Source organism: Peromyscus californicus, unplaced genomic scaffold (genome assembly GCF_007827085.1).
Source record: "Peromyscus californicus insignis strain IS unplaced genomic scaffold, ASM782708v3 Scaffold_16__1_contigs__length_79575227, whole genome shotgun sequence".
In the NCBI taxonomy this organism is placed as follows: domain Eukaryota; kingdom Metazoa; phylum Chordata; class Mammalia; order Rodentia; family Cricetidae; genus Peromyscus; species Peromyscus californicus.
This window is the reverse complement of record NW_026294458.1, coordinates 10,848,600-10,992,778: the sequence shown is the minus strand read 5'-3', so window position 1 is coordinate 10,992,778 and position 144,179 is coordinate 10,848,600. Positions and strand designations below refer to the sequence as shown.

General features: G+C 43.4%; 3 protein-coding genes across 23 annotated transcripts in view; 1 reads left to right on the top strand and 2 right to left on the bottom strand.

Moving 5' to 3' along the window:
• Lrch3 (leucine rich repeats and calponin homology domain containing 3) overlaps positions 1-42,983 on the bottom strand; it is a 113,431-nt gene extending 70,448 nt beyond the window's left edge. For all 17 annotated transcript variants that reach the window (XM_052740346.1, XM_052740355.1, XM_052740351.1 and 14 more), the window contains exons 1-4: positions 42,699-42,983; positions 4,983-5,127; positions 3,496-3,622; positions 385-490 (exon numbers count right to left, since the gene is read on the bottom strand). In XM_052740346.1, coding sequence (XP_052596306.1) covers positions 385-490; positions 3,496-3,622; positions 4,983-5,127; positions 42,699-42,960 — 640 coding nt within the window. In that variant the 5' untranslated portion in view covers positions 42,961-42,983. The remainder of the gene's footprint in view (positions 1-384; positions 491-3,495; positions 3,623-4,982; positions 5,128-42,698) is intronic.
• A 5,370-nt stretch (positions 42,984-48,353) lies between these two features.
• On the bottom strand, positions 48,354-71,585 carry Fyttd1 (forty-two-three domain containing 1). Its single transcript, XM_052740342.1, has 9 exons — positions 71,366-71,585; positions 66,338-66,466; positions 63,969-64,117; positions 60,382-60,494; positions 56,852-56,948; positions 56,385-56,446; positions 54,168-54,242; positions 53,341-53,467; positions 48,354-50,717 (listed from the first exon to the last, which is right to left on the bottom strand). Exons 1-9 carry the CDS (start codon positions 71,466-71,468, stop codon positions 50,619-50,621), a joined length of 954 nt encoding a protein of 317 aa, XP_052596302.1. The 5' UTR covers positions 71,469-71,585; the 3' UTR covers positions 48,354-50,618.
• A 60-nt stretch (positions 71,586-71,645) lies between these two features.
• Rubcn (rubicon autophagy regulator) lies at positions 71,646-140,345 on the top strand. Of its 5 annotated transcripts, XM_052740341.1 has the most exons (22): positions 82,699-82,941; positions 93,722-93,875; positions 103,764-103,847; positions 105,673-105,829; positions 106,283-106,389; positions 107,950-108,106; positions 109,055-109,597; positions 111,227-111,271; positions 113,871-113,965; positions 114,651-114,764; positions 117,051-117,261; positions 117,677-117,778; positions 119,671-119,745; positions 131,199-131,256; positions 131,778-131,910; positions 132,521-132,666; positions 133,267-133,331; positions 133,746-133,984; positions 134,543-134,604; positions 135,021-135,174; positions 137,007-137,100; positions 137,780-140,345. In XM_052740341.1, the coding sequence occupies exons 1-22, from the start codon at positions 82,877-82,879 to the stop codon at positions 137,956-137,958; spliced, it is 3,039 nt and encodes a 1,012-aa protein (XP_052596301.1). In that variant the 5' UTR covers positions 82,699-82,876; the 3' UTR covers positions 137,959-140,345. The 5 variants fall into 5 exon arrangements, with proteins under 5 accessions (XP_052596300.1, XP_052596299.1, XP_052596301.1 ...); XM_052740340.1 differs by lacking the exons at positions 82,699-82,941; positions 113,871-113,965; positions 119,671-119,745 and adding exons at positions 71,646-72,080; positions 82,463-82,541 and having other exon boundaries at positions 114,649-114,764; XM_052740339.1 differs by lacking the exons at positions 82,699-82,941; positions 113,871-113,965; positions 119,671-119,745 and adding an exon at positions 71,646-72,080 and having other exon boundaries at positions 114,649-114,764.
• Positions 140,346-144,179: the final 3,834 nt, after the last annotated feature.

Genomic DNA, 144,179 nt, shown 5'->3' with positions numbered 1-144,179 from the left:
GACTGTGCTGGCCAAGTGCTCTCCCACTGAACTATATCCCCAAGCCTCTTTGAGTCTCTCTCCCTCTCTGGAGACAGGCCCCTCCTGCATTGCCCAGGCTGGCCTGAGACTCGTGACTCTCCTCCCTTTAATTTTGACTTTCAGACAGGGTTTCACCCAGTTGCTCATGCTGTGACCTTCCTGTCTTAGCTTCCTGAGCAGCTGAGGTCATAGGTCCAGGCCATGAGGCCCAGATCTAAACAGTTTTCTAAAGTGCATAATCTAGTAGGTGATGCTATAAGCCCTCAGATCTCATATACATTGTTGACTTGTGCCCATCAGTCTGAGAGATCTTTAAAATGAAAAGACAAATACCAACAAAACAATTATTTCATAGTTTCTTACCTTCAGGCAAGCGTATTAGATGATTTCTTCTTACATTAAAATCTCTCAAGGCTTCCAGATTACCAATTTGGGAAGGTACAGTTTGAATTTCATTGCAGCTCACATCCTATTTCAAAAGAGTACAAAGGTATGATTATTCTAATCACAAAGTTGCCTGCTTTAAAATACTTACAAAATGATATTAGGCAAGATAATACCTACATTCCTTCCTGGTAATAAAAATATATGTATTTTTTTATAATATATATATTATCATCCTGTATCTAAGAATAATTCACAGTTTGTACTGTCACTTATTTTAATTATAGTCTTTGAGGTATTCTTTATATTTTATATATTTATAGAAAAATTCTAAAATTAAAATGAAATGGCTTAAGATATAAATAGAAGGCCTAGAATATCAGATCCAATGAAAATGTCAGTGAAAAAAAGGTAAAGCAAAAAAAATGGTATATTTTATTTTAGTTTTGGTTTTTTGAGACAGGGTTTCTCTGTGTAGCTATCTGTAGACCAAGCTGGCCTTGAACTCACAGAGATTCACCTGCCTCTGCCTCCTGAGTGCTGGGATTAAAGGTGTGTGCTACCACAGCCCAGCTGGCATATTTTATTTTATACTGTTTTAATTAAAATAGAAAAATAAAACAATGATAAAAATTAAATGAAAATTATTTCACAGAAAAGCCCTCATTTTTCAAAATATCAGTTTGACTGTTCAAGAATATAAAATTAAAATGTAGACAATGACTCTAATTTTTCTCCAGTGAATATAAAGAGAATATAAATAATAAAGTGTACACAACTCAAAGGCTATGGAAAAACAGGCTGTTATTATCCAGTCTATCTGAGTCTAATACACAGGATACTGAAGCCTGCTGGTAAGAGCTTGATTCTAATGTGTCTGAAAAAAAGTGACTAGCTACAGCTCCCAAGATTAATAAATTCAGAATTCTATAATTTGAGGCCAGCCAGAGTTTAAAACCATAATCATGTGTAGCAGGAGGAAGCCCAAGCTGTACATGCATACTTAAAAGTCCTACAACACATGAGTGAAAAAAGATAATTCATACACTACTTATAAAGCCAGGCTGCTTATTATAAACCTCAATAAGCTTTTGACAGCTTTAAAACTTACTACACCTATTATCTATTTGTGGATCAGAGGAAGTAGGGGAGGAAATTGTTGTGTGTGGAGGTTAGAGGACAGTCTGTGCGCTTTAGTTTTCTCTATCTACCATGTGGACCTCAGGGGTCAGACTCAGGTTGTCGGGCTTGGCTGCACACACTCTTACCTACTGACCCATCTTGCTGGCCCCAGACATGATTTTGTTCTTCTCAAAAGAGAAAGAACATAATTTTCACCTTTCCTATTCATTAGTGACTGAAGGAGACTAAAAACTTAGACTGTTAAGTCCAGTGCTCTAAGCAGTAAAATTTAAAAAGGGTAGAAAAAGAAGTTGAAAAGGCAAGAAAAGTGAGTCTGTGGTAAAGGTCTTAGTCACTTGGGATGTAACTCTCAGAAAACACCTGTGTCGACAGAAAGTCATCTACTTCCACCCAGAAATGAGGGTGGGAAGGAAGGAGAGAAGGGTGCAGTAAAGAGACCACCAGGAAAGGAGCAGCTCTGAAGTCATCCTTCCGCTGCCAAGTTCTCTGAATGACGGAGGCAGGAGGGTATCTATCAGCACCTTCTGTAGAAAACTAAAAGCAGCATTTCAAACATGTCTCCATCTGTTGCATACTTAGGATTAAATAAGTATTTAAAAGTTTAAATGATCTGACGATTAAAAATTTGGGAAACTAAGGTAGGGAGACTGAGTTCAAGGCCAGCATAGGCTACAAAGTAAGACCTTTTCTCAGAAAAGAAAAGAAAAAAGGAAGTAAAAAAAGAATATGATCAAACTATATTGTATGAAAAACTTTTTAAATACAAATTAATCTATCATGGAAAAAATAAACAAAAGAGCTTAAGAGTATAAGTTATGCCTACTTCATACTAACAAGCCAAGTTCTAAAGAATATCCCAAAACATACAATTTGAATTTTATTTTCAAGTTCTAGATAGCTCAAAAACAGTAGCCTAAAACCTCAACTCTAGATTTTAGTCTATAAATTTTTAACATATAAACCTGTTATATTTAAGTCCCCCCACCAAGGTAATCTAATTTGTCCAACTAGATTTATGCCATATTTTTCCGTTTACAACTATCTTTATCAACAGACCACACACAAAAACTATATTTCTAAATCTCAATGAACACAGTTGCATTTGATTATTTCATGCACTATGAAACAGGCTTTAGTTCAAGCAGGCTGATTCCCGATCACATAGTTGGTTACACAACCTCCAGCAGACTACATCAACTGAGTACTGGTTTCCTCAACTATAATAGCAGACAATAGTAGAATCTAGCTCATAATATGATTGTGGGGATGGAAACAATCTGATTGCTTTTTTTTTTTTTTTTTTTTGGTTTTTTGAGACAGGGTTTCTCTGTATAGTTCTGGCTGTATTGGAACTTGCTCTGTAGACCAGGCTGGCCTCCAGCTGACAGAGATCTACCACCTGCCTTTGCCTCCCAAGTGCTAGGATTAAAGGCGTGGGCCACCATCACATGGCTAGTCTGACTCTTTAACTTAAAACATAAATACTTAAGAGATGGTTTCTTGTATATTCACAAATAATAGTAGGTGAAGTTGAATACATCTTAGAAAATATATAATTGGCTTCTATTCCAAGGGCATGGTAAACAAACAAACAAAGAAACAAATAAAAAACAAAGACTAACTTTGGGAGTGCCCATACACCGATAAAGGCTAAGAAAAATCATAAAAACATTGATGATAAAAATTTCAATTTGAAAACTCAACTACATTATTAACTTACGTCTCAAAATTTTAGTAACACAGAAATCATTCAATGCTGGTCAGAATATAACCAATGACATTTCCACATTTTGTGTGGAGATGTTAAGAATTGTACATTGAGTCTTTCTTAATTATATGTCAAGCCAATGCTATAAAATTATTTTAAAAACAATCTTAATATCCAATTTTTATCATATAGAAGACTGCAGATATGTTGGACAATCAAAAAATAAAATGTTAACTTACAAGTTCCGTCAAATGTCTGAGATGTCCAATTTCTTCAGGAAGTGAGACCAATTTGTTATTACTAGCAATTAAGACTTTCAATGGTAGGTTACACAAGTGTACTGGCAATGTTGACAGTTGGTTCCGGCTAAATGAGTCAGGAGAGAAAGAGCAGTCAGACACCATCTTTGTCATTTTAGATACAAAAGTCAGTCTTACAAGGGACAAACAGGCTACTAAATTTGAGTTCCTGTCAGTTTAATCAGTTCCCAGTTGACTAAATTTAAACAGATAACAGGAATTTTTGTTCATTAAAAAAAAAAAACATGAAAATCAGAAACATAAAATAATAAAGTACATCTATCATTAGTATAAAAACAAATTAAAAGTTTACTATGTAAATTTAACCCCATAATAATTCTTTTAGGGCCAAGTCTTTCCCAACTTTCAAGATCTTTTTGTCGATTAACACAGTTCATGGACCTTTAAAAAATTTTTAATTCAATAATAATTCTACTCCTACACATGCTTATTAAGAAAAGAAAAAATTAACATTTACATACAAATTTCTCTAGTAGTGTTATTTTTAAAATGATTTTTAAAACTGCTAGAACTAAATATCTGAAGGGATGGATTCTACTTTTTACAGCTTTACTTTTATTTTTAATTTTTTTAAAACATATATGTATGTAAGAGAGAGGGGATTTATGTACATTGAGTACAGCACCTGAAGAGGCCAGAAGAGGGTATCAGACTCCCTTGGACCTGCAAGTACAGGCAGTTGTGAGCTGCCTGACCAGGCTGTTAGGAACTGAACTCAAGTTCTCCAAAAGAGCAGGATATGCTTTTAACTACTAAGGCATCTCTCTAGCCTCAGGGATGGAATTTTCTTTTAAGGTATATAAACCGGGCAACAAAACATTCACTAGAAAAACATTTCCAAGGTCCAACAAGATAGCTCAGTGGGTAAAGGCACTTCCTACAAGCATGGTAACCTGAATTCAGTCTCTAGAACCCACATAAAAGTGGAAGTAGAGAAATGACTCCACTAAGTTGTCCTTTGCCTCTGTACATGCATTATAACCCATACCCAAACACTCCACATTATGCACACACACAATGAAAACATCAATGTTGTGTGTGTGTTTGCTGGGGACTGAACCTAGAGCCCTGAGCATACCAGGTTAGTACTCTACCAGCGGAGCTGCGTCCCAGTCCATCAGATCTATATTTACTAGACGCTAATTCGAAAATGCAACTGGAGGATCATGGCTGCAAGACGTCTACAAGCCTATTAAGCTAATGGCTAGTAGGATCTGTTAATTATGCAAAGCTAAAAATAAAGGGAGAAACAAGAGAAACATGGGAGAAACCGTTATTATAGCCTAAGAACATGTCAGAAACTGCTGGTGTGAACAGGTAACATAAATAACTAAATATTTTAGTGACAGAGAGGAGGGAGTTTAAGATCGTATAAACTACTTTTTCTAAAGGAATACTATTCTTACCTAATATTCAAGAACGTCAGAGCTTGTAAGTTGAGAACGGCCTCTGGGATATAACGAATACAATTCTGGTATAGGTTAAGACTTTCCAGAGAAACAAAGTGACATGCTTCCACAGGAATTTCTGAGAGGCGATTTCGTGACAGGTCTGAAAGAAAATAGAAAAGCTTAAAACAATTCTTTGGAACTTGTTTTAATGAACTTCATTAGTATGCTTTATAATAACTGGAATTCTCCAGAATTCTTATTGTGGAAACTGGTTCAAGATAAACTTTAAAATATTTATTAGCTTGCTGGGTAAACCATTAAACATACATTTTTAAACTGTTGCTGGGAAATGTTTCCTTTTTACTTTCCACATACACTAAAAATAAAATCATTATTTTTTGTAAGTAATAGAATTCTAAGACATTGGCCACTCATTATATCAAAGTTGTATCACTAAATTCCAAATATCATCAGAAACAAATGGATCTCTCCCCAAAAATCCACCTTCCCAAGTAGGTATGAGAGAGAGAGAGAGAGAGAGAGAGAGAGAGAGGAGAGAGAGAGAGAGAGAGAGAGGAACAGAGAAACAGAGAGAGACTATGCCCAGATGCATGGAGGTTCTCTCCTTCCACCTCTCCTTCCACTTAGAGATCAGCTTGTCAGGTCTGGGCAGTGAGTACCTTTCATCCTCTAAGCCATCTCCTCAGCCAGTCAAAGTCCGTTGTTAAAATAAACTCAGGAACCTTCTTTGCTGCCAGTGACACAACCAGAACCTCAATAAAAACTGTCCTTGAGGGTCTAGAAAAATGGCTCAGTAGTTAAGAATGCTTGCCACCTTTGTCGAGGACCACCAGCATTGGGTTCCCAGAACCCAGATCAAAACTGCCTCTAACTCCAGCTTGAGGGGATCAAATGCCCTCTTCTGGTCTCTGTAGGCAGGCAGGCACATATGCACACATGCATATACATTAAAGAAAAAAGAGAAAACGGTTTTTCAAGACAGGGTTTTTCTCTGTGTAGCTGTCCTGGATCTTGATTTGTAGACCAGACTGGCCTCAAACTCACAGAGATCCACCTGCCTCTGCCTCCCGAGTGCTGGGATTAAAGGTATATGCCAGCACTGCCAAGCCTAAAATTTTTTAAAAACTTTTTTCAAAAGAGTAATTTCAATGAATGAAATCTATCATGCATATTCAATCACAAGTATAAAATGATACATTCCTCAAAGAGACAGAAAACTAATTCATTAGCTTATGAACTGATAAGAATCAACCATTTGTCTTGCCTTTCCTGTATGAAGATATCACTATATGCTGATATTTTATTTGTGCTGAAATGTGATTTTATTTGTATGTTAATAAAGTTGCCTGGGGGTCAGAGTTAAGAACAAGCCATTTAGCAGAAGTCTGGCAGTGGCAGCACATGCCCTTAATCTGAATCACATGGCAGGCAGAGTCTGTATGTTCAAGGACATAGCCAGTTTGGAGAAACATACCTTTAATCTCAATACCAACCATAGAGACCTGGAGGTCTGCATAGACAGGCAGTGATGAGGAGGTCATGTGGTTGGGTTTACAACCAATGAGAAGGCAGAACAGAAAGTCAATAAAAATATCGACACACAGGAAGTAGGTCTCTTTTCTCAGGGAAAGAACGACAGTGACAGCGAGGGGTAAGAAGGTGGTCTTACCCCTTCTTGGCTGCTGCTCGATCTCTGGGCTTTTAACTCTGCATTTAGCTCTGTGTTTCTTATTTAATAAGACAGTTCAGAATTACATCTACATCACTGAGTAACCCAGATATTCTAACCAGAGTCAGATGATGAAATGAAAGCACCCTAGTTACAGACAAACCTCAAAACAGGTTACAGTGTGTTTGACAATGTGCATAGGCTTAAGAAAAAAATGAATAGTTATAAAATAAAGTCTTTAAAGAGAGTGTAAAAGAAAAAAGGTACGTAAGATGGGAAATGTACAAAAACAGGATATCACTATTTAACAACTCCCAATGAATTAATGGATACAGAATAGGGCATAAGTGGCTATCAATTTTTAAAATTAACTTTTCTGATGTGGGCATGTGCCAGAGCATGAGCGTGCCTGCCACAGCTCATGTGAAGACCAAAAGAAAACTTGTAGGCATCGGCTCTCTCTCCCCCTACCATGAGGGTCCTAGGGATTGAACTCAGGTTGTCAGGATGGGCATCAAAGACCTCTGACCTGAAGCCACCTCACGGGCCATCAACGGCTATCTTGATAAAAGGACCAGAACAGCTGGACAGGATGGCATAAGTCTGTAATCCCAGCACCCAGTGCCTGAGACAGAAAGGTTTCGAGTTGGAGGCCAGCTTGGGCTGCATGCAGAGAGCCTATCTTAAAATAATAACGACAAAACAGGAGGTAAGGGGCCTGATGAGATGGCTCAGTGGGTAAAAGCACTTGCCCACAAACTTGACACTCTGAGTTCTATCCCTGGAACCCACAGTGGAAGGAAAGAAACAGCTCCTGAAACTCATCCACTGGCCTCTCCAAGTGTACCATGGCATGCACATGCATGCTTGCTCTCTGACTCTGACACAATGACCCACTCCCCTACCCTCTCCACTAATAAATTTTATTATTTCTAAAAAAGGAAGTAAGAGGGGAGGGAGGAAGGCAAGGGGGAAAGGCAATCACTATTATGTCTCTCACTAAAGTAAAAGACAAACCAAAAAACCCAAGAACTGAGTCTAAGAGGTAGGTACAAGCAAGAATGCAGAGAACAAAGGACTGTGTTGCCACCTCACCACCCTACAATATCTATCCAGAGTCAACTAAGCACGCCTCAGGTCTGCGTGCCTGACACTGGTGGTTTCTCTTGTTTGGTCTAGGAAAAAGGACACAACACTTAAGTCTCTGCTGGGAATTCCTGGTGAGAACTCTTGACGGAGAGATCTTCTCAATGGAGGGCTTAGATGATCATCCTCTAGCTCCCTGTATATCTGCAAATATCCTGTTTGAACCATAGTCAGAAGACGACCTTCTGCGTAGGTACAGGCACACTGCTTTTCTCAGTAATTTCAAATGTGACTTTACTACTTTCTCATCCAAAATGCCCGATTACTTTTCTTTTGTAAGCATCTTGTTTGGCCTAGTGACCACCCTACTGGTCTGAAGTCCAAGTTATTTTTATTTTTATTTTTAATTATGTGTGTGTGTGTGTGTGTGTGTGTGTGTGCACGCATGCCGTGCCCACATGTGAAGGTCAGAGATGCCTGGCTAGAGTTGGTTCTCTCCTACCAGGTAGGTTCTAGGATCTTAACTCAGGTGTGAGGCTTGGCACAGGGGCACTCAGTCACCAGGCCATCTTGCTGCCCTCCAGCTCTTTCAATCCTTCTTCCAACTTTCCCTCTACTCTGTCTTCAGCTGTGTATTCCTCCTCCACTTGCTCATCTGTGTGCTAAGTCTTCTAAGTCACACCTTTGAGGACTTATAAAAGTCCTCTGTATAAGGCATGCTTTCGTCTCATTTACAAATTCTTTTATAATTAGAAGCGTGCTCTTCTGTTCTCGTGAGAATCGAGACAACTTGACTGTTCTGTCTGTTAGACTTGCCTTTCCCAGCCGTTGGTTCTACTTCTACACTTTCCGTATTCACCTCCTCTTTGGCTGCTCTGATGTAGGTAGTTGAGCAGTAAGTAGATGGCTAAGCAGACTACTTTTCCTTTTCACTACTGAGTCTCCTCATCCTCAACGCTCAAGTCACACTGCAAGGACACACTGAGGCGGTTCACACCGGAAGAGCAGAAGCAATGGGAAAGGTGCTGGAGACATTCCTTCTACACACAGGCAGCTCTGAGAGCTAAAAGGTTGTGATCACTGTCCGAAGACCTCTCCTTCTTGTTTCTCAGGGCCATTGTACCAGTCACACACTCCCTAAGGAAGTCTCCTGCTTGACTACCAGGATAGTAATTTAAGAAAGAACATCATCTTGCCTAAGTGCTTCCTGACACTGTGTGCATTAGGAAAGCCAAAGTGTTTGTGAATGTAAAATGCTATTTTATAAAAGCAAATTTCACATAGAAATGATTTTGAAGAGAGTAAATAGAGCCTCTCTTCTTCCTGAAGAATTACAATATAAAATTATTTATCATTTGATGTATTTAAGGATAAATACTTTGCATATAATCACATTGTAAATTTCTTTAATACAAAGTTCGAGGCCAGCCTGGTCTACAGAGCGAGATCCAGGACAGGCACCAAAACCACATAGAGAAACCCTGTCTCAAAAAACAAAAACACAAAGTACAACAATAATTATTTTATCAACTACCATTTATTCAATTTTAAAAGTTGGAGGAATAAAAGGAATTAATAATGTCAATAATAAAATACTTCAAAATGGGGCTGGAGAGATGGTTCAGCAGTTAAAGGCACTGACTATTCTTCCGAAGACTTGAGTTCAATTCCTAGCACCCACATGGTGCCTCACAACTATCTGTAACTCCAGTCCCAGGGGATCTGATTCTCTCTTCTGGCCTCCGAGGGCACCAGGCACGCACATGGTACACAGACATACATGCATACAAAACACCCATGTACAAAAGTAAATAAAATAAAAGGCATGCTTCAATATTTAAGTTTGATGCAATAAACTTCAGGCAACAAGTTAAAATGAAGCACAGAGCTTACAGACCTAAACATTTAGTTAGAGACTAGTCTTGCTTTTCGATGAAGGCTGGCCTTAAATGCAGCATGCTGTCTCAGTCTCTCGAAGTGCTGGGATTATAGGTGCATACCACACTTGTTTAATCCTGAACTTTTTAAAATCTCAGAGAGGGAGGCATGGCTTAGTAGGTAAAGTGCTTGTCATCTGAGCATGAGAACCTGAGTGCAAATTCCCAGAATGCACGAGAGCTGGATGCAGAAAGTGAGCAGCTATGATCCCACGTTCCTACAGGGAAAAAGGAAGTGAGGTCCAGGGACTCTGAAAGCATGTGGGTCTGCATAAGAAGGGGAAAAGAACAGAGGTTCTACATTAAACAAGGTGGAAGGCAAGGACCAATGTCCACGCACTCCTGCCTCTGCCTCCCTGGCGGGCTGAGGTATATCCCTGTGTCCCACTGCACCTGCTTCCTGGATCCTTCTCAAGCTGCTATCTCGGCTTCTAGGTCCTTCCCATTTCTCTTTGTATTTTAAAATGAACTTGTTAAATCTAAAACAAGAGCACTTTTTTGAGAGTTTACCAGGATCACACCAATCCCAACAATGTGGGAAGAACACTGAGCCTTTCAATCTGAAAGCACAGCTCATTTCCCCAGCAATGAAAAGCTTTCACACTTCTTAGAAAAGCCTCATAATTTTTCTGAGATTTTACAGAAATTCTGGTATGTTCCCAGATCCTCTTATTTCATGAATGACATACTTCTAACTGCTTGTTACTCACATATAGAAGTAAAATAATTGTCACATGTTAATTTTGTATCTGACAGCTTTGGTAAACTTTTAGTTCAAATAACTTGTCTGCAGATCCTTTCAGACTATTTTCGTGGCTCTGTGAACACTGAAACCTTTGTTTCTTCCTCTGTGCTTCTCATTTGTTTATGCCATTTCCTCACCCTGTTTATGAGAACATCAAGCATAGTGCTGAATAAAAGTATCTTTTTTGTTTCTAATTTTAACCATTTTCCTTGTTGACTCTGTATGAAATTAAGAAAACCCTCTTAGTTTGCTAAGCCTTTTTTTTTTTTTTATCAGTAATGGGTGTTAAACTTATTAACAATTTTTCTTCCTCCATTGAGATGATCATATGATTTATTTTTTATTTTTTATTTTTATTTTTTTTGGTTTTTCGAGACAGGGTTTCTCTGTGTAGCTTTGCGCCTTTCCTGGAACTCACTTGGTAGCCCAGGCTGGCCTCGAACTCACAGAGATCCGCCTGCCTCTGCCTCCCGAGTGCTGGGATTAAAGGCGCATGCCACCACCGCCCGGCTGATTTTTATATTTTATCACATTAATAAGGAATTTTCCTTATTAGTTTTTTTTTTGTAAAAGTAGATTCATTAAGAAAATATGAGAAGGAACTCCCAGGAGTAGGAGGAGACTTAAGAGAGGAATTTTTACTTTTTACTCTGCCCTTATTTTATTCTTTTTGTGTAGAATTCTTACCCTCATAAATCCTTCATTCTATTACTGTAGAAGGAAACTAATTTTCTAATATTTAAGAAATTTTATAACCTTGAAGTATAACGTGCTGGTTAATATTCACTGTCAACTTGGTTGGATTTAGAACCACCAAAGCACACATCTGGGTATGCTATGAGGGTCTTTCCAGAAAAGTTTAACAAAAAGAGAAGGCCCACTCTGAGTGGGGGTGAACCACTGATGGGTGGGGTCTCAGATGGAATAAACAAGTGAAAAGGAGCCCAGCACCACCATTTATCTTTCTCTGCTTCCCAGTTCTGGGTGCTATGCGACCAGCTGCCTTAAGCACCTGCTGTCACGACTGCTCATGACTGGCCACACCCAGGAACTGGGAGCCCAGAGCAGCCTTCTTCAAGTCGTTTTAGTCAGCACTGCAGCAGTGAGGAAATAACCAATGCATGAACCAGTCTCTGGGATACTACCTCTGCGGCACAGCCTTTACACGAGACTGTTAATGTGCCCTTCAAGTTTGTTACGTATGTCATCATGAATGAACTGGGACTATAACTTCTCTAACCGTCAGGGTGTGACAAAACTGTACTATTCTCATCAGTTTGGTTTGGTGGCATTCCCTCTTTTTCTACTGACTGAAAAGGGTTATGTAGATTTCAAATTATTATTGTTATTATTTTATTTAGAAATTTTTTATTCACTTTACACACTAACCACAGATCCCCCTCTCATCCCTCTTCCCGTTCCCGCACAGCCTTTCCCCTCAGCCCACCCTGCATCCCTTCCTCCGAAAAGGTAAAGCCTCCCATGAGGAGTCAGCAAAACGTGGTACATTCAGTTGAGGCAGGTTCAAGCCCCTCCTGCTGCATCAAGGCTGTGCAAGGTGTCCCACCATATGTAATGGGCTCCCAAAAGCCAGTCATGCACTAGGGATAGATCCTATTCCCACTGTCAGGGGTCCCTTAAACAGACCAAGCTACACAACTGTCTCGCTTATGCAGAGGGCCTAGTCCACTCCCATGTAGGCTCCATGACTGTCGGTCTAAAGTTCATTGAGTTCCCACTAGCTTGGTTCTGTTGTATCTGTAAGTTTCCCCATCATGAGGAATGCTCATACCACAAGGACACATGCTCAACTATGTTCATAGCAGCCTTATTTGTAATAGCCAGAACCCGGAAACAACATAGATGCCCCTCAACTGAAGAATGGATAAAGAAAATGTGGTACATATACACAATGGAGTACTACTCAGCAATAAAAAACAATGCCATCATGAAATTTGCAGGCAAATGGATGGAACTAAAAATATCATCCTGAGTGAGGTAACCCAGACTCAGAAGAATAAACATGGTATGTACTCACTCATAAATGGATACTAGATGTAAAGCAAAGGATAACCAGACTACAACCCAGCTTCAGAGAGGCTAACGCCTTCATCCAGTAACTGATAGAAACAGATACAGAGATCCACAGCCAAGCACCAGGCCGAGCTCCAGAAGTCCAGTTGAAGAGAGAGAAGAGGGATTCTATGAGCAAGGGGCATCAAGATTATTGTTATTTTTAAAGCTTGTTAGAATTTGCTGGCAAAGCAAGCCATCCAAGCTTAAGAGTCTTCCTTGAAGAATTACTCTACTGGTTGGATTTCTTTAATATTTTAAGATCATTTAGGCCTTATATTTTCGTGAACCAGTTTTAAATTCTTTTCTAGGAGTTTGTTATTTTTGCTTTGTTTTCTGCTTCTACGTTCACTTAGAATGAGACCTTGTTATGCAGCCAGGCTGACTGAATCCTCTCTCTCCAGCCTCACTGGGACCACAGGCATTTTTATCATCATGCTTGCCTGGCTGTCTGCTATTTTTATTAGCATTTTAAATTTTATTGGCATTCAGTTATTCATGCTATCCTATGTTTACAGACTTTTACAGTATCTGTAGTGACTTCCCTGCTATACTCTTTTGCTTTGGTTATTTATACCTTCTTGACAAGTGTATCAGAAGTTTACAACACCATAGCATTTTCTGACTTTCTTCAGTGCCAGGGGTTGGACCTAGAGTCTTGTCTACGCTAGACAAGCACTCTGTCACTTAGCCACATCCCCACCCCACCATTAGCTATTGCTTAGTTAGCCTGTTCATCATATATGTGATTTCCATTTTGTTCGTTTCTGTTCTTTATCATCTCCTATCAGAAGGGGTCGTGCTGTTTTGCTTTCAATTCATTGAGATTCTTAGCCCACTAAATTTTACTTATTCCTTTTCAAATAAATGCACTTAAAGCTACAAATTTAATAGAGATAGTGGTGCATGCCTTTTATCTCAGGTGGAGGCAGGGTAAGTTACATGGCTTTACAGTAAGACACCTGCCTTAAAAAAAAAAAAAGAACAAGCCAGGTGGTGGTGGCACACGCCTTAAATCCCAGCACTCGAGAGGCAGAGGCAGGCAGATCTCTGTGAGTTCAAGGGCAGCCTGGTCTACAAAATGAGTTCCACAACAGCCAAGACTGTTACACAGAGAAACCCTGTTTCAAACAACAACAACAACAAAAACAAACAAACAAACAAACAAAAACAAGCTATAATCACTCAGGAGGCATAGGCAGGTAGATCTGTGAATTTATAGTATATAGTAAGTTCTAGGCCAGCAAGCCAGCCAGAGCTACATAGTGTGACCCTATCTTTAAGAAAAAGAAAGAGAAGAAAAGAAAATAAGCCAAGTGATGGTGGTGTGTACTAGGGAGGCAGAGGCAGGCAGACCTCTGTGAGTTCAAGCACACCCTGATCTACAGAGCAAACTCAGACAGCCAAGGCTACACAAAGAAACCCTGTCTTGAAAAAAACCAAAAAGAAAGAAAAAGTTATAAATTCTCTCCATTACTGTTGTTTTTAATTTCATAAGCCTTTAATAATATATTATAAGCTTTATTTGGATTTTTTTAAGATGCTGATATAATTACCACTATTATTTGACTTATTACTTAATTGCCAAACATATAAGGTCATTCTAGCTATATTTTGTTAATAATTTCTAATTATAATAGACTATACCTGATTTTTTTAAGAATATATCTGATTAGCCGGGTGGTAGTGGCGCACACCTTTATTCCCAGCACTTGGGAGGCAGAGGCAGGTGAATCTCTGTGAGTCTGAGGCCAGCCTGGTCTACAAAGCGAGTTCCAGGACAACCAGGACTGTTACACAGAGAAACCCTGTCTCGAAAAATCAAAAAATATATCTGATTTTAATCCTATGATATTTGTTGAGATTTCCTTACGATTCAGCAAATGGCAAGTTATGTAAATATTTCATGAGTCTGAAAAGCCTTCTGCACTGGCTATATAATGTTCCAGGTAAGTTTGTAGGTCACATTTACTTGTTTGGTAACATTCATTCAATACTTGCCATCATTTTTATCAGTTTTTTTCAGTCAGCTGCTGGAAGAGAGAGGCATATTACTTTCTTTTACTATTGCTGCTATCTGGTCTCCCTCCCTCCTTCCTTTCTCTCTCTGTCTCTCTTTCTTTCTGAGACACAGTGTCATATAGCCCAGGCTGGCCTTGAATTCACTATATAACCAAGGCTGGCCTTGAACTCCTGATCCTTCACTCCCAAATTCTGAGATTACAGGTGTGCACCATACTCCTTATCTGACAGGGTTTTTAACTGAAAAACATGGTTTACATTTAACAACATTACCCACAATAGTTGGCAGGTGCAACTTCATTGTTCTTTGAATTGTCTATGCTTTCTTATTTTTTACTATTAGGATTTCAGTTATGTTCAAAATGTTAGTACATCTAGATCCTAAGCTAATACTTCTAATTTTATTAAGATTCAAATTAAGGAAATAAAGATAGATAATAAATTTTAACTGCTACAGGAAACTTTCATTTATAGAAAATGGTCTGACTCTGTATGTCAAGTTGAATGCTTGAAAACTGCCTATTTCACCACAAGGGAAAAGGATTTCCTAGTTTTTACATTGTTTTATTTCTAGCTTTTGGGACAGTGTTGCTCAGGCTGGCCTGGAACTCCTCCGGCCTCAGATTCCTGAATATAGGGATTATAGGCACAAAAGATACCTATTTCTTAACTACTAAGGACTAATTTTATTTACACAGAAGCACCGCTAAGACATTACATATTTGTAGCTGGAGAATTTTTCTCCAGCTCCCACCACCAAGTCCCGCCAGTCCCAGAGCCCACTTATAAAACAAACACACAGACTCTTACATTATTTAAACTGCTTGGCCATTAGCTCAGGCCTATCATTGTCTAGCTCTCACTCTTATATTCAGCCCATTTCTATTAATCTTTATTTTGCCACGTGGCTCGTGGCTTACCGGTACTTTACATCTTCCTTGTCTTAGCGGTGGCTCCAGCCGGTCTCCCTTTCCTTCCTCCTTCCTCAACTCTCCTCTCTCCTTATCCCGCCTATACTTCCTGCCTGATCACTGGCCAATCAGTGCTTTATTTATATTGAGCGATATCCACAGCACATATTTGCTAACGTGTTGTATTCCCAGTAGTTCTTGTCTCAGCGAATGATGCCTTTACGTATGGAGTTGCTTTAGTTGGAATTCTGAAACCATTCTGGACAGCCTTCTCTCCCCCAAACCTAATCCTAATCTCTCCCAAACCTAATCAGCAAATGTCACTTTCTTGGTCCAAATGTATATTGACTCCATTAACTTCTCTTTATCTCCTCTATCATTGTTTCTTATGCCTATTCTGAGTCAAACCAAATGATTCATGGAGAATTTTTTTCATATAGAATAAAATACACAAATGAAAACATAAGTCAGTTTTCCAAGTTTGACATATCAAAAAAAAATGAACAAATATCAAGTTTTCCCCAAATCATAGATTATCAAAACTTGTTATGATCACTGGCCACCCCAAAGAACTAATAATCTATGCACGATTTTTGCTTTTACAAAAGGAAAAAAAGCTTTAAATATTTATTTAAAGATCTACATTAAAATGTTTCACATAGTTTCCCTATCCTTCAGTATAGTTCACTAAAAGAGAGGCTACTGTATCACTGTGTTGCTAGAGCAAGCCCCTTGACTCCACACATATACACAATACTATTATATGACACAGGCCTCTGAGGGTCCCTTCTCCCTGTCAATATAACCAGTCATCTGCTGTTTTCCAGACTGAAGCCCAATTGAGACTGCCAAGGACTACAAAAGTCACAGTCTGGATCATAAACAACTTTGCAATTAAGCTATTAAGTTACTTCTATGTATCACATCCTGAATGTGGCCTTGGTCTTCCAAATGCCATTTTTGTCTAATGACAGTGATGTAAGCCAACAACTACACCAATCTTTGGCACAGCCTTTGTATATTTTATTCAGTTGAGCAAGGCAGAAAAGGCATATTTAGGCCTGATACAAATATAAGAACATTTTTGGCATGGGAAACCACGAAAGTTTCAACTAATTAAATGAAATATTTTGATTCCTCTCCAGGGTCTAGCTGGATAGGTGTGGTCCTCATCCTTCAACAAGAAACTTCTTTTTGTGACAGACAAAAGATCATTACAGAAATATCACAACTGATCAAAATGCAGAGTTGTGGAGCCCAGTCTTAACGGATCCATCTGCAAGACAGCTCCTGTACCTAAGGCCCAGGGATAGCTGTGGAGGATAGAAAGATTCCAAGAGCCAGAGGAACAGGAAGTTTACTGTGAAACTGTCTCCTAGAAATGGCAGACGCTACACCCATAAAGTCTTAACAACATGGCTGCCTAAACATGACCTGAACATGAACAATACCGATGCACATGCTAACGTGGATGAGAGAAAGCGCAAGAGTCCTTAATCCTACAAAAAGAACTAGAAGCAACTAAAGAAAGCTGAGAACAGGAGAAATAGTCTTCCCTAAGGAAGAACACACCAACTGGTTATCCAGCACCTGAAAATATACCCACAAGTAACACACAGACGGGTTGTATTTATGCAATTAGAAACACACACACACACACACACACACACACACACACACACACACACACACACACACAAACCCTCTATGTATGTAACATTAAAGAGAAGAGGCCATGAATTCGATAGAAGCATGAGGAGCATACATAGGAGGGTCTGGGGGGAGGAAAGGGAAAGGAGGAATAATGTAATTACAATCTAAAACCATTTTTTAAAGAAATATTTCCACTGACATGTGAGTGGCACTTATTGCACCTTTACGCATATCTTGCCATGCTGGTAACTGTCCTGATTCACAGGTATTGCAGCTAGATAGGACTGTTTGAGTGCTTCCCTCTCTCTCGGCAGTTTGCATAGTATTTTCTGGAACCATGGATGCTAGACCACAGGGAAAAAAGCTTTCAGGTTAGATCTGAAATCTCAGTGTGCAGTACCTTCAGCAATAGAGGCTTACCCTCAACCCCTGAGAGGCAGGCCACCAAGGGCTATATTGATGATCTATATTATTTTGGAAGTCACTTGGACTCCCCTGACCAACCATTCAAAAGGAGGTTTCTAATGTCTGGTTCTGGGGTTTTTGCTGGCTACGGTTCTTGTGGGGACATACTGGTAGCAACCAACAGCTGTCTAATTGGACACAAGACCTACTCAACAGAAAGGCAATCATGCCTAACACTGGAAACCTAGCCAGCTTCACAGGGCTAGTGAGGTCATAGAAAAGAGTCTACTACTGCCACGTTGCCAGACCAATATAATTCCTTACTACATTCTAAACCTATCCTTATACTCACAGATTAGTGTAGGTACCACCTCATCAAAGAAGCCTCTCGCTCCAGCGAAGGAGACCATCACAGAAACCACAACTAGACAAGGCAGAGATCAACAAACCATGGTGAGCCTGCCCCAATAGATAGATCTATATCACAGCTCCTGCATCTATGGTCCAGGGAACATCTCTGAAGAGGGGAAAGAAAGGTATAACAGCCAGAACACCAGGAAGTCTGCTGTGAAACACTCTCTCCTAGAAATGGGTGCATAAACAAGATCAGAACAATGGTATCAATAAACAAGTTAACATGGAAAGGGGAAATTTCATGGGGTCCCACCCATAAACAAAAAACTAGAGGCTATTAATGAATGCTAGAAGAATTTACCCTCTCCTAGGACTGAGCCCCTTAAACTCATTTCAAAAGTATTCATTTTGTTTTTAAATATATTAAAGGAAAAAACCCTAAACAATAGTTTTAAAAAATCTTCAAGAGTCTAAAAATGGTCATTTCAGATTCACACAGCAAGTTTTATAAGTATATTATTTTTCATTGGCAGATTACAACTGTATACATTTATGGGGTACAATGTGTTTTGATACAGTGTATCCTAAAATGGCTGTCCAGCTCACTATCATGTGCATTGTCTTGCTTACCTATCTGAAGTTTACCTTGCTAGTTATTTTGAAACATACATTATTATTTGCAGCAGTCATCATGTCATACAGTGAATAATGAGTGTGTTTTGAGGGAAGAGATTGTACTTGTCAGAAAGAACTTACCCGGTGTTCAATAAAAACCAGTGAATGTATAAAACAAAATTGTAAAGGGCTGCAGAGATGGCTCAGCAGTTAAGAGCTCTGGATGTTCTACCAAGGGCCCTGGATTCAATTCCCAATACCTTCATGGCAGCTCACAACTGTCTATAACCCCAATCTGAGCTACCTGACACCCTCTCCTGGCTTCCAAAGGTACTGTTTGAACATGGTACAGACATACATGCACATATACATATACACATGAAACACCAATACACATAAAAATAAATAATAATTTAATTTTTTTTAAATTGTGAACTAAAAAAAAAGCCAGTCTATCTTTCCTCTTTAGAGCACCATCTATATGAGGCTACAACACAGTTAACTGAAAAACTGAAGGGGCCAAGATACAACTTTGCCTTGAATTTCGTTGTCTGAAGACATACTATATAATCTAGATTGAAAACATGATTTTCTCAGGAGGCTGAAGTAGGAAGATCCTTTGAACCAAGACTTTGTAAGGGGGAAAAGGGGGGGGGGGAAGGGGGGGGAGAGAGAGAGTCATTTATTTCTAAACAAGCATCAAGATAAATATATCAAATCTAACTCTGTATTTCCAAGTTTATTGCAGCAGTATTCACACACACACACAAAAAAAAACAACCTACATGTCTACCAGTTAATGTATAAAAACATATGGTACATATACAATCACAGTACTATTCAGCTATAAAGAAGATGCAATCCTATCACTCATCAACAATATGGAGATAATTAGAGATCACTATGTTAAGTGAAGTCACATACAAAGCTAAGTACCACATGATCTCACCCATAGCTGAGATAGAGCAGTTGCTCTCATAGAAATTGAGAGTGAATGATGGTTACCAGAGGCTAAAGAGTGGCGGGGGACAGAGGGGTGGAGAGAGGTGCTCAATAGGTACAAGCTGGATAGGAAGATGATGTTTGAAGTGCTACTGCAGATTAGGATGACTACACACAACAGTAATGTACAGGGCAGCTCAAAAAGACAGAAAGAAGGAACTTGACTTTTTTTTTTACCATAAAGTTGCTTAAGGTAATAAGTTTACTCCTAAGTTAAACATTATACAATACATACACATATTAAGATGTCACATGGTATCCCATAAGTATGTGTCAGCTGAAAAATAAAAATATATAACGGAATGAACATATGTACATATGTATTAACAAGTGAAAAAATAAACCAAAAGATGAAATAATAAATAAAAGTTGAAAAGGTTTATAACCATAAAAAAGTTCTTTAGGAATATTTGCCAATACGACTTTGGACCTTAACATCCCTTTTGAAGTACAAATTGTTTGGTTTAATTCTGAGACAAGATCTTACTTTGTATCCCTGACTGGCCCTGAACTCAGAGATCACTCTGCCTCCCTAGTGCTGGGGTTACAGGTGTGAGCCAACATGCCTGGCTAAAATATTTTTAATTTTTGGTATCCCATTTCCTATTTAAATACCTGAGCAATCTATTAGCCTATCATCTTCATGGTTGTATAACTTTTCATTTTACTTGTCTATATAACCTAATTTGTAAGCCTTGTTTATTTTGGTGCTCATACTGTCCCACATCTGACTCCTGGAACTCCTCTTCAAGTTAGTTCCTGCATCTTTCTGATACATCCTTTTTTTTTTTTAAACAGTTGCTAACATTCTGACACAAAGAGTTCCAGGATTATCTCAAAACTTCCCTACTCTGATTCTGGAATCAGCTATTTTCTTACCCTGTGTAACAGAATATACGATAGCAAGGCCCACTTGGGTGGACAGGAGGGGTTGAAGCTACTGGCCCAAGGAGGCTGCAGAACTAACTGACTGACTGTTTCTTTATGTCACTAAGGAAGGAGTGAAGCTGACTCAAAGGAAGCTGCAGAATTACCTGAGTTACTGCTGCTTTATGCCACTAAGGTTTGTTTTTGCTTTTTGAGACAGGGCTTCTCTGTGCAGTTTTGGTGCCTGTCCTGGATCTCACTCTGCAGACCAGGCTGGCCTTGAACTCACAGAGATCCACCTGCCTCTGCCTCCTGAGTGCTGGGATTAAAGGTGTGTGCCACCACTGCCCGGCTGCCACTAAGTTTTGAAGCCTATTATTAAGCAGTAATAGAAAAGCAAACCAGAAATTGATACTCTTGGAAGCAGAGCTCTGGTATATCAAAACCTCCAATATCTGGCTTTGGCTTTAGAACCAGCTAGTGGAAGTTGGAATGCAGAGGTGCTACCAAAGGCTGTCTGGCCAAACCATCTGAGGGGCACATAAGCTGCAGCACTGTGCCAGAGGGATTGGGTACAATTTAAAGGGGCCAGAAATACATGTTGTGAAACCCGTTTAAGAAATATTTGAAATTATAAATAGAACCACCATATGATCAGCCATATCACCCCTGGCATATACCCAAAGAACCCTATATCCTACCACAAAGATATTTTCACACCCATGTTTATTGATGCTCTATTCACAACAGCAAAGAATGGAAGTAGCCTACATATCCATCAACAGATGAGGGATAAAGCAAACGTGACACATATAAAAATGGAATGTTACTCAGCTGTTTAGAAAAATGATACCATGAAATCTTCAGGAAACAGAAGGGACTGGGAGTATAATATTAAGTGAGGTGACTCAAACCCAGAAAGAAAACACTGCATGTCTCTCGTATATGCAACCTTGCCTATAATGTATATATGTAAACAGGTATAAATGTGAGTGTAACTAAGAGAAGGTTATACTAGGTGATGAGAAAGGATGGAATGCAGGCAAAAGGACACATGACTCATGAAAAAGGATATGAAACTACTAATTTTCCACTTTCAACTCAGTTGTTTCATGGCAGATATGAGTTCATCTTTCTGAGTACTAAAGTAGCAAGAACCACTTTTGCATTCCAAAGACTCTAACATGTGCTATTCCTTTGAAATAATGAATAAAAGCTAGGCTTTCTTTTTTAATTCTACTGTGCAATAGAATACACTTGTCCCATGGATCCACTTAGGAAAATGATTTTTAAAAAATTTCTTTCGAGGGAAGGGTTTTTAGATATAATATCTTAATAATTCTCGAAGAATTTCATACTAGTAATACATGAATTTTGATTATAATCACTGTCCCCCCCACTCCTGGGGGAGGGGTTTTCTTCTGTTTAGAACCATATAAAACCATTCTATTATAGTGTTTTGTTTGTTTATTTGCTTGTTTGTTTGTTTTGGAGACATGGTATGATAGCCGTGGCTGGCCTGGAACTTATTATGTAAACTGGGCTGGCTTTGAACTTAAAGAGTGCTGGAACTAAATGCATGTGCCACCATATCTGGCTACAGTGCTATTTTAAACTGTACTGCTATACATAAACTAAAGTGTGGCTTTAAATGTTTAAGAAGAAAGAAGATTGTGACAAAGGCTGGGTCTCCAAAGTTCAAGGTTAATTTTGTTTTTAAACTTTTGAATACTGCTGATCAAGTCTTTTTGTTTACAGGTGCTTGAAGGAACATGGACACTTTATCAGTGGCTACCTCACAAGAAGTACACTAGCTTTTCTTTCCCACTCAGCACAAGCTATGTAGCAGAGGACAACCTTGAGCTATCGACCCTCCTGCTACTCATTTCTAAAACTACCTTTTAACAGGCTCCAGACCTTAGCACAACTGACTCCATGACGGAAGTGCTATTCAGGCTGTAAAACTCAGCATGTAGACAGCACCACCTGCCAATCTAAAAACAAAGACCTAGTCCGTCAAAGTCTATATAGTTCTGGGAAAGTCTCAAAATGTACTAACTTTGTGTTTTAGCTTCTGTACTTTTGTTTCTGGCTGACTGTCCTTGTTAACTGAAGTATGTCAACTCAGAACATGCTTTTTGTGCTTGAAGTTCACCCTGAGAAAGGCTCAGTGCTACACTGGGATCCTATTGGCTTAAACCCATGTCAGAGCACTCTTCTCTGGTGAATACCCCACAACATACAGACCTGTACTACCGTAGAGAGCTATGTCTTACTTTTTTTTTTCCTACTTTTAACTATTTACGATTTTTGGAACTAGGAGTTACTTTCTGAGGACAAGCCTTGAGACCAAAGAACGCAGGTCCTTTCCAAGACCAGCAAGCACTCTGAACTATTGAGCCGTCTCTCTAGCCTCCAACCTTATTTTTTGAGATAGGTTTTCTCCCAGGGATCTTGCTGTCTTAGCTTCCCCAGCACTTGATGAGATCACAGCCTGAACCACCACGTTCAGCTTTGTACATACATTCTAAGGACTGAACACAAGTCCTCAAGCACGGGTCAGATGTGACGGCTAATACTGATCATCAACAGAATCTAGAGTCACCTCGAGACAAGCCTCTGGGCAAGCCTGTGAGGGATTAACCACAGGTTAACTGAGGTTCGAAGATCTCCCCAAAAGAAGGTGGCCTGGAATGTATGAAAAGGAGCATTCATAGCTGTCTTCTTCCGGACTTTGAGCAGCTGACCCCTGTCACCATGACGTCTGTCTTGACGGACTGTACCCTAGAACTGTGAGCCAAAACAAGCCTTCCTTCCTTCAGCTGCAATGTCAGGATGGTTTACAGCAACAGAAAGCGGCTAGACAAGCAGCAGGCACTTTCCAACTCACCTTCCCAGCCCCAGCTGGCATGGCAGTTTCTCTCTCGACAGTTTTTTAACTTTTCCACTTCTGTTTGAGACTATGAAGATTATAAGGTACACATATATAATACTGCTTACTTCAAATAAGATAGCAAAGAATAAAAAACTTTTAAAACACTAGGTTCTAATTTAAATCTTGTAAAGGAAAAAAATCACACATATAAGTAGTTTTTCTAACATTTAACTTAACAAGTTATTTATTCTCAGAGAACTCTGGAATTTTGTCTGTTTTCTTTCTTTTTTCAATTTTGCCCTTTGATGCAATCACCATTTTTGGCCCTTCCTAAGTTGCTTGAAGCAACATTCTTTTTTCTTTTTTTTTTAGACTAGTGTCTCTTTTCATATTGAAGGGCTAGAGATCACTATATCCTCCTATCAGATCCAATTACTCTCTTTTATCTCATTCTTCTAGTTATCCTCATGAAAAATATCAGAACATTGATATGGTAACATCCAATAAAAGGAACTACTTATGTGGCAAATTAAATTCACTTGAGCCAGTCAATCCAAGTACTTTCAATGCAAACAGGTTCTCTATGCCCACAAGATCAGCTTGAACTCATCACTCAGCTGTACACAGAGTTCAGACCTCTAGCTATTCTCTACAAGCAAGCTGCTTAAAGCACAAAAGAAAGGAATCAAGGGACACATTCTAACCCTCTCACTTGGGCAGTGTGTACTGCTCTTAGCACAGACGTCTCCAGCCAGCCAGCTACTGGGATGTGTGCTCAGCTCACAGTGTACTCATCTCCTCTCTTCTCATTCATAGGGGCTAACCCTCTCCAGAGTTTGAGTCCTAGGTTCCAGTGATACTTAACTATGGGGACCCACTCTCTCACACAGTAACACTGAACTCTGAGCTCTTAAGTCATGACAACCTTGTACACAGATAGTCACACCAACATTATTCACAATAGTCAAAAAGGATAAACAACCCAAATGTCTGAGCGGATGAATGAGAAAACAAAATGTGCTGCATGTATGCAACAGAATATTTTTCAGCCTTTTTTTTTTAAAGACTAGGTCTTGCTACATAGCACTGGCTGGCCTGGACCTTGAAAGGAATGTAATTCTGATTCATGGTACATCATAGATGAACCTTAAAAACGTCACGCAAAACTAAGTGAAACATGCCAGACAACAAAGGACAGATATTGCAGGGTTCTGTCCACACAGGTTCCTGAACAGTCACGGTCACAGTCAGAGAGACATTTGGCAGAATGGTTACTGGAAGCTGGGGCAGGAGGGGGAAGAGTATTTGTTTGGTGGATAAATTACATCGGTTTAGGACGATGAAAATTCTGGGGATGGACACAGAGGTGACAACATGTCTAACAATTGTACACTTAAAACTAATAACAACAATAATAATTTTATATTATGATAATAAAGCCAGCTATGCATATTTTACCACAATAATAAAAAATATCAAATGTGTCAGAATCAAAGTAGAAATGTAATCTGTCTCTTTTTAGTAACAAAGACATTAAAAATCTTTAAAATTACAGTCTTTTTCTAATAATCATTATCTTATGCTTCAGCAATAAATTAACAGATTAACAGAAACCGACACTTTTTCCCTTCCCAATCCCATTTCTCTTCACCAAGGGAAAATATATTTTAGTGTTTTATTCAATCCAGTTATAGAATTATGATAGTAAGATTTACTTCTCTAAATCTCAGTAAGCAAGCCAGAAAAATCTAGGTTCATTCCAGTCCAAACACAATGTTTCAGCAGAATGGTATTTAGTAAGAAATGCTGCACTCAAAAGTCTTGTGTTCTTTACTAAGTGCTCAGGCCATCCCACACAGTGACATCATCCTTACCAAATAAAGCCCATTATACAACAGCCACGTACCGTATCATTACTTTCTATGTGGACATTCACTACTGTGGATGCAAGAGAGCCTGCGATTAAGACAATCTCCATGAGGTATTCTTTCCACCACTGAGCAACTAAGAAGAAGCAGTAAATACAAACTACAAAAAACTTCTAAAATACACAGTTCAATGTTCAATCAACTAAAAACCAAATCCACGTGGAAGGAAGGTCAAGTACTCAGAGTGTCGGATCACAGTAATAAGCCACATAACAGCCCCAGCACTGCTCATTCTGCTCCCGCAGCTCAGTATCAGACAGAAGGAACACAAAGTCGCCCTTGTTGAATGAAGACAACCTGATGACTGATGACTGTCACACTTTTGAAACTTTCTCTGTAGAGATACTTCATGCTTACATATTTCATTTTTGTTTTCAACCACTAGGCAGGCCATTCCTATGAAAATTTTGAGATAGAAAGCAGATAAAAAATTTTGTTTATGAATATTAACCCAGGAAAGTTAAAAAACAACATTTTCTAAAGCATTTCACTCAAATCATATCACATGTCTACAACTTGTAAATGATTTTTTAAATTTGTTTTCAATTATCAGAGCTGTAAATTTATGTCGTTTTAAATGTTAATGACTTTTGCTTCTGGATGACAGGACAGATATTTCCTTACTCCTTCTGCGTAATACACTAAATACTGAGATGCTGTCATCCACAAACCAGACAGAGAAGACTAAAGGCGGAAAGGCGGAAAGGCCTCAGGGCTGCGGCGGCGAGTTCCCTGGGCTGTGTTGCTCGCTTGTGCTGCTTTGTCCTGTGCACACATTCCAGACCTGGAGTGCCAGTCACGCAGTTCGCACCCCAGAAACACCAAGTCACAGCGACAGGGAAAGAAAACACAGTGGGTGGGGTAGCTGTTAGACCACTGTGAAAATGCTTCAGTCAGCAATCGTAAGCTCCCTTGGAACACAGGAAAAACAGAAAGCCTCATCAAAGAAATGGCAATTGTCACAAAGAAATAAGATCAGAACACGAGCAAATGGACACTATAACTGAGAGAGAAAGCAACTGAAACCAGCACACCCAATGGATGGGCCAACAGCAGCATGGAGGGTACAGAAGAAAGTAGAGGCCAGAGAGATGCCTCAGAGGCTAAGAGTGCTCGCTGCTCTTGTAGAGGGCCTGAGGTCAGTTCCCAGCAACCACGTCAAGTGGCTTACAACCACCTGTAACTCCAGCTCCAGAGGGACCACAGGCTTCAAGCCCCCAGGGGCACCTGCACTCAGATGCACAGACCAAACACACACAAAAATAAATCTTAGAAAAAAAGCAATGAAATGAAATGTAGAACACTAGAAATTCTTCATTCAGAATGAAAGAAAGTGAAAAGAAAACTGAGCAGAGCATAAAAAGCTGTAGACTAAAGCAAAAATCTAAAGAGTCCTCAAGTCATTAGTGAGAACGGGAGGGTGCAGCTGGAAAAGCCACTGACTGATGTTTCCTCAGTTTGGGAGTAATAAATTCAGAGACTCGAGGCACTGAGCAAACCCCAAATAATTTTAAAAAGAAGAAAAATGACATTAAGATATGAGATATCTAAACTTCGGAAAGCTGAAGATAAAGAAAAATCTTGAAAACAATGAGAAAGAACAGGAACGACAGTAAACACCACACTGAACCATGAGGACAGAAAAGGGGGGACATCTCTGAGACGCTGAAAGAAAACAGTTGCTCACCCAGAACTGTATCCAGAAAAAACACCCTTCAGGAACGGAAGAGGATGACAACTAAAAGCAGTTCTCTAACAGAAAGGAAGCAATAAAAGAACAAACCGTAAAGCAGTAGAGAGGACCGAGTATAGAGCTCGCCGGGGCTGCTTTAATCAATACTACACACCATGATTTCAACGACCAAAATCTACTTTCTCCTGGCTCTACCTTTAAAAGCCAGGAATGGTGGCACACATCAGTAATCCCAGCACTCAGGAGGTGGAGGCAGGAGGGTAGAGTTCAAGGTCATCCTCCTAGAAGCAGAAAGTTAGAGGCCAGTCTAAACTACGTGAAACTATCTCAAAACCAACCAGGACTGGGGATGTAGCCTGGCTGGCAGGTGCGTGCCTAGAATGCACAAAGTCCTATAATCCGAACACTCTGGAGACAAAGGCAAGAGGATCAGAAGTTGAGGGAAACACTCAAACTACACAGCAGGTTAGAAGCCAGACTGGGCGACAGGAGGCAGTCTTAAAAAAAGGCAGGAGACGGATATCAATTCCAAGTTTGGGAATTACTTTTCTTGTTTTGTTATCATACTACTGCTCTTTTCAGAGTTCCCTTTTGTTACATATTGTTCTGTCTTTGGTGTCATAGATGTTCTCAGTCCAGCGTATGTCACCAAAACTAAATAGCCTAGGACAATTCTCTGAGATAGAGAGAGAAATTCAGTTGTAGTTCTGAGTTTATTTTTCATTTCTCTAGATGAATTTCCTTATAACATTTTTTCATAGCCCAGTTTTGGAAATATGCACCAAAATTTTATCAGCCCACATACATTTTTCAGCATCCCACTCAGAGAATATATGGAAAGCATAGCTGTGAAAAAGAAATAAGGCTGTTTTCAAACATAATTGATTTTCTAAGCAAATGTACATAAATTAATAATGTCCAAAAACAGATGACTTATGAGCTGGGTGTGTTAACACATGCCCACGGTGACAATGCCCATTACTATAATCATGGAAATACTGCAGCAAAGCATGACATTACTATTTGACAGCTACTTCAACTAACAGGAAGCCTAAAAATAAAAAAGAATTTATCTACAACTTTAAAAAGAAAATCCCCACAGCCAGCAAGATGATAATGGGTAAAGGCACTTACCACCAGGATGGAGGACCTGAGTTCAAATGCCAGGACCCCCATGATAGAAGAAGAGAACTGACTTTACACACACACTGGCACGCACATGTATGCACGAATTTATTCACACACACACACACACACACACACACACACACCTGCCTCATCTAACCTCAACAAAAAACAAAAAAACAAAAAAAAGAAAAAGAAAAATTAACAGAAAACCCTTAAAATAACACAAATAAAATCAAGATAAAATAAAGTATCATTTAGGGGGGAATTAAATCATGCAACAGGAAAAATAAATGCCTTCAACAAAGCATTCTGGGAAAACACAATACCGCTTAGAAGTAAAAACTTAGTATGTCAGCAAGTGCCTAACATATACTAGAGCCTAGGTCCTAGCAATATTAAAAAAAAGAAAGAAAAGGTAGAAGGTAGAGGCAGGAGGATGGCTACAAGTTTGAGGCAAGCCTAGATTCCATGGTGAATTCCAGGGCAACCAGAACACACAGTAAGACTTTATTTCAAAAAGCCCAAATTGAAAAATAAAAAAGGAAAGTGCCAAGCACATAAAAACAATGGCACCTTTGTTACTTTGTTCCATATGGTTAAAATCTCAAACTGTAAACCTCTTTACCAGGCAGACAGTGCACAGATGAGAATGTTAAGGTTAGTGCTATTGAAAGCCAAGCTCAAATTTCTTTGAACTCAAGGTCAATGCAAAAATCTTACAACTCTTGTGTACAAATCACTATCCTGTACATGATTTTAAAATGTATAGCAGCCGGGCGGTGGTGGCGCACGCCTTTAATCCCAGCACTCGGGAGGCAGAGGCAGGCGGATCTCTGTGAGTTCGAGGCCAGCCTGATCTACAGCACAAGATCCAGGAAAGGCGCAAAGCTACACAGAGAAACCCTGTCTCGAAAAACCAAAAAAAAAAAAAAAAAAAAAAAAAAAAAAATGTATAGCCAAAGGTTGTGTATAAGCCTTGTAATCCCAGCACTGGGGAAGCAGAAACAGGAGGATCACAAGTTCTAGGCCGGTCGGGGCTACATGGCAAGTTTCATGCCAGTAGGGGACACACAATGAAACCCTGCTTAAAAAATGTAAGTAAGAAATAGGATGTGGTGATACACTCAAGAGCTCCAACACCCAGGAGACAGAGGCATGAAGATCAAGAGTTCAAGGCTCGTCTACGTTACATGAGACCCAGTTTCAACAGTGATGATGATGATGATGCCCAAAACCAAGTATGCACTATCCTACTCCAAACCAGGGATCATATCTGGGGTACCACCTAATAAGATATCTGTGATGTTGTCAGCTTGACCAGACTGACAGATGTCTAGAAAAACTGCTGATGTCCATCAAGGTGTTATCTGTCAGGCTATTTGCATGTGGGTCAGCAATTATTGGAGGAGATCCGTTAGTGTCTACTGCACTCTCCAATGGGATGGGAGCTTGGGAAGAACACGTAACGGAAGACAGAGGAAGTCTCCTTGGTGGGCAAGTTCAGTTTTTCTTGAGTGGGGACAAACTTCTGCTGCTGCCATTGCTTCTTTAGTTTAAACTGTACTTACACCAGACTCGCCTGAGTACCCCTCTTACTCGGAGGCTTCCAGCTTTAGACTGAGCAGCTACTGCTTTCCCTTGCTCTCCAGCTTGCAGATGGCCACTGTGGGAGTCTCCGACCTCTAATGGTGTAAGCCAATGTAATAAATCCCCTATATAATTACAGATGTATTCAACTGGTCCTCTTCTTCCAGAGAACCTGGGTTAACACAGATCCTATCATTAAATCAGTCTCTCTTCACAGAGGCTCTTACTAAATATGACTCTTGAGATAGGTAGGGATTACAGGTTAGGTATCTATGCTATGCTGCAATCTCACTGAGCTGGATTTCCCTTCAGATCTTGAGACAGTGTGGTTTGGATATGGTTGAGTGTGCTTGCAGTACGTCCATGTGTTGGAAACCTGGTCCCTAGTGTGGCAATGGAACATAGTGGAGTCTAAGAGCTGGGGCTTCCTGCAAGGTAAGGACACTGCCTTTGGATGGTATTGCAGTAGCTCTTGTGGGACCCTGGTTAGTTCCTTTCAGAGTGAGCTATTATAAAAGTGCAGTACTAGCCCTTCCCTGCTCTCTGTCTTCCTGTCTTGTCATGTGACTTCTTCTGCATGTGCCATTGTATGCCATCACCATGAGGCCCTGAAGAGAGTTAAGCAGAAGCAGGTAACATACTCTCAGACCCTCAGAACTGCGAGCTAAATAAACCCTTTCTTTATACAGTACTCTACAGCAATGGAAAAGGGACTAATACAAATAGGAAGGTTAAGAACAATTATATTGGCTTTCTGAGTCTTACTCATGCTCCCTATCCTAATCTCCCTGTTCCCAAAATTTTTATTCCTCTTTTTGGTTGGTTGGTTGGTTTTAAATGGGGTCTTACATAGCCAAGGCTGGCCTTGAACTTGCCATACAACCAACTGAGGATAACCTTGAACTGAACCTCCTGCCTCCACCTCTCAGGTATTGTGGTATTACAGGCATACACCACCACATCTAGTTTTCCTTTGTTCTCTCTATATATCTGTGTGTGTGTGTGTGTGTGTGTGTGTGTGTGTGTGTGTGTGTGTGTGTGTATTTGTGTGAAAGTTTTTAAACATGTAGCAAAGCTTTTCGTAAAGTGTTTTCATATTACGGTCAGTACTTCACCTCCTATGCTTCCCCATTCCTACAGATATGTATAAGTGATTACACCTGTCACAGCCCATGTGCCTGCGTCACTGCCTACATCACGTGGCAGGCCTGCTTCCCCAAGCCTGCTCCTGAAAAACATAGGAGGTGCAGGCCAAGAATAAAAGCTTTTCTATGTTCAACTTGCTTCACATGTCCTCTAAATGAGGCACTCTTATCCTTAAAGAGCCTTGGTTCCTTTTAGTGAACAAAAGAATAGACTTCTGGGGCCTCATTTTCTATCATCTTACATGGCAGCTAAAGCCAGACAGAATGACATTAAGGACAACTTTAATCATTTCATGTGGAAGAGCAGCAGACTTTCAAAAAAAAACATGAAAAGTTATTATCCTCCATTATTTTAAATTATTAAAATTTTAAGTTTTAAAAATTATTTAAATTTTAAAATAATAAAGCCTTAGGAATTCTTTCCTAAGAGATGGCTCTTGTCCATTCTTGTCCATCTTCTGCACCTTGAACCATTAGGAAGGAGGCTTGTTTCTCATGTAGCTTTAAGACTCCACCCTGTCTGAATCAGACTCTATAGATCACCTCCTAGGGCTGCACGGCTTTAAAAGGGACCCAGGTGATTCATGCATGCTCACCTGACAACCGACAGGCTATAGGCTTTCACTTGATAATGCAACAGCCTTCAGCTGCCAGCAGGGGCTCACAGCTGGAGACCCAGAACAGCCTGGGCTACAGTGTGAGGTAAGGTAAATTAAATGAAACTAATTAACTTACTAACTAAACTGGCCAGTTTACTACAGAGAAAGAAGAAAAGAAAAGCAAGAACATGCTTATAATCCTAGTACTTAGGAGGAAGAAGATCAGGATTTCAAAGACATCTAAGCTACTTATAAAGAGTTTGAGGCCAGCCTGGGCTATATAAGGCCCTATCTTAAAAAAAAAAAAAAAAAAAAAAAAAAAAAAAAAAAAAAAAAAAAAAAAAAAAAAAATCAGCATGTTATTGTTATTCTCTTAAAAGTAAATGAGACTTGCACAATTATCAAATTATATATAACAGATAAACATAGAAACCCTATTTTATTTTGTAAGGACCTTACAACTTTGCCAGACTCAGAAACTGTTATATTGCTATGGTTTTGTTTTGGGTACTGACTAATTGTCTATGACATCAAATAAAGAAGGTCTATCTGTCTTTTTTACACCAAAGAGATGTAAAATCACTAGTAGTATCCTTAAGGATGTTCTGATTGAATTCTGCACTAAACCTAGTTACAAAGAAGTCAGCTATCATTTCCAAATCTCATTTTCTCATCTACCAGTTTGTTTTTTTAAGGGATGGATAAATTTCCTAGGAAAATACAACTTATCACATATGAATAACAAAGAAATGTATTTTGAACAGATTAATAAAGACTAAAGAGAATGGCACAGTAACAAAAAAGTTTCTCATCAAATAAAAGCCCAGGACCTAATGATTTCACTGCATTTAAAGTATACTGACCTGGGACTGAGGAGATGGTTCAGCAGTTAAGAGCATGTACTATTTATTTGCTCTTCCAGAAGACCAGACTTGGACTCCCAGCACCCAGGTCAGGTAGCTCACAACTACTTACCTCCAGCTCCAGAGGGTTCCAATACCCCTGAACTCTACGGGCACCTGCACTTTTGTGCACACACAGCAATTAAAAATAACAAAACTAAATCTTTAAAGAATACTGACCTGCCAGGTGTAGTAGCACATGCCTTTAATCCCAGCACTTGGGAGGAAGAGGCAGGCAGATCGATCTCTGTGAGTTTAAGGCCAGCCTGGTCTACAGAGTGAGTTCCAGGACAGCCAGAGCTGTTAACACAGAGAAACCCTGTCTCGAAAAACCAAAAGGAAAAAAGAAAAAAAAAAAAAGGCTGGACAAAGAGAGCTGGCAGGATGGCTTTTCTGGTCAAAGAGAGCTGGCAGGATGGCTTTTCTGGTCAAAGAGAGCTGGCAGGATGGCTTTTCTGGTCAAAGAGAGCTGGCAGGATGGCTTTTCTGGTCAAAGAGAGCTGGCAGGATGGCTTTTCTGGTCAAAGCTGTTGCTGCCAAGCCTGACAACCTGAGTTCAATCCTTGGGCCCACATGGTCTCCTGCAGATTGTCCAGTGCCCTACATATACACAGGTGGCACTTTTGTACCCACACACAAAATTAATAAAAAGTTAAATGGACAAAGAAGCTAGATAGATATAATTAAAGGGGGAGGGGTGTTCAATTATCACTAATTACCAGGATAAATAAATAAAAAAAATACACACCAGGCGTTGGTGGCATACACCTTTAATCCCAGCACTTGGGAGGCAGAGGCAGGTGAATCTCTGTGAGTTCGAGGTCAGCCTGGTCTACAGAGTGAGTTCCAGGACAGACTCCAAAGCTACACAAAGAAACTCTGTCTCAAAAAACAAAAACAAAAAACAAAAAAATATAAAAATAAAAATAAAGAACACAAAATACCTCACCACCTGTCAGAATGGTTATTATTAAAAAGACAAAAAATGACGTGTTAATGAGGATGTCGAGAAAAGGTAAGTCTTGCACTCTGTAATAAAACTACTTTATGACCCAGCAGTCACTTGACTATGAGTTGAACAACCCTGATTCCTAAGCTTCAGAAGTACATCTGACCTCAACCCATGCAACCCTTCCTGACTCCTTTCCTCTTCTCCTGTGGAACCAGCAGACTGATTTTTAAGGTAAACACTTCCTTGATTTTTCTTTATAATTTTAATGTTTATGTATTGTTCCTGCTTTTGAACTTCAAAATATATTTGAACTTGTAGCTGGAGTTTTCTCCAATCCTGCCTGGTCCACAGTCAGGACAAATCTCTCTCACCTGCCAGTCCCACAACCACTTTGACCCAACTGAGTAAACACATAGAGACTTATATTGTTTAAACTCTTTGGCCTAATGGCTCAGGCTTCTAGCTATCTAGTTCTTACATCTTAAATTAATCCATTTCTATAAATCTATACCTTGCCACGTGGCTCGTGGCTTACTGGCATCTTCACATGCTGCTCACATGCTGTTTCTCATCGTGGCAGCTGGCAGTGTCTCTGACTCAGCCTTCCACTTCCCAGCTTTATTCTCCTCCTTGTCCCGCCTATACTTCCTGCCTGGCCACTGGCCAATCAGTGATTTATTTATTGACCAGTCAGCAACACACTTGACATGCAGACCATCCCACAGCATGAACTACACATATTGTGTCAAACTTCACATGTTCACCATTTTTTCTATGGTTCATCCATGTAATAAACACATTTGCGGCTCATTCATTTTCACTGCTAGGAAGTCACATAAACAGATGTATCACAATTGATTCATCTATTACTGATAAGCACTTGAATTGTCAAATATGAATACTATTGTGAACACTTACATGATGTACACATGCATTCATAAACACAGCTTCCATAAACACAAGTGTCTTTGGAGTATGTATCTCAGAGTTGACTTTCTAGACAACAGAGCATATGCTTTTGTTTTTGTTTTTGTTTTTCAAAGCAAGGTTTCTCTGTGTAACAGCCCTGGCTGTCCTGGAACTCTATTTGTAGACCAGTCTGGCCTCGAACTCACAGAGATCTGCCTCTCCTCCCACGTGCTGGGATTAAAGGGGTGCGCCACCACCGCCCGGCTGAGCATATGCATTTTTAACTGTGCTGGATAATCCAAACTTGTTTTCAAAGTCAGTGCTGATATCCACTCCCACTTCCATCAGCAGTGCATGACTGTCCCTACTCTTGACATTCTCCCTGGGGTGTGGTTTTATCAGCTCTCTAAGTGGTACCTCAGTGTGGTTATTTTCCATCCCCTTGATTACTGAGGAGGTTGAGCACTTTCCCACATATTGACTGGCCATTTGGAATTCCTCTTTGGTAAAGCATCAACTCAAATGCTTCCTCAGTTTTCTTACGGGTTCTCTTTTTATTTGCAGAAATCCTATGATGTTCTACATACCATATGTATTTTTTGGAAATAAGCCTTCTTTCACATTGTGGCTTCTTCTTATGATGTGCAGACTGTTTGCTAAAACGTGTCTTCAGTGGAAAATTTGTTGTGTTGTCTGTTGCTTTTGTAGGAAATAAGTCTAAGATTGTGTGTGTGTGTGTGTGTGTGTGTGTGTGTGTGTGTGTGTGTGTGTGTATTTGAAGGCATAAGGATGTGGAGGTCAGAGGGCAACCTCAAGCGTCAGTCTTTGCCTTCCATTTGGAGACAGGTCTCTTACTCACACGCTTCACACAGGCTGGCAAGCTTCCCCTGTCCTCACCTCCCACTACCTGATGGGGCATGCAGGATTACGAATGCTACTGGAACTGTGTCCAGCTTTTACTTGAGTTCTGCAGACCTGAACTCGTCATCAGCCTTGCCAGACAAACACTTTACCCACTAAGCCATCTCCCCAGCCCAATATATTTTTATGAAAGAAAAAATTGCATAGACCTCGCTGTTGGCATGCTTGTGAGGCACTTAGAACTGAGTCCTGCTTTGACATCACCATCCCTTTGCCTCTGCCCTCACCTTCTAAGCCTTTACTTAACAGCTGTCACACTGCAGGCTTACTATTTTCATGGGTATAGTAAAACTGTTAACGTATGATTTATAATATAAACAATATGGAAAATTCCAGTTCCACTCATTATGCCTCAATATCACTGCCAAATACAATCCTCTATAGTGATAAAAGGTTCTATTTATTTATTTGATGATTTAAAAAGGTTATATCAGTGCAGTTCAATATAACAGACAAGGACTGTCCAATGTGCTGAACACTATGACACATATGTCTACTGAGCACCTGAAATGTATCTCAAGAATCAATTATCTATCAAACCATCTATCCATCCATCTACCCACCCACTCACCCATCCATCCTGGATATAAGATGCAGTATGCTACACATGCTAGGCAAATACTCTACTTGAAATTAAGATTTGGCCGGGCAGTGGTGGCACATGCCTTTAATCCCAGCACTCGGGAGGCAGAGCCAGGTGGATCTCTCTGAGTTCGAGGCCGACCTGGTCTACAGAGCAAGATCCAGGACAGGCACCAATACTACACACAGAAACCTTGTCTCGAAAAAAAAAAAAAAAAAAAAAAAAAAAAAAAAAAAAAAAAGAAAGAAAGAAAAAAGAAATTAAGATTTATTTTAGGTGTCTTAAGTGTTTTACCTGCATGTACATTTGGTTATCACATGTGTGCCTGGTGCCTGCAGAAGACAGAAGAGAGTGTTAGACCTCCTAGAACGGAAGTTATAGATGATTGTGAGCCACATGTGCATGCTGACACCCAAACCCAGATCCTCTACAAGAGCAACAAGTGCTCTAACCAGCGTGTGTCACAGTGCATATATGGAAGTCAGAAGACAACTTGCTGGAGTTAGTTCTTTTTTCCCAGGACATAGGTTCTGGGTGTGTGTGTGTGTGTGTGTGTGTGTGTGTGTGTGTGTGTGTCACAGTGCATATATGGAAGTCAGAAGACAACTTGCTGGAGTTAGTTCTTTTTTTCCCAGGACATAGGTTCTGGGGATCAATTCAAATGATCAGGCTTCACTTGAGAAAGTGGGCCCTGCGCCTTGCCTGGCCAGCACAGCAGAGCGGACCCTATTGATGGGTACAGGTGAACCTACCCTGAGAACTTGTGGGTGGAACATCTGAGATCTGGTCCTGCCCCTCATCTGCCATATCGTGGTGTAGGCAGGGAAGAGGACCATCTCTCCGCATCCCTCCAAGTGGGAGAGCTGGCCCTAAGGTCATAAGAGCAGGAGAACTGTCTCTGTCTCTCATCAGCTGCTGCACTCAGGAGAGTGGCCCCTCGCTTGGGCAACACAGTAGAGCTAGCCCTGATGGTCCAGGTGTGGGAGAGCCCACCCTGAGGTGAAAGCAGGAGAATGGGCCCTGCCCTTTGCAAATCGCTGAAGGGGTGAACTAGCCCTGGCAATGCTGGAGAGCTCGCACTGGTGTTGGAGATGGGGGAGAGCTGGCGAGCTGACCAACCAACCCATCAGCCACCCAGGCCCAGAACCAGGAGTATGAGTTCCCCACACCCACCCCATCTGTGATCTGCTGGAGCATGTGAAGGGACCGACACAAAGCCGCAGGATCTCCAGGACACAGGGCAACAACAGGATATCCAAGAGGAGTCCCAGTAGCGATAGTGTAGCAGAAACCAGAGGCCTTGAACCAGACCAATCATCTCTGCAATGAACACTTACAAGTAAAGCTGTATGGACAAGAGGGTTTACTGCGTGACTCGCTGAGTCACACTACAGCTTCCATGATGGGAGTTTTCCTTTTTTTTCTCTTAAATTTGATTTTATTTTGGGTGGGAGGTGGTGTTGCAGAGGGCAGATACGAAGGGACAGGGAAATGAATGGGATCCAGATACATGATGTAAAAGACACAAAGAATAAATAAAAAGAAAGTTAGAAAAATTATCAGGCTTGGTGCAAGTGTCTTTGCCCACTGAGCTATCATTCCATTGTTTTGTTTTGTTTTGTTTGTTTTGTTTTTTTTTGAGACAGGGTTTCTCTGTATAGTCCCAGCTGTCCTGGATCTCGCTCTGTAGACAAGGCTGGCCTCAAACTCACAGAGATCTACCTGCCTCTGCCTCCCGAGCGCTGGGATTAAAGGAGTGAGTACTATTGCCTGGCTAATCTTTTATTTTTAATAGATATATTTGAGATAACATCTCACTGTGTTGCTCACTGTTGTCTGATACAGGATTCAAATTCTTGTGCTGAAGTAATCCCTCACCTTAGCTTCTTGAGTGGTTGGGAGTCCAGGCACATACCCAGCTCCCTTCATTCATTCATTCATTCATTCATTCATTCATTCATTCATAGCTTGATTGAAACCGTCTCCCCAGCTATCTTAGGCCGGTCTTAAACTCCCTATCCTCCTGCTGCAGCCTTCTAAGTGCTAGGATTACAGGCATGTTCCACTAGATCTAAAATATTTTTATTTTAATAGCATCTATGGCTAGTGACTATCACCTTGAAAAGTACATTTCTAGAAAAATTCATGAACATACATGTATCGTGATTGATATAAAAAAAACAAACAAACACATGATTTCCACTTAAGACCTGGCGCTCTAGTACATATTTCCAAGGCTTATAAAACCATCATTTTGTGGGTTACAGATTGCATTCTTGACAAATTAAATGGCATTTTAGCTGTCTCCATTCTTCTTGCCTAGGAAATAAGTATTCATTTTTTAGAATCTCAATTCTCATGACTGACGATACTGCATTACGTTGGTGCACCCATTACATCTCCATTTATTTTCTTTTCAAGTGTGTAATCTGATTCTGCCCTCCCCATCCCCATCCTCTCCTGTTTCTTGCTTGCTGTCTTCCATTCAAAAACATTTCTTACAGTTCAACTATGACTCATGTTTGCCGTCTGTGAAATACTACCTATCTGGTCATTTCACTCTACAGTCTAAAGCACATCATTTAAACCGAGGAGGCTTCTCATCTGTAAAGTACCTCAGATGGGTACCACAGCTCCTCCAAGTTTTAGAATTCTATGAACTCTGGAACAGGCCTAGTTAATAAATTTTATTTGCTTTTCCTCAGGCTGATTCTTCCTCCTTTTCAAAATGCCAGAAAAGACTCACTTTTCTTTTCTTGGAGAAAGACTTGGAATCTCTCAACTTTCACTATCATTTTCTTGAACTGATGCTCTAGCTCCAGTTTTACTCTAAAGCTCCAGGTTGGCTTTGCTTGTGGCTGTACAGCACTAACTAGCGGTGCTACCGATCATGATACCAATTGGGGATCAGGTTGGCTTTGCTTCTGGCTGTACAGCACTAACTAGCGGTGCTACCGATCATGACACCAATGGGGGATCAGGCAAACAAATCTTAGGTTTCACCCTGTATGATCCAGTGATCAAAAACACAAGCTTTAGAATATTATGTATATGACTATTCCTGAGACAGGGTCTCACTATCTAGCCTTGAACTTCCTAAATAGCTCAAGCTGTCTCAACCCCTTAATCCTCCTGCCTCAGCTTCCTAAAGGTTAGAGTTATAAGCATATACCAGCATGTCTGGATAAATATGAATCTGAATCCTAGTTCTGTTGCTTTCTGGCTGTGAAGTCCTGACTGAATTGCAACATCTCCTGAGTCTCAATTTTCTGATATGAGGAGTGAGGGAAAATAAATTAGTACTCACACCTCACACAATTGTATGCTTGTGAGGTACCTTAGCACAATATTGGGTTATGGGAAAAGCTTGCTGCAGTTTGCATTTAAAATGTGCAAGTGTGGAAAGCTTGGTCCCCAGTCTGGAAGGCTACTGGGAAATGGTGGAACCCTTAGGAAGTTGGGTCACTGGAGTTTTGTCCTTGAAGAGGATGCAGGGAGCCCAGCTCCTTCCTGGTTCTCTGTTTCCAGGCCATCACAAGATTAGCACACCTCTTCTGCTTTCAGTAACTTGGTAAAGTGACCAGGGACTAAAATTTCTGAAGCCAGGAGCCAAACAGCCTTTCCTCCACCTTTAAAAAAAATTATTTTTTTTAAATCGTCTTTAATAATGTGTATGTGAGGGGGTGGGGGAATGTGTGCACATGAGTGCAGGTACCTTAGAAGGCCAGAGGTTTCAGATCTCCTGGAGCTGGAGTTACAGGCAGTTATGAACTGCCTGCTGTGGGTGCTGGGAACCAAACACAGTCCTCTACAAGAACGGTATATGCTCTTAACTACTGAGCCATCTCTCCAGCTCTATTTCCTCCTAAGCTAAGTATCACTGGTATTTTGTCACAGTAACATAGACAACACTGATTGGGCTCAATAAGTGCCAAGCATGGCTATTAGCAATAGTATTACCTTTCTGGTCCTCCATTATTAACAGCTCAACTATCTTGTTTTGTTTCTTGTTTTTTGTTTTTCAAGACAGGGTTTCTCTTGGTAGCCCTGGCTGTCCTGAAACTCAAAGAGATCCTCCTGCTTCTGCCTCCTGAGTGTTGGGATTAAAGGCACATGGGATCATGCCCAGCAGTATCTACCTTTTTAAACAAGAAAAAAAACTCAAGCAAATTCTAATTATCCTGAGTTGAAAATGGTATAGGTAATAATAAGTGCTGTTTCTTAGGATGTAAATTCTTAGAAAGCAGGAATTCTACCATGGACATTCCATACTTAATGAAAGAACAATCTATGAGCCAAGTTTATGCAGTTTTACATGGTTTTAAATTTTCTATAGTATCTACTCTATGCAAAATAGACTTTAACTATTTTAAGTCTGAATCCAGGCTTCAGAGATGGCTCAGTTGTTAAGTGTGCATACTGCTCTTGCAGAGGACCTGAATTGATTCCTAGCACCTACAACAGGTAGCTCACCCTCCAGGGGAGCTGATGCCCTCTTCTGGTCAGTTTCCTTAGCACCTGCACTGTGTTCATATGCACATACCCACACCAGAGACACACATACAAACACACATCATTTAAAAAGTAGTTAGTCTGGATTCATCAAGTACCTACAAAAAAAGAATGGGTTTTGGAGTTATGTCAAACAGGACTCCAATCCTAAAGAACACCCTTTTCCTTTGTCCTCTGGCTACATGTCTTTGAGCACATTATTAAATATCTCTAAGCTTTGCTTTCACTCTCTGCAAGAAAAAGGAGGAGGAGGAGGAGGAGGAGGAGAAGAAGAAGAAGAGTGCCTCACTGCACACAGAAGCTGGTTGATACAGTGGAGAAAACAGTCAGATAAAAGTCTATCAGCAGTAGGAATATCTCTGAGTTATTTTTCCTATGAAACTGGGTGTAATCATATTTAATCCATATGCTGTATATATTTAACAAGGCAATATGTTTAAACATCTAAGGATGAATAACAAATAATGATCACTCAATAAATTATGTCACTGACATTAAACTGCCTGTTTAAAACTATTTTTGTTCTAATTATAAGGGCTGCTGAAGTTAGAAATGAATCTGGTCTAACAGGTTATAAAATACTTTGTGACCTTTTTAATCTCTTTTTTATACTTTTGATCAGATAAAACATCAACCAAAAAAAACAAAACCTTTGATTTAATATAGTAGCTAGAACATTAAAGTATAAATGATAATATACCTAAAAAAAACAGAGCTCAAAAAGGAAAACTTTCCTTGAGATTAAATATTATTCCTCAGAAATGTTTGGTTTTCTTTGTCAATAAAACTTTTTATTTCTTGGTGGCTCAAACTGTTGCTCCTAGAATTACTTAAGAGCAGATAAGATAATAAGCTAGATAGAATGCTCTAATCATCTTTTTCTTTACCTTCAGGCTTAGTGTGGCAATACTGAAATGACTCACCTAAGTATAAAAATCACTCTGCCAATCAGCCCTCTCCTGAGCAGAATCAAGAAGGCAGGGGTCTGAATGACAATTTTAGATGATGCCTATCAACATACATATAAAAATTCATGTTTACCTTAGCAAATTTGTACTATTTAGTTAAAAAACAACAACAACCAAAAAAAAACCGAGATTATATTCAAAGAACAACTCCCCAAATAAGCTTTAGTTAGCAGAACAAAAGTTTCTTTGGAAATAATAGTTTTTAGCAGAAATTTAACATCTTTTTTTCAATTTCGTTTTAGTGTTTAATGCACTCTGTGTGTGTGTGTGTGTGTGTGTGTGTGTGTGTGTGTGTGTATGTGTGTGTGTGTGTGTAAGTCAGAAGACAACTTTCAGGAAGGAGTCATTTCTCTCCTTCCACTATTGAGGTTCTGGAGATCAAACTCGGACTGTCTGTCAGGCTTGGCAGCAAGAGTCATTTTATCCACTGAGCCATCTCACCAGCCCCAGTCTATTTATTTTTCCAACATGAGTATGTAATGATTGCCAATCTTTGATGACTACAGAAGCTTAAGAAAGTATTCACTCTAAGATGTTAAAATTGCGCAGAATAAGCCGGGCGGTGGTGGCGCACGCCTTTAATCCCAGCACTCGGGAGGCAGAGCCAGGCGGATCTCTGTGAGTTCGAGGCCAGCCTGGACTACCAAGTGAGTTCCAGGAAAGGCGCAAAGCTACACAGAGAAACCCTGTCTCGAAAAACCAAAAAAAAAAAAAAAAAAAAATTGCGCAGAATAAAGATAACACAATGCATATTGCACATTCACTAACTACAGAAACACAAAACATTCAAACCACTTCGTAAGGGACCTCTCCCCTTATATTTATGTAAAACATAAAGACTCAATTCTTAATCTACTCCCTGCGGAAACTAAATGTTAAACACAAGAGGAACACATTATAGTATGCTGAATACCTCAGTCACCATACATTGTTCCCCACAACTAAGGAAACCAAATAATACTTAATTCCCATTCTCTTTCCTGTCTTAAACAATATAAGGCGAAGTAATGTTTTTAAAGGGAAAAGCAAATACAGATGAGGTAGACAATATCCTATGAAGTTTTTCTTCTCACGTTTTCTTGGAGGGCACGTCAGAGCGAAAGACGGAAAGTAACGTGCACCTAAAGATGCGCTCTTTTTACAAGTACTCTTCGGTAAGTCAACCGACGGAGGCGGAGAATTAAGTTACAGCGTCCGAGTCCACATTACACACACAGACTCGCACACACCGGGGCAAACGCCAGCGCGGACATGGGTCCTCGGACAATGCAGCAAGCACCCAGCGTCACCCGGACTACGGTGGAAGAACGTGCTTGCCACAACTCCCCAACTCTCAGCAGAGTCCCTTTGGCAGCCCAGATCCAAAGGGGCCTGCAGACACCGGGGTGGGGCAGAAGTCTACAGGGGGCTCTGGCAGCGGGATTTCTGACAGCGACTCCAGAAAGATCATCCCTCAGTCGCCTCTGGCCGGCTTCAGGGGTGATGCTGAGCGCCGCCGCACCCCAGGCTCCGGGTCTGGCCAGGCCGGGAGGGTGCGCGGTCCCGCCAGCCTCCCCCGTTACCCCCGGTCACCGGGAGCCTCGGGCGCGGTCGCCACACGCCCCGCACCCGACGAGCCCCTCCCCACCCCGCCGGTCCCGAGCGGCAGGGATGCCCGCGCCCCGCTCACCGGCCCGGGTGGTGTCCGTCAGGTCATGGCTGGCCGCTCCCCGGGGAAACTCCCTCAGTTTCCGGCCGCTCAGGCTCAGCACCCCGGTGACCGCAGCCTCCTCCAGGGCTCGGTCGACCGAGCGGCTCCACGAGCCCGGGCCAGGACCTGGGCCTACCCCAGGGCTCGGCCCACAGTTAGCACCGGAGAGGTTTGCCCCGGACGCCACTGGGCCAGAGTACTCCGCAGCCGCGGCCACAGCCACCAAGCCCGCGGCCGCCATTTCCCAGCCGACAACTCTCCGGGCCGGCTCTGCGCATGCGCCACCCGAACCGCTGGGTGGGCGGGGCAAGGGGCTCGCGGACCCCAGACGGCTCTCCCGGACGCGCTGGTGCCCCGCCCACACCGTGGATTTCTCGGGAAACTACGGGGACGCCGCAGAGCTGCAACTGCCCTCTACCTGGGCTCCCAGCGGAATTCCGAAAGGCCGGCACAAAAACCATCTTTAACAACGCTCCGCAGCACCCCGTCTTCCTCCCTCAGTGGTGGTTACATTGAGCAGCAAAGGTTCTTAGCACTGTCGCTGCCAGAAACTTGGGCAGTTAGAGGAGACTCCATGGGATGCGCCCGAAATTGTCTCTCAACTTGTCACCATACCGCCAGATGACTGGTGGATATACGAATTAGATAGATATTATTGAGGGGGAAAACTGCTGTGTGCGAAGATTCGGCTACAAAGTCCCTAATTCTTGTTGAAATTGTTATGTATTTTAGATTCTACTTTTTAATGAAAGAGCTCTTAACGAAAACAAGCATCTTAATAGTATGGCTGTTAGTGCAGATTTTATCACTGACTAGTGCAGAACGAAGAATATTTAAGTCTAAATATTCTTCTAAGAATAAGTCTGCAACCAAAATTGAGAAAGACAAAACACTCTGACTATAATATAAATGTAGGGATTAAGTTTAGAACCAAAAGACCAAACTGAAACCATTCAAATAATAAAGTGAAAATACCACTCAAACGAGTTAGACATCTCTAATACTGCACTCTTATTTCCCCAAATCTGTTTTAAACTTAAACCATTCCTAACATGTGACGTAAATTTCACTTACCATTAACTTTAATTTGCTGTGGAAAATACTAAGGGCTGTCAGATAAAGTCTCTTTCCTAAAGAATTATCTAATCTTGTTGCAGAATCCACGGAGGCCAGTTACGGGAAGACAATAGTAAAGGCTGACCATGAAGAGGGGAGAATTATCTACCAGAATTCACAGCAAAGAAATCTCTCTCAAGGATGAAAGAGGTTTTGAACCAAACCTGGAGAATTATGAAGTAGGATGGGATGACAGAGGGAGCCAAAGTCCATAACGGAAGATGAATAAACACATATTCATGTGTGATTTTGATGCATGTAAGAGCATTAATACACAAATGAGAAACTCCATCGCAGAGCATGAAAGAAAATGAGGTGTGAGAAGTTACTCATCATTCAAGGCCCAACTTCAGGAAGCCCAGATAAGCACTTTCCTGAGTATCTAAGTTCAAGTTGTAAAAATGTTTCAATAATAAAGTTGATTAGTAAGGGCTGCTCAAGAGAACTGCTCTATGAACTCCTCCCTCTTTTTTTTTTTCTTTTGAGATAAGAGTCCCAATGTAGCCCAGGTTGGCCTTGGCCTTCTGAGCCCTGAGAATACAAAGCAAGTATTTGATACCTGATACCATGTCTGGCTCTTCACAATGTGACATACTAGTTTCTTTTGCAACTAGTCCCTACAATAAATTATTGTCAGCCGGGCGGTGGTGGCGCACGCCTTTAATCCCAGCACTCGGGAGGCAGAGGCAGGCGGATCTCTGTGAGTTCGAGGCCAGCCTGGGCTACCAAGTGAGTTCCAGGAAAGGCGCAAAGCTACACAGAGAAACCCTGTCTCGAAAAACCAAAAAAAAAAATAAATAAAAATATTGTCTATTAATGGGTCACTGCATGTCAAGTAATATGTAGTCTTTGTCAAGTAATGCTTATCCAATGTATGTGTTTTCTGGTCTTTCTGAAATGGTTATTCTTTGAAAGTAATAAGCTAGCCAGGCATGGTAGCACACACTTGTAATCCTGGTACTGGAGAGGTTGAGGCAGAGGATCCAGGCCAGCCTAGCTACAAAGCGATACCTGTCTTGAAAAATACAAAAGATTAAGCTGGACTAGCAGGATGGCTCAGTGTGTATGTGTAGGGGTGGGCAGAGCTTGTCACACAACATGAGTTTAATCCACAGACCCAAGGTGGAAGGTGAGAACTCTTTTCTGACCTGTGTGTGTGCCCACTCACACATCACACACATAAACTCCACACAATCCTACAGAATTGCCAGATGTACCTTCCCAAATGCACTCCTGCCATTTACACTTGCATGAATTTTGACAAGTTCTTAGTAATATGACCTCCGTCTTAATGGACATGCACACTCCACTGCAATCCCAACATACTATGCTAATCCTGAACTGACCAGATGTGTTAAACTGAGGCCAGTCTGACTTGAAGTCATTAAACTTGAGGCTATACCAACTTCCCATATCCCAGGGAATTTGGGGAGGGCTGACCATATGAACAGTAACAAGGAAGCGTGGAAAGCATGAGTAGATAATGTATTAACACCAGAGAGAATGTCGAGGGGGAAATTAGAATTTTTCAGAACAGGGTCCTGCCTCAATCAAGCAACTAATGAATAGAACTAATGAAAACAGGGAATTACTGGAGAACAGGAATTTAAATCCTGTATCGGACAACAGTGAGATAGCTTGGGGGGGGGGGCGACACGGGGCGCGGCAAAGGTGCCTACCACCAAACCTGACAACCTGAATTTGCTCCCCAGAAGCCATGTGGTGGGAGCAAAGAGACTTCAGAAAGCAAGCTGTCTTCTAATTTCCACATGTGCTGATACATGTGTATATGTGACACACAAATACATGTGCACATGTGAAAACCATGCACAATATGTAAAATTAAATCCGAGTTGCACTGTTGGTTCACTGGTTACAACTTGTTGCTTTGGCAGAGAATCTGGGTTCCATCTAAGCTCCCCCATGGTGGCTTACAAATCTAGTTCCAGGAAATCCAATGTCCTCTTCTGACTTCGCCAAGGGCCAGGCATGCACATAGTGTGTGTGTGTGTGTGTGTGTGTGTGTGTGTGTGTGTGTGTGTGTGTGTGTGTGTGTGTGTGTGTGTGTGTAAATAAACACAGGCCAAACATACACACACACACACACACTAAAACGTTTCTTTTTAAGTTGTTAAGGGATGTGAGATCAAGGATACATTTGAGATGTGTAGACTTGGGGTTTCAACTATGAAGTAAATGCAAAATGTGTAGAATTCTTGATTCCCTCATTTTTTTTTTTAATCTAAGTATCTATGTAGCTCAGGCTGACTTCAAACTTGATTTTCCTGCCTCAGCTTTCTGAGTGCTGAGATGACAGACATACACTCTCAAACCCAGCTCCTCAATCTTCATAGATACCATGATACGGGTATAAGAAATGAAGTTTTTGTGGAGAGTTCGTAACGTTAGTGAAGACTTAAAGAGTTGTAAAAAGGTTGTGCTCTAAAGGGAAATAGAAATTAACTACTGTATTTGACTACCATTCTAAGGAGAAGCTGAACACAAAGGCAGTGTGGGTTTTCAGTCTTAGGAGCTGCAGACTCCCCTCTTCCTGTTTACTTTATAGGCTGAAACTTAACTCATTCAACACTACAGGCAAATTTCACCAATGTTGAAAAAGTCATTAAAAGTTCACTGTGGGTACTCCTTAAAGTTTAAAATTTTGGTGTACTACATCCTCTCTAAATTTAAGAAACGAACTTGGCATTGAATATTCAACAATGTTTGGTCATTCCTTTTACTTTTGGTTTTCCTGAGACAGGTCTGGTTCTGCCTGGCCTGGAACTCACTATGCAGACTGGAACACAACAGTCTTACTGCCTCTGTCTCCCAAGTACCGGAACCACAGGTGTGCACCATCGCACCTGTCTTTCTGATTCCTTTAATAAGGATTAAAAAAAAATATGCAACAAAGTTTCATACTATTTTCTTCTCATTCCAGGAAATGGAAAAGGAGGAAAGTAGACATTAATGGCCATACACACTAGATAAATAGCTTCCTATTCATCTTTAGTATAGTATATATTAGTATACCTCATGTGAGTATACTTAGAAGTCTAAAATTTCCAAGCAGATCTTTACATCTCTTAGTGGTCTACAGTATCCAAAATTCTTTTCACAAATGCTTGGTGTTTACTGAAGTATCCATCTTGAAATGTCAAAGGGGCTGGAGAGATGGTTAAGAGTATTCACTGCTCTTGAAGAGGATACAGGTTCCATTCCCACTACCTACATCAAGCTGCTCACAGCCATTTCTAACTCCAGTCCCAGGGGATCTAACACCCTCATCTGGCTTCCATGGGCACCATCACACAGTGCATACACATACACACAGGCGCAAACACATAAACCAGTTTTTGAAATGGGACAAAAGTGGGCACTATGGCACACACCTGTAAACTCAGTATTCAGAAAGCTGCAGCATAACAATGTGATGCACAGCCTGGAGAAGAAGGAGGAGATGGAGGGGGAGAGAAGGGGAGGGGGAGGAGGAGACAGAGACTAACTGTAATACCACCCTCACCCAAACCTCAAGCTCCAAATAGAACCATCTTCAACTGAGATTTAATAGTGGCAAAATAAATCATTCCAATTAAATGGGGAAGGTCTACTGCTCAGAAAGGAGGAAGTTATTTTTTGCTTTAATATTGCCTGCATGTGAAATATATGGAATTCTTTGTAGTGACGAGTAAACTATTTTCTTTGCCTAATCTCTTAAGTACCTCCAAATTGCACATACTGTGTGAATTAATTACAGACAGCAATATATTATGCATACCTCTAACAAAACTAAACAACTGAGAACAATTCTTGTATGTTTTTAATATAAAGTATTTTATAATTTGATTATAATTAATAAAATGACAAGTTTGTGTGTTTAAAAATTCGTGTGTGTGTGTGTGTGTGTGTGTGTGTGTGTGTGTGTGATGGAGTCTAGAATTAGCAATCTTCTTCCTGGTATACATTGGGAACATTGGCCTTTCCTAATGAGCTTCAGTAACTTCAATATCAAAGTAATAAAGTAGGAATTCTCATTGGAAGAACAGATTTACTGAACATGCCACAAATGCTGAGACAGGGCTATTCTTAGTTATCTCACAAGTTAAATACCACAAAACTACTGTCGTCTATGTGGGAAGTAGTTTATTGTCCACTGAGAATAATAAGATGTGAGGCTCAAAACATGACCACTCCATTTAAGTCTTAGAAAATGTTGGTTCTCACTCTGCTAAGATGTAAAAAAAAAAAGGGGGGGGCTAAAACAGATGATCTCTAAAGGCTCATTTAGTTTTGTGCTCTGTGCTGCAAACAACTTGATTATCTTTAATTCCTCTCAGTTACCTTATGCTGGAACCTCATGTTACCTATGCATGAAATGGTCCAAAGGTAGTTAGAGGAACACCAAGAGTGTAGACTTAACTTCAAATCCTAGAAATCATAAATATAATCACTACAAAATGCTTTGTAACAGAGAACAATCTAAAAACCACAACTCAAATCTTTATAGCTCAGAATAACTCATGTGAAACCTGTTACATTTTATTTGTCAAAAATGAACAGCTTCAGAATAAATCTAATGTAACTTTTCCAAAAAACACCAAAAAGTACAGTGTAAAGCACCTCCTCATTAAATACAAACTTTCATTTTGTGATGCACTGCATCAATGTTTTGCATACACCTTGATGCAAAGGAAATTTTAAGTTGCACCCTGTTTAAATTAAAAAAAAAAAAGGCTTCAAAAACTGAACAAGGATGACTACAACCACATTCCAAGAAAGGAAATTTTCCTCCAACAAAGCATATTGTTTTGTTTATATACAACATGTTAGCACACAAGAGTTTTAACTTAGTTGTATCAAAGGCAAAATTTACTTTGAAAGAAAAAACAGATGTATGAAGAGCAAACATTTACTATACCAAAGATACTGTTTTCCAATGTACTTAGTGTCAACATTTGGGCAATTTTTAAGATTTTCCAAAAACGAATTACTAAAACCTCTGTATAAGAATATTTAAAACAGGAAACAAAGACTTTTATACTGTATTTTCACAAATTGTTCCAAAGATAGTGTTCACGCTCAGTTGTTTTTCCTTTGCTTTAAAATAAGCTACCAGCAAACCACTCTAAAATGTTTTGTTCCTGAACCAAATATAAATATTCATATATGCAAAATGTTTTATAATGAGTCCTTGGCTTCAATGAAAAACATCACAGCTAAGGAGAAGCTAGAGTTTATTTTCAAATTCTGTGATTGGCTTCCAAAATTCCCTTATCAAGTAGAAGTACTGGCAATAACCGACACTGAGGATCAGATTTAGATCTTTGGTATACGCACGAAATTGTTGCTGATTTTCCCATGACTAGCATAAGCCAGTAAGAAACTCAAGGAGCATCAAAGACAACCAAGTCTAGGATGCAATGAAGACGGGCAGAAAGCAGAGTACTTTGTCTTGTTTTACAGGAAAAATGAACAGCAGAGATACTTAAACATCCAGAGATCTGAAATCATAGCAAAACAAAAGGTCAAGCTTCAGAATGACTTCTCGATAACCCGTAGCTGGAATATGTCGCTGCGTTTTGGCATTTTACTGTAGTTTATGATGTAGTTTATGATGACGTGAGAACTCTCAGAACTATCTTGGCACAGCAGACCTCCAGAGCAAGAGAAAAACCCTTTCTCTCTAGAATGCCTGAACTTTGAGTGATACAAGATACATTGAACATGTACAGTCAAGTGTAACTTCAGTATAATTTTTCTTTTTTTTTCTCTTTGTGACATATACAAGTAGATTTTTGTGTGGGGAGTTGTAAATTATTGAACTTAACAAGCCTAAAAGCTTTTTTAATAAAAACTTTTGAATATGAAGCATAGGACTTTATGTCTAGTAAGTGTATTGTCAAAATACCCACAGATTCAATTCATTTCAAAAAGTGACATTCTTGTAAGCATCACGTATAGAAGAATCTATGGACAGGGGACTCAAGACGGCACGAAAATCCAAAGAGTGTAACTATGACCCAGGTTTTTATGTTTTTACTGTTTCCAATCCTTCAATCTGCTACTGCCTTTCATGTCTTCTGCATTTACTAAAGACAAACTATCAGGGTTTGTATCGGGCATCTCCTGCAAGGCCCTGTCAGATAACTTTGTAAATAAGTGTTCCCAGCCCTGACACAGTGTGATCTGAGACTAATCCTCAGAGCCACACTCTTACTGAAAGTTCAATACTAAATGCTTAGAACTCAGGGGGTTAATATCTAACAATAACCGAAGAATGAGCCAAGTTCTAAATATTTCCATACATCTTGAGAGGCAGACTGAAACTACCCCAGTTTAAACCCCCCTCATGACAAGCCGGCAACTGTGCTTAGTACCCAGCTCATGAGCAGCAAGTGACAGCAGCACAGGGGTACTCTGATTTCTCAAGTCTAACCACAGCAGAGTCTAAAAACGGACGACAGTGATGAGGTCCTACACAGCACACTCAAAAAAATAATCAAGGTCTATCTTTCTGTCTTCCTTCTGCTTCATGAGGAATCTAAGAAGTCAATAAAGAAGAATTGCTTTGTTTGGGCCAACCATGAAATCTTTATGAACAGATAGGTATATTCCCTGTTATTCTTTCAGGGCATTATTTATACATTAAAAAAAACCTTCAAAAATAAAGTTATTTAGGCTTGTGAATATTCTGAAGTAAAGTTTCTTGAACTTCTCTGATGAACTCTTCAAGCAATTCAACTTTTCAAACAGTCAACACTTAAGAGTTCCTTTGACGTGGATCTATCCCACAGTTACAAATCGGCTTCCTCCTTTGTTGAATGTGAGACTGGCTCTTTGCTCTTTCAGTATCCCAAATCGTTCATTCAAAGTCATTCCTGTCTACAGGAAAAGAGGGAAAAATTAACTTGACAGTAAAAAACCATTTCCTTTATATGTGATTTAAATATTAATAGTAATTAGTAATAGCAATACTTAGCATCTTGAATTGTGTGTATAATTTAATTCTAACAAAAATAAGGCATATATAATTGAGCTGCCTATCAGTAGCTCTAGAACTTAAACTAGGTAGGCCAAGAATCCTTATCTTCCCATAACTATAATGCCTACATTACATACTATATAAACACACACATACTACTATTACTATGGTCTATAACATACATCCAAGATACTGCTAACTGAATTAATTTGGGGCTCTGCAAACACTGTTACAAATTCTGGTGATGCCTTTGCTAAAGAGTTACTTCAACTGGTGTTGGCATACACCTTTGATTCCAGCACTCAGAAAGCAAAGGTAGGTGGATCTATGAATTTGAAGCCAGCCTGATCTACACCAAATTCCAGGCTAGCCAAGGATATACAGTGGAACTCTGTCTCAAAAAACAACAAACAATAAAAATGTTATTTTATCCAGAAATGATGGCCTACTCTTAATATCCCAAGAGGCTGAGGCAGGAAGAAAATCATGTATAAAGTCAGCCAGGCTATAGTATGAGACTGTGACTTAAAAAAATAATAGAACTACTGAGTATTTCAGAACAAAGTTTTTAACTGAGTGCCCTACAAAAATTCAAATAAAACTCTGGTTTGAGTTAACAACTAAACGTGCTTCCAAACAGAAAAGAAATTAAGAAAAAGATCAAAATAAACTAGAACACATTTGTCTCTTCTTTTCCATGTCTGGTATTAGAGACTATATCAAGGACTTTGTCTATGCTAATCACATACTCTCTCATTAAACAAAATCAAGTTTTCCCCGATACTTCTAACCTTAAATACCAGGACCTTATCTCTGTCAAATTGTTTTCCAAAAAAGCATATGATGAAATTCAACGTAAATTCATGATAAAAGCTCTCAGCAAATTAGAAAGATGGGAGTTCCCTCAATTTGATAAAGAGAATCTACAACAAACTTAAAGCCAACAGTATTTTACATGTGTGTAGATATATAAAATATATATCTATATACATATATCTGTATGTATATATAGATAGATATACATACATACATATATATATATATATTTTTTTTTAACTTGAGATCTATTTTCTCAGAGTTGGAAATACTACAGGCAGGCAAGCTGTAATTCCCAGCATCTGACAGAGAAGGGAAATGGGAAGTCAACAATGGAGACCTGAAAACAGATTAGAAGAGGAATGGGGTGCTTTCAGAGCAAAGAGTGAGAAGGCCAGAGCAAAAGTGTCAGGGCAAGCACGCTTAGGGCTGGTCAGTTCCTGGAGAAAAAAAAAGAAAGGGGAAAAGGCAAAGCTATACTCTGAGTTCAAACTCGGAGAAGTGGGCAAGCTTAGCTGTGAAGGTGTGTAACGACTGCTAACATATTACACCCGTGGTCAAACTGTCAATGTTCTTCCTCAGGCTTTGGAGCATGGCAAGCACACGAGCCTTACAATGCCTATCCAACACTGTAGTCAATGTGCTAGCCATAATAATAATAATAATAATAATAATAATAATAATAATAATAATAATAATAAAAGGCTTTAAACACTGGAAGAGAATTTAGAGAATGAACAAGTATTTATATAAAAAACCCTAAAGAATCCACAGATTGACTATACAGTTCAGTAATTTTTTCAAAAAGCAACTGATCAACCAAGGTGTCTTTATTTTTTATTTATGTATTTTATGTTTGTGGGCACTTTGTTTGCATGTACATATGCACACCAGAAGAGGGCATAGGATCCCATTATAGATGGTTGTAAGAAGCCATGTGGGTGCTGGGAATTGAACTCAGGACCTACAGCAGAGCAGTCCGTGCTCTTAACCATGGAGTCATTGCTCTATCTCCCCAAAGTTAAGTAAATTTAAAAAGATCAAAGAATACAATAACACACAACCTGTCAAAACCAGTGAGCTATCACTTTACACTCACTTGTCACTATACTCAAAGTGACAGATGATAACAGTGACAGGAATGTGGAGAAGTTTAGAAACTCCATATATGCTGTAGGAATATAAAAGAACACAGCCACCTCTCTTGGTAGTTCCTAAAAAGGTTAAATGTGGAGTTAGCACACAGTCTACTAAAAATCTATCAAATACATCCATTGGCATCTACCAAAAATAAATAAATAAATGAAAACATGCTAACATAAAGACTGAAAAAAACAGATTTATAGTAGCCAAAGAACACAAAAACTTCCAGCTAATTAAAGAATACGTAATATGTGACATGTGTATTTGATGAACATTATTCAAATAATAAAAGAAAATGCTAATATGGATGAAACTTTAAATAAATTATGGAAGTGTAAGAAGTCAGTAACAAGATCATATATCACAAGATCCGATTTAAATGAAATGTCAAAGCAGGCAATCTATGAGACAAAAATCAGATAGGCAATTGCCTAGGGATTGGGGAAGGGGTTAGGCCACCCTCTTTAATTTGCTATAAAGTGTTTTTGGTTATCAGAAGGCTATCGGTGAGTGGTCCAAAGAAATACAAGAAAAAAAATGTTTTGTTTTTGTTTTTTTTTTTACCTGTTTTCCTACACTATTTATGTCAAACTGTAGAGGGACGCCTTTAGGAACCTTCTTAACATCAGACTGCTCTCTTTTTGTCAAGAATGAGGGTACAGCAGTACGAGTTAATCGTGGTTTCTGAGCTCTAGCAAAGAAAAAAAAAGTTTTAATTAGTTCACCAGATAAAAGTACTCAGAATTTCTTTACCCATGTTCAAGTAAAGTACGGCTATTACATTATGCTCTCAAACAGTAAAATAAAGTGACGGCTCTTGAAGGGTGACTAATCACCAAAATGTGTACTGTTCATAGAATACCCTTCCAGGTATAACTACATTTTTAAAACGTTTTTTCCATTTTATGTGTGTGCGTGTTTGCCTCCACGTACACATATGCAGCACATGTGCAGTGACCATGTGATCTGCCTTGTGGGTGCTGGGAACTAAACTCAGATCCTATGCAAGAATAGCAAGTCAACTCTCCAGCCCTATCTACCCACTTTAACAACTCAAACAATTGGCGACTTCTAAGTTGTCGTCCTTAAATAAATTAACCTATGGCTTTTAGGGAATACATATAGTGAAATGGTTAGTCCACGATAACCTTGAACTCACTATGTATCTAAACCTGGTCTTAGAATTCATGGCAATCCTCTTGTCTTAGCCTCCTAGGTGTTGGAACTTAAGGCTTGATTAGTGTCACAGATATTCTTTATCTTTGCATCTCATTTTATCCTGATTTAGACAGTATACTCTGAGCACAAGTCCAGTACTTTTCATTTTCCTATTATATATCAAGAGGTTACAATTTCTGAAGGAAAAAAAAGGAAAGAAGAAAAAGACTTACACCGGGCACTGTACAGCTCCAGGGTTGTCAATGGATACAGTCAATATTCCTCCATTTGTGGTGGAAGTACGCCACCTAGGTTTGAAATTTTTTCTTAAAACGGAAGCTTATAAATCTTACAGTGTATCCCACTGAATGATATTTATTTTGCCTCTCTGCCCATTTGTCTTCGTGTACCAAGTGTTCCATTACCAAGATAAACTCTCAGCTCTAAACTATACATTTTCAAAGCAGCCATTCATTTTTTGATTACACACACACACACACACACACAAGCACACACACACGCACACACGCATACGAACACTCAGAGATGCTGAACCCCACCAGGATCTAATCAGGTGTAAGAACTGCAAACCTGAATTTGTTAGATACTTTTCAATGTACTGAATATATAGACATTTTAAAAAATTAAATGCAGAGGAGCATCTAATGAAACTGGGCAGTCTCTCATTCCAGGCTCCTGCTCACCATTTCTAATCCAGAGGTAGAATTTCTGACCTTTCCTATTTTCATTGACTGCTGGCTACTTTTAGCTCACTAAACAAGATGTTTATGTAAAAAGTTCTTCCTAGACAAACACAAACACAAAACAAAAACCTTCCCCAGCTGGAACAAGGTCTTCCCACTATTTTCATAGTTGTATTTTCCATTTACTTTTCACTGGAATTTAAAACTCCAGTTCTTCCAATGGCATCTAAATTCCGTCTGCTTATACGGAAGTTAAACAGCCTCTCTACTTCTTTCCACCTTTTCTCCCACTTTGAATTCCCCACTCCTCCTCCTCCTCCTCCTCACCATCACTGGGTCTCACTATGTAGCCTAGGCTGGTCTTGAACTTGTGAATCTTCCTGTGTCAGCCTTCTAAACACTGGGATTACAGCTGAATGCCACAACAGTGTCAGCTCTATCTGTACATTTATTTATATTAGCCAAAATCTGGCATACTTCCATTCTATTTTTCCCAAATTAACTGTCTTTTGCTTTATCTATGTTTTGGTTTCAAAGCTCCAGACAGATACCTAGTGCCAGGCACACTGGCACACACCTTGCAGCACTTGAGTGGTGGAGACAGAAGATCAGGTGTTCAAGGCTAAAGTCAGATGCACAGTCACAGAAGACCCTCTCCCAGCAAGAACAAACAGTATATAATATCACTATTACATAAATGTTCATTGAAGAAGTACACATAGGCTCTGATTATTATTTTCTTCCTGTAGTTTTAGGTTCATGTCTTTTGTGCTAAAGGATACTCCACTGTATTTATCATTACATCTGGACCATGAACACCTTTACATTTTATTTTTCAAAAAATAACTGCTTAAAAAAAAATCCAAAATTCAGGGGGTTGGAGAGATGGCTCAGTGGTTAAAAGCACTGGCTACTCTTCTAGAGGACCTGGGTTCAATTCCCATCACCCACATGGCAGCTCACAACTGTCTGTAATCCAGTTCTAGGGGATCTGGCATCCTCACACAGATGTACATGTAGGCAAAACACCAATGCACATAAAAATAAATCTTAAAAAAATAAATAGAAGTGTTTAAACGATAACTTAGCACTATACAAGTCACACTTGGGAAGAATAATGGACGGAAACTGATTTTTAAAAGACTTTTATAGGATATCAGGGAGAAAAAAATTCTGTTTTTTTTTTTTTTAAAGATTTATTTATTATGTATACACTCTTCTTCCTGCGTGCCAGAAGAGGGCTCCAGATCTCATTACAGATGGTTGTGAGCCACCATGTGGTTGCTGGGAATTGAACTCAGGACCTCTGGAACAGCAGCCAGTGCTCTTAACCTCTGAGCCATCTCTCCAGCCCTGTTTTTTTTTAAGTTTTATAAATTTTCTAAAAGCTCCATGGGATTTTATTATAGTCATTCCCTAAACAGGTTCATTTGTATAAAAGAAGGTGCAGAGAAAGAAAAAGAGGGGGGGAGCAGAAGAAAGGAAGGAGAAAGAAGGAAAATCTATACCATTTAAATCAAATAAATAGTGAAGAATTAGTTTAGTAACTCAGTAATAAACGGACCTCTGAAAACCTGAACTGTCTGGGGACTAAAGAAGTGATTATCTAGCACATGTGAGGTCTTGGGTTCCATTTACCTACTGCAGTAGAAATTTCATTTTGGGTTTCATTAACTTCTTGCACACTGGGACAGATGGCAATCTTATGAGTTTAGAAACATCTTACAAAAACAAGGTGAAACTTACTGACGAGTTCTCTTTGCTACCACATCATCTAGCAGCTGTTCCGTGTTCAACTGGGTCTGAACCTAAAAGGGAAAAAAACAACAAAAACCCCAGCAGATCTCATCGAAAACAGAGGATTAAGGCCAATCGGCTATCATACACAATGTACTTTACAACCCAGCTTTAGGATGAGCCTCAGCCCAGAAAGGGCCTGTTCCATACTAGCAACACCCTCTGTTGGGGTCCCTGGATTAGAACAAGTGCAAACCCAAGTTTATTAGTTAATAAGTAAGCTGAATTATTATACTAAGATGCCACTACACAAGCAAGAAAAAGACAGGAAATAGAAACAACATGCACAGCAGGAAGAACTGACCTAATGCCTCATTTTTCACACTGACGCCTACTCTCCCTCTCAACAACAGGCCACGCCTATGATCACTAAAGATCCACTGTGATAAAGGAAGGACAAGCAGGGCTTTTTATACCTTCAGGCCTCTTCTGAAAAGAAAAGTTGCCTGACGAGTATCTTTCTGATGACTTAGTTTATTTCCACTCCTGGTAAAATTAGGTGGAATGTTATTTCTGCAACAGAAAACATGTATGAGTAATCTCAGCCACTTTGCTTTCAAATACCTTGAGAAAGAATAAGCAAAAACAGTTAAACTCATAACCTTAAAATTTGATGGCAGGTAATATAGACTCCAATTTGCTTTCTTATGTCGCTAAATTTGACTTACAAATATCTCTCTCTGCAGTATAACACCTATCAACTTGGTTTTAAACTAATCTATTTACTAAATATTCTACTCTAATATTTCACAACTTCTGAAGACATTCACAAAATTACATTTTAGTGCTATTACTTACTATCCCTAAATTTGTTTTTTAAATTACAATTTACAAGATTAGTTCAAAGAAAATTATACCTAGACACATTCATAGCTAATCTGAAAACCACAAATAAAGACTTGTGGCTGGAGAGAGGGATCAACAGTTAAGAGCACTGGATGCTCTTTCCAAGGGACCTGGGTTCAATTCCCAGCACCCACATGGTGGCTCACAACCATTTCTTAACTCCAGTGCGAGGGGATCCAGCATCAGAGATTTCTGACCTCTGTGGGCACTGCAGACATATGATACACAGACATACATGGAGGCAAAACACCACACACAAAAAACAAAAATACATCTTTAAAAAAAAGATTTGGAGCCTGGCAGTGGTGGAGTACACCTTTATCCCCAGCACTCGGAGGCAGAGGCAGGCGGATCTGTGAGTTTGAGGCCAGCCTGGTCTACAAAGCTGAGCTACAGGACAGCCAGGACTACAGAAAAAAAAAAAATCCTTGTCTTGAAAAAACAAATAAAACAAACCACAAAAAAAGATTTGGAAAAACCCCTCTATTGTTCTTGCTTTCTTTCCATCTTCATTCAGAACCCTTTGCATGTTACCACAAACTGAATGGTAGAGCACTTGCCTAGCGTATCTCAGGCCCTGGGCCAATCCTCAATATGGCAAGGAAAAAGGAACGTGAATATATAAAACCCAGAGGTGCATACATATATGAATGCATATATTAGCCATACTTTCTGGTCCATCAAGAGGCCGCAGCAGGAGAATATACTTGCTGTGCAAACCTGAGAACCCAAGTTTGATCCCTTAAACTTACTTAAGGCAAAAGGAAAAGACCATCTCCTCAAAATTGTCCTCTAACCTACACACAGCTCTGCGGCATGCACACACATAATAATTTTTCAAGTTACACTTCTACTTTTTAATTCTTTCATATATGGAACACAATTATATTTGACTTGGTTTTTTTACCACTTTAATACGAAAAAAAATTTCATAATTACCTACTACATAATCAAGTACTTAAAAGGCTACCTAAATCTCACTTCCAATCTTCAGAGCTTCAAATGCAAAATTTTTCAAGCTAGCACAATTAACACAGACACCTTATATAAACGACAGATCCTTATTTGCAAAGGACTCCCTTTCACAAAAGATACCACCAAATGACTTCCGAAAACGGCCATTAGGTAAAACTGCAATTTGATGGCTGCACGTATAGAAAGACTTCAGTCCAAATTGAAGTCTTTATCATACATTGTATTCTATGAGAGGAGATAACAGCACCTGAAATTCAAATAATGAATTTCTCTGTGCAGCTTTGCGCCTTTCCTGGAACTCACTTGGTAGCCCAGGCTAGCCTCGAACTCACAGAGATCCACCTGGCTCTGCCTCCCGAGTGCTGGGATTAAAGGCGTGCGCCACCACCGCCCAGCTACTTCATTCTTTACAGAGAACATAACATCTTTAACAATCCAAAATTTTTAGGAATTTTTTTTTAAGTGATCTTAAATTTAGTGTAAAAGTAGTCTAAATTTAAGAATTATCTATGCATCCTAGGATGGTGGTATATGCCTGAATCCCAGCACTTGCAAGGCAGGGGCAGAAGGATCCTTACAAATTTGATGACAGTTTGGTCTACATGGTTATAGGGATACAGATTAAAAAAAAAAGGAAAAATAAAAACAGACAAAACCCACAAATACGTAACTTTCTAGCTTGGCTATCCCCAAAGTAACCCATATTATGTTTCAGTGTTTTAAGAGTCAAGGCGAAAAAAAAAATCAATTCAGCTTTCAGAATTTCCAATTGTGAATAACTATGATCCAAGGGCTAAGATTTTCACCAGAATGATTACTTGACAATTGCAGTTTATATGTTAAAGGAGGTAAGGAAGTGGAGTGAAGTCCAGAAAGATGCTGGGCAGGTAAAGGTACTTGCCACCAAGCCTGAGACCCAAGCTGGGTCCTTGCAACCCACATGGGAGAAAGAAAGAACCAGTTCCCTCAAGCTGTCCTCTGACCTCCACATATGCACTGTGGTAAACATGTACACACACACGCACGCACGCACGCACGCACTGTGGTAAACATGTATACACACACACACACACACACACAAAATTAAAAAGTGATACTTTTAAAAAAGTTTGTATTAATGAAGTTCCTTAATATTACTGTGTCTAAGAAATAAAGTTACTATGGAATGCCTTCCATCTTAGATTTCAGATAGACATTTTTTTGTCCCCCACAATGTTAGGTATGGAACCCTAGGCCTCCCACATGCTAGCTAAGTGCACTGAGCCACACTCCAGACCCCACCAAGTAACTGTTTTGAAATGACCAAGTAACAATCACTGTAAATCTATTCTTCTGAACATCTATCAAAGTATTTTGTACACTATGATAGTTAATCTTGATTGGCAACTTGGCAGGATTTATAATCATTATGGAAAGAAATCTCTGGACATGACTGTAAGTGAGTATTTAGATTAGGTCAAACTGAAGTGGGAAAAGTCATCCAACATAAGGAAGAGGACACCATTCTGTGGTGGTTTTGAATGAGAATGGTCCCCAGAGACTCATACATTTCAATGCTTGTTTCCCAGTTGGTGGAACTGTTTGGGAAGGATTAGGAGGTGTGACCTTGTTGGAGGAGGGAGTGTCACTAGCTGTGGGTTTTGAAGTTTCAAAAGACTCATTCAATTCCCAGTGCTCTCCTTCTAAAGAGAAAGAGGCAAAGGCCTCCTCATGGATCAAGATGTAAGCTCTCAGCTACTACTGCTCCAGAGCCACATCTGCCTGCCGCCATGCTCCCCTGCCATGATGGTCATGGACTCTGAAATCTTAAGTCCCAAAAAACCTGTTTCTTCTATAAGATGCCTTGGTCATGGTGTCTTATCACAGCAACAGAAAAGTAACTAAGACACATTCCATGGGTTGGAGACCCAAACTGTAGAAAAAGGAAAGTGAGCTGAGCACAAGCACTCACCCATCTGTTTCATGTCTGAGGACACTGTCACTAACCTGTGCTTGCTGCCATCCCTCCCCTGCCATGATGAACTACAACCTAAAACAAACCCTTCCATCCTTAAGTGGTTTTCATCAGCTATTTATGCACAGATACTCCAGATAAACCAGTCTTCTCTTCTACTTGAGTACTTACTTTCTGTTTAACTGGTTGGCTCTCTTGAGAACTGCAACTGGTTTCCTTTGTACTTCATTTTGTCTCAGAAGGCTTGTCTTCCTTTTTAATGCCGGAAAATATCTCTCTATATTCTTTTAGAAGGGAAGACAAGTGTGTTAAGAAGACTGTCATCTGTTATATACCTTACTACAATAAAAACATTTGTTGTTACTTTTTGTTTTTTTCAAGATGAGGTTTCTATATAGCCCTGGCTGTCCTTGAACTCACTATGTAGACCAGGTTGGCTTTGAACTAAACAGAAATCCAACTGCCTCTGTCTCCCAAGTGCTGGGATTAAAGGTGTGCACTACCAAGACTGACTAACATTTTCTAACTCGCAATGACAGAACCCTAAAACTACCTGAATACAATAGGAAGGTGGAGAAACTAAAATAATTTGAAAATTTTGTAAATGACTGAAAAGATGACAATCATATTATACTTAAAATACAGAAATACCTAAGTTACTGGGTGGGAAGGTGAATGGGTGATGGAGAAATATTACTCTAGCACTTAAGAAAAGAATCTGAGACACACTGAGAAAGTTCTTAGGTCACTGGGGTAACTCTGACAACCCTACCCGCTCATCTTTCGCTGATTTCTGGCCATGAGACGAACATTCTGTACCACTACAGTCTCCTGCCATGACCTACTTCACCACAGGCCCAAAGCTACGTGCTCTGCTCCTCCTCAACTCCCAGCAGTAGAACCCACAAACCCTAAAAGTGAGGCCAAAAGAAACCTTACTCCTTAATTATCTACAACACTAAAAAGCTGACTAACACAGTATGTAAAGGAATAAAGGCTAATTTCCAAAAAAGTATGTGAAAAAGATATTTTACTAACAAAGAAGTAGAGTATAATTGATTGGGGGTGAGATTTAATAAAAATCAAATGTGAAATGTCTTTTTTTCTCTCCACATATGTAAATTATATTCATCATAAAATCCTAATTCAAGCTTCCATATTTCTTTGAAGATGTTTCCAAACTCTTTAACTGTATGGACTATTTCTTTTTTTTTTTTTTTTTGGTTTTTCGAGACAGGGTTTCTCTGTGTAGCTTTGCGCCTTTTCCTGGAACTCACTTGGTAGCCCAGGCTGGCCTCGAACTCACAGAGATCCGCCTGGCTCTGCCTCCCGAGTGCTGGGATTAAAGGCGTGCGCCACCATCGCCCGGCTGTATGGACTATTTCTTATACATTATCTACATTTTCCTATTGCTTTAAGCATGAGAAGTACTTAATAAACATCCACTGACAATAGTTTAAAAAAAAACAGTATTTAAATATTTTCTTGAATATTTAACTTGGACTTAATTCATTGTTTTCTTTCTCTTTCTCTTTTTTTTTTAGACACAGTCTCCCTACATTTCCCTGGCTATCCTGGTACCCACTACGTAACTCACAGAGATCCACCTGTCTATGCCTCCTGAGTGCTGAGATTTAAGGTATATACCACCACACCCAGCCTATTTGTTTTCCTGAGACAGAGTTATACTATATAACCCAAGCTAGCCTCAGATCTACAATCCTCCAATTTCCATCTTCTAAGTGCTAGGATTATGATGCAATCAGAGTTGGCTCTATTTCTGTTTTTTTTTTTTTTAGGTTTTTCGAGACAGGGTTTCTCTGTGTAGCTTTGCGCCTTTCCTGGAACTCACTTTGTAGCCCAGGCTGGCCTCGAATTCACAGAGATCCGCCTGGCTCTGCCTCCCGAGTGCTGGGATTAAAGGCGTGCACCACCACCGCCCGGCCTCTATTTCTGTTTTACACACCTTATGTGTGTGGTATGCATGTGTGTGGATGCACATGCATATGTGTTCATGTGTGTGTGGAGGACAGAGGTCGACCTCAGGATATCTTTTTCAATAACTTTCCACTTTATTATTTGAGAAAGAACCTCACTGAATAGGGAAGCACTCCTTTCAGATAGAATTCCAGATAGACTGACTAGGTGGCCAGCAAGCCCCAGGGATCCGCTCAATCTCTCCAGTTCTCAAATGACAGGTTGTTTATATGGATTGAACTGAGGTCCACACGCTTACACAGCAAGTGCCATCCTGAGCCATCTCCCCGGCACCCCCTCTTTGGTTCTTAAGAGATTTAGAAAAGAAGGAAATGTAAAAACAAGGGAAAAAACCTATCAAGAACATAAAAAATCCATACAATCAGACAAGATCGTGCCTATTCTAAGCATTTTACTTATGCATATTGTGTCTGGTTGGGTATGTACATATGCATGCAGGTGCCTGCAGAGGCCAGAAGAAGCTGTTGGAGGCCCTGGAGCTGGAGTTACATGTGATCATAAGCTTCCTGACATAGGTGCTGGGAACTAAACTCAAGAACATGCAAGAGCAGCATGTTCTCATATCCCAGGAACAATCTCTCTAGTCCCTAATCTAAGCTTCTTTATTATCTTAAGTGATAACACTAAAAAACATTTTATAGATAAATGTGAAGGGCTCCTCTGTGAAACATAATTTTTCTCTAAAAAGTACCTGGCACGATATAATTATTTGTTATAAGTTAATTTTTAAGTTTACTTATGCCAGGTAGGGAGGTGAAATCCTATAATCCAAGCCTCCCTCAGTAAGTAAAGGCAGGAGAGGGATCAAGCTGCTAAGTCATTTTTGGATAAAAAGTGAGTTCAACTCCCCCCGCTCCTCAAAATCAGGAGACAGAAACTAAGTTTACTAAATGTATATATGGATTTTTCTTGTCACTGTTTCTTAAATACATAATAAATAAAATAAAACAACTATTTATACAGTACTTATATTGTAACAGGAATTACGGGTAACTGAAGAATGAAGTCCACAGGAGAATGGGCATATTTTATATGTAAATACTACACTGACTTTGAGCCATGTGAAGATCTTGGTATCAAAGAAGTATTCTGGAACCAATTCCCACAGATATAGAAGGACAACTGCATTTGAGAATGAGGTGTATTTATGAATGATAAAGATTTTTACTTAGTTATTAAAATGTTTACGTAAATCCCAAAGTACTTCATCTAAAAAATTAAAATCTTCTGCAAATGGCAGCACAAACTTTAATCCTAGCACTTGGAAGGCAGAGGCAGGCCAATCTTTGTGACTCTGAGGCTAGCCTGGTTTATATACTGAGTCCAGTACAGCTAGGGCTACATAACAGAAAGACTCTGTCCCAAAAATAAATAAACCAAACCAAATAAATTATAGTAAATATAAAAATCAGAGGAGCATGGCCATGAAGGAACACGACTGTAATTCATGGAAGGTGGAGGTAGGAATCCAAGGTTGGCCTTGGCTACATGAGATCCTGATTTAAAAAGATAAATTAAAAATCAGGGCTGGGCTGGGCAGTGGTGATGCACGCCTTTAATCCCAGCACTTGGGAGGCAGAGGTAGGCAGACTTCTGTGAGTTCAAGGCCAGCCTGGTCGGCACAGCAAGTTCTGTAGGCCAGCAAAGGCTACAGAATAAAACCTTATCTTAAAATTCACTAATAATAAGTGCGTGACACTCACACACACATATAAATAAAGGAAAATGGTATCTGGCTCAGGAGTAGGCCATCATCCTACCTTGTCACTTAGAGGTGGACGATTCATAGGACTAATTCCTTTTCGAATTCCAGTTGCCTTCCTAGCTGCAAGGCCAGTGATAACTCCATAAGGACGTCTCTTTCCAGGCAATACTCTTCCTCTACGGCTCACACTAGTTTTACCAAAACCTACAGGAGGAAAGGATATTAAAAATTAGGAATGCAACTGCAAAACTGAACAGATAGCTTACTTCTGAAACAGGGTATATGTGGTGATGGGGATCAAACTCACAGCCTTACTATGTAAACACTCTACTAAGATACATCTCCAACCCCTAACATTAATTTCTAAATAGGACAATCTAACCCGACTTGTGCAACACAGTAGCTACTAATTTGTTTTTGAAACAGGGTCTCACTACACAGTCCGGCTGGTCTTGAAAACACTATGAAGATGGGGTTGGCCTTGACTTCACAGCAATCTTCCTGCTTTTGCCTCCAGAGTCTAGGATTACAGATGTGTGCTATCATGTTCAGCAGTGGTTACTAATTCTACGCTGGGATGGTACGTAGTGTTTCATTGATGACTGTGTATTGTATGCTGACATGGTAATACACTGAATATGCGTGTTGAAATCAAACCCCTTAGGACATGCTTTGAGTTGTTGATCTACACTATAGTGTTGATCGACACTTGAGTCACTAGCTCTGTCTCCCAGTTCCAGTCTGGCTTCTTTACTTTTAGCCTCACTCTAGGTAAACTGCTTTTGCTGAAATCTTCACTAGCGCCGATGAACTTACTTTAAATTCTGTGGTATGTAACATTACTGAGTCTGCTTTTCTGTTAAACAACTTTCTAATTTATAAACTTTTTTCTAATGATTAAAAAAATGCCCATTCTATACATATATGAAATTATCAAAGAACAAAATAGCCTAAATAGAAAAAGCTTGTTGCAGATATTCTAAAAACATACTTTTAGTTTCAACTATATTTAAGTTAACTCTAAAAGTATTATCACATGGTAAATAAGCATTCTGTATTAGTTAAGTATTTAAAAGGTGAGCTGAATCAACTTTTCACATCAACTAAATTCATACTCTGGTGTAATATTTTATAGGCTACATTAATACTACACTATGAATTGTTGTTTGTTTTCTTATTCTTTGTTCTTTGGCTATTGGGGGTCCACCACCCAGCTCCCAAATAAATTACAAATGGAAGCTTATTATTACTTTTAAATGTCTGGCCTTAGCTTGGCTTGTTGCTAGCCAGCTTTCCTTAACTTATCGCATCTATCTTTTGCCTCTGGGATTTTCCAGTTCTCTAACTTCTGTAAATCTTACTCTTACTCCATGGCTTGCTGTATAGCTGGGTGGCTGGCCCCTGGAGTCCTCCTCCTTCTCTGGCTCCTTCTTTTACCTCCCAGATTTCTCCTTCTATTTATCCTCTCTGCCTGCCACCCCACCTATCTTTTCTCCTGCCTCACTATTGGCTGTTCAGCTCTTTATTAGACCAGTCAGGTGTTTTAGACAGTAACACAGCTTCACAGAGTTAAACAAATGCAACATAAACAGAAGTAACACACCTTAAAATAATATTCTAAAACAATGAATATTATTCCATGTTTTTGTTATCTTTTTATTATATTACTTTAAATATGCTACAGTCACTGGGTGGAGGTGGCACACACCTTTAATCCCAGTTCTTGGATGATAAGATAAAGAGTCTGGAGGAAAGTTGGGCAAGGTGATGCACACCTTTAATCTCAGTACTTGGAAGCAGGGGCAGGCGGTTTCTGTGATTTGGAGGCCAGCCTGGTCTACAGAGCTAGCCATGGCTAAGCATTGAGACTCTGCCCCTAACTAACTAAATACATAAATTTGCAGGTAATATTTTTGGTAGAACAGCAGTCTCTACATAGTAAAGGATTCTCCTCTGCAAAGTGAGTTTGCTTCCTGTTATACTTAGGTAGACATGCTTTAATTCAAACTGAGAATTCTCTAGTAAATAGAGCTGTCTCACAATAGAGTACGCTATCATGTGGTGCAGCATGCTCTTTCACTGAACAAGTTCAAGCTGGAGTCAGTCAGTTATCCATCAGACTGTCACTGGGGAAGGGAAACAGGATCTGATGCCATATATAATCACTGGCAATTCTAAACTCTCAATCTAATTTAAACTATCTATAAACTGAGATTACTTTTAAACAACTTAGTGTTTTAAGGATCAATCAATTATCAGCTATTTTAGGAAATAATTTTTTTTGACAAGTTTAAAGAACTAAAAAAAAAAATCCGAGAGTAAATAAAAATCACAACGTGGTACTGGTGTATTCCTTCCAGGTTTTAAGTCTATGCTGAACATATTACACTCTGAATCCATAAATCACAGCATTTTACAACTTACCAGAATTCTGCTGGATCCCCCACCGCACTCTCATCCTGAACTGCCGGGAACCACTTTGCTGAAGTCTTCTATTTAGTCTTGGAAAATTTTGCTTCTTTCCTTCCTTTCTATTCAGTTTGATAATATCATCTACAAAAGAGGTAATGCCATAATTATTTTCATTTTAACACAATGAATAAATTGTTCAGTCTCATTTTATAGTCAATAGATTTCTCCTATATCCCTAGACTTAGTCCCCATTATTATTATCTTAGCTTTTTCAGACAGCCTTAGTATGTAGCCAAGGCTGGTTTTGAAATTACTATATAGCTTAGGCTACCTAGACCCCAATCCTCTTCCCTCATCCTAAGCTTCAATCAGCCATTCTACCTGATGAAATGCTTGAGAAAACTTTCTCTAGTAAAGTTCCAATCAATAGACAAAAGCGGATCTACCAACTAATAAGTTCTGCCGAGGAGACAGACAGCAGGTAGATTCAGCTCAGTAGGAGCGTTTGCCTAGAACATATAAGGCCTTGGGTTCAAATCCCAGTACTACAAACAACAACAAAATGTATACTCTTGCTGTTGGGCATGGTGGCACATGCCTGTAATCTTAGCAAAAGGAGGTCGAGGCCGGAGGATCAGAGTTCAAAGGCCAGCTTTGACTACATATTGAGTTAGAGGTAGGCATAGGTTCTCAAAAAGACACAACCAACCAACTCAAAAACAGCAACAAAGACCTCAAAAGACAAAATTTCTACATTCACCTGAATTCAGAAAACATTTATTGGGTGTACACTTTATGCAATTAATACATGTGTAAGTCTACCATAAAGGAAACAAAGTTTAAGACAAACCCCATTCTCAACAGTTTAAATTATTTATGAAAATAGGCATGCAAATAGCAAGCAAAATTAACAAGTATCATCATAAAGGTATGGTATTATGGTTCTGTTCTTCTCTAGCAAAGTCATTCATAATTACTTCTTTCTATTCTGACCTCTCTAATTTTGTAAGCTTCATTATTTCCAAAACCACCTCAGAAAAATTCATAAACACTACACTGTGTTAATACCAGAGTGAACAATGTAAAGATGAGAAAACTAAAGGTATTTCAAATTCTTATTTGTTAAGTGCCAAAGGTTACCAGAAGCCAACAATATACTCATTCAAAACTATCTGGTGCCAGGGAGAGGGCTCCATAAATAAAGGAACCTACCTCCAGGCCTAATGGCCCAAGTTTATTACCATAGGGGGAATCAGGTTACTGACAGTGTTCCTTTGAAGGGCAGGGCCTTCTTCTCCTTTTCCTGGATGTCAGGAGGCAGTCAACTTTCCCCTCCATGCCCTTCCTAAATAACCCAGTTATGAACTTATCAATGTCTAATCCAGCTAGGGCATCATTGCCTTCGTGACTCAATCTCTTCTCAGTAGCTCCACCAGCTGGGGAACTAAGCCTTCAACATAGGAGCCTTTTGGGAGACACTAATTTAAACCCTAACATTAGGTTTAAAACAAAAGGTTTCATAAATATCAGCTATATATATATATGAACTTATTAAATTCTCATTAAGAGGAAAACAGGAAACATTGTTTTCCCTTAATAGGTGACTATTTACTTTTCAGTAGACATCTACAACCTCAAAGCTTTGAGAATATACCCAAACAATGAATCTGGTCAGGAGATTAGGGCAAAAAAGGTGTTGGTTTTGACTACTAGTGTAATTTTGTTGTTGTTTTTGAGACAAGGTCCCACTACATATCCCTGGCTGTCCTTGAACTCATAGACCAGACTGGCTTGGAACTTATCTCACTCTAACTCCAAGTGCTGGGATTAGAGGCATGTGCCACATTGCTCAGCATACCAGGACAATTTTTACACAGAGCACATACAACGTAAATATAGCTGAAATTAATTTGAGACAAGGTCTCACTTGTGGCCCAGGTTAGCCTCAAACTCATGATCCTCTTGCCTCATCTTCCAGAGTGCTGAATGCTAGATTACTGGTGTATAACACAATTCTTGCTACAACTAAAAATTAAAAATAGAAAAACATTTTATTATCTAAGTCCTCAGACAAAATCTTCTGATATGAAATGAGAAAATGGCCTCTCTTACCCAATGAGTATACAGGGTAAGTACTAGAAGAAAAAGATCCATTACAATGAACTACTTTATAAAGTTTCTTCTGGGGCTGGAGAATGGGTCAGCAGTTAAGAGCACTTGCTGCTGCTCTTCCAGAAAACCCTGGTTTAATTCCCAGAGATCACATGGCAGCTTATAATAGGCTACAACTCAAGTTCCAGAGGATCTGACGGCCTCTTCTGGTTCCCACAGGCACCAGGCACTCACGTGGTGCACAGACATCTGTAGGCAAAACACTCATACACATAAATCATTTTTTTAACAAAAGGAAACATTTCTTCCAGGGCACTGTACGTGTGTCTCTGAGATAATTATAGTGTATTCAATTATCCTCACAACAATCCTATGAAAAAAGGGTCACAATATTAATTTTTAAATTAAGAAACTGAGCCAATGTCAGTTACTAGTTAACTTAGTAGATACTCTACATAAGTTCTCATATATAAATCCAGTAGAGCCACCAAAAAAAAAAAAAAAAAAAAAAAAAAGAAAAGAAAAAGAAAGAAAACTAGTTTTTTTTTGGAGGGGGAGGGAGTGTCTCACTATGCAGCCCTGGCTGGCCTGGAACTTGCTATATAGACTAGGCTGGGCTCTAACTCAGAGATCTGCCTGCCTCAGCTTCTCTGAAGGGATTAAAGGTGTGTCTCATCAAACCCAGCTACATACTCTCAAAGTTCTGCAGACCTGTAAGACAAACCATCTCTTCATCACAAGTCTCTAAGATTCTCACTAAAAGAAAAGCACCTGGCAGACTGACGGACTCTTGAGGAAAGACAGCTGTGTCTCAGCTCTTCACAGCACCTTTTTTCTACTTAAAGAATCAGCCCTCTTTAATTGATGTCCTAACTATCAAACAAACTCCACACAAAAGGGGCTGGGGGGTGGCTCAGTCGGTAAAATGCTTACCGAACAACCATGAAGACTTGAATTCAGACCCCCAGCACCCGCATACAAAGTTGAGCGCTGTGACACATGTCTGTAATCCCAGCAGTGCGGAAGTAGACATGGGACCCCTGATACATGCTGGCCAGCCAGGTTAGGCAGATGGATGCGCTTCAGGCTCAGTAAGAGACCCTGCCTCATAAAGGTAGACAGAGACTGAAGACGACACCAGATGCCAACTTCTGGCATCCACACACAGAGCACCTACAGCACATCCACACACTAAAAACACAAGATGGCTCAGTGGGCAAAAGCCTGGTGAACCAATGGCAGGAGAGAACCAGCTATCTCTAGGTAATTACTATCACCTTTCTTAGACTTTTATTTTTAATTATGTGTGTATGATTGTGCGTTTGTGCATGTAAGCACGGGATCTATGGATACCAAAAGAGAGAATGGGATCCCTGCAACTGGAGTTACAGGAAGTTGTGAGCCAAGCTGCCAAAAGTCAGTGCTGAGAACCGAACTTTGGGTCTCCGCAAGAACAGAATATGCTGTTAACCACGGAGCGATCTCTCTAGCCCCCACCACCACCTTTTAAGACAAGCACTAACAAGTAATTTGTCCATAGTCACGAGGTTAGAAGTGTCAGAAGCAGGGTCCCCTGAAATAGTATGGCTCTAGATTACCTATCACTAGGAGCACAACGCTTGTGAGGTTATTAGGAAATTAAATGTATATTAAATGTTTAGTCCATTGCCTAGCAGCCTGTAAGCATCCAACCTTTGTTATACGGATTCATGGCTTTCGCTCCAAAGCTATCCTCATTTTTTTTGGAGTTCATTACTGATCAGCAGTGGCGTCAGACTAGAGGCCAAACATATTCCTATTAATTTTCTAATTCAAACATTAGGTTCTGACTTGAGGCAACCCTAGAAACCAAGAAAGAGTTCTCAACTGCGTATCAAAAACTTTCCAAATTAACAGAAGAGATAACACGAATGTAAAGAACTAGCAAGCAAAAGAATGTTTCCAGGCACAGTATTACCCTAAATACCATCCTCAGAAAAAAGGTCACACCTGAATTCGGTAGTAAGGTATTTTATTTTATTTTTTTAATATATCAAAGAGGGGTGGTGGTGGAGAGAAAAGACCCATAAAGAGTTAAAAAAAAAAAAAACAGGCAGCACTGACTTCATCCAATGCCATAACTTGGTTCTACAAAAAAATGTAATTACTTTTGTACCTGCTAAGCCAAACAAACAGCCTTCGTAGTGTTGGATCTGAATTTTTTACGAAAATAAAAACCAGTCATCATGCTTTTAAAAAAAAAAAAACCCACATAATCAGCAGCCACCACGGGCATCCTTTTTATGTGTGCTGGACCCCTTTCCTTCTACCTGACAGATCAGCAATCTGCGTACATCTCTCCCTCCCCGCCCCCAACTGGCTAACTTTGAAACCCGGCTAGGGAACATGCTTCAGTAAACACCTGATCCAACACGGCAATACGGTGCTCGCTTAACGATGCTCAGAGCGCCCCGTTCCGGGACCGCGTCCCCAAACCCCGGCGTTCCCAGGGGGGGCCGCCGGTTGGAAATCGCCGGTTCCCGGCGCCTGTCTGGGCAGTCACGCCAGGCAAACCCTTCTCGCAGCCGCCGGCTTTAGCCGGTCGCAGCCCTAGCCGGGTCTGAAGACCCGTCGTAAGGAAAAGGCCGAGGGGTGCGCACAACACGCCCAAGGGAAACCGTGGCCCGAGAGACCGCGTCCCGCGTGGGAAAAGGACAGCACCCGCCGACCCTGCGGGGCCGCGCGGCCCGACCGGTCCTCGCCACCGCCCCTCCCTACCCCGCGCGGGGTGGGCACGCGGGGGTGTCTCCCGCCCCACCTCGGGGGTCCCCACCGGTCCCGCCCACGCGCGACCAAACCCGACCGGCAACCGCGGCCAACCGCCCCTTCCCCCCACCGCGACTCCCGCCCCCTCCCCCCACCGCGACCGCGGCCGCCCCGGCCCCTCACCCAGGGACATATCGATTTTGTCCAGGTTCTCATTGCTGCGGGCTTTCGGCGGCAGCGGCGGGGTCGCCGCGGCTCCCACCAACCGGGCGCCGAACCGGTTCATGACTGGCGATGCGGCGTCGGAGCAGTCAGCCGGGAAGGCCAGAGTCGCAGGCCCTCCGCCTCCCACTCACGCACGCAGACTAGCTGCAGCGCGGAGCGCGCACGCGCGCCGCCTGCGTCCTCACCCTCCCACCCACGGCAGCGGGAGGGGAGAGGGGGCTACCGAGACGAGCGGAGGGCCAGAGCGGCCCACGCGGACCTGGCCCCTAGCGGCCCTTGCCGGCCTGGGGCTCCGCTCCAGAGCCGCAGTCTCTCGATCGCCGTAGGGGAGCCGCTGTCCTAGCGCCGGGACGTTCCGCACCAGTGGCAGCGGCTGGACCCCAGCGCCTCCGAAACCCAGCCTAAAACACTAGCCTGGCCCTGCGTGTTCTCTGGGGGGGTCCCTCCTGCTGCGGAAAGGCTCGGCACGCCCCTCTGCAATGCAGCCTCCGGAGGCTGGACAGACCCCCCTGAGTAGCCACGTCCGATTATCAAAAGCTGCAGTGACAATTCCTGCGTCACCTTAACGATAAAAGTAAATGCTAATGTAGCTGCACCACCTCTCAGTCGGCACTCTATAAACATTTGGCACGGTACTAGCCACCTTAGTAAGACCTCATCTTCCCTTGGGAGGGTAAGTACTTCTGTTTATTTAGTTGCATTTTTCTATTATTCAAGTGAGTTTCAAAAGAAATATATGTATTTTTCCCTAATCGTCTTTATGAATGAAAAATTGATGTTTGCATTCCTGCTTAATAACTCGTTTCCCATTTACAAACTGTTATGTTCTCACCTTTTTACTTCATTTCTCCCACAGCGCATTTGCGTGGAACTGTGCATGGTATTCCATCCCTCCCACCCCCAACAGCTCAAAACAATCTCATTTTCATCTAAGGAAAAAAATAGCGTCAAGTGTTCTGTCCTTGTAGAAATCTCTGCCACCATTTTCTTCACTTCCTAAAATTTCTTTATAGAGACCCGAGCCAGAGCTTTGTGGTGACCCAAAGTATCTAAAATCCACAGTAGCCTATGTTTAATTTAGTAATGTCACAATGCCATGTGGTTTGCAAATTCAACACATTTTACTATTTTTTTGCTCGGGGCTCCCATAACTTAAATTATCTCTTATCGTGCACAATTGCATTTATAAGTATCGTATTTTCTAACTTTTTTAACTTTACCAGCTGAAACCTAGTTATATCACATCTACCCTTTCTAGTAAAGATTGTGACAGTTATTGATCAATCTTAAAAATAAAACTACATGCTAATGCTTCCTGTATTTGTAGTATGGTTAAAACTAAAAGCCATCCCAAGTTATGTTTCCAGCCAAAAGCAAAGAACTATGACGTGTGTGTGTGTGTGTGTGTGTGTGTGTGTGTGTGTGTGTGTGTGTTTGATGAGCCACAGTAGTCTTATCTCAAGGAAATAAAATTTTCTTTTAAGACTTTGAGAAATACAATTTCTTATTCTCAAAAGTCAAGTTGGGCCAGGTGTGATATCCAACACCTTTAATCCCAGCACTCTGGAGGCAGAGACTGATGAATTTCTGTGAGTTGGAAGCCTGATGGATCTATATAGTGAGTTCCAGGACAGTCGGGGGTAGGTAAAGAGACCCTGTCTCAAAACAACAACAAAAAGCAAGTTGGTTTTCTTTCCCGTGGCAAAAATATAACTCTGTAGTCAGTTAACATAGTGTACAGCTGTCAAGGCATACAGGAAGCTAATAATGAAAGGTTTGAGCTCAGCAAGGTCCAACAGGAGAATCTGGTATGTCAAGAATAATAGTCTGATGCTCTTGGCAAAAGGTTCTTGAGTTTGCTATTCTACTCTCCAACCCCCACCTCCTTGAACTGCTAGCAACTAGGGAAGCTAGATTGCAAAGAATGTGGATGGGGCCAGCCATGTTGGAAAATGCCTTTGATCTTAGCACTCAGGAGGCAGAGGTAGGTGGCTCTCTGTGAATTCCAGGTTGACCAGGGCTACATAGTGAGACTGTCTCAAAACAACAAAACAAAAACCAACTAGACAAACAAAAAAAATTACCAAGGTTCCTGATTTATTGATTAGTACATTTACCATTTCTTTTTGTCATTGGATATATTAACCTTATGAAATTCTATAGGCCTTAGTCATCTTCAAAACAAGAAAGTGCCGGGCGATGGTGGTGCATCCACACACATGCATACCACACACATAAGGTGTGTAAAACAGAAATAGAGGCCGGGCGGTGGTGGCGCACGCCTTTAATCCCAGCACTCGGGAGGCAGAGCCAGGCGGATCTCTGTGAGTTCGAGGCCAGCCTGGGCTACCAAGTGAGTTCCAGGAAAGGCGCAAAGCTACACAGAGAAACCCTGTCTCAAAAAAACAAAAAAAAAAAACAAAACAAAACAAGAAAGTGCCTATGCTTTCCTAAGTTATCTTAAGATTCTTTACAGTTCTGAGTTAGTTGTTGGTGGTATGCCTTGAATCCCAGCACTTGGGAGGCAAATGCAGGCGCAGCTCTGAGTTTGAGGCCAGCCTGGTCTACAGAATGAGTTCTCAAACAGCCAGGGCTACACAGAGAAACACTGTCTCAAGAAAGAAGAGAAAAAAAAAAAGCTTTACAGTTCTAAACTCCTCTAAGCATAAGGCATCTCTTTCTGCATTAGCCCTCTGTCATTAGTTATAACTTGTGCACGCTCTGCTCATGCATAGGAGTCCACTACAGAGAGCTGTAGACTGTTCCCATTTCTCTTTTAACGGCAGCGTCTCATAGGCACCCTGACTGGTCTGGAGCTCCCTATATAATGAATCAGGCTGGTCTCTTCCTCACAAAGATCTACCTGCCTCTGCCTTCTTAGTCCAAATGTCCACTACTGTACCCAGCCTGGAAATTGTTTACATTTGTTTACTTGTCTTATTTGCGTGAATGTGTGTGTGTGAGCATGTGTGGAATCAAAGGACAACTTGTGGGTGTCCATTTTCTCTTTTACATGTGGCGATACAATTCAAATTGTCAGACTTGGCAGCAAGCACCCTTACCCACTACACCATCTTGTTTCTTATCTTGTAAAAAGGGAATGCATTTAGAAAATTTTGGTAGCACATATTTGATATAATAAAATGGGTATATTTAGATTTTGGATTTTTTTCAAATTTTAGGTATAGGACAGATATATATATATACATATATATATATATATTTAAATATTAGGAATAGGACAAATAACAAATATCCCAATGTAGAAAAACTTTCCTACACCAATATAGTAAGTACTACCTTATGTCCCAGTCTTCTCTCAAAATTGAAGCCTGATTCCAGATCTTTTAGTTCTTTAGAATGTTCCTTGGTATCTCATCAAGGACTCCTTCTTGTTTTGTTTGGAATTTCAAGTTTCCCCAAGGACTAAGGTCTCAGAGATTCAGAGACTCTCCAGATTTCAAAAGATATGAGGATGGAGCATTGTGGTAATATTATGTCAGTAGATAGGTCACACACAAGCAAAACAAAAATAGCAATTTTAATCATAAATCTACTTTCTGTCTCTATAGATTTGCTCATTCTGGACACTTCATAAAAATGGGATCATATAATATACGATCTTTTGTGTCTAGCTTCTTTCACTGAACCAGGTTTTCTAGGTTTGTTTGTTTTTTAACAATGAGCCCAGCCCTCACTCCTTTTAATGCTTGAATAGTTTTCCATCCCATGGATGTACCACATTTTCTTTATCCATTTGTTAGCTGATAGACAGTTGGACTACTTTCATGTCTTGGTTATTATAAATAGTATGCTATGAACATTCATTTATGAGTTGTGTGTGGACATACGTTCTCATTTCTTAGACATATACTAGATATTGTAGGCAAAGTTTTTCGTTGGGATCTCCGGCTCCCCAATAAATGACCCGGAGACTTATTATTCATTATAAATGCTCAGCCGACAGCTTAGGCTTGTTACTAACTAGCTCTTTCAACTAAAATTAACCCATATTTCCTCTCTGCGCTCTACCACGTGGCGGTACCCATTTGCAGCACGGCATGTTCATCTCCGGCTTCCTCTGCTGGCTCATGACTCCACCTTTCTTTTCCCTAGTGTCCCTTCAGTCTGGCTCTCCCGCCTAACCTCTTCTTGCCTAGCTGTTGGTCGGTTGGTTCTTTATTAAGCCAGTGAGAGTAATTCATATTCACAGTATACGAAAGGATTATTCCACAGCAAGATACAGATAGCTAGATCATACAATAATAGCACTTCAACTTTTTTTTTTCCTTTTGGTTTTTTGAGACACAGTTTCTCTGTGTAGCCCTGGCTGTCCTGGAACTTGTTCTGTAGATCAGGCTGGCCACAAACTCAGAGATCTGCCTGCCTCTGCCTCCTGAGTGCTGGGATTAAAGGTGTGCACCACCACCACCACCACCACCACCACCACCACCTGGCACACTTCAACTTTCTAAGGAACTGGCAGATTGTTTTTCATAGCACCTGTATTATAAACAGTCCAAACAACAGCATATGAGGGCACCAGTATTTCCACATGCTACACATAGCCATTAATACTTGCTGCTCTTTTTGTGAAGAAATTTGACTCTATACTTGTGTATCATTTAAAGTTTAAATATGAAGTTGTGATGAGAGAAGTGTTCTACTGGTGCAAACATTACCATAAACTCTAGATTTAGAAGTAATCAATCCAAATCAATTAGATGGCATAGTCAAATTTACTATAAAAGTCTTTAAACTGACTTTGGAGTTACAGATATGAATTTGATTCCCATAAGTTCTGTTACTTAAGGTAAATATTTAAACTCTCTGAATCTCAATTGTACCTCTCTCATATCATACTAATAAATTGTGCTGGGTGGTGGTTCCCACACCTTTAATCCCAGCACTTGGGAGGCAAAGGCAGGTGGATCTCTGTGAATTCCAGGCCAGCCTGGTCTACAGAGTGAGTTCTAGGACAGCTAGAGAAAACCTGTCTCCAAAAAAACCAAGCAACAACAACAACAGAAAAGCAGAGAAAATAAATTGTATCTCCAGGATTATAGTCAGGACTTTACATTTTTAATTTTACGTTATTTTGAGGGTTCATACTGAAAGAAAATAATGAAAGTTATGGTATAATATTAGATGTCTTAGTCAGTTCTGGCTATGTGACATTTAGTACTACTTGTCAACTTGACAGTCTAGAACCGCCTAGGAGATAAACCTTCAGGCATGTCTATGAGGAGGTTTCTAAACTGAGTTAATTGAGGTAGGAGGCTCACACTGAATATGGGCGGCACCATGCTATGAGCTGAGCTTAGGCTTTCATCTAGTTCTGCTTCCTGACTGTAGATGTGACCAGCAGCCTCATTGCTCCTGCCTCAGTGCCTTTCCTGTCACAACTGTACACACAGACTCAGACACAGACACAGACACACACAGACACACACACACAAACATACACACACACACACACACACACACACACACACACACACACACACACACACACAGAGCTGACTGAGGTGTTTATCAGCCAGGTACAAAGGCCGGAGTTAAAAGGTCGACTGTGCATTTTCTAGGTGCATGAGCGTTAGCTATTCAGTTAATCATATGTTCACTGTGCACCAGGTGCTGTAATAGGCTCGGGGGATAAGAGGTAAACAATATGAATGCAGCCCTTGTCTTCGCACAACTTGCAAAGCAAAGGGTCCTTTCTGAGGACCTGTGTGAGTGAGGCACTGTGTTGGATGTAGCATGTGTCTTTGCCTGGAGTGGAGCAGTTTAGAATCCTCCTCCAAGTCCAAATAAATAGAATTCAAGCAGCCACCCTCTGTAGAGGCTTGATTTCATACAGTATAGATAAGACAACATTTAGTATGGCCAGAGAAAATAGAGGGCCAATTAAATGTGGATTTCAGTAAGCAAGGGCATGATATATCACATGTTTCAGATAAACAGCAATTTTTACAATTCATATCTGATGTAGCATTTAAGATGGTATATGTATGTGTGTGTTTAGTGTGTGGGGTGTGAGTATGTGCACACATGTATGGGTAGGGTTTGAGAGCCAGACATTGTGATAGGCTCAGAAGATGAACAGTAAATGATCTGGATGGATCTCTTACTTTTGCTCCCCTTGCAGAGCAAGAAGTATTTTCTGAGCACCTAGAGGATTTCTGCAGTCCGTTGTGTTTGTGTGTGCACAGGTGCTACTGGGTGTCGAGGCCAGAGATCAACCCCTGTTTGTGTACTTCCTCGGGAGCTCTCCAACTTGCTTTTATTGTTGTTAATTTGAGGATTTCATACTTGAGTACACCATATCTGTATCGTTCCCACCCCTCCCTCTTCCTGCTTGAGACAGACTCTTAACCAGGACCCTGGTCTCATCAATTATGTTAGACTAGCTGGCAGAAGCCCCAGGAATCTCCCTGCCTTTGAGTGCCACCACACCTGGCTTTTTAGGTGAGTGCTGGAGACGGAACTCCAGTCCCCATGCACTCACTTGGCCAACTGAAGTTTTTTGTTTTTTGTTTTTGTTTTTTTTTTTTTTTTTTGAGACAAGGTTTTACTGTGAACTCAGCAGTTCCCAATCCTCACAACTTTCTCACACATAACCCCTTTGCTATGTTTTGTTTAGTGTACCTTCTAGATTTCCTTTCCCCTCGATTTTGTTGAGATATAATTGATAGCCAATAAAAGACACTCATTTAAAGTATACAGTGTATAGAGGTGCACAGAACAGATACCTGTGAAAATATCACCCTAACCCGAATAATAAATATATCAATCACTTGTAAAGGTTTTCTTATGCTCTTATGTAATTCTTCCCCTCGCCTGCTACCTGGGGGTGGGGGCACTAATTTGGTTTCTGCCACTGTTGATAAGTTTGCAGTTTTTTAGCCTTTTATATGAATGGGCTCATACCATATTTTTAGAATGACTGAAAAAAAAATTCACTTAGTGTAATTGTTTCGAACCTGTATGTTTTTTACTTGTCCGTCTTGTACCAGGGACTCTAGTACCATGCTTTAATTAGTAGTGCAGCTGGATGTCTTTACCTTGCTCTCAACCCCAGAGGGAAAACATTCCAATTTGGGGGGCGTTTCTTTTCCTCCCTCCCTCTCTCCCCCCCTCCCCTCCCTCTCCCCCTTCCTCTCCCTCTCCTACATTTTATGCGTTTTAATGTGTATGTGCGGACATGAGAGGGCGACTTGCCGGAGTTGGTTCTCTTTCGACCATGTGGGTCCTGGAGATCAAACCTAGGTCAGGCTTAGTGACAAGCACCTTTGTTTACTGAGTCATCTCACTGTCCCAATTATTCCTTAACTAGGATGGATTATTTTTAGATGCTTTTTGTTAAGTATCACATTTTTAAAAGATGTTCTTTATTAGGGTGAGGAAGTTCCCATCTGTGCCTGGTTTGTGGAGTTTTAATTATGAATGTTGAACTCTATTTAATGCTTTTGCTGTATCAAGTGAGATAATCAAATGGTTATTTTAAAATTATGTTAACATGGTAGATGGATTTGTGTTTCTTTTTTATTTTTTAATTATGTGTATATATGTAGGTGGAGTTTTTCGTTGCGACTGTTGGCTCCCCAAATAACAAAACAGAGACTTATTATTAATTATAAATGCTCAGCTGATAGCTTAGGCTTATTACTGACTAGCTGTTTCAACTTCAGTTAACCTGTATTTCTTGTCTACGCTCTATCATTTGGTGGTACCTTTTTTCAGCACTTGTTCATCTCCTGCTTCCTCTGCATCTGGCTGTTGACTCCACCCTCCTTCTTCCCTACACTCTTTCAGTCTGGCTCTCCAGCTTCACCTCTTTCTGTTTAGCTATTGGCCAGTTGGCTCTTTATTAAGCCAATGAGAGCAAAACATTTTCACAGTGTACAAAAGGATTATTTCACAGCGTGCATGCGTGCATACGTGCGTGCGAATGTAGTGCCTGCAGAGGCCAGAAGAGGGTGTTGGCCATCTTTGAGCTGGAGTTACAGGTAGTTGTGAGTCATCTGACATGGGTGCTGGGAACCAAACTCAGTGAAGAGACTGGTATTTGCTCAACTCAAGACATCAAGTTCTCAGCACAAAGGAGATTTATTTGCCCCAAAGGGACAAAGAGCAGGGAATGAGAGACAAAGACAGGAGACAGAGGACAAGGGAAAAGGAGAAGGGAGCAAGGGAGATGGGGACACAGGACTGCCTGTGGATAGAGAGGAGACAGATGTGGCATGCAGGCAAATGGCAGTTTATAAAGGTAGAAGGGGAAACCCTGTGTTAGGATGTTGTTAATTTTAACTGGGCATGTTAATTAGGTGAGCCAAAGGGGGCTTTTGATTGCTAGATATCAATGCTTTCTTTGATTATTGGGCCTTGGTAGTCAGCCTCAGGAGGAGAAAGTGGCCAAATAAGGAAATAGACCTTGGTGCTAGCTTTAGGAATGTAATCTAATGGTTTTCAGTAAGGCAGAGGGGATGGGGGAGAAGGGAAAGGCCTGCCAGAGCCATGTTTGCCTGGCCGGGGCTAGCTAGAGTTCCTTCACTCAGATCCTCTGGACGAGCAGTATGTGCTCTTAACCTCTGAACCATCTCGCCAGCCCTAGATATTGCATTCTGAGATAAATGGATCTAGCCATTTTGTATCATCTTTATTAAATATGTTATTGTATTTAATTTGAAAGATTTTGTCAATATTTTTTTTTATTTTAATTTTTTTGAGACAGGATCTTACTATATAGTTCAGTTCCCAAACCTCCTGCTTCTTCTACGCCACTGAGATCCCAGAAGCCTCTTTCTCCTACACTGTCTCAAACTAGACCCTCCAAGTGAATGTCCCTCCCTTCTACTCCCTCTGCGTCTCTCTATCCATGCTCCTGACTCCCCCTTACTTTCTATGGTTTTTTCTTAATAATCCTATGTTCACTTCTTGTCAGCTGGTTGCTGGCTCTGCTTCTTGACCTGGGGCTGACTTTATTTAGTCCTGTTCACAGTAGTCAAGCCGAAAGCTTCTGGATTAAAGGTGTGTGCTAGGGCTGAGCCACACCACAACCAGAAACAGGTTTTTCCAGTAAATAACACAATCTCGGGGTTACAGTGTGATCAAATATCCTGCAACAGCCTACCAACTGAGCTACATCCCCACATTAGAGACTCCTTAGAAGCTGTGTTATTTTTAACAGTCCTTAGTTTTTTTTTTTTTTTTTTTTTTTTTTTTTGGTTTTTCGAGACAGGGTTTCTCTGTGTAGCTTTGCGCCTTTCCTGGAACTCACTTGGTAGCCCAGGCTGGCCTCGAACTCACAGAGATCTGCCTGGCTCTGCCTCCCGAGTGCTGGGATTAAAGGCGTGCGCCACCACCGCCCGGCCAGTCCTTAGTTTTAATGGAGTTGTCCTTGCTTTCTCCTCTACCTTCACTTGCTGTATCCGGCCCTTCACAAAATAATTTTTTCTTACCTTAATATTGTTGTACTCTTAACCTTACCCTTCCAGCCCCTGCTCTAGCGTAGGTCTGGGCTTGTAAATTATCAACCAAAGGGCCACCTTCAGCCTAGAGACAAGCTTCCCTTGGTCTGGACGGTAGTCTGCCAGCATTTAGAAATGCAGTTAATTATACCTTAAAGGGCAGATCCCAGCTTGTTTTGGAAAAAACCAAAACTCTAGTACCTGGCAACCCGAGGACCCAGTGTCCATTTGTGAACATTCAGTTACAGCTAAGGTGAGGCTCCCCTTGGAAAAAGGCTGCAACTTTCCAGGTCAGAACTCCTGCCATTCTCTCCTTTCTTGCAACTCGCTCATATCACTCTTGGCCACCACCCCCTGACTCACTGCCGGGTTTCTAATCCCCTCTGTCTACTTTCCTCTTACTTCTGATGTGATACCCACTCCATCCCCCTCCACATCGTCACACTTAGCTCTGTAAGCAGATTCGGCCCTATTTCCTCATTTGTACACGACAAAGCGCACCGTCTTACTGCTAAGATTCCAAGTCCTTAAAAGTGTCATTTCAGCCGGGCGGTGGTGGCGCACGCCTTTAATCCCAGCACTCGGGAGGCAGAGGCAGGTGGATCTCTGTGAGTTCGAGGCCAGCCTGGGCTACCAAGTGAGTCCCAGGAAAGGCGCAAAGCTACACAGAGAAACCCTGTCTCGAAAAACCAAAAAAAAAAAAAAAAAGTGTCATTTCATACCGTGGTCCGCTTGCATGAGAATGCCACATCATTCTTTCTCATCACCTTCTTTGCTTTAAAACTTTTCATATTACATTTTAGTGTGTGTGTGTGTGCGTGCGTGTGTGTGTGTGTGTGTGTGTGTGTGTGTGTGTACGTGTGTGTGTGTGTGTACAGGAACACTCATGTGGAGGACGGAGGATAATTTTCAGGAGTTGGCTCTCTCCTTCCACCATGGGGGTCCAGGGCTCGAACTCTAGTTGTCAGGCTTGGTAGCAAGCATCTTTACTTACTGAACCATTTTGCCTTCCCCCAGTTTTGATTACTAAGAAGCAGCACCATATTTCCTTAGTATCTGTCAGAGCTGTTCAATCTGTCTTTCTCACCTCTCCTTTTACCCCTTTGTTAACTCACATCCTAGAAACTGGCTGTGCCTGGCTTTGGTGGTGTATGTTTACAATATTAGCACCCGGGAGGCTGAGGATCCTGAATTCAAGGCCAGCCTGTGCCACAAAACCAAAACGGGGTGGGGAATTGGTGCAACGGTTGAGAACGATGCATTCTTGCAGAGGACCGGGTTCCAGGTTCGGGTCCTTGTCCTGGTGCCTTCGCGGGCACCTACACGCACGTGAACATACACTCAGACCCACGCATATACATATAAGAATATTTAAAAATAAAGCAGTAACCTGTACCCTGGCATCACTCCCGCTGGAGACCTTCCCACAAAGCCTAGCCTTTCTAACTGTTCTTTTGCGGTTCAGTTCTTGATTTAAATGCTTGGAGTCTCCCAACACCAACAGGTGTTAAATCAGGATGGACTGAAGTGAAGTTAATCGAATTTGAATTATATTAGTTTTATTGTCTATCTTGACCTCCAACAGAGTCCGATTTCCAGAGTAAAGTGTGACAGGAGTGCACCCTCGCATTCCTGACCATCGTTAACTGGAGTTTTCAATCCAGGTACCCCGCCTAGCCAAACTAGCCTAGCACGCGGTTAGAGTCTGTGTGCCCGGGTTAGCTCAGCCTGGGATTGGGTAGGGCAGTGCATGTCGGGAGTGGCCAGTCTTCGAAGGGCTTATTGGGAATTGTAGTCTTTGGAGCCGGAAGTGGGGGTGGCAGGGGTTAGAACCGCAGCTGAAGCAGCAGTCCTTGGCGCTGACGCCGCCAGGGTGTAGTGCAGGGTTCCGAGCCCACCAGCCGTGGTGCCTCCCCTGTCCTGAGGGTGCAACGGGCGCCCTGGCGACCAAAGCGGCCGGGAGCCTCTCTTCAGCCCGGAGACGGCCTTGCAGTCCCGGATGCGTCCGGAGGGCGCGGGAATGGATCTTGGCGGCGGCAGGGAGCGCCTGCCGGAGGAGAGCAGGTGGGCTGGGAGCGGCTGGCAGTCAGTCGGGGCTGCTGGGTGCGCGCGAGCACCGGGAGACTTGGCACGGCTGGGGTGACACGCAGTGCGGGGCGCGGCAGACCTGAGAGCGACTGCCGCGAGTGACTTGTTTGGGAAGAATTTCCAAGAGGGCGTGTATAAGGACAGGGAGGAGAGTTTAGGGACGGAGAGTGAGGGTGGGTATGATTCGTTAGGGCCGGGAATAGAAGACAGTGAAGCCAAGATCCAAGACTGCTGGAGGAGAGAGGAGTACTGAGTCTGGGAGAAAGGACTGGGGTGCTGTAGTGAGATTTTATAGGCCAGACTCTGTAGATAAGAGCAAGGGGACAAGGTTGGTGCCCTGCCTTAAAACTTGCGGTGACAACCCAGACCGATATTAGGAGGGTGATGTAAGGATTTCTGGGAGCCAAGGTTTTAGGTTATGATTGGCCCAGGAAGGTTAGAAAGGGATGAACGTGGATGAGGAGGAGAGGACGGCCTGTGTGTAAAAAGCCACTGATTTCACTGGGTGTGGGCTTGCTGAAGGGACAGAAATTGTGTGCATGCCCTTTGTCAGTGAGATCCCGCTGCCCTGAAAGGACTTCTGTCATTTCCTTTTCATCGGCAACCCCTTCACTTCTTTCTTCCCCACAGTGCAAACTAAAAGCAAGTTCAAGTTTATGTGGAACTATTGTCAGAAAGTCTTAGCCTCTAGAAATAGGGGCTTTTAAGATTTATTTTCTTTTTTAATTTAAACAATTACACCCGTGTGTGTGTGTGTGTGTGTGTGTGTGTGTGTGTGTGTGTGTGTGTGTGTGTGTACACGTGCAGAGGTTAGAGGACAGCTTGGAGGAGGCAGTTCTCTCCATCCACCATGTGGATTCTGAGACTAGAATCAGGTTGTCAGGCTGGGGGGCAAACACCTTTACGCAGAGAACCATTTCACCAGCCCAAATTAGGATTTAAAAGCTGCTTTAGCTCTGTGATCATTTAGACTTTGTAGAGATGTGTCTCCTGTTTGGAATTTGCCTCACTAACAACTGGTCTGAGGTTTGGGAGTGTAATTCATGGTAGAGTACAGGCCTAACGTGCAGGTGGCCCTGGGTTCCATCCCTAGCACCACGCGAACAACAGGAGCAGGTCTTAACCTCTTAGGAGGATGCAGGAGCAGAGACACACAGAAATATGGCAGAAGGGCGTCTTTCTTGACACTTAGAAATAGGTTCAGATACAGCGATGCTTTCCAGAGCAGGTGAAGGCGAAAGACTAGAAACAAAATAATCTCCCTCCGTATTCTCAAGGGGGAATTGAAAACTGGTTGGGTGAAGATATCCCCGCTATGATTTCTTGAGTACGAGGTGGTTGAACCTGGAGTTTTTGCCTGAGGTCTATGAATGGTGTATACCAAATGAAACTGAATGTTTTACTTCCTTTTTCTACATTTTAGTTTCTGCTTTTGTATATTTGGCTATGTAGTCTTCCTCCAGATGTCTGTGAAGTATTTTATGTAAAAGATACCTTGTAGCTGCCAAACAGGCTTTAGGTTATTTTGACTTTCCTGTGCTATCTCGGGTGGAGCAGGCTGGGTCAGATTTAAATTGGGTTTTTCTTCCCCGTTTAGCTGGAGCTTCATTAGTTAGTTATTTATCCATGACTCATTTGCTGTACGCCAGACGCGGTCTTGACAGCGTTATGGATGCTAACTTATTTACTGTCTTAACAATTGCGAGGTACCTGCTGTACCATTATCACTTCCCAGATGAGGAAGCAGGGACACGGACGGGATGAGTGACTTGTGGTTATGCATGGACCTCTGGTGGAACTGAGACTCACACCCAGTTCTAATGTCTCTACTCTGCTGCCGCCCAATATGATAGTGTGACAGGTGTACACAAGAATGCTTTCATTTTTACCGTTCTGTGCCTGTCATCTAGGTGGGTGGGACAACTCCTTTGCAGGTGAATTTTTTCTGTCGATTACCACTTTTATACTTGCTTCTTAACTAGAGTACTTTAAACAGTTTCAGCAATGGGCTCCCCCTACCGCTCCCCCCGCCCCACACAGTCACTCACTCAAACTTGTTGTAAGGCTACTCTCTATTGGTGGCTGATTAGTTCAGATTGTGTTTTCAGTGAAGCTTCATGGTACTGATGGCCTCCTTAGTTCCAGATAGACACTAGTAAATCAGGCCTTGTGTGTGAGAATTGAGGCATTGTGGCTGGGCCACTGCAAACATGACCTTTTTATGGTCACTACAACACACAGTTCAGAGAGCCATCTCGATGAGACAGCAGCAGTTTTCAAGCATGAAGGAGATACAGTTTTCCAATGAAAGCACTTGATAGTGAAATGTGCATAATTTAAACCCACCGAAGCTTCTCTTTTGTTCTTATCTCAGTCAATAGCATTTTCCACTCAGTCAACCAAGCCAGAGCCTCACAGTGAAATGTCAGACATCTCTTTTCATTTCTTATATCCAAAGCTATAGTAGAAGCCTAGCTTGTGTGCTTGACTTGGTCATCTTACTGGGCCCTGCCTGAGTAAGGCAGTGCTCTTCCCTGCTGGACGATCATAAGGATTCAATAAGATAATGAGGTCAGGTTCCTCACAGAATGCCTGGTATGTACTAAAGTACAGACGGTTGTTTGCTTTGTCCAGGCTCCAGTTTCCATGTGCTAGGTGTGTTGTCCACAGGTTATTATTCCCAGCAGTGTGATTTTTTTTCTTCCTATTTCCACGGCTCCTCTAGCTAAGTTGAGCTCGTGGGAGATTGGGGTGTTGACCTAGCTCTTAACTTCATCCTAGAAGTGCACTTACATAATAGGTTCTCCCATTGTTTTCCATGTAGTTAACTATCTGATAGCAGGATACCACTGTGCTTAAGAATGATATTTATCAGCCGGGCGGTGGTGGCGGCGCACGTCTTTACTCCCAGCACTCAGGAGGCAGAGGCAGGCGGATCTCTGAGTTCGAGACCAGCCTGGTCTACAGAAGTGAGTTCCAGGACAGCTGGAGCTGTAACACAGAGAAACCCTGTCTTGAAAAACAAAAAAACAAAAACAAAAGAAGAATGATATTTATCCTCCCCTAAAGTTTCCGTAAATGCTGGTTGTTTGGGAGTTGTCTCCTGAAACCGTCAGCTAGAACAGTAGTCCTTCAAGCGTTCCTTTGTCATCCTAGACGTCCCTCGGCCACGCAGGCTACTTGAGAGCTAGGAATTCTGCTCTAGCCAGGGCTCAGTTTTCCTGGTGCAGTGGCCCAGAGGCAGAATTAAATAGGAGCGCATATTTTAGTGACTCTGACACTCAGAGGATCAAAACCACCTCCTTCTATGTCCTCAGCCCCAGTTTGTAGCATTTTCTATTTAGCCAACTGAGCCAGAACCTCACAGTAAAATTGGATACTTCCCTCTTCTCCTTGTTCCTTATCCAAGCAGGCACTAGTGTCTGTCACTTCTTCTATGACATTTCCTTCAATTCTTTTTTTTTTTAAAACATTTACAGATATAAAGGTTTATAGTTCTTAAAAAAAAAAAAAAATCCAAGGTATAGAATTGCTTTTAGGCACAGCCCAACCTTGGTGCTGAAAGTTAGGTGTTTGCCCCTGTCTCTACGCTGGGTTCTGGCTTGTTGGTTTTCTTCTCAAGGAGACCTTCTCCAGGGAGACCTTAGCAACTCCAAACCTGGCAATCTCAGCAGCAGTAACAGAAAGGATGCAGTCCAGCAGCTCCAGCAAAAGTGGGCATTCCGGGGCCGACCGGCTGGTGCTCTTACAGTCAGAATGTAGAGCACATTGCTCACTTGGGCCTGGACTGTGTTGGCCTTCAATGATGGATCCTAGGGTAGGATGAAGCCTCTGTAGAACTTCATTGACCAAAATAAGTGAAGAGGTGGTTCCCCTCTGGAAAGTGGTTCCATTTTCAGCAGGTCCTAAGTTCCAGGCAGGTGCAGGTGCATATGGCCATTTGCAGACATAATCTCACAGTGGAGATTATTCTAGCAACTGCTTAACTAATTGTCCTCTCTAAATGCGGTCTCCATACTGTTGCTTATTCAATTTTTCAGAAACAAAGTCACTGCAGTGTTTGCTCAGGGATGTTCAGCGATTTCTCCCCCCCTGTAGTGTGTATATACAATGGAGTTTCTTCAGCCATAGTGATGAAGTTATATTGTTTGTCGGAAAATGGACGCTCCTGAGGACAGTCCTATAGTCCGTCTCAGAAGGTTAACTATCCCATTCCTCTTATTTTTCTCTCCTTCTTATTCTTTATGGATCCATACGGTCACAGATGTACTGACGACGTGAACGTAGAAGTGAAACTGGGGAACAAAGGGGGCAGTGGGAGGGAGGGAAGAGGGGAGCGCAGTGGGGTGTGAGGGCATGTGCTCACAGCACAGTATATACCTGTGTAAAAACAGTTTATAATTAGGAAGAATGTCAAATTGTAATATAGAATTCAGCAATTAAAGAGAAAAAAAGAAAATACAGTCCCAAGTCCTTACACTAGGATTCAGTTTGAGTTTGAGTCCCCCTGAAGTTCCTAGTCAGGGCTTCGTGACAGTCGGTCACCTAGACTTTTCTCAGCCTTCTCAGCTTTGCTTCTGAGCGCTCCTTGCAATGTCTCTCTCCCTCTTTGCCTGAAGAGCTTAGTCATCCTTTTTTTTTTTTTTAAAGATTTATTTATTTATTATGTATACAGAAGAGGGCACCAGATCTCATTACAGATGGTTGTGAGCCACCATGTGGGTGCTGGGAATTGAACTCAGGACCTCTGGAGGAGCAGTCGGTGCTCTTAACCTCTGAGCCATCTCTCCAGCGCCGAGCTTAGTCATCCTTTAAATGATGCTCTTTAGCCGGCATTCCTGCCCTGTTCTTTCCATTTCTCCGTCACAACCCTCTCTTTCTCTCCGCTCATTTTCATGTATCATCCTTTTTCCCCTCCACGCTTTTCTTTTTCACCTTGATAAATCAGACAGTGCATCGGGACGGGTGGTAAAGCAGGTGGTCGTGTGAATCTTGAGCATCCTGCACTCTGTAGTTCAGTTTGTATCAAACGCACGCCACTCCTGCCCCTTTCCCTACTCCCCTGCCTGCAGATGTACCCTTGAAGCTTTGAGGAAAGTGCTTTCATCAGAATGCAGGAGGGGGAGGGATGTCAGCTGATGGCAGGTACTAGATGCCTCAAGGCTTCGCGGTAGTCTTCATCCCACAGCTGTTTCTCTTTGTGGCCGTTTATCAGTTCTTCTACAAGATGGCTTTTATTTTCTCTTCTTCCTCATCTTTGCCACCTTTCTCTTTTAGTTAGCGTAATTAGTTTATTTTGGTTTTACAAGGCAGGGTTTATAGTTGTTTTTTTTTTCTTTACTCTTTGGGGGTCCACCACCCAGCTACCAAATAAATATATGGAGATTTATTCTTATGAATGCCCGGCCTTAGCTTGGCTTGTTTCTTTCCTTCTTACTCCATGGCTGGTTGGCTGGCCCCTGGTATCCTCCCCTCCTTCTCCCTTTCTTGCTCCTCTACTTTCTCTTCTTTTTCTCCTTGTATTTATTCTGTCTGCCTTGCAGCCCCGCCTATCCCTCTCCTGCCTTGCTATTGGCCATTCAACTCTTTATTAGACTAATTAGGTGTTCTAGGCAGGCAAAGTAACACAGCCTCACAGAGTTAAACAAGTGCAACACATTTTTGCATCATTAAACAAATATTCCGGGGCTGGAGAGATGGCTCAGAGGTTAAGAGCACCGACTGCTCCTCCAGAGGTCCTGAGTTCAATTCCCAGCACCCACATGGTGGCTCATAACCATCTGTAATGAGATCTGGCACCCTCTTCTGTATACATAATAAATAAATAAACCTTAAAAATATAAAAAATATTCACAATAAACAAATATTCCACAGCATAGAAGAATGTAACACATTTTAAACTAATATCCCACAGCAAGGGTTTTTCTGTATAGCCCTGGCTGTCCTGCAACTTGCTCTGTAGACCAGGCTGCCCCCAAACTCAGAGGTCCGCCTGTCTCTGCCTCTCAAGTGCTGGGATTAAAGGCGTGCGCCACCATGACCCACCTGACCCTTCTCTTTTAAAATCATTTCCTACAAGTGTTTCATCCACTTGTCTGGTTGATGATAGAACCTGCTTTGACAACATGATTGGCACTGGCCACAGGTAGTAATCAAGGTAGCGATTTTTAAGTTTCATGAGGAAGAATGGTCTATTGATAGCATAGGATATGGGAATCCTAGCAAAGGAACAATAGTCAAGCAGATTATTTAATATCTCTGAGAAGAAGCTCAGCTAGAGCTGAACCTGAATCCCTCAGGAAGGTGACAAGAGAAGAGAGAATTCTAAGTGGAGAGATCTGGTGACTAAAGTCCCAGAAGTCAGAGTGAGTCGACTCTGTGTGTGTGATAGAGAGCACACTAAGTGGACTTGGTTGTATTTAGATTGAGGAATTCTAGCAGGAAGGTTAGTATTGAGGTTGACCAAATGATGGCGAATATGTGAACTCCATGCTGAGGAGCTTGTTTGTCAGCCATGGGTATAGTTCTACTGTAAGGAGTTCCCCTGCCTTTTCTTAAATCTGCTTATCATTGAAATTCACTCATTCCAGTACCGTTCAAGTTTGGTAGCATTGCTGAGGCATTTGTCGAATAGGTATTTTTATAAAGCTGTCTAGAGATAATGCTTATTTCTTCCTAGAACAGGGCCGGCCAATGGCTAGGTTCTCCTGCATGCCTCCGAGTTGAGAGACTGTACAATAGAGTCAAATATGTTTCCACAAGCATATTATTTAAGAAGCAGCATAAATATTTAATCACAAAATCTAAAAGTTAAATCCTACATAATTAAAAACAAATTATATAGCTAGATATGAAGAAATGTTAAACTCAATTTAAGTATGGGAGTCTCTTGCTATCTCTGTGTTATCAATAATTCTTTCTCTTTTATTTTCTGTCTTTCTGTACCTAGAGGAGGAACCAGTTCTTTCTAGAAAGTGTTTTCTGGCTTTGAAAGTCCCAGGGGCTTGCCTAGTCAGAGTCTTTCAGCACGAGAAACCTTTTGACATTTGAGTATTTAAAAATCTTTTATGGTACTTTTATGGTACTTTCCAGTTCTTGTTTGCTAATGTGGTTCAAATTGTTGCTTCTTTTTAAAAATTTTGTTTATTTTTATTTTATGTATATGAGTGATTCCTTGCGTGTGTGTGTGTGTGTGTGTGTGTGTGTGTGTGTGTGTGTGTGTTTATGTATGTGTGCACCCTCAGAAGCTAGAAGAGGGTGTTAAGATGCCCTGGAATTGGAGTCACAGACAGTTGTGAGCCACCATGTGAATCATGGGAACAGAGTCCGAGTCCTCTGCAAGTGCTCTTAACCACTGAGCCATCTTCCCAGCCCCTGGGGATCCTTTGCTAGTTGCTAATCTCAGAAAAAGCCTAACAACTCCTCTCCTTTGTAGTCCCCTCATGTCACCAAGGTAACTCTGGTAACATGTTTTTTTAGTATGTCTACATTGAGATCAGTTCTCTCTCTCTCTCTCTCTCTCTCTCTCTCTCTCTCATAGCTTTGGAAAGCCTTTCTGATCAAAATTTAGTTCTTTTCTGGTATTCTATCATGTTGGTATCATGTCCCACCCTCCATCTCAGGGATCAAATCATTGTTTGACTTGGTACAGCCTGACCTCTAACTGTGATCTCAGTAATGATATCCATCCTAGATAAATGACATCTTGGGAAAGGGATATGCTAGAGTAGTTTCCTTTGGCTTCTTTTAGGGTCTGGGACGTAATTCAGTAGATGAAGGGGTTGCTCTGCAAGTAAGTGTGAGGCCCCGGATTCTGTTCCTAGTCCCTACGTTAAAAACAAGCAAGCAAACACCAAAACCAGGTGTGGTAGGTAGCATGTGTTTGTAATCCCAGCTCTGGGACACTGAGACAAGCGATTCTCTGGGGCTTGCTGGTCAGCCAGCCTAACTGGAGCATCAGGCCTCAGGAGCCCAGTGAGAGACCTTGTTTCCAAAAAACAAGGTGTCTGACTCCTAAAGAGCAACAGCTGAGGTTAACCTCTGGCCTCTGTGTGTACCTGTGCAAATACACACACACACACACACACACACACAAACACACACACACACACACACACACACACACACACACACACACGGGAAAAGATACTTGATTCTCTATGGTGGTCTCTTTACTTACATCTAATGGATTAACTTCAAGTTAATTTAGTATCTCAACTCTCTGAAAATATTTCCATCGTTAAGCTAGAGAATACTAAAAGGCATACTCTAACTATGTAAGTACAAATGTTAAAGGCTTACCGTTCTTCCAAATGAGCATCTACCAAGCATAGAGTGCTTGGGATACCATAGAAGAGACACATTTCTTTTTCACTTGGTATCTCAGGGACACTTTCTTGCGGGAAAGGAAGGTTCTTGAGCTTTGTCCAGAGGACATTATTGGTAGACCTGAGTGCTCAGAGGTTCTAGGACTTCCGTGTTCTTTGTAGAATTTTGGGAGCAAAGAATGATGTCTTCTTCGTGATACTCTTTAAGAAGTTAAAGTAGTACTGACCCAGAATGAGTCAGAACACAGGTATGCAGCAGCCACACTAGCTGTTAGGCCTGTAAGACTTGATTGTAGTTTGTTGGAATGTGAAAACCGAGTCTGTCAAAATAGACCAGAGGTTCATTAGCCCTGCTGAGAGGAGACAGTCAGTGAGCAGCCGTTGGTAGTCAGCCTCTGGAGTGGTATAGTTTCTCACAATGTAAAAATAAACGGCATTTTAAATGATTGCTTCAGTTCTGTGGGCATTTCAGGACTGGTATAGAAATACAAGAGAAGTTGGTGATTCAATGTATTGTTTTTGTTTTTGAGACAGAATGTCACTCTGTTGCTCATGCTGGCCTGGAACTCTCTTTGTAATACAGGCTGGCCTTGAGTTTATAGCAATCCTCTTGTCGAAGCCTCCTGAGTGCTGGGATTATGGATGTGAACCACCATGCCCAGCTGGTGATTCAAATGTTTAATAAGGAAAAGAAAACCTGAATGTCTCCCAGTTCTAACAAATTCTTGTTTACAAGGCCTTCAGAGCAAAAGGCCAATGCGCCTGACCCCCCCCCTTTATGGATGATTCTCCTACCCTCTCCCTGTCAATCATTCATTTTATCTATGGATGATTCTCCTACCCTATTCCCATCACTCATTTTATCTATGGATTTTACTTGTCTGCCTTTACTCATCCACTTTTCTAAAATTGCTCAGAAAATGCACAAAAGATTAGTTTTTTAGTGATAGAAAGGATTATAATTCAGGATCCATTCTTTGCTAGTATTTACATGATATAAAATAGTTATGATAAAGTTTCCTGAAGAAATCTTCACTGTTTCCTATGATCGCCATGAAAAGAGGAAAGAGCAATCATCTAATAATGGAAAGGAAGATAATGTGTAATAATTGGGGGCCCAGGAGGTCAAGTGTGACACATCATCTCCTTGTGTTTTCCTTGTCCACTTTGACCAGTACATCCAGGGCCTGCATTCAGTTGCACTTGGTTTTGAGTTTTTATTGCTTCAAAGCTGTGGAGAGAAGATGCTAGGGATTAAGAGGGACCTGGAAGATGATGGGGCAGCAGTTTTCTGACTTTTCCGGTGAAGTTCGTCAAGTAGTCTAGGAGAACGAGTGACTTCAGTGCACCCCTAAAACCTTTTTTGTTTTAACGTTCACTTACAAATCACAGAGGGGGAAAATTTCATGGTTTGCCTGGGGATGTAGCTCAGTTGGTAGAGTTTCTGTCTGGCATAAGAAAGCTCTGGGTTCGAGCCCTAGCTCTGCATAAAATCAGAGCTGGCAGCACACACCTGTAATGTCGGCACTTGGGAGGTGGTGGCAGGAGGCTCCCAAGTCGGTTCTGCTCAGCTCCAAAGTGAGTTTCTGTTCTTCCCTGTAGCACTTGTGCATGTTTGAAGTGCCCTCTGGCCTTCACTGTGCTCTGCTTAGTACTTGGGAATACAGGGAAGAAGAAGCAGGGTTGGCCTGGGTTTATATCATAAAAGATTTCTGATTTGGGGCAGGGGAGATGGCTCAGTGGTAAGGGGCACTTTCTACTCCTCTAGTGGACCCAGGTTTGATTCCCAGCACCTACGTGGCGGCTCACAGCCAACTGTAGCTCCAGTCTCAGGGGATCCAGTGCCCTCTCTGGCCTTCACCATTACCAGGCATGACTCAGTCACAGACATACATGTAGGCAAAACATCCATACACATGAAAATAAAGTTTTGAAAAAGATTTCTGATTGTGGAAGGGTGTCTCATCTTTTGCCTATGTATTATCATTATTCAAAAGTGGTTCTTTTGTCTTGTTTTTTGAGACAGGGTCTTTTTTTTTTTTTTTTTTTTTTTTTTTTTTGAGTAGTTCCTGGCTGTCCTGGAACTAGCTCTGTAGACCAGGCTAACCTGGAACTCAGAGATCCACCTGCCTCTGCCTTCCGAGTGCTGGGATTTAAAGGTGCATGCCACCTTCACCCAGCTCAGAAATGGATCTTAATGGGTTGCACTCCTAAAATCACAAATAGCCATGTAAGTGTGAGGGTTTGAGTCTTTATAACTCTAATGCTCTCAGAGTGGAGCCTTATGTTGACGTGAAAAATTAATAGAGGAGAGAATGTCAGGATGTAGGGCAAGAGACTTTTTTGTTGTTGTTGTTGTTGTTGTTGTTTTGGCATGGATGGTCTGGATCAGGTACAGCAAACTTAACTAACCATTGGTATGATTTCAGGAGGGAGCATTGGCAGTTGCTGGGTAATCTGAAGACTACTGTGGAGGGTTTGGTGTCAGCCAACTGTCCCAATGTCTGGTCCAAGTATGGTGGCCTGGAGCGACTTTGCAGGGACATGCAGAGCATTCTGTATCACGGGCTCATCCATGACCAGGTATGTAGAATTCACTTTCCCCCATCTAATTGGCTGGAGCACTTGGAAAACAGTTGCGTTAAGTTGGTTGGCTGAGAAAAGAGGAAGCCCGCCAGTTTGTGTGAGTTCTTGAGTACAGAACCGGGGCCATGTGTGCATGCATCTGTCTTTCTTCCCTCTCTCTCTCTCTTGCGTCCAGATCATCTCACTTAGTGCCTGATATGGCATAGATGTCAGAGGAATGAGTAACCTGCACGTCAGCAAGAGGTCAGGTTGGTTTGTTTCCTGTAGATTCTGTAACAAAGATGACTTCACTGGCTAGTTACAGATGGGTTATCTTTCAGCCCTTGAGTTCAGAATTCTCAAATAAGTTTCATTAGGCTCAAACCAGGGTGGCCACTATGCTGCTGTCCTCCAGGAAGGGCTAAAAGTTTCGTCCCTCCTTGTCTTTTTCAGCTTCTGGCTGTGCCCCTCAAGTTCTTCAGCTGATGGTCCCTACTTTTTAAAAACCAGTAACATAATGTCTTGAAATTTATGTCCGCTTTTATATCACGTTTCCTTTCTATGAGCTCTGTTTAATCTCTCCCAAAGAACCCTTGTAATGACATGGGTCCCACCTGGATGACCCTTGAGGAGACACCTCAAGATTATTAAATTAGTCACATCTGAAAAGACCCTTTGGCCATAAAAGGTAACAGTCACAAGTCCTTCTCTACATTCTAGAGCCTTGAATATGGGCGTCTTAGAAGACATTTGTTTTTTTTGTTTGTTTGTTTTGTTTTCAAGACAGGGTTTCTCTGTGTAGCCAGCTCTGGCTGTCCTGGAACTCACTTTGTAGACCAGGCTGGTCTTGAACTCACAGAGATCCACCTGCCTCTGCCTCTTAAGTGCTGAAATTAAAGGCATTTGCCATCACCACTGCCCAACTTTTTTTTAAAGTAACTTTTTTTTAAAATTTTATTTACATTTATATTTATGGGTGTTTTGCCTGAATGTATGTCTGTATGCTGCAGGCATGCTTGGTGCCCTCAGAGACCAGAGGAGAGCTTTGAATTACCTGGGACTGGAGTTACAGATGCTTGCAAGCCAACATGTGGATGCTGGGATTAAACCCAGGTCCTCTGGAAAAGCAACCAATGCTCTTAACCACTGAGCCGTCTCTGCAGCCCCTAGAAGACCATTTTTATCATCAACCACAATCAGGAAGATTTTCCTCTCTTTAATTTTAGTCTCATTTTAGCACAATTGCTGCATATGCAGGGCTCCGGGTTCAAGCCCCAAAACTGAAGTCACTCCCTTGCTCAGTTAACCAGTAAACAGAAAAACCATACTCTCTCTCCAAGCCCCGCCTCCCCCATGTGGCATAAAGGAAGACTAAGCCAATGTAAAACACATTCAGTCTCTTTCATCCAGGAAATGTTTCTTCTGAGTAAGAAGCTGAAACTCCATGTGGTCAATTATTCTGTACTTGGAAGGTTTGGCCCAGAGACCGGTGTGTGCTGTGGAGATAGTCACTTAGGCGTGATGAGTTTGCTGTAATTAGAGTTAATGTTTCTTGTTTGAGCCAAAACCATCCTTTCTTCCTCTGACTCTGGATTTCCTTAAATTTAGACTTCTGTGGTTACTTTAAGTTAGTAACAGGGTAAAAGAATTGTATACTATCCTGGCAGGGCTAGCAGGAATCCATACTTGAGATAACTAGAAAGCTTTCGCAGCTATGGAAGGGCTAGTGAAAACAGGAAGACGGCGTGAGTGTCAGGGGAGATGACTGAGTTGTTTGTATTTCCTCTTTGGAAGCATCCCAGGACACATCTGAGAAATAATCGAAAAGTTTCAGAATGTATTTTGAGCATTACTTTGTAGACAGCTGTGTGATGTTTCTGAATGATAGGGTTCTTTTTTAAGATTTAATTATTTTTTATGTGTACAGGCATGTTGCCTGCATGTATGTGCAGTGCACACACAGGCTAGGAGATGGCCGCCGCTCTCACCTTGTTATTTTCTTTGTTATTTTTGTCATTTAAAATTTTCGTCGTAGTTTTTAGCATACATTTTATTTGTTCTTTGACAGTTTTTCCGTATATACAGTGTATCTTGATCATATCCACCAATGGCTTGCCAATCTCATCTCCCTCTATCTGGATACCCCCCCCCCATCTTCATGTCCTCTCCATCTTTGATAGTTTGTTTCTATGCCCCATGGGGTCCAGTTGGTGCTGCCTGCTGCGATGTTGACTGGTCTTGTTGGCCCGACCCTGTGCAGGCCACTGCCGCTGCAGCGAGCTCCTGAGTGCATCCGTCCTGTCCAGACCACAGTGCCTCACCGCGCCTCTCCATCCTCTGGTTCTTCATCCTCCTACCTCCTCTCCGTCAGTGTTTCTCAGCATGGGGCAGTGAGAGGAGCGTGTTGACAGAGATGTCCTGTTTAGGACTGTGTCTCAGCTCTCAGCCCAGGAGAAACCCTGGGCTCCACTCTCCTAGCCCAGAGTTCTCTCGAACCTTAGGCCCAGAGAATCCACAGATGTTTCTTCAGGGATAGCCTTTAGCTATCTTAAGTTCCTACGTCCAAAGCAGAGCTGGACAAAATACTTACGGAATGATGGGAATCCCAGTCTCTGGCCAGCCAACCTAACCTGTTTGACCAGTTCAAGGCCAGTGAGAAACTGTGTCTCAAAAAATAAGGTGGACAGCACTTGATGAGTGACACACAAGGCTGTTTTCTGACCTCATGCATGTATGCCTGCACACATATGTGCTCCTGCACATATACAAATTCAGACTTCACTAGTCCACACATAATTGAGTGTCCTTAAATACTCATCTGCCCATGCCAGGGATTAATATTCTTCCCAGGAAGTGTAGCAGGCTTTTTCAGACCTCCACCAGCTTCTAAATCGTGACACGGAGACTTATTATTAGTTATGAATGCTCAGCCTTATCTTAGGCTTGTGCCACTGGCTCTCATAACGTAACCTGTGTTTTGCCCTGGGGAGTTTTTCCTTTCTTTCATTCTGTATGTCCTACTTCCTGTTTCCTCCTTGTCTGGCTGGCTGGCTCCTGGCATCTTTCTCCCTCCTTCTCTCTCTCCGGAGCCTAGATTCCTCTTCCTACTGATTCTCTCTGTCCATCAGCCCTGCCTATCCCTCTACTGCCTAGCTATTGGCCGTTCAGCTTTTTATTAGACCGATGAGGTGCCTTAGGCAGGCAAAGTAACACATCTTTACATGATCAAACAAATATTCTGCAGCGTAAACACATCTTTGCCCAGTTCAGTCTTCCACAACAAGGAAGTCCTTTTTCACCAGAGCTAAGTTTCTCTTTTCTTTTTTATCTGAATTTATTTTCTGCTAGCAATCACACTGGAAAATATCTGATCAACTAATTTTAATAAAGTGCATCAAAGGACTTATGTTGCCCTCCATTCTAAAAACAGGGGTCTGTTACCTCTGAACAGCGGCTTTGGTTCAAATAGTCTTAGAATTCACTAGAGAAGTTGACTTAATAATTCTGAAGGTGAAGCTGTATTTCTTAAAGGACTTTGAAGACCCCCACCCAAACTTAGGCTTTAAAGAACTTTAAACAAATATCTGTCTAGGAATTTGGAGGCAAAATAATATGATAGACTGGCAAACACCATTAGAATCACAGAAAAACTAGATCAAAGTCTAGGCTCAGTGTGCAGGTTCTTGGGAAACAAAGTGACATAGTGATTTAAATTATGAACATTGACTCATACTGCCCACATTTTATTCACACTTCAACATGGTTAATATTAGGTGAGTTACAGAGCCCCTTGTACAAGCTTCTGTTTCTCATTTTTGAAATGAGATAACACTGTTGCCTACCCCTCTGCTGTGAGAATTCTGATGTAAAGCACCAGAAGACACAGTTGTCTGTCAGCCTCAGCTGTCACAGAACATGGCTTAACTTCTTTCTCATCTGTAGAAATAAGGGGAACGGCATTTACCTTTTAAAGCTCATCTATAGAATAAATGAAGTGGCATATAAATGTGTCCGGCACAGCTTGTGGCATATAAACAGTGAGATGGTCGGCAGGTAAAGGCATATGCCACCACGCCTTACAACCCAAGTTGAACTCCTGAGACACACTGGACGGAAGGAGAGAACTAACTGCCACACGTGGTCCTCTGCCCTCCACAGATACCACAGCAGGTGTGCAAAACACACAAAACTAATAATAAAACATGAAAAGAATTCATTAATAGATTGGTTTCCTATCGCATGTTGTCCTGTATATAATTAAGAACATTGAAAATTTGAAAACAACTTAATTCACTGAAATCTTAATATATTCTTTACCACTGGTGACCTTGCAGTACTGTTTAAGAGAATGATATCCATGTTATCTAATTCAAGGACCAATTCTCCTTTGACTACCTAACTTCAGTACTGTTGGCCACCATCATTTCTTGATGGCACGGAAGCATTGTCCTACATGTGATTGGTCTTCAGTTTCTACCCCTGGAACTTCTTCTTGGATTAAACATTTTAAAATGAAATGTCATTTATTTATTTGGGGGGTACATGCATGTGAAGATCAGAAGCCAGCTTGCAGGAGTCCATTCTCTCCTTCCACCACGTGGGTCCTAGGGATTAAACTCAGGGCATTAGGCTTGGCAGGTACCTTACCTCCTTTGCCCCTTACAGATCTTTAAAATGGATTTTTAGAAATGGAGTCACTGTGTGTTCGTGTGTCCTTACTCTGTTTTCTTGAAGCGGTCTCAATCTCAGCCATGCGTCTGTGACCCTCAGCTCAGACCTCCGTACCCAGTTCTAGACCAGCCATCTCCTCTCTATTATCATTTGGCTCTCCCTCCTGCCCAACAGGCATGGCCGAAGCTAAGTATATTTTCTCCCAGGAGATTGCCTTTCATCTTGGTGTTCTTTATGCTAATTTGTAGTATTGAACTACCCAGTGTTCTGCTCAGAAATTTGGGATTTGTGCCAAAACGTTTTGTTAAAAACAAAGTGCCAGTTTCCCAGGCTGGTGACCAAAATAGCTGCCCGATAAGCAGTGCCACCATTCAGTGGTTCAAGTGTCGCATCTTGATAACAAAAGGTCTTTTCTTGGCCCTGTTGCTGATTTTACATCGTCACATAGTAACCTAACCAGATTCCACAATAGTTTCACCATCTGTATGTACCACAAAAGGAGAAATGTTGATGAGATTCTCACATAAAACAAGCTCGCAAATGCAAAATGCTATAACATATCTTGTCAGAGTTCTCAGGAAGCAGTAACGTCTGTGAAGGCACCCATTCATCACAATGAAAAACGTTCAAGAATGTGTGTGACCACTTACAAAACCAGCTAGTGCCAGGAAATGGAAGCAGGGACAACCACTTGACACACAGACACACACAGCATGTAGAGGCACATAGCACATAGAGGCTCTAATAGGAAAAAACCCAGAAACAAGCTCCATGTCAGTTTTCTTGCTGCTCTGTGACTTGTTATGGTCTAAGAATTCAAGTCGATGTCAGAATTGTTTTCTCCCTGTTCTTTCCTTTCAAAAAGCTTAGTGCTTTCAAAGGTTTCAGGCTGCTGTGTCATCAGCAAGCTATTCTGGGTGCTGTGTCCTTGGAAAGGGGAAGGGACACGATGATTCACGTTGGTCATGTCCCCCCTTTGTTTTCACAAGGATGTGGTACGGATCCGAGTTGTGTTTTGTCTTAATCACTCGGGGCCCCCTGGGAAGCTTTGACGTCATGACTATTTCTTAGAGGGATCTCGTTTTTGTCAGCCTGTGTCTGGGATACCTTTCACTCCTTTTGTAAGGCAAGGTATAACAATGCCATCTCTCTCTGTTCTGCTGCCTAGAAATCTAGAGACAGCTCCCGAGATGGCTTAACTGAGTAGGAGTAAAAGGATCCCTTCCCTACCTCCAAGAAGAAACTGTGCTTAGCAATATAGACACAATAAAAATTTTTAATGATTTATTTTTAACATGTATGAGTATATTGTCTACATGTTGTATACATGTGTACCATGTGTATGCCTGGTACCCATGGAAGCCAGAAGAGGGCCTTGGATACCCTGGAACTGGAGTTTCTGGCAATTGTGAGCCGCCATGTGGGTTCTGGAAACCAAACCCAGGTCCTCTATAAGAGCAGCCTGTGCTCTTAACCTCAGAGCCGTCTCTCCAGCCCCAAGGTAGCCTGATTTTGTTTGTTTGTTTGTTGTTTTTTTGAGACAGAGTTCCTCTGTGTATCCCTGGCTGACCTGGAACTTGATCTGTAGACCAGGCTGGCCTTGAACTCAGAGATCCACCTGCCTCTCTACCTCCTGAGTGCTAGGATGAAGGGCATGGGCCACCACTGCCTGGCCATGATTTTTAAAGTAATAATAATAAAAAAAGCTATGGGCTTTAAAAAATATGCATAATATACTCTTATTTGTTGAAACTTTGACATATGTTAAAAAGACTCAGAAAAATAAATACCACCCATAATCTTAATACCAAGTAATAATATCTACTGTAGTAATAATATCTACTATTTAGCATCCTGTTGGATGTTATTTTTTCTTTTATTTTTCTTTATATTTAAATTCTTATATTTAAATTATATATTTATATATTACATATAAATATATATTTATATATTAATTCTTATATTTATTATATAAAAGGCATAAAAAAGCCTTTTAAAGTAGTTAAGATTGTACCATATGTATCAGTAGATAAGTTACTTTAAAATGTTTAATTTTTGAGTAGATAATACACTTTACATGGTTACATGGCTAAAACATTTTGAGTATCAAACCATATGGTGGGCCAGGTGGTGGTTGTGCACGCCTTTAATCCCAGCACTTGGGAGGCAGAGGCAGGCAGATCTCTGTGAGTTCGAGGCCAGCCTGGTCTACAGAGTGAGATCGAGGACAGGCGCAAAGCTACACATAGAAACCCTGTCTTGAAAAACAAACAAACAAACAAACAAAAAAACCCATATGGTGGAAAGTCTTTGATTGTCTTCTGATCACATAAGTTACTACTTTTTACTAGCTTCCATCCAGAGAATGTATACTTATGACAGTAAGTACAAATAACTTCTTGTTATTCATCCTCAGTTTTGTTTTGGTTTTGTGTCTTTGAGACAGGTCTTGCTGTGTAGCCCAGGTTAACCTCCAACTTGAGATCCTCCTGTCTCTGTCCCCTTGTGCTACCTTTATAGGAATGGGACACTGCACTCAGCTCCTGGTTTTTATTATGTGTGTGAGTGTGTGCGTGTGTGTGTGTGTGTGTGTGTGTGTGTGAGAATGTGTGTGTGAGTGTGTGCATGTGTGTGTGTGTGTGAGTGTGTGTGTGAGTGTGTGTGTGTGAGTGTGTGTGTGTGTGTGTGAGTGTGTGTGTGTGTGAGTGTGTGCATGTGTGTGTGTGTGTGAGTGTGTGCGTGTGTGTGTGTGTGTGTGTGAGTGTGTGTGTGTGAGTGTGTGCGTGTGTGTGTGTGTGTGTGTGTGTGTGTGAGAATGTGTGTGTGAGTGTGTGCATACACATTGAACATGTGTATATGACTTAAAACAACAACTCAAGGGCCAACAAGATGTCTCAGTGAATAAAAGTGCTTGCTGCCAAGCCTAACAGCCCGAGGGACCAACATGGTAGAAGCAGAGAGCAAACGCCCCAGTTATCCTGTGACCTCTACACGTACACTGTGGCATGAATTTGAGCAACACACACACACACACACACACACGCACGCACGCACGCACGCACGCACGCACGCCCTGTAAATGAATGTAATATTTTAAAGTCACGATTTGGGATCAGTTACAAGATATGTCCATTGAAAAGGACAAAGTGTGAAACAGTGGCTCTAACATGCTAATACCCTGTATAAAACCTCTGGGGAAGAACGCTATGCCGCCTTTCAGCAGCTGTTGTCTGTAGCTCTTCATTCGGGGGTGAGGCCCTGTGACATCTTCCCCTCCACTTTGGATTCCAGCTGATGTCCTTGTGCAGGTCTTGTTTAGGCAACCATGTTGTTAGGACTGCATGCAGCTTCCCTGTCACATACAGAAGTCGCCGTGTCAAAGCAGACATCCTAGTCCTCTGGCTCTTACAACATGTCTGCTCCTCCTTCTGTCCTTCCTTCATGTTCCCCGAGCCTTAGGTGTAAGGGCTGCGTTGTAGATCACATAATCTGTTTTAAAAGTTTTTTACATTTATTTATATTTTTAGAGGGGACCTGCACTCAGAGAGTTGGTTCTCTCTCTCTGCCATATTGGCTCTGGGGCTCAAACTCGGGTTGGCAGGCAGGCTTGGTACGAGCACCTTTACCCACTGATCCTTGTTGGCTGGTGTACAATCTTTTTAATGTGCTCGTTTGTTAGTATTATGCTAGGAGCTTTGCATTCATGTTCATTGAGAATTTTGACCAACAGTTTTCTGTTGCATCTTTGGCTTTGATATCACGGTTTTTTAGAGCTTTGGTGATTTATCTGTGGAGCCATCTGGTCCTGAGCTCTGTTGTACTGGGACACATTTTATCAGTGATTTAAATAGTGTCACTCATTGCTCTGTTCAGGTTTTCTGTGTCCTCATAGTTCAGTTTTGGTAGACTAACTGTTAAGAAATTTAGCTAATGTTGCAGGCTTTCCAGGGAATTGACACATAATTGGTGACAGTGGTTCCTACCACTGCACTAGTTTTAAGAACTGCCTTGTAGGAAACCAAATGGTGAAGAGAAAGGGAGTAGAAGACAGCTAGTTTTCACTGTGTACCTTTTCTATCATGTGCGTGTAATACCTATTCGGAACAGTTGAGGGCTCAGTCAGTGGGGTGCTCCCACACAAGTGTGAGGACCTGAGTTCGATCCCCAGAACCAGTGTGGTGCTGCTCACTGTAATCCAGTGCTGGTGAGGCAGACAGACAGGTGGCTCCTTGGGATTCCCTGGCCAGCCGGTCTAGCCTACGAGTGAGTTCCAGTGAGAGACTGTCTCAAAGCTAAGGGGGAAGGTGCTCCTGAGAAACTTTACTCATCGTTGACCTCTGGCTTCTGTGAACATGCGTACACACGTGTACCCATAGACACAAGAACAATTTAAATAATTTTAAAAGAGTAAATGTGTGCCGGGCGCACACCTTTAATCCCAGCACTCGGGAGGCAGAGGCAGGTGGATCTCTGTGAGTTCGAGGCCAGCCTGGTCTACAAAGCAAGTTCCAGGAAAGGCGCAAAGCTACACAGAGAAACCCTGTCTCGAAAAAACAAAACCAAACAAACAGAAAGAATAATTGTGTATGTATTCCTTTGCTTGCTGCTGGCAACCTTTGTTGAAGCAAAGGAGAGTTATTCTCATTTTCTCTCCCTCCCCCTTCCCCCCCTTCTTTCCTGCTCCTCTGCCTCTGCTTTGTTTTCTTGTTTTCGAGGATAGGGTCTCACTCTATAGCTCAGGCTGGCCTTGAACTCAAGACCCTCTGCCCCCACCTCTCAAGCACTAGTATTACAGAGGTGTGCTGGCTGCTATGCCTGGCTTTTCTTTCTCTCTTTTGCTGTCAACGGCCAAATGGGATTTTGTCCAGGTGGGTAGTGACCTGCCCCTCATGTTGGTGTTTGTGTGGCAGGTGTGTTGGGGGATTTTGTCCAGGTGGGTAGTGACCTGCCCCTCATGTTGGTGTTTGTGTGGCAGGTGTGTTGCGGGATTTTGTCCAGGTGGGTAGTGACCTGCCCCTCATGTTGGTGTTTGTGTGGCAGGTGTGTTGGGGGATTTTGTCCAGGTGGGTAGTGACCTGCCCCTCATGTTGGTGTTTGTGTGGCAGGTGTGTTGGGGGATTTTGTCCAGGTGGGTAGTGACCTGCCCCTCGTGTTGGTGTTTGTGTGGCAGGTGTGTTGGGGGATTTTGTCCAGGTGGGTAGTGACCTGCCCCTCATGTTGGTGTTTGTCTGGCAGGTGTGTTGCCACCAGGCGGATTACTGGCAGTTTGTGAAAGACATTCGGTGGCTGAGTCCGCCCTCAGCCCTTCATGTGGAGAAGGTAAGAGTGGAGGGAGAGCTGGCTTGCTGGGGTGTGGCTGCAAGTCCTCACTGGCATGCAGTTGCAAGAGTCTTTTCCCCCTGGGATGGAGTGCGTCCAGTTTCTTTTAACTGTAGGAAAGAGATTCTCTCTGTGGCACTGACTTAGAGGGAAGGTTAACCGACCAACCGTACAAGTCCATTATTCCAGGTTGCTTTTTCACCTCCTGGGAAACGGGTGGAAATGGTCTAATGGAACACTTTTAAAAAAGAAAACAACTAGGACAAATAGCAAGAATTTCCCTAAAGAAGTGAGGGGAGCCGGACGGCGGTGGCGCACGCCTTTAATCCCAGCATGTGGAGGCAGAGGCAGGCGGATCTCTGTGAGTTCGAGGCCAGCCTGCTCTACAGAGCGAGTTCCAGGACAGCCAAGGCTACCCAGAGAAACCCTGTCTCAGTTAAAAAGAAAAAGAGGTAAGGGAAGTGCGGCTGTCACAGCAGCTGTTGAAGACAGCGGCCAGAGTCCAGTGGACTGAACGCTGCCGTAAAAGCTCTGGCTGCTTTGGATTCCTGTGTCTCCAGCTCCACATAGTGCTCCAGGTTTCCAGTCAGGGGACCAGTTCGATGAAGTCAGGTGACGTGACCAAAGATACACAGCTGTTTCTAGACTAATCACTGACAGTCTTATGTATGCACTTAATTTTTATTGTAGGAAAATTAAATGCATCGAGATGCGATTAATGAAGTGACTCTAAGATATCCATCCATCATCCCCCTTTATTTCTCTTTGGCCTGTTGTTTCCTGGGCATCCCAGCTGTTGATTTATTGCTGAGATGAGGTCAAGAAGTACGCTTTTTCCCCCTAAACATTCAGAGACCAAAGCCACAGGGCTTCATCCCACCTTTCTGTGTATGAGGAAAGGTCAGAACCGGCTGTTTTCTTCACCTTCTCCTCTTCTCTTCTGTTTACTGAGGTGGAGTTTCACTAGGTAGCCTAGGCTGCCCTTGACCATGTGGTCACCCTTCCTTAGCTTCCCGTGCGCTGGGATTGACAGGTGTGTGCTGCCACACTTCAGATGTGGTGTGCAGCCTTTTCCCCTGAGGAGCTTGCTGTCATTGCTCTTGATGCATTTTGTGGTACTGGCCCTGGCTGTGAGACCTTGTCCTTAGAAACACTGAAGGAGGAGGAGGAGGTTCCGAAGAGAGACTGTTATGGCCACAACCAGAAGGAGTGTATAGGTGGCTTCTCTTAAGAGAATCTTTAGGCTGGAGAGCTGACTAAGTGGTTAAGAGCACTTGGTGCTCTTCTAGAGGATCCAGGTTCAATTCCCGGCACCCACATGGTGACTCACAACCATCTGTAACTCCAGTCCTCAGGCTCTGATGCCCTCTTCTGGCCTCTGCAGGTACTGCATCCATGTGGTGCACAAACTATATTCAGGCAAACACTCATGAACATTGAAAAAATTTCTCAAAAAAAATGTTTAAGTGAATCTTTGGTGGTCTACACAAGCCAAGACTTTTACCACATTTCTCTCCAGAGGCTCTGAAATAGAGGACTCTGTGAGAGAAGCCAAGAGGTCAAGCGCCTTCGAATCCTTCCTGTGACTCTCCTAGAGATACCTCTTTGGAGACAGAACGTAAAGAGCCGAGTTTAGCAGGCTTGCTTCTCCCGAGGTCTGGTAGAGAAGCCATCAGCTCTTCACTGTCCTCCTCCTGGATCTTCCGGAAGCTAGCTGGAGGCGACACCTAGGGTAGCCTTCCCTCACGTCTGGAGTGTCGTTTTCGGTCACTAGGCTGTACCTGCCAGGGTGTGTGTTCTGACTCCCGCCTCTCTGCCTCCCCAGTTCATCAACTTGCATGAGAATGGCCAGAGCAATGCTGCCGTGAGTGACCGGGCTGTGGCAGAGCTGTGGCTGCAGCACAGCCTGCAGTACCACTGCCTGTCAGCCCAGCTCCGGCCCCTGCTCGGGGACAGGCAGTACATCAGGAAATTCTACACAGGTAAGTGGCAGCTGCTCGGCTTTGTGCGTACTCCCTGTTGATCCCTCTCTCTGTCCCTCTGTGGATTGCTCTATACCAGGTCTCCGTAGCCAGCCATGCCAAGTTGTTCCTGTACCGATGCATGCAAACCGTAGGAAGAAACGCCATCAGCTGTCCTGTGTTCTCACTGTCCCACTGCCCTCTTTACAGCTGCTGCAGAGCTGGGCAGTAGGACCACTGTTTTCTAATCAGAGAGGCTAGGTGACTTGGCCAGGGTCACACAGAGCCAGGGTCTTTCTGGGCCTTTCTGATTTTGGAACTTCTTAGGTTAGACTGCATACAACCGAGGTTCTCCTATACTGTACTTGTCCCCACATCCTTTCTCTCCACAGTGACATGCTTTTCCTCAATTCCGTTGTATTCTCTTTCTCCAAGCTTCTCTCTTCATCACTGTGGTACGTTTTTTCTTCCTAGAAACTGCTTTCCTGCTAAGTGACGCCCACGTCACAGCCATGCTCCAGTGCCTGGAAGCAGTGGAACAGAACAATCCCCGTCTCCTGGCTCAGATCGATGCATCTATGGTAAAGGGGGCAAAGAATGACCCGTGTCTGTCCTGGGCCTCTGCACCTCACCGTGCCGTACACTCCTCAGCAGCCAATGACTTCCTTACTGAGGCGGTTGTGAGCTCAAAGACTTTCATTTGTAAAAAATGCTCGGAAAGAGCTGGGTGTGGTGAGACCTGACTCTTGTCTGAATCTGCTGTCTGTTACTGTAATAAAACACCCTGGCCTAAAGCAATGTGGGGAGGAAAGAGTTTATTTCATATCCTGAGTCACAGTCCATTGAGACCGGAACTCAGGGCAGGAATGTGATGCAGAGGCCATGGAGGAACGCTGCTTACTGGCTGCTCCCAGTAAGCAGCTTAACTGCTTGCTCAGCCTGTTTGCTTACAGAACCCAGGACCACCTGCCCAGGAATGGCACCACCCACAGTGGGCTGGGCCCTCCCCATAAATCATTAATCTACAGGCCAACTGGAGGGAGGCGTTTTCTCAATTGAGGTTCCCTCCTGCCAGATGACTCCAACTGTGTCAAGTTGGCAGGCACCTGTAATCCCAGCATTTGGGAGGTTGAGGCAGAAGGGTCAGAGTTTGAGGCCAGCCTGGACTATATAGTAAGTTTTAGGCTAGCTTAGACTATGAGATCCTAGCTTAAAAATGAAAAAAGGAAAGGGGAAGGGAGTAGAGGAGGATGGAAGGGAAAGGTGAACTGGTGGGCCCCAAGTTCCCTGAGAGACCCTGTCTCAGAAAGAAGGTGGTGAGAAGATGATGCCCAGGATCGACCTCTGGCCTGCACATGTCTGTGCGCAGATGAACACACAGGCACATGTATGAATGTGTGACCTACCTACAAAAGAACAAAGTGAGAAAAGAGGAAGTCGTTAGGGGCCAGGACTAGGCAGAGTAACTCACTGTTGTGATCCCAGCACTCGGCAGGCTAAGAGGCAGGAGGATAGACACAGGTTTGAGGTCAGGGAGGTTTCAGCGACATCATGAGTACCAGGCCAGCCCAGGTGACATAACAAGGCCCTGTCTACAAAGAAAAAAAGAAAAGTCACCGAACCACACACACACTTGTCTTCTCTCCCAAACTTGGGTCAGGTGCTTGTAAGTGACACGTATGACTTAGACCACCACTCTGTCTGACCTTTGACTCCACATGCATCGTTTTTGGTGTGTATGTATAACTAATCAGCTTGCCCCTGAGGTCCTCTGTCTGCTTCCCACGCAGGCTGCCATGCCCACCTGGAGTTTACACTGGTGTCGGTTCTGTGAACTCCAGGCCTCACGCTTGCCGAGCAAGTACACTTTACCCCCGGTCCTTCTTCCCAGCCTCCTGTGCATACTCTTAGGCTCTCTGCTGCACTACTTAGAGGAGCAAACATCCTGGAGGGATTCCAGTGCAGGCACTTCACAGTCTCGCTGGTGTGGGCTACGGTAGAGGGGGGCTGCGCTGCAGCCCCTGGCTCTGGTCGTCCAGGCCGACCGCCAACTACTAGCTCCTGTCAGCATTCTGCAGTAACGAGTGTCCATCCTCTGAGGGCCTCCATGCCTCATTCTGACGTGGTTTCTTTTGTTTTAGTTTGCCGGAAAGCACGAGAGCCCACTGCTGGTGACAAAGAGCCAGAGTCTGACAGCTCTGCCTGGTTCCACCTACACCCCTCCAGCCAGCTGTGCTCAGCAGTCCTGCTTCGGGTCCTCCTCTAACCTCCACCAAGCCATGCCCAGCCACAGCGCAGGCAAGGGGCGGGTGATGTGTACCTGCTGCATGTATTTTAGGCCGGGGAAGTACAGGACCTGTGAGTCCTCACAGGCCAGAACCTGCTTTTGTTAGTTAGTTTGTTTGTTTTTTAACCTCTCATCTTTTCTCTGTCTCTCTGTCTCTGTCTCTGTCTCTCTCTGTCTCTCTCTCTGTCTCTCTCATTTGTTCATTCTGTTCTGTTTGCTAAGGTAGAGTCTCACTGGGTAGCCCAGGCTGGTATGAGGGTGGGAATGGACAGTCCTTATACGTCTCTTCACATCTGGAAAGTAGAGAGCCTTTGTGAGAGTGACCACAGATTGGGACTTGAGGCTTGGGCTGGTATAAACTGGTATAAATGTCTTTGGAATAGGCATCATAAAAGATACACAGCAGCAGTTGCTTGATGTGGTGGAGCAGGGCTGTACTCCCAGTACAGAAGATAGAAGCACGAAGATGGTTACAAGTCCAGGGATATCCAGGGCCACACAGTGAGACCCTGCCTCACAGGACAAAACCGAGTTAGTCGGGGCTGGCCTAAACTAATTCTGTAGCATTACTGAAGAAACAGCAGAGACGTCCTTAGCGGCTCTTGAGCTTCTGCTGCACATCGTAAACGAGGTCTGCAGTTTCTGACATCTTTAGTGTGCCTGCACGGTGCTGGGCTCTGCTGGGATCATTTGATCTCTAAAGCAGTCCTGTGAGGTTGCTCTTCCCGATAGTTCTCTCATTTTGAAGCGGAGGGATTCATGCTGAGGAGCAGCGAAGCCACTACTAGCTCAAGTACCCATGCCCTCCTCACCTTAGCTGCTTCTAAGTCTCTGTTTTACCTGAATTGACTTAGCTTGTCTGAGTGACACGTGTACTGAGTGCCCTTACCGGGGACCTGTGTACATCCTGTCGATCCCCAGCTCACCTTCTCTCCCCTTCCCCCTTCTCGATATCCCAGAGAGAAGATCCACTTCCTTTTCACATTCTGGCTCTCCCTGGAAACCTCAAGAAGACAGAGACCTCCCCTCACCAGCCGAGAGTCAAACCGCCCAAGCTCCACTGCTTCCAGACTCGGCTCTAGCCCAGGATTCCCCACTGACCCCACATGAGATGAGTTCCAGCACTCTGACCAGCCCCATGGAGGCATCCTGGGTCAGCAGCCAAAATGACTCCCCAAGCGATGGCAGCGAGGGGCCCGAGTACCTGGCCATTGGCAACCCAGACGCGCACGGCCGGACCGCCAGCTGCCAGAGCCGCCACAGCAGCCATGGCTGCCAAAGCCACAGCAGCTCTCCCTTGTTCTCCTCCAGCAGCTCTCAGAGGCCGGAGTCTGCCGCCTCTTCTTTAGGGGACCAAGAGGCGGGGAGGCAGAGCCAGCCGGGCGGTGTCCTGCGCAGGTCCAGCTTCTCAGAAGGGCAGACGGTCGCCGGCGCCAGCGGCACAAAGAAGAGCCATATCCGCTCCCATTCGGATACCAACATTGCCTCCAGAGGAGCCACAGGTGACCATGAACACCAGCCCCTGGCTGGCAGGGTTGTGTCATCCCCTGAATTCAGGGCTGGAGGGAGGGCTTGCTCCTGAGGCTCTTCAGATAGCTGAGAAGAGCCATTTCTGGATGACATGTTACTCTGCTCTGTCACGAAAGACGTTTAGCATGTAGTATGAAGAAGACTAAGTAGTTGTGTGTATTCCTTTATACGATGCTACATACTAAATGCTTCCCTGATTTTTCCATAGTTCCTAGCATTAGAATAGCATGAGCATCGCAATTTATGTTTTAACTGAATCCCCAGATTTAAGCAAAGTATTAAAGAGGTTTACAGATAATCCTGTTAAATTCCTTTTGTTGTCATTCCTTAGAAGTTAGGTCAGGGGGAATGGAGAGATGGCTCAGAGGTTAAGAGCACACTGGCTGTTCTTCCAGAGGTCCTGAGTTCAATTCCCAGCAACCACATGGTGGCTCACAACCATCTATAATGAGATCTGGTGCCTTCTTTGGTGAGCAGGCAGAACACTGTACACATAATAAATAAATCTTTTAAAAAAAGAAGTTAAGTTATGATGTAATACTAAAGCAGAGTACTATTAGGGTTTCCTACTTGTAATAGGGATAATCATGAGTAGGATGGGTGGTGTGACCCTGGACCAAATAGATGGGGCGGCTGCTGCCATTAACTCAGACAAGGGCCATTCACCCTGTAGCCTCCCTCACAGAATGCTCGCTGGTAGCAGGGAGCAAACCTGGATGTGGACAAGCCGGGTCTTCCTGCTTCTGCACTGTGCTGCCACCGTCCTCCCTGGGCAGTTGGGGTCTCTAGGCTTTGCTTGGGTGTCATCTTAGTAGAATCTCCTTTATAACAAGTATAACACTATTTTTTTTTCTTAATGCTGTTATGAGTCAGAAAAACCCCAGATAGAAAATAGAAAAATAAAATAGAACGTACTTAATGAGACAAAATAGAGGAGATTTTCATGGGCCACTGGAGCTGCCCTTGTCTCTGTAATTTCCAGAAAGATGGGAACTCAAGACCTCAACTAAACCCTGGATAACAGACTTTCTTCTCTGTTTTCCTTCAAGAATTTAACATAACTTATTTGAACTCCTTAGGAGAAAATTTCCAGGTCAAAGCCTCTTCCATGAACTTTCTCACACGTAAAGAGTGTTGGGATTAGATCCTCAGCTCCCATGTACTGAGTGCCCGTGTCTGCTCTACACAACGAGGGCACTGGCCTTTGAGCATACAAAACTTCCCTGCTCCTTACATCCCAGTGTTTTTTTTTAAGTGATCTAGGGATTGAACCCAGGGCCTAATTCATGCTGGGCAAGAGCTCTCCAGAGCGACATTCCCAGCCTCCCTGGCTCCATTCTTGAATCTGTGTGGATTCCAGAAACCATGGTAACCTGCATGGGAAAAGGGAGCCAGAGAAGACCTGTGCAGAAGGGCTGAGCATGGGTCTTGTAGCTTCTTGTCACCCCTCCTGCAGCCCCGGCGCTCCCTCCTGGGAGTTCATGTCCCCGCTGCTGCCAGGTAACAGTCCCTGGGCTGGTTGGTTCTTTCCTCTCTCCTTCTCTCTCTAACCTTGTTTGTTCTGTCTGGATTCTCCTCTGCACCTGTGTGTTTATCTGCAGGAGGCCCCAGGAATATCACCATTATAGTTGAAGATCCCATTGCAGGTTTGGGAGCCAGTCCCCCACCTCTTCCTCCTTCTGTGCCTCTGTGACCACCTCGCTTAGTTCAAAACCTCCTTTTCCAGTCTGGTGTCAAATCAAGTCTGGCTAGTTTGGATCCTGTGGTGGTGCTGGGACCCGTCCGTAACAGGGCACTGCGGGTCGTGCCCCAAACATGCTTCCGCACGCCCTGCTCACTCTACCCAGCTTCTGGAAGCCATAGTCAAGAGAAAGCGATTCTGCTTTGCCCAAGGGTGAAGCTGAGGCCTGCTGTTCATCTGAGGCCTCTCGATGGGTCAGTGGCAGGGTGTTTCTTGCCTGAAGACTTACTGTGGATGCCTTTGTTTTCCTTGACTTAACACCAGAATGTCTTTCATTCCTTTCATGTGGTCTTGGATGTACTTGCATGATTTTTGCCTGTCCAAGAATCCCTGTTCCCTTTCCCCTTCACCAGCCTTCATTCCCTTGTGCCTCTGCATACTCCATCCTAGTCACTGAACATTGTTCTAGTAAGTCTGTTTTGTTGATTTATTCCCCCTCCTGGTGGTTTTCAAATTGAGATTTGTGTTCTGTTCTGAGTACTATAATGATGGCGTTATTAATGTGTGGGTATGTGTCAATAAAACCGTGGTGAGGGAGGCCTAGAGACCACAGCCTCCTAGTAATGGAGAAGTCACTGAGTGTGTTAGCTTTGAAAAGAGAAAATAAAAGAAGAAGAAAATCTGCAGACACTGAAGGAGAAGAAACACTGAGAGAAAATAGATTTTGAGTGAGTGAAAGGAAATGCTGAGTCAGTTGACTGGGCGCCCTTAGGAGTCAGTGACCTCAGTGCAGAAGCCCAGTGGCTTATGTAGTCGAAGAACACAGGGATGCTGTTACAGGTTATGAGATGTGCTGTCGGGCTAGGCATTGAAACAGTCTCTCCTGTTGTTTCTTACCAAGGTATCATGGTGATTGCTGGCTTTTCCTTAGCTTAGTGGACAGAGCAGAGCCTACTGCCAGAACCACAAGAACACAAAATCACTTTGTGTGTGTGTGTGTGTGTGTGTGTGTGTGTGTGTGTGTGTGTAGAGCAGCTGACATTTGGCATTATTTATGGTGGGGAAACGGTTGGATATGGTTTAGGCATCTGCTCTTCCCAAGCATATTGCTCACGTCTCAGGCATCTACTGCTTTTCTTAAAATGGCACTGGACATTTTTATTTACTTTTGAATATCAGTTTCTCATATCTTATGACCCCTTTGCCAACTTCCCCATCCCCTTGTTCTTGAGACTGGACTTAAGTTCACTGTGTAACTGGTCCTGGCCTCAAGACTCATTGTGATCCTCCTTTGCTCACTTCCGGGTGCTAGGATGACAGGCATGTGTCACCATGCTCAGCCTCAGCCTGCTCGTGAAGTCTCTCCTTTTCTCTGGTGACTAAATCCTTTGGTTTTGAAGCCGTTATCCTTGGCTTCTCCAGAACTGACTTGATGTTGCTTTTAAGCACTTTTCTGAGTTTCATTTTCATTAGTGAATGTAACTTTTCTGGGATAGTTTTAAAACATAGTGTCTCGGGGCTGGAGAGGCGGCTCAACGGTTAAGAGCACTGACTGCTCTTCCAGAGGACCAGGGTTTAATTCCCAGCACCCACATGGCAGCTCACAACTGTCTGTAACTCCAAGATCTAACACCCTCACACAGACCTGCATGCAGGCAAAATGCCAATGCACATAAAATAAAAATAAATAAATTTTAAAAAATTATCCTGTCTACCTTTAAAAAAAATAAATAAAAATAAAACAGTGTCTCAGGGTATTAGAAAAAGTTTATTGTAATTATTTTTATTTTATCATCTGAAACCAGGTGATTGTAGTTGGTGATGTAGTTTTCCTGTGTCCCGGCCGGCCGGTGGTCGAGACAAATCTCTCCCACTCGCGTCCCCCAAGTAAACACATATTAATTTTAACTGCTTGGCCATTTGCTCAGGCTTATTACTGACTAGCTCGTACACTTAAACTAATCCATAATTCTTATCTATGTTTAGCCATGTGGCTTGGTACCTTTTCTCAGTTCTGCCTTGTCATCTTGCTTCCTCTGTGTCTGGCTGGCGACTCCTGACTCAGCCTTCCTCTTCCCAGAATTCCCTGCGTCTGCTCATCCCGCCTATACTTCCTGCCTGGCTACTGGCCAATCAGCATTTTATTTATCAACCAGTGTACAAAAGCATTATCCCACAGCAGGTGATGGTGGCGCACGCCTTTAATCCCAGCACTTGGGAGGCAGAGGCAGGTGGATCTCTGTGAGTTCAAGGCCAGCCTGGTCTACAGAGAGAGTTCTAGGACAGTCAGGGCTACACAGAGAAACCCTGTCTTGAAAAAACAAACAAAGAATTAGTAGTTAGTTAGTACTTGTGTAACATTTGGTGAGAAAAGTAAACTAAATCCCATTCTGCCATGTGTTCTGTATTCTTGGACTGTTTGCCTTTGGTGTGCCTCCTCCTGCCTGTTCGGGAAGGCTTTGGAAATGAGAGCATTCAATGCTGAATTTAAGGGTTGGGAATGTATCTGTTGTTCGCACGCGCGTATGTGTGTTTTTATTTCCTGGTGTGGTCCCTGACACTAGACTCTTGCAATGACACATTGAATTTGAGAGGCCCCTTCCCCTCCTCTGGCCAGAGCTGCCTAGTCAACAAGCGCCCCCAGCTCCCTGTGCATGGAGTATGGTGAGTGAGCACCAGGAAGGCAAGGGCTGAAACTCTGTCTTGCTCTGCTTTCTCCTTGTGCCTGCTGGGCTCTGAGCCGTGGAGCTCAGCTTACTCTGTGGAGGACACTGTGTGCCCTCACCTGCCCTTCAACACTTCCACACTGAGAGTCCACTTCCTGTGGTCCTCACTGACTTAGAGTTCCCGCTCTCGTATGCTCTGGGTGCTCCTGTGTGTGACTGTTGTACCGTATGAGACGTAGCCTGAATGAGCGAAAGCCTTGACAGTGGGCCTTTGTGTAGTTCCTAGAAGACAAGTTCCACATGGGACCCGGTCACAGGTGAGAGCATCCCTGTCCTTTGTCAGTGCTCAGCACTGAGTTACTCCCCTTTTCCCATTTAGTGGGGTAGGAAGGACGGTCTGTTACCTATGACTTTAGATAGTAAAAAGATCTCTAGGATCTCTACATTTATCCTGTCTTTTTCCATCCAAGAGGTTTGGTGCTCTGCGACTCGTAAGAGCCTAAGTAATGCCATTAGAAGATAGACAGGCGTCTTCTCTCCAGTTTCTGGTCCCTGTTACCCAGGAAGACTGGAGAGCACCTCTAGCAGTAACATCGTCAGACTTCTTGAAGGAGCGTGGTTGTTACCGGTTTTCATTTTCAGTCAGAGATTTATATCCACCCTCCATCTCCCACAGAGGGTGGTCAGTACCTGTGCTCGGGAGAAGGCATGTTTCGAAGACCATCAGAAGGACAGTCCCTCATCAGTTACCTCTCCGAGCAAGACTTTGGCAGCTGTGCAGACCTGGAAAAGGTAAGGCCTCAGAGGGCAGATGAGGAGCTGGTGCAGCGAGGGCCCCGGCCCGATGGTGGTGCTGCCGTTGTTTTCACTGGTTCCGATGGCAGTGCCTGTGAGCTGCGGTGAAGTGCAGAGATCTCTGTCCAGGGAGCTCTTCAGGGAGCCTGTGCTTGTCATCGGTCAGTGCTGCCCTGTGCAGAGACATTGCATGTGAGCCACGCGGTTATTGTTCTTTGACTCTGGGACCTCACATAACTACTCTTTCCAGAGTCAAGTTCTCCGTTGATTCCTGGGCTCAAGTATGTATAAATAACCTCTGTACACTGGTCTCTTATCTTGGGACTACTGTGTGTACACTGGTCTCTTATCCTGGGACGTATTTACCGTACTACTGTGTGTATGGGTGTGTGACTCTGGGAAAAGAGTCTGTCTGGAATTCCTGGCATATTCTCTCCCTCGTTTCAAACATGATTGCCTGGCTTCATTAGCTTAATTAGTAGCAAAGAGTGAATTGTGTATCAGCAACATGTGAAAAGAGCTGCAGTGTCCAGTGGGCTTAAAAATAGTGGACACTTAACTTGATCCAGTCTGTAAACTACATTTTGTTGTTGTTTTTGAGGCAGGGTTTTACTATGCAGCCCAGGCTAGCCTCCTCAAATCTTAAGATTCTCCTGTCTCTGCCCTCTAAAGGGCTGAGATTACAGGTGTGGGACATCCTACCTGGCCTGAGTAATTTTTAAAACTTCAAGTTTTATCTTTAGAAGTTGATTTAGTTCAATTTTCTTCATTTTTAGAAGTCATGTAATCAGAATTCTTTAGGAGATCCAAAAGTATCTCCAAAGCTAATGATGTTTCAGTCTACACACTGGGCAGAGCTTCAGATAGTCAGGCCACGTGTGGCAGGTCTCAGTGGCACAGCATGTCCATGTGCAGCAGGTCTCAGTGACACAGCTTGTCCATGTGTGGCAGGTCTCAGTGGCACAACATGTCCACATGTGGCAGGTCTCAGTGGCATAGCGTGTCCATGTGCGGCAGGTCTCAGTGACACAGTGGTGCTGTCCACGTGCAGCAGATCTCAGTGACACAGCATGTCCACGTGCAGCAGGTCTCAGTGACATAGCATGTCGACGTGTGGCAGGTCTCAGTAACACAAAATGTCCACATGCAGTAGGTCTCAGTGGCACAGCGTGTCCACATGTGGCAGATCTCAGTGACACAGTGGTGCTGTCCACGTGCAGCAGATCTCAGTGACACAGCATGTCCACGTGGCAGGTCTCAGTGACACAGCATGTCCATGTGCAGCAGGTCTCAGTAATACAACATGTCCACATGCAGTAGGTCTCAGTGGCACAGCGTGTCCACGTGCGGCAGGTGTCAGTGACACAGCGTGTCCACATGTGGCAGGTCTCAGTGACATAGCATGTCCACGTGCGGCAGGTCTCAGTGACACAACATGTCCACATGCGGTAGGTCTCAGTGACATAGCATGTCCACGTGCAGCAGGTCTTAGTGGCACAGAGTGTCCACGTGCAGCAGGTCCACGTGCAGCAGGTCTTAGTGGCACAGAGTGTCCACGTGCAGCAGGTCCACGTGCAGCAGGTCTCAGTGACACAGCATGTCCATGTGCAGCAGGTCTCAGTGGCACAGAGTGTCCATGTGCAGCAGGTCTCAGTGACACAGCATGTCCACATGCGGCAGGTCTCAGTGACACAGCATGTCCACGTGTGGCAGGTCTCATTGGCACAGAGTGTCCACGTGCAGCAGGTCTTAGTGGTACAACAGTGCAGTGCTGTCATCTGCATTTTCTCAGTGGCTTGTAATGGTGGAAACATTTCCTGCCACACACCAACAGGCCTGTGAAGGCGTTCCGTGGTGTGTAAATACTCACTTCAGTGTAGGGATGTTTTACCCTACCCTCTTAAGGAACTAATGCTCTTTATCATCTGCTGTGGGGGTCTGAACCACAGCTTTCTCCAAGCAGCTCCTTTCCCACCAGTGTGCCCTGTGCTTGCAGTGTGATGACTTTTTTTAACCATCATTTCTTTCATTGCATTGAGTGGAAATGGGGCTGTGTAGGGGACTAAGGTTGGTACTGAGGTGATCTTGGGCTGACCAGCAAGAGCAAAGAGACTCTAGAACAGGCCGTCTGTCTGTCTGTCTGCTTTCCCCATAGCAGACCAGTGCATTTTCCCTGGTGGTTCCGGGTCTTAGAAGCTCTGCTTCCCCACATTGCATGCAGCAAGGTGTTCCGTACGTCCAGTCCCTTCACAAACAGCTTCCTCGGTGCCCCACTTCCTCCAGGAGAATGCCCACTTCAGCATCTCAGAGTCCTTGATTGCCGCCATCGAGCTGATGAAATGCAACATGATGAGCCAGTGTCTGGAAGAGGAGGAAGTGGAGGAGGAAGATCGAGACAGGGAGATCCAGGAACTGAAGCAGAAGATCCGCCTGCGGCGCCAGCAGATCCGCACCAAAAACTTGCTCCCTGCCTACCAGGAGACTGAGCATGGAAGTGAGTGTGCCTGTGAGCATCTGTGTGTGTGCCTCTTCACAGCGTCACAAAGCTCAGGGCCATGTGGGCTTTGGTCTCTGGTCTTCGTGTGAGGTGGTATGCCTAAGCTAAGGGTTCCTCTGCTGTCAGAAGGTAGTTCTGGGTGTTCTGTTCTTGTTTTTCCCATGTTTCCTACATCAGAAATAGCGTTCTTCCAAAATGGGTTTCTGAGGTGAGAACTAAGGCCAGGGGTCACAGATGGACTTCTCCAAAGTAGAGTGAACCAGCAAGAAGTCCAGTTCCACTCACAGCTTCAGTCCCAGCCATGGTTCTGCTCACTTTCCTCTGTTCAGGTCTAGGTTCTTTATTGTGGCATGGAGAGGGGGTGAGAAAACCTCGATCCTGTCTGTGATGATGATGGTGTTTAATATCACAGGCTTCCGGGTCACCTCCAGCAGCTCCCAGTTCAGTTCACGTGATTCTACACAGTTCTCGGACTCTGGCTCTGCTGATGATGTTGATGAGTTTGAAATCCAAGGTAAGATTTGGCAGTCTGTTACAGGGAGCTTTGGTTACTTGTTTCCTTTCATTAGGAATATTGGAAGAGTGACCCCAAAGTAGATCTTCATGACCCACTTTGGAACATGGTTAGTTATTGTAAGGATGGCTACTCCTGATAAAAACAGAGCCCTGTTAAAATTCACGCTGACATGAGCCTTGAAAGGAAGAGGGTGGTGGGCTGTTGAAGTCACCCTGATTTTCAGTCCTCCTGTGTTTATCTTTCTCTTGGGTCCTCACTCTCTCCCCCTCTAGCTCTTTGGGCTCAGCCAAACCACGTGAATTAGGGTGCTTCCCTGTGCTCCACAACACAGTTGAAATGGTTCCAAAAGATGTAAGAAGGAGTTTTATAGTAATTTGCAATTTGCCGGGAAGAGGGGGGATAAGAATCATTAAAGGAGAAGCAAAAAAGGGGGAAACAGTCAGGTTTACGAAGAAGAGCTTTAATTCCTGTCTTAGCAGCCTTAAGGCAGAGCCGCAGGCTCTGTCGGAAGCACCAGCGCAGTGAGGGGAGGGCTGCCTCTGGAGGGCATTTGTAGTAAAGCAGTTACGTTCCTTCTGCGTCACTAGATCCTCAGAAGGGATCTGACAGCAGACCAGTGAAAGTCTTAGGTCCAGCCTGGTGAGTCAGGGAGTCCCCTGGTTTGCTGACAGGCTGCATCACCAATAATAATAATAATAATAATAATAATAATAATAATAATAATAATAATAATAATAATGTCACACCAGCATGAGTGACAGCCTCCCAAGAGCTGCGTAGATGGAGTCCCGCCTTCACCTAATCTCCCACTTCCTGTGTAGTCTAGCACCTCCTGAGCCCACGTGCAGCGGGCACGGGCTTTACTCGAAGGTGGGGAAGGTGGGCAAGAGTGAACGAGCGTCTGATGATCTTCCATCCCGGTTTGTATGAAGGAATGTCAGTAGATTCCATCTGGGAGGGTCTCGTTGAGTTTAGCCGGGGATCAGCTGCCTTAATGTGGCAGTGGCTCCATCATGCTTGAGTGATACGCTTCACAGCAGCCCTATTCTGCAAACCATAGATTTCTTCAGGACCCCACAGAGAGACAAACTAGCAAGCACATAAGCAAAACGATTCAGGTAGAGAAACTCTTCCCCGTGGCAAAGCTGAGAATGATTTCCTCACCGAGCTGAGTTGTCTGCACCCACTCCGTTATAACACTGTAAATGATAACAAATAGATATTTTTATGATTTTAGTCTTCAGGGACCTCCTGAGGAGCCAGAGTGCTTTCCACTCAGAAATTCAGATTTTACACAACTTTTCCAGGCCCCTGGGAACTTTGCTCTTTGTTCTGAATGTGTTTGATTTCTGTTCCTGACAGTAATAGGAACTTAAAACTCCCAACCCCCCTAGTTTGTGTGCGTTTTTTTCTAACCATAATTCTCACCAAGTGCAGTCCTGTTGGAGACTGTTACTTCACTTGTGGGCCCCAAGGGTGTTTGCAATCAGCTAAGAACAGAAATTCTTAAAGGAGACAACCATAGGATGGGATTCCTCAGTCTTTAGGTCCCTGTCATCCTTTGTTGTGAGGGACTGCTTGAAGATTGAGATGCTTGCCATTATCTCCAGCCTCTACACACCAACTGCCATTAGCGTCCCCACTCCATACTCAGTAGTCAAAAGCATGACCAGATATTCCGAATGTCACCCTTAGCTGCTTCTTAGGAGGTGCTTGAGGCTGGGCTGGTTTGGGGAAGTAGCAGTAGCTGTTTTCCAAGCCCACCATGCATGTGGGTTCCTAAAAGCTGCACAGAAGTCACGGCCTGATCCCGAGGACGTGTGGTATGGAATTGTCGGTCTCAGCAACTTCCTCTCTAAAGGACCCTCTTTATAATTATTATTGCACAGATGGTAGAGAAGGCTCTAACCTGACTCACATGTCAAAGAGTGGACTCTCAGTGTCAGTGGCCTCCATGTTCTCAGGTAGCCGTGCTGGAAGTGTGGACGTGCTTCTACCTGCATGTGTGTGAATGTTTGTACCAGCTTTTGTACACGTTTGATCTTGGGACACTTGTCAAGGTTACGAGAACTCTGTGAACTAGAGAACTTACCAGAAAACACCAGACAATTCAGATGCCATTTTACATATGACTCAAGCTGTCCTTGCCATCTCCCCTCACAGTGATAATTTTAGATTAGGTAGTCATGTGACTGATGGGGTCAAAGTGTAGAAAGGAATAGTCAAAACTGGAAAAACAGTTCTGTCTTGGATATTGGTGGATAAGAGCATAAAATGTATTTCATACCGAGTAAGATTTAGTGTGAAGCTCCTCAGCTTACTTTTTGAATGCCTACTAACTGTATAGAAATTCACAGGAAAGGCTCCAAAGCTATACAGAGACCCTGTCTCAAAAAACAAACGAACAGACAAAAAAGAAATTCACTAAGTTGTATAGACTTTGGATCCGGTTAATTTCAGTTTTTGATGCTTGTATTTATTTGCAATTTTTGTTTGGTTGGTTGGTTGCTTTTTTTTGTTCTTTTTTTTGGGGGGGGGGTTGCTTTTGGGTTTTGTTTTTTTGAGACAGGATTTCTCTATGACAGTCCTGGCTGTCCTGGAACTCACTTTGTAGATCAGACTGTCCTTGAACTCACAGAGCTCTGCCTGTCTTTGCTTCCCGAGTGCTGGGATGAAAGATGTGCACCACCGCTGCCCAGTTTATTTGCAAGTTGGGTTTTTTTTTTTTATAATAAATGTTATATTAAAAAAGAAACGGCCAAGTCAGGTGGTGGTGGGGCATGCCTTTAATCCCAGAGCTCGGGAGGCAAAGGCATGCAGATCTCTGTGAGTTTGAGGCCAGCCTGGTCTACAGAGTGAGTTCCAGGAAAGGTGCAAAACTACACAGAAAAACCCTGTCTCGAAAAACAAACAAACAAACAAAGAAATGGCCAAATGAAGAATTTAAGTTCAGGGGCTGGAGAGATGGCTCAGCAGTTAAGAACACTTACTTCTCTTCCAGAGGATCCAGGTTCAGTTACTAAAAACCTTGCCAGGTGTCTCACAACCACCTGTAACTCCAGCTCTAGGGGCTCCAACATGTCTGGCCTCTGTGGGCTCTTACACACACACACACACACACACACACACACACACACACACACACACACACACACTTAAAAAAATAACAAAAATAAATTTGAAAAAAAGAATTTAAATTCAAGCCAGGTATGGTGATCCACACCTTTAATTCCAGCACTTGGCAGGTGGATTCCTGTGAGTTTGAGACCAACTGGTCTACATAGTGAGACTCTGTGTCAGAGAAAAATGAAAAAAAGAATTTAAGTTCAGGTGCTGGACAGAAGACTCAGCAGTTCAGAGGGGTTGTTGCTCTTCCAGACTGGAGCTCAGTTCCCAGCATGCACGCTGGGTAGTTCAGTTCCCAGCATGCACACTGGGCAGTTCAGTTCCCAGCATGCACACTGGGCAGCTCACAACCATCTGTAACTCCATCGTCAGGAGATCTGATACCCTCTTCTGACATCCTGCAGGCGAATTTAAGTTTAGAGCTGTAGCTTGGAACACCTGTAAACAGTAAACGTAAGACAGGATGGTATGAGGTTAAAAATTTCTTTCGAGTTTTGAATTTTCAAAGCAAACTCCCAGAAAGTAATCTCTTCTAGAGAACTTCATACACAATTAAGAGTTACTGCTATAATGTTTGACATTCAGGAAAATAGTCTGTAGGATTAACTGAAAGAGAATAAAAATTTTCTACTCAAAAAATTTTAAAACAAAAACTTGGAATTTTAATTACAAACTTTTAGTTTCATAATTAGAACTTTTAGTAATATTAACAGAAATGTTTACTACTGCTAATACTGTGATCCATTAGAATTTGAAATAATTATATAAGATTATACCAAGATTTAGAGAAATAAAGGTAACAAAATAATGAATTTCTCTTTGCTCTGCTTTTGAACTGTCTTTTCCATCAGAGCATATCATAAGGCATAAGTACTGTCACTTGGCTTTCTTAGAATCCTTCTCCCCCAATCTTGGGAGCCTTAAGAGTTCAGTGCACATGAGGCCAGCACAGTGGCTTGGTTGGCTGAAGGTACTTATTGCCAAGCCTGAAAACCCGAGTTTTATCCCCAGAACGCACATGATGAAAGGAGATGACTAACTCCTGCAGGTTTTTCTCAGTCTCCACCCATACACGATGGCACACAAGCACTCACACGTGAGTGCACACACTCTCTAAATAAATTCACTAGAGGTATAGAAAACGTATGCAGATTGTTTACAAACGCAGATGGGATGACACCAGACCACCAATAGATAATCTAAAACTATTCCAAGACCTATGTAAGTAACTGCAACCAAGATTACCATATCCAGAGAAGTTATCATTTAACATTCACGGAGCAGGACCAAAGTTTGGGTCCTTAAAACCCATGTAAAAGCCAGGCAGACATGATGGGAGGCAGAGGCTAGATTGCCAATAGCCGGATTTGGATTTAGCAAGACACCCTACCTAGTAAGTAAAGTAGAGAGTGACTGAGCGAGACACCCAGCATCGACTTGGGGCCTCCACATACATGTGCACACATACCTCACATGTAGACATCCATACACATTTGGACATGCATCACACACACACACACATACACACACACACACACACACACACACACACACACACACACACACACACACCAAAGAAACAATGCTCAGAGAAAAAAGAACTTCCAGGAAAAGCACAAACTAAAACAATGTATGGCCACCAAGCCAGCAGTACAGAAGCTACTTAGAGCCCTGCACAGGAGGAAGACAGTCCCAGACACGAAAGTTCACGAAGGGAATTGTTGGACAAAGGAGAGCGAGGGAAGAATTTCCAACCCAGCAAGCCCCTCATATGTAAAGGGGAAAAGGAAAAGAACAGACAGTACTTGAACTAACCAGGTAAACAATCGACAAGATCACAGAAATCATCAAGAAGCCCTCATTGGCTGCTGCATATGACTGTAGGTAAATGGTCAGCTCTCCAATTCTGACATGCAGGCTGGCTGATGGGATTAAAAACAAGATCCAACTGTTTGTTGTCAAGTGCAAGCCTCACTGGCAGAGATACTGAAAGTGAAAGGAGAGGAAATGATTTACCAAGTAAGTAGTCGCTGAGAACAGGCAGATGTAGCGATGCTCATACTGGACAAAGTAGACCACAAGCCAGAATTAACTGGAAGAGGTAAAGTCACTACTCAGTAATAAAAGACACAAGAAAATATGATAATTGTAACTGTCTTTACACTGAACATTGATGTATCCAATTTAATAAAACAATACTGGACACAAGGGGACAGATAGACCAGGACGGATAGGTACACTAATGATGGGTGATTTTAGCACTGCTTCTAGCCAATAGATCATCCAGATTTTAAAGAAATCAAATAGAAATTTAAGAGCTAAACTTCGCCATAGGTCAGAGAGATTTAATAGATGTCTATAGAATATTCTGTGTAATATGAAGACAGTACATTCTTTTTAGCAGTCCATGGAACTTTATCCAAAGTAGATCATGGTTTGGGCTACGCTGTGGCTTTGAATGTTAAGCATGACTGGTACAGATAAAGCAACAAATATAAATGGAAAAGAAAATCGACTTTCCTTTCTTTTATCAGAATGGATTTAAACTAGAAATCAATAGTAAGAGACGCTGGATGATGCATGGAGGTGACAACATACCCTTTTAGGACACATCTAAGGCAGATCTAAGAGTGTCCATAGTGATGATCATTTATATTAGAAAAGCAGAGAGAACTCAAAATAACTTAATGATGCACCCCAAGGTCTTAGAAAAGAACAGGCCAATCCCTAGCTAGTAGACAAAAGAAATGCTAAAGGTCAAGGTAGAAATGAACAAGCCAGAGAATAAGGAACAGCACCAAGGGCCAAGATGGAGAGTTGTTTCTTCGGAAAGATTAAGAAACCCTGGGCCAAACTAAGCAGAAGATCCCAATTAAGATTAGAGAGGGGAAAAGACATTACAAGAGATACAAGTGAAATCCAGGTGATCGTTTGGGAATACTTGGAAAACTTGAGTTGCAAAACCATGGAAAATCTAGAAGTAGATACATTCCTCGACACGTACGACCTACCAAAGTCCTTACAGGACTCAGCGGGTCTGTGCCGAGCAAAACCATGGAAAATCTAGAAGTAGATACATTCCTCGACACGTACGACCTACCAAAGTCCTTACAGGACTCAGCGGGTCTGTGCCGAGCAAAACCATGGAAAATCTAGAAGTAGATACATTCCTCGACACGTACGACCTACCAAAGTCCTTACAGGACTCATCAGGTCTGTACCAAGCAACAAGGCTGAATCAGAGCCCAGAAACTCAAGGTACAGGACCAGGAAGATCTGCTGCTGAATTTGATCAGACCTTCAAAGAAGAATTAAAAAGGGAAACTCACCTACATTTTATTTTGTGACCTCCACTGACAGCACAGTGGTTTGGGGCAGGGAAGGGAAGAGGAGCCTAATCCGATGTCTCTCAGAAGTAATGATTTGGGCTAGAGAGATGATCCAGTGGTAAAAAGCACTTGCTGCTCCTCCAGAGGACTTAAACTTGCTTCCCAGAACCTTTACCTGTCACTCCAGCTCCCGGGGTCCATCCTGTCTTCCCAGGGCACCTGTGCCCATGTGCACTTTCCCCCACACAGACACACATACATACATACTCACAATTAAAAATAAATCTTTTTAAAGTAATGCTTTAAGTTTTGTGTTCTTGCCACACATAAGTTCCTAATTATGAAAACATAACCTAAATGTATTTCTCTAGCTTTCTTTTTGGTTTTGGTTCTTTGTCATCTGTTTTGGTCTTTAATTGTTCTTATGTCAGAATCTTTCTGGAAAAGTACCATACCTCTCAGGAGCGATCTCCCTGATGATGTCCAGGGGTGCTGAGGCATGCTTCCTTTCAATCCCCTTAAATAATTTCATACTATTGAAGATTCTTTTGGGATACTGTCGGTTGCTGTGAAGAGACAGCATGACCGAGGCAGCTCTTATGAAAGAAAGCATTTAATTGGGCTGGCTTATAGTTTCAAAGGTTTAGTCCATTATCATCATGGCAGGGAGCATGGTAGCATGCAGGCAGACATGGTGCTGGAGAAGGAGCTGAGACTTCTACATCCTGATCTGTAGGCAAAGAGAGAGACACTGGGCCTGGCATGGCTTTTGAAGCCTCAAAGCCTACCCCCAGTGACACACTTCCTCCAACAAGCCCACATCTCCTAATCCTTCTGATCCTTTCAAATAGTGCCACTCCCTGGTGACTAAGCATTCTAACGTATGAACCTATGGGGACCACTCCTATTCAGACCACCACAGATACCTTGATTAAGAGGGCTATCAGAATTTATAACACCTTCAAGTAAGGTATTAAAGTGTCACATGGATATTGATTATGATAAGTAGATAAATAATCTGCATATTGCATCAAACTGATTAATAGAATCACTTTCCTCAGATTCTGTCTCACTAATTAGACTATATGAATCAGAGTATTAATAAAGAAAATGGACTTCAAAGACACCTCTTCTAGCAATAACGAATATAAACCTAGAGACTGCAGAGAATCTATTCATAAAGATACTTGTGCCCATTCCCATGTATTAGTTTAAAAAAAAACGATCTGTTGAGGTGTAAGTTACCCAACAAAATGTGACCACTACGAGTGCACAGCTCAGTGATCTCTGACCAAGTTGCTGAGTGGTGCAGCCTTCGGCATCATCTAGTTTGGGAGCACTGCCCTCCCTTCAGGAAGATCTCCTGTGTTAGTGCAGCACAGTTTCCCAGGGGTCCCACCCCCAGCCTCAGTTGACCACTAACGCATGCATGCTATGGATGTGCCCTCTCTGGACATTTCATTGCACTAACACGTGCATGCTATGGATGTGCCCTCTCTGGACCTTTCATTGCACTAACGCATGCATGCTATGGATGTGCCCTCTCTGGACCTTTCATTGCACTAACGCATGCATGCTATGGATGTGCCCTCTCTGGACCTTTCATTGCACTAACGCATGCATGCTATGGATGTGCCCTCTCTGGACATTTCATTGCACTAACGCATGCATGCTGTAGATGTGCCCTCTCTGGACCTTTCATTGAAATGGAATCATACAGGATGTGACGTATGATCTCCCGTCCCTGCTTCTTTCTCTTAGTCTATTTTTGGTTGTGGTGTCTGACGAATTGGTTTGATATTTGGTGTCTGCCAAATTGATTGCATAAACTTCCAATTCTGGCTAGTGTTTTCACTTTGGGGCTTAAGATTCTGTTGTTCTTATCCTCCACCCCTTGGTTCTCTGGTGGTGTAGCTTCCTCAGTCCTTCCTCTGTAGATTTTTCTAGCGTTTCAGTCCTCTGCGTAGATGTATTTTCAGGTTCAATTAGGAGACAGGAAATAGCAGAGCAGTTTGAACAGAGAACGTTGGATGGTAAGAGTTGAGGTCATGGGAGAGCAGCTCCTAAGGAGTGAAGAGAATCACAGAGAACGCAGGATGTGATAGAGCAGCGCCAGGCTGGATCCCAGGTCTGAGATCCCGGCTGCCTGGCAGAGGAGCTTCTGAAGTCACAGAGCTGCCTTGGGTCGCATTGTGGATGCTGTCCGTAGGGAGAGGCCATGCCAGCAGCCTCCACTGGGAAGCTATTCTCAGAGCCAGGCAAGTGCCTTACCTCAGAACCCAGGCAGGGGTGGAAGGGCAGCCGGTGGAGAAGGGCTAAGCCCGACACTTCCCATACAGCTCCCCCAGATGTGCTGTGGGACATGTTTGTGAGAGGAGCTGCTGAGTGCACTCTGCTGTGGCTCTGCTGTGGCTCTGCTGCGGGCATGCTTCCCTGGCACTGTCCATGCACTGAGCCGTCCGCCTAGAGAGGAGCACAGCCAACTGCACAACAAACTCCGTCCTCCCCAGCATCCTCCCAGTGCCCTCTAGTGACACTTGACTTCCCCCAGGAGATGTGTCTGAAGCACGGCAGATTGGGGGGTCTAAGGCAATAAATTGAAACCTAATATAATATATAAAAGGTTATTCAGGAACTATATCTTCTGATAAGTAAAATCTGTGTGAAGTTTGAGCTGGCTGGTTTTATGTCAGCTTGACACAAGCTGGAGTTATCTGAAAGGAGGGAATCTCAATTGAGACAATGCTTCCTATGGTCCAGCTGTAGGGCATTTTCTTAATTAGCGATTGATGGGGGAGGGCACAGCCTATTGTGGGTGATGCCATCCCTGGCTGGTGGTCCTGGGTTCTGTAAGAAAGCGGGCTGAACAAGCCATGAGGAGCAAGCCAGTAAGCAGCTCCCCTCCATGGCCTCTGCATCAGCTCCTGCCTCCAGGTTCCTGCCCTGCTTGAGTTCCTGCCCTGACTTCCCTCAGTGATGGGCTTTGGTGTGGAAGTGGAGGCCCAATAGACCCTGTCCTCCCCGGTTGCTTCCCTCGTGATGGTTCATCACAGCAGTCGTAAAGTAACCCTAACTAGGATAAAGTTCAGAGTGAGCAATCGTTTCTCCTATTCTTTTAAATCAGTTTTTCACAATAATAGTAGTTCTCCACTTTACAGTTCTCCTCTTTGAGTTAGCAATTACAGAAAATTCACTGGAGCCCCGGATGTGTTGGAGATCACTTTACCTGCTAAGAGGAAAGTGAATGGGAACCATTATCAATATAGCCAAGTCAATTCTGAAGCTCACTTCCTAGGTTTCACTTCCTCTGTTTAAAAGTGTGTAGATTTTGCTGAGATGCCAGAGTGCAGCCATTTCTTCCCCGATCAGCCCACCCACCCAGTAGAGCACCTTTCCCCTCATGTGACATTGTTTTATTGTTTGTTTGTCTTTATGTTTTTATTTTGTTCTGTATGTGAGAGCGGGTACATGCCACAGCATGCATGTGGATGTCTGAGGGCAACCATGTGGGTCCTGGGGTTTGAGCTCAAGTCCTCATCGCTGGCAGCAGGCCATCTTGCCAACCCCTGTTTTATATTTTATAACTTTCCCCAGTCGATAATAATTCCCTTATTCTATGGAAAGCATCAAAAGCACTTCAAATAAATTCTCTTGGGAAAATGTATTTGCTTTTAAAATACATTTGTGTTTGTTCAAAAGATTAAGAAGACATTTTACAATTATGTTAAACTCCACTAGGAAGGTGCAGGCTTCTTTCTGTTCTCTACAGAACACTTCCCTCCTCAACTGTTTTAGACCTTGGCGTGCTTATATTGTTGTGCTCAACTAGTGGTCCATCCACGTCAACTGAGTCATCTGCTTGAACTAACTGAGTCAGCAGGATGCCCCACAGGCGCAGTGACGTCAAGGTATTTGATGGGTGTCAGGTGCCACATCCACTTGGATATCCATGGTGCCTCAACCCTCTGCTCTGGGGTAGGAGCCTTACCCCAAGGCAGTGTGGTCCTCTACACTCTTGCAGTATTTGTGATTAGCTAAAAAGCACCTGCCACAGACCTCCTCTGACCTTATATCTCTGGTGAAAAAGAACAATAAGCAGGATAAATCTTATTGATTGTAGGTTCTAAAGAGAAGAGCATAAAGATAAAAAAAAAAAAGATGTTCCTTATTTGAATATGAAATGCTTAAATATAAAGTTCCATTCTGAGAAATGTATCCCTAGGTGATTTTGTGTGACTGTCATAGATCATAGAGTTTACTTACACAGACTGAGACAGCTACTGTGTCTGAGATCCTATCCTAAGGTGATAGGATCTCAGGGGTCCACTGTCATATACACCGGCCACCATGGACAGAAACACCATTATGTGGCATGCTTGTGGCTTTGTGGAAATAATGGTTTCCTTAGCAACTGCTATCGACTACCTCTTCTGTAATGTGTAACACTTTCTTTTATAGCCTGGACCTATATTATCAAAATTGCTTAGTTCCTTATTCAGGGATGTCTCTCTAGGATTTTCTTTCATTTCTCCCTGTCACTCCCAAGCAAGATGAAATTTGCAAAAAAAAATTTTAATTGCTTTTAGGCAGTTACTCATTCTGGAACTACTCTCTTGAAAACTTTTATGTATTTGACAAGACAAGATTCATGTTCAACCCTAGCAGTATTTATGATCCCCAAATCAAGGATGCAGACCAAACAGTTGTGTGACATTTTGATCCTCTTCCCCACCAACACTAGAGGCAGTAGACTAGGCAGCTGGCACTGCTTTGGAATCAAGTTCAGACAGAAATGAGCACTTATTTGTCAAATAAAATAGCCTTTTTATAATTACTAGCAAAAAAATGGTTGATGTCTTGGTGTTTTTTTTTTTTGGTGTTGAAAATTGTGTGTGTGTATGTGTGTGTGTGTGTGTGTGTGTGTGTGTGTGTGTGTGTGTGTGTGTGATTCCTCAGGTACCTTCCATCTTTTGAGAGAGGGTCCCTTACTGGCCTCGAACTTTGCCAAGTAGCCAGACTAACCAGCCAGGGAGCTCCAGCGATCCGCCTGTCTCTGCCTTCCATTTCACAAGCACTGGAATTACAAGAGTGCTCCATTATGTCCGCAGCATCCCCAGCTTTTTACATGGGTTCTGGGGGACTGAACTCAGGTCCTCATGCTTGGAAGGCAGGTGCTTTACCAACAGAGCCAACTCTCTAACCCAATGTCTTGTTTATTTAAAAAAAAAAAAAAAAGCATATTAAAAGCAATTGAGTGCTTGCCTATCACAGTCAGGCCCCGGGTTTGATCTCCAGCACTTCCCCAAACAAGTAGCATATGAAAGCTGCATGAAGCTTGGAAGCCATTAGTGTGTGAGCAATATTATTTGAGTTATGCTTGTATCCAGAACTATGTATTAAATGCTAATCTCGTTTCCTCATGAGAGGTTTTGTAATCCAGTTGTAGAAACAAAAGAATCTATGTGCAGTTAAAAGCATGAGGCACAGTTGAGCTACTCGTGGCCAAGTGCAGCGTGAGGTCACGTAAGCCCTGTGCTCTGCTGAGGGCCTCAGACACCGGATATTGGTCACTGTCGGGACTAGTTAAGGAAAAAAGGCCCTCTTGCTGGCCATCAAAGGAAGAAAGAAGTGAGATTATTGAAAACCCTTTCCATGATTTGGCTAGGCCCTGATAGCTTCCTAGAATATGACTTCTGTGGCATGTGGGCCAGTGAGGTCTCTGGGGGCTCAGGCGTGTCTTTGGAGCTGTGCTTTGGAAAGCCTCATTTTTCTGTCATTATACAGGAGATTTCTATAGTAACGATCATGCTGACAGGTCCTGTGGAAAGCTGGTTACCAGGCTTCTCCAGGGAGTCTCAAGCCATGGGGAAGTGCTCTTCCTCCTCCCTCAGCCACCAGACAGGAATGAAACCTTCCCACGAAACTTTAAAGATAGAGAAAGCATCGAATATTCAGGGGGTAACGATGAGCAGTTAGACAAGCTTCCAACTCCGCAGACATTTAATAGGTAACGTCTATGATCCGAGTTTTGTGTTGGGTGATGATTCTTTCCTTAAAAAAGCCAGACAGAGCCCTTACCTGTTAGGTGCTCTCAACACATAATCCTCCTGCCTCAGCCTCTCCAGTGCTGAAATTACAGGCTACCTACCACATCAGTTTTGTGAGGATATCATTTAGGAAGCTTGAGATTTATTTGAAGGGGAGACTTAGTCATCCTTGTATGTGTGCCTGTATCGAGTGTATCCCCGTGTGCCTGTAGTAAGTGTGTCCTTGTGTGCCTGTAGTGAGTGTGTCCTTGTGTGCCTGCAGTGAGTGTGTCCCCGTGTGCCTGCAGTGAGTGTGTCCTTGTGTGCCTGCAGTGAGTGTGTCCTTGTGTGCCTGCAGTGAGTGTGTCCCCGTGTGCCTGCAGTGAGTGTGTCCCCGTGTGCCTGTAGTGAGTGTGTCCCGTGTGCCTGCAGTGAGTGTGTCCCCGTGTGCCTGCAGTGAGTGTGTCCCCGTGTGCCTGCAGTGAGTGTGTCCCCGTGTGCCTGTAGTGAGTGTGTCCCGTGTGCCTGTAGTGAGTGTGTCCCCGTGTGCCTGCAGTGAGTGTGTCCCCGTGTGCCTGTAGTGAGTGTGTCCCGTGTGCCTGCAGTGAGTGTGTCCCCGTGTGCCTGCAGTGAGGGTGTCCCCGTGTGCCTGCAGATCTCTCTCTTTCTCACTGTTTTACACCAATCCTGAATTTGTGTTTCCCCCTCGACTAGTGACCACTTTGACCTCAGTGCTCACATGATGTCACTAATTCAGCTGGTTGTGATGTGGATGGAGATGGACTGGAGTAGTGTGTAGAGCCTCACCTGTCCGTACCCTGCCTAGAGCGTAGCACCTAGCTGCCACCTTAGTGCTTAGCTGCAGCACCCATGATGGTCCCCGTACCTCCTCTTCCTTTCCACTTCCTGCTCCCCTTATCTCTGGTTTCCACGCAGATGCTGATATCAGGAGGAGTGCGGTCTCAAACGGCAAAGCATCCATCTCCCAGAACTTGTGAGTGTTTTTCATTCATTTTCATAACCTTGGGGTACATGGAGAAACGAACTCGGGTCACGGCCCGTGGTTGAGAAAGGTCACGGAGAAAGCCATCCCGTTTCAAGAAGAGGCAAGGTTCAATGATGGCCCCGCCTGGTGGTGTCCGTGCAAGGGGAGAAAGACCTCGTCTCTGAGAGGTGCAGTAGCAGTTTGACTGACCTACGTTAGAAACAGGCAGAGTGTCCGTTCTGCAGTGAAAGAAACTGAGCTTGAGAGAAAGGAAAATACAGAACTCTTAACTGCAGTACCACCCGATGCTGGTAGGTGAGATAGGGCCTTGTCTGTAGTCTCAGGACAGTGAAGAAGAACAACAGTATTTTTTTCACAGTGCATGTGTGTCAGGCACTGAGTGAAGAAACGCAGCAGACTCTGGGTGCAGCCAGAGCTATAAAGTTCAGGCGTGTGGTCTCAGGCCCTGAAAGGAAGCGCCTGTCTTCCGACTTCGTGCCCTCAGCTCCCCTCCGTTCTCTCCTTCCCAGCTCTCATTGCTTCCTGCACTCCACATCTGCTGAGGCAGTGGCCATGGGGCTCCTGAAGCAGTTTGAGGGCATGCAGCTTCCAGCTGCCTCGGAGCTGGAGTGGCTGGTTCCAGAGCACGATGCCCCACAGAAGGTAGGCTCCTCCCACTCACTCTTCCCTGGGAGCCCAGGAGCCTGGGACTCTCTGGTCCTGTGTTCCTTTCTCACATGGCCTCAGTCTAGAATGAACCTGTGCGTCTGTCCTTATTTGTGGACACCGTTTGTGAAAGTGTGTTGAGTGAGTGAATGAATGAGTGAATGAGTGAATGCTTGCTTGCCTAGGATTTTCCTAGAAGTTGCTCCTTCACCGTCCTCTTCCATAGAAGAAAAACTCGTGTTTTGTGGCCAGCTTTTAGACACTGTGTGAAAGCAACTCATTCGAACTCTTCTTTGCTCTGTAGTTGAATCTTTTAAGGCGTGAGGCACACTGGCATAGTAAAGGCCCTGGGAAGTATAGGGGCAGCATCAGCAATGGGTGCCAGCTCCCTGGAATGATGTTTCTATTTGCTTCTTGGAACTCAAGGTCCTTGCTTCTAGTAGCCTGGTACCTACTAGTTTGTTTTTAAATCAGGGTTCCTTGAATGCTCAGGCTGTGGTAATTCTGAAATGTGTTTCATTGTCTCTGCTTTTATCGTGGCCGGGAGGGCTAACCGTATGCCTCCCCAAGACTGTCCAGGCCAGCTCACACACACTTTTCCCTGCAGCTCCTGCCTATCCCCGACTCACTGCCCATCTCACCGGATGACGGGCAGCATGCAGACATCTACAAGCTGCGTATCCGTGTGCGTGGCAACCTGGAGTGGGCTCCGCCCCGGCCTCAAATCATCTTTAATGTCCATCCAGCCCCGACGTGAGTAGCCAGTGCAATCCATGCCCTTTGGCAGAAGGCTCCCCGTCTCGTGAGAGCAAGCTAGCATCTCACCTCTTGTCTCCGCCTCCGGTTGTACTTTCCACGCAGTTCTGTGTGTTTAAAAGCATAGAAAGAGGATTCTCCATTTTATTTTGTTCTTCAATTCTTTTGGCCCTTCACTTCTTTCCCATACCTATCTGGATCCCCATTCCCCACCCCGAACCCCACCTTTTAAATCAGCATTTTCCAGACTGTTGCCTTTCTCCCAGTACTTTGTGAGCTTACTAGGTTTTCTTCTGTTCTTAAGATAAATGCTTTTCTCTCCCATTGTTCTTTCCGGGTTATTACTCCTCGTCTCTTGCATTTACACAGATACTGAGGATAATCAGTCACTGCCATAGCCCAACTCTGTAAGTTCTAACCTCACAGGCCCTCACTTTACATTAGTTCTCCCAGTAGAAATGAGTTTTGTCTAACTCTAAAGGTGGTGAAGTCTCGGCTCTCCCTTCCCTAACAAGAGTCTTGATATCATCACCCTTTACACCTCTGAGCCCTGGGTAGCTGCCGTCTGCTAATCCCCTCTCCTTCCTCTTTCTGCAGGAGGAAGATTGCCGTGGCCAAGCAGAATTACCGCTGTGCAGGATGTGGCATCCGGACTGACCCTGGTAAAGCTTTGTCCTCTCCCGTGCCTGTCAGAGGTCACCTGAGGAGGTGACAGCAGATATGGGCAGAAGGACCGAAGGGCCTGGCGCAGGAGGGGAGGTCTAGGCAGGAGTTGGCAGTTGTGGGGAGTCACCTGAGGGGGCAGTTCACCACCAGAACCACAGCCTGGGTACACTGGCTCACTGCGGCCACGTTCTTAGAGACAGGATCTCATCAGCTCTGGCAGGTTTGGATTCTTGGTGGCCTCCAGGGTGGGATGCAGGAGCCATAGACCTCATCATGTGGGGTTTTTCCAGCATTAGACATTCACACAGAAGTGGCTAGGAGCCACTTGGTCCCCCCCTGCTTCACAAGGCAGGTCCCCAGCTTCTGGGTGCAAAAGTCCCATCCAGCCTTTGGCTTTCCGGGTGTCCTAGATTACATCAAGCGGCTGCGGTACTGTGAGTACCTGGGCAAGTACTTCTGCCAATGCTGCCACGAGAATGCCCAGATGGTCGTCCCCAGCCGGATTCTGCGCAAGTGGGACTTCAGCAAGTACTACATCAGCAACTTCTCCAAGGACCTGCTCCTCAAGATCTGGAATGATCCTCTCTTCAATGTGCAGGACATCAACAGCGCCCTCTATAGGAAGGTCAAGCTGCTCAGTCAGGTCCGGGTAAGATGCCTGAACAAGCCACGTCACAGGTTCACACCTCTCCTCTCCTAGTCTCTGCTGGTGCAGTTTCCTTACTGACCCCACTTCCTGTCATGTCACCATTCATGTTCTGTATACTTCTTTGTCTGTCTGTTTTCCAGCGCTGGGGTTCGAGCCCAGCACTGGTACCTGTAGTACTAGCAAGCCCGAGCTCTACCACCAAGCTGCACTTGCACAGTTCCCGGGTACTTGTCCTGCCAGAATCTCAAACCTCCCAGCAGCTTTAAGGCTGTAGGTAGCACTAGGAAGCGGAAACCGTTTCTACACTCACTGAGCACAGGAGTGGAAATTTGAATCCCCGAGTTCTGTACAGCTGCCAGTGTGTCTGAGTGAGCATACTGACCTAGGAGAAGGGCCTTCCCTTGCTAAGGGTCACTGGAAGTGAGTTGTTGAAGTTGACGTTGTTGACTGAGAGGTGAGAGGGCAGCCCAGCTCTGGCAACTCCATGCAGAGTTTACAGGCACCTGCTGGCCCTTCTAACAGATCCTTCTCTTCCCTCCACCCCTCTCTTGTCTTCAGCTGCTTCGGGTTCAGCTGTACCACATGAAGAACATGTTTAAGACCTGCCGACTGGCCAAAGAGTAAGTCTCGTGGAGGCCGGAGTCGTCTGGCCTCCTGTTGGCTCTGAGAGGAACGTGTCCCAACAGTTGGCTCTGTTTTCCATGAGGAAGGGTTTGCAGCAATGTCTCAAAGTAGTGAATGGGAAGCCGTAGCAGGAATTAGATCTGTGTCCCCTCTGAGGAGGACTGTCCAGGGCCAGACACCACTTTCCAAGCTCACTCTGCAGGGTTTAGAAAGAAAACACTTCTGTCCTTCAGGTCCATGGTGTGGGGAAGCTGGGGTAGCCTGGGATACCTGGGCTGGCTGAACGTCACCCACCCCCATGAGCTTCTCTCCTGCTGAGTAAGGATCTTTGTACTGTCACGTGCCATATGAAATGTTTATTTCCACAACCCCCCCCCCCCCCCCCGCCCCCACTTCCTCTCATTTCCTGTAGGCTTTTGGATTCCTTTGACATAGTTCCAGGCCACCTGACGGAGGACCTCCACCTGTACTCACTGAACGACCTGATTGCAACCAAGAAGGGGGAACTGGGGCCCCGGCTGGCCGAGCTCACCAGAGCAGGAGCTGCCCACGTCGAGAGATGCATGGTGAGGAAGCCTTGCTGTGCCATGCAGCTGAGCCTTTGCCTGGGGCTTCGTGGTGGGCCAGGGTTCTTGACGTTGAGCTCCAGAAACTTGATAGGGCCAGTGTCGACACAGAGAAACCAGAGGACGTGCTGTTGGCTGAGTGAGTGAGCAGCAGGACCTCTGAAGAACCCGGGGTAGAGGAGGAAGTACTGGGGCGCTGAGGCAGGAGGACTGTCAAAACAAAAATACGAAAGAGTTAGGATGGGAGTCATTGCTAGTGTTGCCCCCGGGCAAGACTGAGCAGCCTTCCCTGGAGGGTCGCCACACTGGGGAGGACCTTTGCCCGGAATCTAGACCTGGTTACAGTCAGGTTCCAAGCAGTTCGCTGGCTGTGCAAGCCCGTTTTCTTCTTTCCCAAGTGAAGGTAACACTTAGATGAACTGTCCCCTCCTCTTGAGCTGCTGAGGGCTGATGAAATGGCTTGATGGCATTTCTGTAAACTCTATTTACAAATGTAAGTTATTACCCTTCATGGTAGGATCAACTCTCTTGGAAATGATGCTTTTAGATCTGCCCATCTCAACTGCCCAGTCTGTGATCCTGTGGTGGGGTGCGGGTGTGTGGGGTGAGGGTGTGTGGGGTGAGGGTGTGTGTGGGGTGCGGGTGTGTGGGGTGAGGGTGTGTGTGGGGTGCGGGTGTGTGTGGGGTGCGGGTGTGTGGGGTGAGGGTGGGTGGGGTGAGGGTATGTGGGGTGAGGGTGTGTGGGGTGAGGGTGGGTGGGGTGAGGGTATGTGGGGTGCGGGCGTGTGTGGGTTGAGGGCGTGTGTGGGGTGAGGGTGTGTGGGGTGCGGGTGTGTGGGGTGCGGGTGTGTGGGGTGTGGGTGTGTGTGGGGTGCGGGTGTGTGTGGGGTGCGGGTGGGTGGGGTGAGAGTGTGGGGGGGTGCGGGTGTGTGGGGGGGTGCGGGTGTGTGTGGGGTGCGGGTGTGTGGGGTGCGGGTGTGTGTGGGGTGCGGGTGTGTGTGGGGTGCGGGTGTGTGTGGGGTGAGGGTGTGTGTGGGGTGAGGGTGTGTGTGGGGTGCGGGTGTGTGGGGTGCGGGTGTGTGGGGTGCGGGTGTGTGGGGTGCGGGTGTGTGGGGTGCGGGTGTGTGTGGGGTGCGGGTGTGTGTGGGGTGCGGGTGTGTGTGGGGTGCGGGTGTGTGGGGTGAGGGTGGGTGGGGTGCGGGTGTGTGGGGTGCGGGTGTGTAGGGTGCAGGTATGTGTGGGGTGAGGGTGTGTGGGGTGTGGGTGTGTGGGGTGCAGGCGTGTGGGGTGAAGGTGGGTGGGGTGCGGGTGTGTGGGGTGAGGGTGGGTGGGGTGAGGGTGGGGGGGTGCGGGTGTGTGGGGTGAGGGTGTGTGGGGTGAGGGTGTGTGGGGTGCCGGCATGTGGGGTGAGGGTGGGGGGGGATATACTGCACTGTAACCTACCTGGAGGGTATTGTTTTAGGAAACACCCTTGACTTTACCTTTCATATTAATTACTAGTGGTACATGCTTCAAGATAACACCACTGCCCAGGCTGGGTGACAGATTTTAGGCCCCTCTTCTCAGAACCGCCCCTTCCTCCTTGCCTGTTCGCCAAGAGCTGCTCCAGTGGCAAGGGCTTCCCGAGCCTGTGTCTCCCTTGTCCTTGAGTTTTGTGTGATGGTGCCCAGCCCTCATTCGGCTGTCATGCTCACAGGTCCAGCCCTAGGCTGTACCCCACAGACAGTAGACCCCTTCATCCTGCTCAGTTTTATCTGTGGTTTGCTTCTCCCTCACCGAGTCTACCCTTCTGGGCCAGGCCCTCACTCTGCTACCATCACTTCCCTCCATAGCTGTGTCAAGCCAAGGGCTTCATCTGTGAGTTCTGCCAGAATGAGGATGACGTCATCTTTCCTTTCGAGCTACATAAGTGCCGGACCTGTGAAGGTGAGGATGGTGATATTTTATTTGTGCTGAAATGTGATTTTATTTGTATGTTAATAAAGTTGTCTGGGGATCAGAGCTAAGAGCAAGCCGTTTAGCAGAAGTCCGGCGGTGGTGGCACACGCCCTTAATCCAATCACATGGCAGGCAGAATCTCTGTGTGTTCAAGGACACAGCCAAGCAGTGACCCGAACCTTTAATCTCAGTACGAACCATAGAGACCTGGAGGTCTGTATAGACAGGCAGTGACGAGGAAGTCATGTGGTTGGGTTTAGAACTAGTGAGAAGGCAGAACAGAAAGGCAATAAAAAGACAGGACACAGGAAGAAGGTCTCTCTCTGAGGGGAAGGATGGCAATGAGTGATAAGATGAGGTGGTCTTAGCTTTTGGCTACTGCTCGATCTCTGGGCTTTTAACTCGTTATTTGCCTCTGCATTTCTTAGTTAATAAGACTGTTTAGAATTACAGCTACAGGTGAGGATGGATGCTAGCATTGAGACAAGCAAGGCTGCACACAAAGTGAATGTGTTACCTGACAGTCCTCTGTTAGCAAGACTATGGGGTGAGTGACTCCACCACCACCTGAGCAGGAGCTATGGGGAGAGGTGGCTGAGGTGGTAACTTGCTTCCAGCCTGGGATAAGACAAGTCATTTTCTTCTCTCTCTTTTTCCACCTGAATAGAGTGTAAAGCGTGTTACCATAAAGCTTGTTTCAAGTCTGGAAGCTGCCCCCGGTGTGAGCGGCTGCAGGCCCGGCGGGAGTTACTGGCCAAGCAGAGCCTGGAGTCCTACCTGTCTGACTATGAAGAGGAGCCCACGGAAGCCTTGGCTGTAGAGGCCACCGTCCTGGAGACCACCTGAGGAATGCACCTCAGCCCTTTGTCTGAGGGGCTGGCTAGAGGCAAACGATAGAGAACTGAGCCACACCTTCGAGGAAGGTGTGGGGCCTTTTTAAAATATATCGTCATTGTTTATGACTTGTCTGCTGTCCAGGTGTAGACAACCTTTCTTGGTTGATGGGTCCAGTCTGTTGTGACAGATATCTGTGAGCATTGGGTGTTTCCGTCAGGACTGCCACTTGGACTGCCTCTCGTCAGGGGAACGGACAGCGAGACCCAGCTCTTCTGACATGCTTGGCCTGTTCCACAAGGCTCAGATCTGGTGACAGCCTCGGCTCAAGGATCATTCCCACTCTTGACTTAGTTCCACAGCTTCTGAGCCAGGCCTTTCTCAGTCAAAGATCTTCACCTTTGCTGCTGAAACAGGAGAATGGAACTTTCCCTGTCCCAGTCCTGAAAGAGTAAGACTGCGCCCTGAGGCAGGGAAGGGAATGGGGCTGCACGGTGGTCATTCTGTCCGACTTATTAGGCATTTGGGGGCAGGTAAGAACGGAATCATTATTGTTCTAGACTCCTCAGAGACCTCGGGAGGCGAGCATGACTTCCCTGTTTCAGGTATTCCCGGCATAGGTGGACACGAGCTGGCTTGTGTCCTCTGAGGGGCCTGAAGCAAAGAACAGAACTGGGTCTTAGGCCAGGCCCATTTGTAGCCAGCACCACACAACAGTGGGGCTGCAGCTGGTGCCTGAGGAGATGTTGTTCAGATACAGGATGATGGCCGCCTCTTGGGTGTTGAGACTCTCGGCTGACTAGCTTGAGTGCAGGTGCACTCCAAGCTCAGGCAAGTCCCTCATGCCAAGCTGAGGCAAGGGTAGAAACTCCACCCACCACCTTAATGGTGGGCCCCTGACTGCGCTGTATGACTGTGTGACCACTCTGGTTCTGAGTAAAGGTATGACCCAACTCCCCTCTCCGTCCCTCCCCCCAGAGCTGGGGCCCTCCCGTTGGCTGATCTCTTGCCTTAGTTTCTTTTCTCAGAGTTGGGAGAAGCCTGCCCACTTAGGAGCATTAGCGACCTCAACAGTTTGTGAATGTTTCTGTTTGCCTTTCTGCTGTTTACGCACCTAACTCCTCAGCCCCGGGGATGTGTGTTGGCTCATCTGTTTCCTATTACTAATTTTAACAGACTCCTCCATCATCACTCAATGTGCATTCTATGGCGTTTCCTAGACTAAGCCAGACACACGTTTGCTGTGGCGGCGTTGGAATTGCTGCAGCGCCTAACCTCCCTGTGAACACTGGTCAGGGTTGCATCTCAGAGCCTGGCAGTTGTGTGAACTGATGTCCACAGTGCTTTTGTTCGGAACTGACTTCCTCCCGCCTGTCTCCCTGTCCCCTTGTACTTGGTTGCTAGTAAAGTAATTGGCCCGGGCACTGCCCCCGGAAGCCAAACAATTGCACGTGGGTTGGTGGATGCTGACAGGTTCTGAGCTGGAGGGAACAGGGGTGTCCCAGAGAGACAGAAGGGATGCAGGTGTAGCAGCCACACTGAGCTCCAGCAGAGCAAGAGGAACATGTCAGAACTGGCCCGTGGTGCGGTTCCTCCGCCTCACATTTGGGAGCTGACACTGGGCCAGATGACCAGGACTGTTCTCTCAGTTGGCGGTCACACCAAAAGCTGAGGCCAGGGGCAGTTTTGAAGGTCCGGCTAGAAACTCCCCTTCCTTCAAGGAGATTTAGGAATGATCCCTTCAAACTCAAGTGTCACTGAGTCAGACCTCGGATTCAGACTCTGACTCCAGTTCCAGTCTGTGACTGACTTCCCGTCCAGCTGCTCACTCCAAGTCACCGCACTGGAGGAGACTGCTGCCCGCACTCCCTGTCAGCACAGGCTGCAGCTGACCTCAGCAATCTCACTGACTCTTCAGTTTCCCCACCCCCACCCCTGTAGATCACATATCTTCTAGTGACCCTGAGGCTGCTGTCATCACCGTCCAAGTGCGTCTTTATTTATTCGGGAGTCGAGGAGAGGGGCAGAGGGGTGTTGTACAAGCACTTTGTCACTTAACAGTATCTGAGAGTCCCCTGCGGTGGGGATTCGGAATGCACTGAAGAGGGCTTGCTCGGAGGTGAGGTGAGGTGAGGCAGAGGGAGCATCCTCTCTGTACAAAGGGAAGCATTTACTCCTGAGGTGGAAGCCCCACACTCTGCCCTTAGGAGGCTCTTACCAGCTCCCTCTGCCGAGGGTTGAGAGCTTTTGCTGAACTAACAGAAAAGGAGCAAGGTCTAAATAAAAACCTCTGTTTGTGTACAACTTGTGTTTTGAACTGGATTTTCACCTGCTGTAATTCGTGCGCATCCTAACATGGCCATCTTCAATAAACTAAGGAAATTAAGTCTTGCCCTGTATTTACCTGCCTTGATGACTGTGGAATGCCATTATGTCTCTACTGAGAAGCAGCCATGTCTGAAAATTACCCGTGTGGTTCTGTGGCGTCTCCTCCACATGACTGTGTGTGTTAGTTGTTTCATTATTGTTGTTACGGTTGGTTTTTAAAGACAGGGTCTCACCATGTAGCCCAGACTGGTCTCAAACTTGGAATCCCCCTGCCTCTGCCTTCCTAGTGCAGGGATGATGGGTACACACTGCAGTACACTGGCTCTTTAGATGTCTCATTCCGATCTCCCACCACTGTCTAAAACCAACATTTATCTCTGCAAACCTAACCATTAGTGACTCAGATTGGAAAACTAGTTGGCTTTGACTTCCTCTGAATCGGGTCCCGTGTCTGGCTAGTCAGGCATTACCCCCTCCCCACCACCTGTCCTTTTCTTTAAATGGATCTCATTCCGTCTCCCCCCCTCCCACACAAGTGCAGCTTCTCTCAGTGGTCTGGGGTCACGTCGGTTTCTTGTTCGTTCACTTTCATCAAGTATCAGGTACCCACTATATACCAATTTCTGTGGTAGCCTGTGGGGCTATAGCAGAGAGCAGAGTGGAGATAGACCCCTCCCTGCCCATAAGGAAATGAAACACTTGTGTGGTATAAATTGCATAAAATCACCAGTGTGTGTATAGTCAGCCATGTGTGCCTGCAGGTCTTGAGAGCAGTCGATTAAAATGCTGGATATGGTGACGTATACCTGTAGTCCTAGCACTTGAGGGGCTTAAAAAGCCAAAGTATTGAGAAAAAAAATACAGTAAAAGCTATCACAAATTTAAGAACACACTGTAGTAATTATTTCCATTATATTAGATATCATGAGCTATATAGATTGTTTAAAATATACAAGTGATATGAATAGATTACATGCAAATACTAGGCCATTTTATATGAAAGACTTGAGCATTGGTGGATCTTGGGAGCCCTACACCCAGTCCCCTAAAGCTCTGGGGATGGCTGCAAAGGAAAAGAGCAAATGCTCTTTAAAACAAAACCAGGACACCGAATTGAGGCCAGAGAAAGGGGAAGCCCCCAAGAGTGATTCTGCAGCTCTTTTTCCCCAAGAATGCGGCTCAGAGGACGAGGACATCTCTAGGCAGGAGCTGGCATGTGTGGTTAGCCTCAGAGAGGAACGGGGGCTAGAACCGGAAAGGACTTGTTGGTTCGTATTTTTATTTTTTTTTTGTAGCTCACACTGGCCTCCAACTTGGGAGTTCTCCTGCCACAGCCTCCAGAGTGCTGGGTTTACGAATGTGCACCGTCACAATCAATTACAGTTTTAGATTTAAAAGGGAGTCGTGTGTAAGCGTGATTGTGGACGCAGGCGTGTGCACTCACGGCACCTGTATAGGTCAGATGACAACCTCGGGGGGTGAGTCGTCCTCCTTTGTTGAGCTGGGGTCCCTGTAGTTTGTCGTGCTGCAGACCCCAGGCTAGAAGGCCCTCAGGCTCTGGGTAAGTTTCCTGTCTCTGCCTCCCATCTTGGTGTCGGAGTGCTGGCTACAGATAATGCACGCCGCCACGTCCAGCTCTTTCCATGGGTTCTGGGGATCGAACTTGAGTTTGAAGCATGGTTTCCAAGGACTGAGCTTGGGTCGCCAGGCTTTGGAAGCTATTGCTATTACTTGCTGAGTAATTTCCCTATCACCCCCACCCCCCCTTTTTTAAAGATAAGGTCTCACATCACCCAGGCTGCTTTCAAACTTGCTGGATAGCGGAGAATGACTAACTCCTGATCCGTTTGTATCTCCATCTTCCAAGTGCTGGACTCACTGGGATATGCCTCTCTTCCCAGCAATTTTAGGATTTGTATTGAGAATCAGTGCAGTAGACAAAATGTTTGTGTTACCCCTAAAATTCACATTGAAGGCTTTATCCCAACGCAATCTTCCTATAGGGCCTTTGGGAGGCAAATGGGATCATTAGAGTAAAGCCCCATGATGCGCCTTAGGAAGAATGCCAGGAGGCTGGGTAGCTCTTTCTGTAGGTGTTACAGCCCCGAGGGGAAAGGTATCCCCAGTGCAAGTGTTACAGCTCTGAAGGGAAAGCTGGCCTGGCAGCTGGGAGCCAAGGGATACTACAAAGTCACCTCACACAACAAACCTCACACAAGAGATGAATTGGGAAAGACACGAGAGGGCGAGAGGCAGCGAAGAACTGAGTGAATGGCAAGGTTTATAAAGGGTTCCTCGAGGGACGCAGCGTTTTCCAGGGTGGGGATTGATGGGATTTCAAACCCCAGAAGTGAGCTCAGACCTTTTACCCTATGCTTTCCATCCTGTGAGGGCACAGCACAAAGAACTGTAAACCAGAAAGAGTGTCCATAGTCACCAAGACCCAACCCTGTTGGCATCCTGATCTCAGACTTCAACCTCCAGAACATTGAGAGAAATCTTGATCATGTTAGCCACCCAGTTTATGGCATTGTTTAAATAGCAGCTCAGTCTAAGCCAATGGGAAAGCCACTGAAGAGTTTTATTCAAAGAAGTGAGTGACTGGTCAAAGTGTCATCATCCTCTGCAGAGAAAGGGCAGACAGCAGGATGTTCTCCTGGGGAGAGGGCTCTAGTGAGCTCAGAGGAGGTTGTGTTGAACTGGACTAATGTATTGAGTGCCATTACCACCTCATCACTATGACCCTATACGAAGACAGAGCCGGTCTGTTCTGCTCAGGTGTGTCTTAGCATGTTTAGTCAGAGAGCAGAAGGCTGGGAAGAGCATATTTCAAAAGACAGGGCAAAGGACAGAACCTCAGGGGAGTCGGGGACGACTCGGGAAGGGCGGGGACCAAGGAAGCCCGAGACTCGTGGTTCACAGACTTTCACTTGAGCCTTCAGCTGTACTGAAGACTCACCCCCGAGAAACGGGGACACCCCAAAAGAAAGGGAACTGACCCGAGCAGCCATCCACGGCGGCATTGGCCATGCTACTTGTGTGTCCCTCTGGCCTCCACTGTGTGTAGGTGCACCGGATCTGTTAAGGCCAGAGAGAGCGGCTGATCAGTACAGCCTCCAGGCTGAGGTAAGAGCCAACCCGACTTCCTTTCCCTTGGAACTTTTGGTTTAGAATATACACAAATAATGATTACTGCTCTTGTGCCCTGATCAACTGCAGATCCCTGCTCTACCCCTGCCCAGGACATCAAACGGCTCATTTTTAAGGCGATAGAAGCCGCCATGTGGCTCACATCTTGCCCACCTCATGAGTTTGAAGTTCTTGGCAGCAAAGATGAGGGTGGCTAGGAAGGAAACAATCTACCCAACACAAGCAAGGGGTACAGAGGACTCGGGTGTGCTGAACACTGCAGTTCTGCCTTGCCCGGTTAAGCCAAAAGAAACCATGCCGATGTCTTGAGGGAAAGGAGGCCCAGGCAGACAGAGCCCACTCTCCCTTTGGCTGGCTGTCCCTCTCCCGTGTGGTTACTGGGGTCCTATAGTCAGGGGGATTAGCTAGTTTTCCTCCCAGCTGTGTATCTGTGCAATTATTTTTAATTACGAATGTATACCTTAAAATTAATAAATCTATCACTAATAAAACTACACTCATTTTTAATGCATTTTCCTTCTTTTATGTGTCTTTTCATTCTCAGCCTATTTTTACATGATTATAATCGTGTAAATACAGTTTTTGAGGGTAAGGCAGTGGTGGGTGAGCAAGGTCTAATGTACCCTAAGCCTGCTTTACTGTGGAGCTGGAGGTGACCTTGAGTTTCTGATCCTCCTGCCTCCACACCTTTCACGTACTGGGGTATCAGGTGGACCTCACCTGTCCAGCTTGTGTGGTGCTGAGTGTGGGAGTCC

Bases quoted from the DNA above. Each gene is read 5' to 3' on its own strand.
- Fyttd1 (XM_052740342.1), bottom strand. From the start codon at position 71,468: ATGAACCGGTTCGGCGCCCGGTTGGTGGGAGCCGCGGCGACCCCGCCG. The intron at 66,467-71,365 runs GTGAGGGGCCGG...CCTCTTTTGTAG, and splicing joins CAAAATCGATATGTCCCTGG to ATGATATTATCAAACTGAAT. The intron at 64,118-66,337 runs GTAAGTTGTAAA...TTCCTCCTGTAG, and splicing joins GGGGATCCAGCAGAATTCTG to GTTTTGGTAAAACTAGTGTG.
- Rubcn (XM_052740341.1), top strand. From the start codon at position 82,877: ATGCGTCCGGAGGGCGCGGGAATGGATCTTGGCGGCGGCAGGGAGCGC. The intron at 108,107-109,054 runs GCAAGGGGCGGG...TCGATATCCCAG, and splicing joins CATGCCCAGCCACAGCGCAG to AGAGAAGATCCACTTCCTTT. The intron at 131,911-132,520 runs GTAGGCTCCTCC...TTTTCCCTGCAG, and splicing joins AGCACGATGCCCCACAGAAG to CTCCTGCCTATCCCCGACTC.